General features: G+C 38.4%; 1 protein-coding gene and 1 non-coding gene across 2 annotated transcripts; both read right to left on the minus strand.

Annotated features, from left to right (window-relative positions):
• Positions 1-12,153: 12,153 nt before the first annotated feature.
• Positions 12,154-100,191, minus strand: SCAF11 (SR-related CTD associated factor 11). Its single transcript, XM_049783879.1, is given in 18 exon segments — positions 12,154-12,469; positions 13,537-13,656; positions 15,433-15,651; positions 26,010-26,075; positions 26,077-26,357; positions 28,278-30,225; positions 30,547-31,310; positions 32,017-32,123; positions 34,942-35,043; positions 36,861-36,970; positions 37,078-37,136; positions 51,700-51,761; positions 55,840-55,937; positions 61,560-61,587; positions 61,589-61,635; positions 72,621-72,778; positions 75,219-75,301; positions 100,165-100,191. Coding segments are annotated over 17 exon segments (4,377 nt in total). The 5' UTR covers positions 75,280-75,301; positions 100,165-100,191; the 3' UTR covers positions 12,154-12,322.
• Positions 100,192-125,809: 25,618 nt separating this feature from the next.
• Positions 125,810-125,980, minus strand: LOC126023277 (U1 spliceosomal RNA). The gene has a single exon (XR_007500454.1). It is a non-coding gene; the product is annotated as a U1 spliceosomal RNA (small nuclear RNA).
• Positions 125,981-144,179: the final 18,199 nt, after the last annotated feature.

Here is a 144,179-nt window from a genome sequence, read left to right on the forward strand (position 1 = left end):
AGCTTTGTTATTTTAAAGCATTATTCTATATAACCTCTGGTCAGATGACGAAATAGGCTTTGGTAGGCCTTTCCATTCTAAGAAGCCATTATCTTCTCCCACTCAGTTATCTCTCCCTACATCAGCTATCCTGATTATTGGGAGAGGAAGTGAAGTTTTGACCATAACAGGTTGTGCTGGGGAGTGGGGTAGGGAGCTACTTCTGGTTCTGCACACAAAAATAACCCCTGCCAGTGTTCAGGTAGACCATATGCCGTGTCTGGGATCATATTAGGATTGGCCACATGGGAAGCAAACACCTTATCTTATACTAGTTCTCTGGCCTATCTGTCTTGATTTTAAAGACAATTCACATATATAAATTGCAGCCACGCTGAGTTCTGCTGGGTGGTACATGAACTGGCTGGGGCTCTGACTCATGGCCACACACATGCTAGGCATGTTTCTGCCACTTCCCCTTAGGTTTTTGTTTTGTTTTAAATAACCTCAGATGCTGTTTCATAATTTTGTCTGGTTTTTGAACAACATAGAAATACTGTTGGGGGCCTAGAGCAGTAGTGCGGTGGTAGGGCACTTGCCTTACATGCGGCTGACCCAGGACAGACCTTGATTTGATCCCTGGTATCCCATATGGTCCTTCAAGCCAGGAGCCATTTCTGAGTGCATAGCCAGGAGTAACCCCTGAGCGACACCAGGTGTGGACCAAACACCCCCCCCAAAAAAAAAAAAAAAAAAAGAAAAAGAAATACTGTTGGATTAACTGGTTTCTGCCATTTTCAGTTGGTCTTAAAAATCATTACATATAGCAATAGGTAATTTCTTTTTATTGCTGAAAAGTATTTAAACTTTGATAGCATTTGGGGTGGTTTCCAATTTGGGATCATTACAAATGATTACATTAACGTGTTTGTTTGTTTGTTTGTTTTTTGTGGGGAGGCCATACCTGGTCATGCTTAGGTGTTCCTCCTGGCTCCTCATTCAGGAGTCATATGTGATGCTGGAGGTTTAACTCAGGTCACCCACATGTATGACAAACACCCTACCTGCTGTACTAAGCCCCTAAGTGAACATTCTTAACCTTGCCTCGGTGTCCTTGGGCCTACACATTGTTGAACATTCAGAACTATCTTCAAATACCTATCTAGATTCTACCAGAGATCAAACAGTTTACAAATGTGGGTAGGTAGTAATACTTCAAATTGGGTGTTGAAACACTCTAGGGAGACATCAAAGATGCTTCAAGTGAAATTGGGTGGGAGAAAGACAAAATGCACTACACAGACCTCATCTGCAACCTAAGCAGATCTAGAGAAAGTTTTTTTTGTCAGTGTGGCATAAGGCATGCATTGTCACTTTGTGTTAATATTAAACTGAACAGTTAATAGTAATGAACTGGAAGAGATTACAAAGGACCTCTTCCCCTTGAGTGTTTTATTGTTATGGGGTCTTCATTTACTCAGGAGATCAGGAGAGTAGCAATGAATCTAGCAATACGGACAAGGTTGAATGAGGAAGGGCACAACTGGATGGGCCATAGGATGCACTGAGAGGCAGAATTGTGAGGTGCTGATGGACATAGGCTTTGTGCTCAGCCCATCTGTGAAGTTTCACTATTCCACTGACTATCTGAGTGGTCTAGGGAAAGTAATGCTAGCACCCACTTTTCAAAATGAAGAAAATGAAGAGACCAAGTGTATTGGCACAGAGCCATAAATACTAATGTCTACTGCACGAGAGATTACTAATCAAAGTTGTACTTGATACATATAGACATGCTATCATCTATTTAAAAATAAAGAATTCTGAGATGATTTAGAAAAAGCCATGTTAGGGGCTGGAGAGATAGCATGGAGGTAAGGCGTTTGCCTTTCATGCAGAAGGTCATTGGTTCAAATCCCGCATCCCATATGGTCCCCTGAGCCTGCCAGCAGCGATTTCTGAGCACAGAGCCAGGAGTAATGCCTTAATGCTGCTGGGTGTGACCCAAAAACCAAAAAAAAAAGAAAAGAAAGAAAAGAAAAGAAAGAAAAAGCCATGTTAAAATGATTTTTGTGTTTTTTTTTTCCCCTGGGCCACACCCACTGATGCTCTGAAGTTACTCTTGCTCCATTTTTTTTGAATTGTTTTTTATTTTAAATATAAATCTTTATTTAAGCACCATGATTACAAGCATGTTTGTATTTGGGTTTCAGTTACAAACAGGATACCAGCCTTCACCATTGCAACATTCCCACCACCAATGCCCCTCTCCTCCCAGACCCTTGCCTGTATTCTCAACAGGCAGTCTACTCTCATTCTTTTAACATTGTCATGTTAGTTGTTAGTGTAGTTATTTCCCTAACAGAGTTCACCACTCTTTGTGGCGAGCTTCAAATTGTGAGCCGGTCCTTCTGGCCCTTCCAGCCCTTAACTCTATTGTCTCTGGGCCTTATTAGTTTTCTTAAAACCCATAGATGAGTGAGACTATTCTGTGCCTATCTCTCTCCCTCTGACTTATTTCACTTAACATCTTGCTCCTTCTTGTATTCAGCAGGGACCATAAAGTATGCTGGGGATCGAACCTGAGTTGGCTTCATGCAAGGCAAGCGCCCTACCTGTTGTACTGTCTCCCTGGCCCTACATTAATAACCTCTAATGTAGCTGTAATTTGTTTACGCAAGAAAATAAGTTAACAGGGCCGGAGAGATAGCATGGAGGTAAGGCATTTGCCTTTCATGCAGAAGGTCAGTGGTTAGAATCCCGGCATCCCATATAGTCCCCTGAGCCTACCAGGAGTGATTTCTGAGCATAGAGCCAGGAGTAACCCCTGAGCGTGCCCGGGTGTGAACCAAAAACCAATAAAAAAAAAAAGAAAAAAAAAAGAAACTAAGTTAACAAAAAAAAGTTAGTTGAATTAAACATATGTAGCTTGGCCTTCAGCTGGGTCCCTGTAAGTTTGACTATACAACAGAAATGCTCAAATGTTTGAAATCTCATCTGCTTAATGGAATTGAAACCCTTGATAAGGTGGTAGATTAAAATCTGAAGACAGGGGGCCAACATACAAACAAAAAATGTGAAGTCAAGTTTTTAAAGTGTGTGAGGTGGGGTGGGTAAGGTAGAAATTCAGGTGCCACTGCTCCTCCTGAGAACAGGGATGGAATCCAAATAGTTTTAAGTGGGATCTAATTGAGCTGCGTGCAGAGAACAGCTGTGATCTCCAGGGGACCTAAAGAAGATACATGGTGGTTTGCTACTTGGCTGAACAATAGCTTCCACCAGGGGAGATTTTTAATGATCCCACACAAAGAGACTGATGAAATTAGTTTGGCGTGATCATAGTAGGTATTGCCTTTTTAACTTTCTGTTTTGTGGGCCACACCTGTTGGTATTTTGGAAGTTGCTCAGAAGATCATGCAGTGCCCAGGATCAAACCCAGGCCTCCTGCATGCAAATCATGCACTCCTGTTCATTGTAATTTTAATCCATCTTGCTCTGAGCTTCCTTTTAATTTTTTTTTTTTCTGTGCCAGGGACTAAATCATACATGTGCAAGTGATAGATTATTACATACCTCACCCTGTGCTGCTACTGGAGAGGATGTGAAGGCGAGGACATACTCTGTGGTTCTCAGTGCTTACTCCTGACTCCAGGGGGCCCTCACTCCTGGTGTGCTTAGGGGAACATGTTGTCTAGTTATCGATCCAGGGTCAGCACAAATAAAGCAAGCGCCTTAACCTCTACTATCTCTCTATCCCCTGTACTTTATCCCCATCTTTAAAAAGCTGTGACCCTCACTATGCAGCTAAATTACAAACCACTGGTGAAGTAAATTCTATTTCCGTCATCCAAGAAGAGAGAAAATAAGGGAAAAAATTCCCCAATAAAATTTCAACATGCACATTTATTATGTCATTTAATCCTGGGAGGGAGTTTAATAAACTTTTTTTAAAGGCCATTCTAATTCAGAGAAGTTTAGTAACATACAATATCATGAAGTTGTTCCTATTTAGACCTGTAAATTGTCTTCTCTAGTGCTCAGAACTGGAAGGAATACAGATAGGTAAAAGGAGGGGTGGGGCATATGTTAACAACCTTATGACTGAAAAGGATTCTTGGCCCCAAAACCAACAGGGGTTGAATGTACAGAGCAGTACCATGGTTGGCAGAGGCCGAGCAATTGCCGGGAGCTGAGTGACTGCTGTCATGTCTGTCACAGAAATCAAGCTGAGACTTTAGGTTAGTTCCAGAGAACATGGTAGCTCTCTAGCCAACAGGGAAGTCTACAATGTACCAATAAGAACTAAAATTTCTAAAAATCACTTTTGTCAAATATCCTGTACCCAATCCTAATCCTAAAATCCTACACACAGGTCATGGGAAGGACAGGCAAGAAGCCATAAAATATAAGAACCAGGATGAGCCTTTTTTACATACTCCATCTTGGTGACTTCCAGACACCTTACTAATACCTTCACTGGGAACAGTGTTTTGGAATTTGCCCTCAATACTAAACACAGAGGCAAACTCCCTGCAGAGCCCTACCTGGCAAATACCTAAGCAAGCTGAAGGGAGAGGATAACTCCTAAACTTCCTTCAGATAGGCAGGCACATCTAGGTTCTCCCTGTTCCCACTTGCAAACAACCCATATACAACCCAAAGCACAACTAACTAGCAAGACCCCACTGCTTGCTGTGTTTCCTTTGTGAGCTCAGTCAACGGACTGATCCTTGACGGTCCCTTAAAGTTTAGTTGCAAAATGGAACTGAGGCCCGAGTCTTTTTTCATAGCTATGACATGGACTTCCCAGAGGGAACCCAGTGACACTGGCATCTTAGTTGCCAGGGTCTCACGACCCTACAAAATTCTAGTTTCTACCCAGGCCTGCTTGATGAAGTACCACAGCTGATAGTTATAACCACAACATACCCAGGTTCCCATGAACATGGCATTTTAATGCTGCACTGACAACTAATTCTAGTATGTGGAGTAGCAAGTCACCATTCAGACCTGTTACTTTAGCACTATAGTATGCCAGAAACTGGAGGGGGGGGGAGTGTAGTTTGTTTTTTAGACTGTACAGTGATGCTCAGGGGACCATAAGAAACCATATGGAATGCCAAGGCTCAAACCTGCCGGTGGCATGCAAGGCAAGTGCCTTACAGACTACTATTGCTCTAGCCCACAAAAAAAAAAAATCTCATCTGTGTGTAAGGTAAATACTTTACCTGCTGTACTATCTTTCCAAACCCCATGGAGACATTTTTATATAAATTCAGAAATTTATCAAATCCTGAAAATAGATATGCCACACGCTGAATTATGAAATTAAAAGCAGCACTATTATATCAAAATGTGAAAAATACTTATTAATCTAAATATCATAAAGGATCAGAATAAGGTGAAAAAGTTTTGATAGAATGCAGTGTTTTTATAATTGTCCCTCAAGATAAATTTGATTTGCAAAAGGGTACATTTCGAGTACAATACAAAAAAAGTCCTAATAATTCTATTGAAAAAGTATTAGGCATAATAAACCAGTAAATTGGAAGGCTAATATGAACATGCAAGAGAATCTTGCATTTATATATGCAATAAACACATAAATTATCAAATACCACTTACTACTTTTTTATTTTGGGGCACAACTGGCTGTGCACAGGGCTGGCTCTGTGCTCAGAAACTGCTCTTGACAGGCTCAGGGTACTATTCAGGAAAATAGTGCAATGGAATCAACAGCCCAGAATAAAATCCTCACAGTTAATTTACAATGAAAAAGTACCAAGTTAGCTTATGATGAAAGAAGTTAAGTGCATAGAAGAGGAAAATCTCTTTATTGAATTAGTTGGACAGCCACTGCAAAAGAATGAAAATGAACTATTTTACACCAGCCACAAAAGTTAACTTAAGGGGCCAGTACAGTGGGTAGGTACGTGGCCAACCTGGGTTCAATCCCCAAAATCCTATATGGTTCCTGAATTGGCTAGGAGTGAGCCCTGAATACATTCCCTAGTGATCCCTAATATACCTTCTACTAAATAGAAAAACCTTTGTACACCATACATCTACAAAGCTGTTTATCCAAGTTATGTAACTCAAAAAAAAAAAAAAAAAACTCAACAACAAAACAAGCACATCCAAAACGGGGAGTTTCACTAAAACAGAACATTAAAAAATAAAAACACAATTTACCAGAGATATGCAAATCAAAACTGTATCACTTTTTTTTTTTTTTGGTTTTTGGGCCACACCCGTTTGACGCTCAGGGGTTACTTCTGGCTATGTGCTCAGAAATCGCCCCTGGCTTGGGGGGACCATATGGGACACCTGTGGATCGAACCGCGGTCCGTCCTACGCTAGCGCTTGCAAGGCAGACACCTTACCTCTAGCGCCACCTTCCCGGCCGCCCCATGTATCACTTTCTTACTTTGAAAATGAATAGTATCAAAGAGGCAAGAAGAAAAACTTGGTGAGAGCTGTAAGAAAAATAAACCCTCATACTATTGTTAGAGAATGTCAATTGGTTAGTCTCTTAGAAGATTTCTCCTGGGTAAGATTTTTTTTTTTTTTTGGCAGGGGGGTAGGGGTTATATCCGGCATTGCTCAGGCTTCTGGCTCTGAGCTCAGAAATTGCTCCTGGCTGGCTCAGAGGACCCTATGGGGTCTCAGGATTCGCCCACCCTTCATCCTGGGTCGGCTGCATGCCTTGCTGCTGTGCTATCTCTTTGGCCCCCATCTCTTGGAAGATCTTTCAAAAAATTAAAATTAGATCTATTTTACTAACTATATGACCTAGCAATTTTACTCCCATGTTATCAGAACACAAATATCTGAAGACACATGCTTATTTATGTCTACTGCAGATAATACCTAAGATATAAACAACCCAACTGTTCAGTAATAGTGGCTAATAATAGAGTGGATAAAAGACAAGGGACACACACAATATATATATATATATATATATATATGTATGTATACAGGCACACTCAATGGAAAATTCAGCTATGATGAATTTGTTTTCTATTTATGACAACATGGATCAGAAAGAAGGGGTCATGCACTCAAATATGGTATATTTAGAAACAAAGCAGAGAGAAACCAAATCCTTGAACCATGATCATAGACCTGAAGTTACAAAAGAGGGGAGAAATTTAAAAGGGTGGGAAGGGAATACTGGCACACTGACTGCAGTGTACTAATAAAACGGAAGTAATTTGCTGGGGTTTTGTTTTAGTTATATGTAAACAGAGGGATGATTTTTCCCAAAAGACTTGTTTTCTTCTAGCTTTATATATTCAATTACTTAGACATTTATTCTTGCTTTATTTTGGTTTTTGTGAATTCAATGTAACACCCAAGTCATAAATTGTTTTGGCATCTGTTAAAGCTAGGTATGAATCCTGGCTTTGTCATTAATTTTTAACTTATGCATCTTGATTTCCTCCAGCAAAATATTTAGTTTTATACACTAAAGGAAATAGGACATATCAATGTCAAATGCTACAAGTTTAATATTATCTAAATTTTTTTTCAAAAACTAAGTACGATTAGTACTAGTAATATGTGAAGAATCCCAATAATTCAGACCTTATGGACAATGACATCCTCAAGCACAGTATTAAAGGTGAAGTTAAAAGTAACTATAAACTCAGGCACTGTGGTGGGACTAAATTGTTTCTAATACTTCAACTTACTGATTTACTGGGTTTTATTAAGGAGAATGTTTCTAATAGCCACAACTAGTACCTACTTAAATGTCCATTAACAGAGGAACACAGGCATTATAAAACAGAGCATATGGGCTAGATAGTACAGTGGGTGTTTGCCTTGCACCTCACTCAGCTGACTCAGTTTTGATCCTTGGTATCCCATATGATCCCCAAGCATCACCAGGAGTGATTCCTGAGTTGTCAGTAGCACCCCCTAAGCATCGCTGGGTGTGCCCCACCCAAATAGAACATAGACATTAGACTTTACTAATGGTACCAGGGATGCAAAAATAGTATAATTCACAGAACTAGGTAAAAGATCTCTGAAATCTATTTTCTTAGAAGAGTAACCAGAATTTTTGCAAATACAATGAAACGTTTAGAAAGATACTCAAGCCCCCTATGCCCCTACCCCCACTTTAAAAAGTGGCATCTAAAGCAGTACTCAAAGTTCCATGGGGACTAGAAGAGATTTGCTGCCAACAAGGCTGGTTCAATGTGAGGGTCAAAAAATATGCTGCTCAGGACCAATTAGTGGGACCAACACTAACCCAGGAAAGTGGTCCACCACACCTGGCAATGCTAAGGAACAAGAGGGAAGGTTTCAGGCAATGTAGTACCTGGTTTACAAGGTCCGGCATGCCTTACATTCACCTTAACGCCTGTATTATCTGCCTGGCCCTCTACAAAAACTTTCTGATATTCTTTCTGGATAGAAACTAAATTACAAATAATGGAATGACATTTAACAGAATTTAATTTTTAGTTATAAATCTTGTATATGTATGATTACTTAAAAATAATAAAGACGGGTCTGGAGAAGAATAAAGCGCATGAAGTGTTTATACTTGTGCCCAGCCTAGCCATTTGAGCAACTCCTGGCACCACACTCAGGAGTGATCCCTGAATTACAGTTGGGTATAGCCCCCAAAACAAACAAACAAAAATTAAAGAAGGCTTGGGAGATAGCTCAAAACCTAGAGTGCATGCTTTACATGCCAGAGGCCCAAGTTTGCTCTTATACATGACAGGGTTTCATGAGCATTGCTGGGAGCAACTCCAAAACACAAGCTGGGAGCAATTCCTAAGCACCGCCAACGGCGGACAAAGTAAAGAAATGTAATGAACTACAGACTGACTAAGGTCTTGGAAACCAGTCTCAAGAAAACAATCTAGAATGAAAAAGAAAACAATTTGTATATACAGGTATTTACATCAGTGATATTTTATTAGTAAAATATATGTATTAATAAAAACAAATTAATGTCCAATTTTGGAAGTAACACATCCATGTAATAGAATAAAGTGTAATTAGAAAGCCATGCTATAGAATACTTTCATTAAAATGGAAATTTCTCAGTGAACCATTAGGTGGAAAAGATGTTACAACATAGTTATATACAAATTATTCAGTATTAATGATTGTTATGTAAGATTATTGATAATATTTTCATTTTGGTTTCTACTCTTTTAAAGTTTACAGCTCCCTATAGGGACAATACTATTAAAATATATTTAAGTTTAACTTCAAGCTTGTACAACTTAGACATTAATAAAACTGTGATGCTAGTTGATTTGGTATAAATCCAAAAATTCTGTAAGTTTGCAATGAATTAAAATGAGGTAAAAAGTCACTGTTTCCTCTTGTTTATTTGTAGGCCATATACAGTTGAGCTGAGGAACTATTTCTGGCTCTGTACACAGGAGTCATCACCGGCAGTGCTAGGGAGACCATATATTGTGCTGGGAATTTGAAAAGTGGTCAGCTGCAAGCAAAGCAAGCACCTTAAGATGTCTCCAGTCTCCCCAGGAATCTTAATAATACAGTACTAAAGACATTACTTTATCAAAAGCATTTATTAGAAAATATTACATACTACATCTGTTTAAGAATTGTTTTTCAATAGACAGCACTCCAACCTCATACAACAATGTGTCATGGACCATGGGGACCACTGTGTTTTCTGAAGCTACATCTTTTAGATGAATAGTCAAGCAGTACACACTGTGGCAATTTAAAGGAAAAGAATGGAGCAGTATGGTAATTAACAGGAGAAAGCAAAAAAAAAAAAAGCTACAAAAATTTTTGGAATGTTAATATAAGTCACTACATATAACTCAAAATTCTAGGCATCACTATAGCCCAGAAACCAGTCAATGTGACTAGTAAATTAAAGGGACTAAGGTTTCAGAAGTCAGGTTAATACTGAATCTTTATAAATAACAAAGGAAATCTGTAACCCCACAAAATGTTTTTAAATTTGAGCACATGCAAAATAAATGTAAATTTCTGGGAAAAAAAAGCATGAGAAAAGTTAAAGCAATACATTTTAACATAAAGCATGCTATTTCTAATATATTCTTAAATATCTGAAATTCTTAAAAGCTTGAATCTTAATCCAGATGTTCCTTGTTTGCTATTTTAAATGCAACCGAACCAGACCCCCATCCAAAATTATTTATGGCACTGCTACCAAAGATGTGAAATTTTAACTCTTGATCCCACTACCTGCCACGCATCACCCCTGGGGAAAATAAAAACCAAAACAACTTTTAAATGTGCTTGTAAAAGCATTGGTATAAAGCACATTTTACAATGTCACCCAATTCCCAAACTTACTAATAGTAATACTACCGCACTGTGAGTAATTAGCTTAAGCACAGTACTTGCTACAAATTTCAGATCGTGAACCACATTTAACTCAAAATAAATGATAGGCTCACACTGTCTGTAGTCAAAACTAAGACAAATAGGGTATCTGTGTAATGAATTTAATTGCTAGAAGAAATATACTTCTGAATTTCTTTGCCACCATAATATAAACACAAACTAATTAAATATATATATATATATATATAAATCAGTAGAATACCATAATACAAATGCCCAGAAATGATGAATAAAGATCAAAAGCTGCTTGGAAATATTTCTAACACATTTTAGAGAAAACATTCATACTCTAATTAAAGATTATAAACACAGTCATTTGGATGGGGCAACAGTTTTAGAATATTTTTGCCTACCAAAGCTAGCACCAGTGAAGTATTACGCACATAAGAACGAGAAACATAAGCTACTTCAGAAAATTATGGGTATTGCTACAGAGTATTGCTGATTAGTCTGGCTAGTAAAAAGGTCAGGGGTGTCTTACTGAGGCATTGTATTTATCATGGAACCATTAATTTTTGATCCAAATAGCTTTCTAGTTACATGGTATATATTAAAAATTGTGACTTTAATGAAAGACAATCTACAATGGAAATAATCTATAGCATTAAAATAATGGTACCATAAACATTTCTTTGTTTTTGTTTTTAGGCCACACCCGGTGACGCTCAGGGGTTACTTCTGGCTCTGTGCTCAGAAATCACTCCTGGCTTGGGGAACCATATGGGATGCCGGGGGATCAAACCGCGGTCCATCCTAGGTCAGCAGCATGCAAGGCAAACAAACGCCCTACGGCTAAGCCACCGCTTCAGCCCCACCATGAATATTTTTTACTTACCTTTTATAAAAAATTAAGTCTAATACTTGAAATAGACGCCAGTACAAAATCCCTAGTTCCTTAAATCCTAATCAAGATGTCATCATTTAATTCTTTTCCATGTCCAAAACACAAGATTTTATTATTTTAATTCTGCAACATAACTGGCCACCAAATTAAGGGTTACTTAATTAGTTGGAGATTTTTCAAGTTTGAAAGAAATTAAATTAGTGATGAGATGGACAGCAACAATCTGAAAGTCGCCTATATGAATCTCCTACTTCTATTACAGTTGCAAGAAAGGGGTTACTACTTAATTATCTTGTTGGCACAGACACATCATTTCTGATAGAAGATACAGAGAAAGAACATAATTTCAACAAAGTTGATACTTTTCCAGGTTGGTTTTCTAAATTCAACAGATATGGACAGTCAAAGTTATAAATTTAGCAAATCAAACTGCTTAATCTCCTGCACGGGTGAGGGTTGGAGGTCGGCCTGTCAGGAAGGCACAAAGGAAAAACAAGCAGCATAATCTTTATTTGGTGATATGATAGGTGAAGTGTGTCACAAAGTGTTTTTTACTCATGATAATTTGTTTTCTATTTAAGCAATTTACTCAATGTGTCCTTAAAAAATAAACATTAGGAAATCTGAATCGGAGTCTTCTGTTATTAGAAATATTTTTCATGGTAATACATTAACTTTCTATAATAAGAGAAAAATCATAAAGATCGTACTTCACTTTTAGCCTGACAGAATAAATGTATCATATATATATCTCTCTATATATATCTATATCTATGTCTCTTCCAAAACAAGTGCACTTTGAAGTTCCTAGTTTATGCACTCCACTGTTCAAATTAAAGAGCTGAACACTGTCCTACTCTAACAGTCTAGTAAAACTGCACATTCCTTTAACCCCTTTACTTTCTTTTAAAATTGCTTTAATTTTGAGAGGGAAAGAATATAGAAGCTGCAGTGCAGAACTACATTTATTTAGAACAAAACATTATATCCTACATTTAAAAAATTATCAAAACCAAATTTCAATCACAGTAATGTATGATTTTCAATTAAAGGTACATGATGTTGAAATTGCACTTTGCAGATATTGTGATAGTGTCCTTTACAAAGGTCTCCATTTCAGCCTATGTTCTTTTCAGCAGATACAGTTTCCTCCAGAGTTTTCTTTTGGCTTCCCTTCCGTGAATATTTATATTTGTCTACGTAGGCTTTAACCAGATTTGCCACTTTAGTTGAATTTACTTCTCCACTCTTACTATGACATACCTATTTAAAAAAAAAAAAAGATGAATTATTTTCACATTAAAGAAATTAATTCAAAATAGTTTTATGAAAAACAATTTTCTTCAAAATATATTTTTATATTTTCATATCTCCTATGAACTAATTCAAAGGAAAAAAAAAAGGACTGTAGACAGAATTATAAACATCCTCTTGTTAGTCCCCTCCCCCAACTTCCTGCTTTGCTCACCTTGAGAGGCAGAACTGCCCACATCTGGGAGGTGTCTGGGGTTGCTAAGGAAGGGGGTTGTCTCAGGGGCAGGGGGAGGATAGATTGGGAGAGATTTGGCAGGAGGATAGAGAGGATTCAGCAAGAGAGGTGGCTGGCAGAAATAAGTTGAGATGTCAAGGGCAGCTGAAAAGAGCCTGCTTAAAAGGTTAAAAGCTTAGCCTGCTTAAAAGGTTAAAAGCTTAGGAGCCAAACATGGTGGCTCGGGCCTTAATAAAGTTGATGTCTCCTGAAACCTGACTGCCTGTGGCTCATTTCCTCCTGGCTATACTGAACCCTCAGACCAGCCGGCTGGAGATAGTTGCAGGTAGGTGTGTGCAGAGAAAGGCCTCTCCATCCCATCTCACCATCATCCACCTCCATCCAGGACTCAAAATTAATATTTAATTCTACATCTCTTATTTTTTTAAGTTAATCTTAGATAGCATTCTTTTCTTTAAAAAATTATGTAGGAGGGGCTGGAGAGATAGCATGGAGGTAAGGCGTTTGCCTCTCATGCAGAAGGTCATCGGTTTGAATCCCGGCGTCCCATATGGTCCCCCGTGCTTGCTAGGAGCAACTTCTGAGCATGGAGCCAGGAGTAACCCCTGAGCAACTGCCGGGTGAGACCCAAAAAAAAAAAAAAAAAAAAAAAAATTATGTAGGGAGTTAGCGAAATAATACAGTGGGTAAGGGTCTTGCCTTGAACATAGTTGAACAAGACTGACCCCCAGCTACATAGATAATCCTCTAGTTACCACATATGGAGCCATACCAAGAGAGGTGTGGCTCCCAGACCAAACCAAACAAACATTTACATAATTTCAGTGAAGCTGTAACTTACCTTATCTACTGCTTTCCTTACAATTTCTTTATATTCGTCCTTGGTGATATCTTTATTTTGGTAAAATGGCTTAATGGCCAATTTTACTTCCTGTGCTGCTTTCTCTTGAATCTGCAATTTCTGTTAAGAGGAAAATGTTCCATTATTAATATTTGCCTCAACAAATACTTTTCAGACTTTTCTTTAAAAATAAGAAAAAATACTGTTCAAAACAATGAATAAATGAATGCATAGGAAATATCAGCAAACCAACTTTAAGCCACAAATTACTTAATTTCTATTTTATCAACTGACTTTCTAAGAAGATGCATTCGATGGTTTGTCTGCTCCAGAGATACTACAGTGGTGAGGACAGGGAGGATGGAAAGCTCCTGACAGAAATATCATGGGCTCCCACATAGAAACCATGTGCTCTCACATGTTGAGCCATTACCCGGGTCCTATGTAGCTCATTTTAATATAGGAAGTATATACATATTCAGTGTCCCCTAAAGAGAAAAATTGTGTGTGCCATTGTGTGATGTTCCCCCACCCACACTCATCCATCCCAGGGGAGAAGTGGAGCCCTGGAATCATTATACTCAATAGTAGTGGGTGTAACTTGGAGTCACATTCTGTTTGATTAAAGAAAGTAGATTAGCAGAGGTGAAAATGATTTTGTTTTTGCCATTCTCCAATCCTAAAAAGGGGTTATCTCTGGTTCTCAAATGCAAGTGAAAATCTCCATGTTATTTCTTAAACTCTGAGGACATTAAGCAAGAGGTCAATCTCAAAACAATCTTTCTCTTTCTGTGCTGTACAAAATGTCCAAGAAAGGTAACTCCATAGAGAAAGAATAGCTGATGCTAGTTGATGCTGACATAAGGAGTAATTAACTTAGGAGGCTATTACTATTTTGGTTTGATGGGGTGGGAGAATGAGGGTGGGTATGATAAAAATGTCCTAAAATTTGGAGACCAAAGTAATGATACAGCAAGCGGCTGACTCATAATGCCCTTCAAGCCCACCAGGAATGATCCCTGAGAGCAGAGCCAGGAGTAAGCCATGAGCACTGCCACAGTAAGCCATGAGCACTGCCACGTGTGGTCCAAAAAAAAAAAAAAATACAAACCAAAGGTAATGAAACTTTGGTAGGTATTGAAAAGTGGGTAGAACACTTGCCTCATATTTGGCTGACCTGGATTCAATTCCTGGCACCCCATATGGTCTCCCTGAGCAACATTAGGAACGATCCATAAGGACTAATTAGTTATGCAACCCCCTTCCAAAAAAAAAAATGCTAAAATTTGTTGTATATCTCAAACACACCCTTCCCTGGTCAGGAGTAAGCCCTAAAAATCACTGGGTGTGATCCAAAAACCAATACAAGGGACCCAAACAATATAGTACAGTGGGTAAGGTCTTGCTCTACACACAGACAGGTTTGATCCCCAGCATCTAATTGGTACTGAGTGATCCCTAAGTAAGCCCTGAGTATTGCCAGGTGTGGCCCCAAAACAGAAACAAACAAAAAAACAAATCCCTAAAATAAAACATTGAATTATATAACTTAAATGGATGAATAACGTGGTATGTAAATTACATTTCAATAAAACTATTATAAATATCTTCTACCCATTTAACATTATTATAAGAAACAAAATATTGTGCCATAAATACAAATTATTTACTAGCATATAAAACATTAATAGTAGCTATGAAATATTTCCAATAATTATGGGAGTGTTTACATATCTATAAACTCTTTAGCCATTTAAATTTAAAACTATACATTAGTTTTAAACTAATTTAAATTTAAACAACAAAAGATTCCCTTTACCACTTATACAATATACAATTATTTTTCATTTTAATTGTATATGGAATTATGAAGGTTTCTCTCAACCTTGAACTTGCCTTGTCTGTCTTCGAGCTATCTGCGCTGGCTTCCACTGTAACACTTACTTTGCTTTCGGCCAATTTTACAGCAGCATTAGAGGCTTTGCTGTGACTTGATGATGAAGTATTACCAGAACTTGGTCCCTGAACTGTTCCCATATTTCCTGAAGCTGCTGCTGGAGCAGGTAAGACTGGTGCGCTCATGTTATTACTTACATGAGAAGCACTAGGAATACCCTGTTTTAAAAAGTTATCAGTTAATGAATTACTTAAGAGTTAATAAAATCATATAATAGAAATCACATTTAAAAGCAATACAACATTGGTACTTAAAGAGAGAAGCTTATTTCAAATCATTATAACTATCTAAAAATCCAGGAATAAAAGACTAAATGTCTTAAGCAGTTCGACTTAAATATGTCAGGATGACTTTTACAATATTCTGGCAGTAAAACTGAAAACAAGTACATTCAAAAAAGCATGTTCTGGGACAGGAGCAATAGTACAGTGGATAGGGGGCTTGCCTTGCACACAGCTGACATGGTTTTGACAGTCAGCAAAACATATGGTACCCCAAGCACTCAGGATTAACTCCCGCGTGTAGGATCAGGAGTAACCCTGAGCATAGCATTGTGTGGCAAAACTTCCCCCAAACCCGACAGTACCTCTGCCATGTACCACTTTCTCCCTGCACCAGGAAACCCTAGCACTGTTGCCCATTTCTCAAACCCCAATACACATGGAAACTATCATGTCTGCATGCCAAATTCAGTCCCTCCACCCTGGTAATGCCAAGTGTCTCTGTTTTGATATCTTGCCTTAAATACCTCCAAAACAAATGAGAGCACAAATTATTTTCCTACATAAAATCTGAAATAGCAAGTTAGGGCACTAACATTGTTAGATTAACAGACTATAGACAGCAACATTGTGCTGGAATATGAATCTCAAATCAAAATATCCAGAAATCTTTAAAAATAATGAAAAAAAATAAAGGAATTCACACAAAACCTCAGTCCTCATCAAAGAGGAACTTAAAGCTTCATGCAATGGCCATGGAAATATAGCAATCATCGGAAGAACAACTCAACTAACTGAAAGATGAACTGACCTAGAGAATCAGAGTCTATACAAGTAGAATTGAAGAGGTTAAAAAATACAATAGCCAGCCGTAACAGAATTAAACATATGGAGGAGGACCATATTAGTGAGAATGTAGACAAAATAATGACCATTACCAAGAATGAAGTGACATCAATGCTGATCAGGGAGATTGGTCTGAAATTTTCGATTCTGGAAATGTCTCTAGTTTGAATATTAGAGTAATTTAGCTTCATAGAATATGTTAGAAAGGATTCCCTTGTCTTCGATGTTTTGGAAGATGTTAAAGAGTTAAAGCTGTAAATCTCTGATAGATTAATAAGAATGTATAAGTGAACCCATTCAAACCAGGAATTTTGTTCTTGGGAGATTTTTGTTTTTGTTTTTGGGTCACACCTAGCAGCGCTCAGAGGCTACTCCTGGCTCTAAAGCTCAGAAATTGCCCCTGGCAGGCTCAGGGGACCATATGGGATGCTGAGATTCGAACCACCATCCTTCTGCATGCAAGGCAGACGCCCTACCACTGTGCTATCTCTCTGGCCCTTTGGGAGATTCTTAATTACTGTTTTGCTTTAATTACTTGTGCTTGGCCTATTTAGGCTTTCTACTTCCTCATTCAGTTTTGGGAGATTACATGACTAAGAATCTTACATTTCTTCTATGTTCTCCTGATAAAAATCATAAAGTTTTTTTTTTTTGATCATTTTTTGTTTTAGGGTCACACCTGGTAGCACTCAAGGATTACTCCTGACTCTGTGCTCAGAAATTGCTCCTGGCAGGAAAGGGGGATCATATGGGATGTTAGGATTTGAACCACTGTCCATCCTGGGTCGGTAGCTTACATGGCAAACATGCCTACCGCTGTGCTATCTCTCTGACCCCAAAAACCATAGTTTTTTACAGTAACCTCTCCTAATAGTTTGAATTACTGAAAGGTCAGTTGTAAGTGATCCTTTGATCCAGTTTGTTTGATCAGGTTTTTTTTGTTGTTGTTGTTGCAACATGAGTCTAGCTAAAAGTTTATCTATCTTAGTTATCTTTTCGAAGAACCAATTCTTGGTTTCACTGATTCTTTCAATTGCATTCATGGATTCTGTTACTGATTTCTGCTCTCGTTTTTACTATTTCTCTATTACCTTTTAAATTTGTTTGTTGTTTTTGTTCATATACAAAGTTGTTCAGAGTGGTTTTAGTCATACAAAGTACAACACCTTTCACCGGTACTCCCACAGCCAAAATTCCCTGTTTCCCTACAGTCCTCCTCCCTGGGTGCATTTGAGCAGACATTCATGTTCTCTTTTCTTTCCCTGCCCACACCCTTTTGGACATTGGTGTGAAATATTGTTACCAAGGAGTATCATGACCATCACTCTATCTCCTTTCAGTATCCAGTTCTTGTCCAGATTGATCATTTCTAATTATCATCATCATAGTGGTCCCTTCTCTACCCTCACTGCACTCCCTGCTATTTGTGGCAAGCTTCCTACTATGGACTGGTCTTCCTGTTCTTATCTTAATTGTCTCTAGATGTTATTACTGTATCTATTTTTTTTTTTAAATCTCAGTTGCATTCTTCTTCTTCTTTTTTTTTTTTTTTTAGTTTCTGGGTCACACCCGGCAGCGCTCAGGGGTTACTCATGGCTCCACACTCAGAAATCGCTCCTGGCAGTCTCGGAAGACCATATAGGATGCCAGGATTTGAACCAATGACCTTCTGCATGAAAGGCAAACGCCTTACCTCCATGCTATCTCTCCAGCGCCAGTTGCATTCTTATATACAAACAAATGAATCAGAATAGAAAGAGATCAAGGAATTTATCCTAGTAAAAACAGTATCCAAAAACATCAAGTATCTAGGAATCAACTTTACAAGAGATGTGGGAGAACTATGCCATAATTTTATTTATTTATTTTTTTGGTTTTTCGGGCCACACCCATTTGATGCTCAGGGGTTACTCCTGGCTAAGCACTCAGAAATTGCCCCTGGCATGGGGGACCATTGGGATGCCGGGGGATCAAACCGCGGTCCTGATCCTTGGCTAGCACTTACCTCTAGCACCGCCTCGCAGGCCCCCAGCCATGATAATTTTAAATCATTTTAAAAAGTGTAGGAAGAAGACCTTATAAAATGAAAATATTTTCTCATGCTCATTGATTGGAAGAATCAATCCTACTTAACCTATTATACAGATTCAGTGCATTCTTCATGGACTGAGAAAAGTCAGTAAAAAAGTTTATATGGAAATAGAAGTCACCATGAATAGCCAAAGCCATGATGAAACAAAAAATAAGAAAGAAATGTGGAGGCATCTTATTTTATTTGGAGCTATAGTTCCAACTATAAAGTTATAGATCTCAAAACAGCTTGGTCCTGGATTAAAGAACTCTGATCAGAATTGAATACCCAAGGACAAAAGTCCATATATATGGATAGTTAATCTTGGATAAAGGAGCTGAAACTGTGAAGTAAAGATGGCCTCTTTAGCAAATAGTTCAGAAAAAACTGGATAACTATATGTACAAAAATAAAATTCAACACTTATCTCACTCCTTACAAAAGTCAACTCAAGGGCCCGGAGAGATAGCACAGCGGTGTTTGCCTTGCAAGCAGCCGATCCAGGACCAAAGGTGGTTGGTTCGAATCCCGGTGTCCCATATGGTCCCCCGTGCCTGCCAGGAGCTGTTTCTGAGCAGACAACCAGGAGTAACCCCTGAGCACTGCCAGGTGTGGGCCAAAAACCAAACCAAAACAAAACAAAAGTCAACTCAAAGTGGATCAAATACCTAGAGATCCAAATGAAAACTCTAAAGTACACTGAAGAAAACACAGGCAGAACACTCTAAAATTTGGACTTAAAATGTCTCTTTAAAGATCTGATACCACTGACAAAGAGGAAAAAGTAAAATAAAAATAAACAAATGGGACTATATCAAATTAAGAGTTTCAGTAGAGCAAAAGAAGCAGAGTTAAAACTAAAATTAAAAAATAATCTAAAATAAACCTATCTAACTGAATGTGGAAAAAAAATCTTCAAGCATCATTTTAAAAGCTTAATATCCAGGATATATTAAGTATTAAAGAGATCAACAAAAACAAATTCAAAAATCCTATCAGAAAATGAGAGGAAATAAACACTTCTTAAGAGGATGACAAGCAGATGGCCAATAGGCACATAAAAAGTGCTTATCATTAGAGAAATCCAAACAAGACAACAATGATATCATCTCACACCAGTGACTATGGCATGCATCAAAAAGAATAGGAACTTTCTGTGCTGGCAGGAATGTGGTGAAAAAAGAAATGTTCATTTGCTGCTGGTGGGAATGTTGTCTGGTTCAATCCTGATGAAAAACAATAGAGAGGGCTCTCAGAAAATTCAGAATTGAGCTGCTATAGGACCCAGCAATTCTGCTTATGGGTGTCTATCCCAAGACTTGAAAACATTCATTCAAAAGGACATATGCACATCACTATTCATTGCTGCAATGAGTACAATAGATAGAGAATTAGCCTAGGTTCCAAAGACATAAAGAGATTAGAAGATGTATTTATGCACAATAGAATTGAAGAAATGATGAAATTATGCAATTTGCTGCAATCCAGTTGGAACGGGAAGATATTATGTTAAGCAAAGTAATCCAGAAGAAGAAAGACAAAGACAGGATGATCTCACTTATCTGATATATAAAATAGTTGTATTAGGAAATGTGATGTAGTAAGGAGGGGAGGTATCTATATCACCCTTTACCCCAGAGCTTAAGGAGAAAAATGAGAAGAAATCATGGCAGGAAGGTTAAAAATGAGAAAGGGAAGTAAAGAGAGAACAGTTTGGGAATCAGCTATACTGGGGAACTCGGAGAGTGGTATAGCTATATATTCGAAGCATAGTCTCAACAATACTAAAAATAATGTCTAAACTGAACCACAAAAACTTTGATGTGCCTGTCAAGGTGGCAGGCAGGGAGATTAGGGGATAGGGAAACAAGAATATAGGAGCACTGGTTATGGACTATGACACATGTGGTAATATTAATGCTGACATATGCATGAACACAACTATCAATAATTTCATAAACCATAGTTCTTTAAATAAAAAAATCTTAAAAAATAAAATATAGTTAAGCCTTCATAAATGTTATCTCTTTTGTTCTTCAGCTTTCATAAGATATTAAGCATTACTATGATTATGGCAATAATAAGTCTTGTTTTCATTTACCTGAATAATAAATTTAATGCACTGATTAAAAAAAAAAGACTATCCAGAGAGAAAGATGGATGTGGTGTTGAAATTATGTACTTAAGAAATCATTAGTAACAATGTAAACCAAACTCTCAATTTAAATAAAAAATTGAGAAGTAAACAGAACCCTAGAATCTGGGACTAGAGAGATAGTAAAGAAAGAAAGACACTTGCTTTGTATGTGGGTCAACCCAAGTTTAATCGACAGATACTCGAATGGACCCTGAACCTAGTCAGGAGTGATTCATGAGCCCAGAACCAGGGATAAACCTGAAGGACTAACTGAGTGCGGCCCAAACCTAAAATTAAAAAAATAAGCAAACAAAAAAATTTAGAATCTTAGGGCTGCAGAGAAAGTACAGGGGTTACAGCACTTGCCTTGCATGTGCTCAGTTGCATCCAGTACTACATATGGTGTTTTATGAACACAGATAGGGTAATCCCTTAACATAAAACCAGGGCACCCAAAAACAGAAAACAAAACAAAAAACCTTTTCTGCAAGACTATTAAAGTATTTATTTATTTTGGGTGGTCATACCTGACAGCGCTCAGGGGTTACTCCTGGCTCTATGCTCAGAAATCACTCCTGGCAGGCTCAGGGGACAATATGGGATGCCGGGATTCGAACCACTGACCTTCTGCATGAAAGTCAAACGCCTTACCTCCATGCTTCGGCCCCACCTTTATTTATTTATTTATTTATTTATTTTGGTTTTTGGGTCTCACCCGGCAGTGCTCAGGAGTTATTCCTGGCTCCATGCTCAGAAGTCGTTCCTGGCGAGTACGGGGGACCATATGGGACACCGGGATTCGAACCGATGACCTTTTGCATGAGAGGCAAACGCCTTACCTCCATGCTATCTCTCCGGCCCCCCCACCTTTATTTTTTTGTATAGTCCAAGTAACCCATTTTATTTTTTATTGTTTAAGGGGCCATACCCAGCAATACTTAGGGGTTACTACTGGCTCTGCACTCAGGGATTCTGTCAGTGCTTGGAGTACCATGTGAGACTACAGGGATCCCAGGTTAGTCGTATGCAAGGCAAGCATCCTACTTGCTGTTACCTCTAGCCCCAGAAAATTACCCATTTTAGAGACGAAAGTTTGAAGAAAATGTGGCAGTGAAGTTAAATGACTTGAACTTAAAGAAGATTTAATATCCCCAATTCAATTTCTCTACTCATCCAACTATGTCTTTCTGTGAAGATTCTAGCATTCTTGGGGTTGGAGGGGTGGCGAACAGGCAGCTCTCAAGCGTATGCGGCTCCCGACCAAAATGAATGCGGCTTTTTGCCTCTTATCATTATTTTGGATACTGTGGCTCTTTGCCAAGTTTGGATTTTGTTCTGCTGCTTCTGAGGAGGGACCTCTGAGGAGAGATCTCGGAGCGCGCAGTCCCGCCCCCAGGCTGCGTCCTCCCGTCTCCCATCCCTCGGAAACAACTGCACGGGCCAGCAAGCAGGGATGGGTGGGTGGGGTAGACAGACAACCCGTGTGTCACATGTTGGGTCACATCTTGCCCTTAGTTCTGAGTGTGGAGGACGCAGCACACCCTTACCATCACTGCAGAATTTTTACCCTCACTCAAAATGGCAAAATACAATATGTATTTAATATATTATTGTTAAAATTATATGCTTTTGTGCGAGTGTTTGTCTGTTTTGGCAGTTCATTGTGTGGTGTGGCTCTGACTCTCACAGTTTAAAATTTTGGCTCTTTGTGTCGACTTGTTCGCCACCCCTGCACAAAGCGGTAAGGCATCTGCCTTGCCTGTGCTAGCCTAAGACGAACTACGGTTCAAATCCCCAGCGCCCCATATGGTCTCCCAAGTAACCTGATTTCTGAGCACATAGCCAGGAGTAACCCGAGTGTCACGAGTGTAGCTGAAAAACAAAACAAAAAAAACAAACCAAAACAACAAAACAAAAGATTCTAGCATTCTTGCAATGCAGTTCAATCCTTGTACTCTCAAGTACAAAAAGGCAAATCTAAACTCCCAAGAAACCAAAAATAGAATTTCTTCAGTATAGACATAAAACTATAAACAATACAATGTTTATAAATTATTCAAGTTCTCCATGCGATGTTTCTTTTCAATATAAACTCATGAAAACAAAACATAGACAATAATGACTGATAAAGAGGGAATGCAAATTTCTATGTAATACCTAAAATATTAGTTCTGATGCCCTGAAATGTCCAAAAGAGGGGAAAATTTCAAAGAACTCACTACTTAAGTCTAGTTTGGCTCATAATTTTTTTTTCTTTCTCAGACACACCTGGTGGTGTTCAAAGCTTACTTCTCGTTTGGTGCTCAGGGATCACTTAAATGGTGCTCAGAGGACTGAATAAAGGTTGAGTGCAAAGTAAAGGCAAGTACCTTACCTGCAAGTCCACACATGGGACATTTGGTATTAATATCATCTTCTCTTCCCAAAACAACCAAAATATGCAAAAAACTTCAAAATGGCTTAATAATCTAATGGCTAGACCCCATAAACAATTGGGAAAAAGACAACCATGTCCCACAGCTGCTGACATGTCAACTTGTCAGCCAACTCAACACTCATTTTATTCTTGAAAGAGGTACAAGCTAAACCGCAAAAATTCATGGGTAAATAGATTTTGCAGCTGATAATTCTCAGGAGGGCATTCTCAGGAGGGAGGCAGGCTAAGCTTCTGCCCTACCAGCAGGAACCACGTCAACAATGGCCACCAGCTAATGACACAACTTCACTGCTTTACCACTGATGAGACACCTGAAAAAAAAATCCAGGCATGCCTGTTTGGGGGCTGAAAACTCTGGAGTCATCTCAGTAATGAGGGCAGGCAGCTTCCTCCTCTGTACTTCCACCAGGTGCCCCAGTAGCCAAAACCAAGACCCATAGCAGAGAGCTTATCCTCCCAGCTTCAGAGATTTTGAGATTCTATAACAGGTAGGAATTTTCCTCAAAATTTCCTCAATTTTTTTCCACTACTGACATCCCAGTAGGCATGCACCAAATAAACAGCTATATAAACACAACAAACAAAACCAACAGTACAGAATGCAAGGCCAGAGTGATAGCACAGTGAGGGTGTTTGCCTTGAAACTGGCCAACCCGATTTTGATCTCAAGCATCCCATATGGTCCCCTGAGGAGTAAGTCCTAAGCTCAGAGATGAAAAGTAACCCCTAAGCACCACTGGGCTTAGCCCCAAAACCAAATCTTTTAAACAACAACAAAAAAAAAAAAAAAAAAAAAAAAAAGCAGAATGTTCATCTAGCAATTAACAGCTTAGTAAACTTTCAATGACTAATGACCCCGTTGTAAGTTGTAACAGTTTAAGAATTTTCTTTCAAGTATTTAAAAAAACGATCAGGTTGTAAGAAGCAATATAAGGCAAATTATTTTGTGCCTGCCAAGGTTGGGTGGGGAGAGGAACAGGACATTGGTGGAAGGACTGTTACACTGGTGGTGAGACTAAATGATGGAATACTAAATGACAGAAATACCTTTATTGTGAGCAACTAAAGCATGATTTTTAAAGTAATTAAAACTTGGGATGACCTGAACTTCAACAAACATGTTCAAGGTAGTAAAAACTAAACACACACACAATATGAACTCTCAGTTCATATTTGTAGAATATATTATCAAACATCAGAATAAAAGAACAAGGACTGATGAGTGTAGGGAAAAGGGAACCCTGACAGAGCCAGCTGATGAAAATACAAACTGAATCCTCCTCTCTGGAATACAGTATAGATTTTGGGGCCTGAGAAATAGCATGGACATAAGCTGTTTGTTTTGCATGCAGAAGGACAGCGGTTTGAATCCCAGCATTCCATATGGTCCTCCATGCCTGCCAGGGGTGATTTCAGAATGTAGAGCCAGGAGTAACCCCTGAGCGCTGCCGGATGTGAACCCCCAAAAAAGCAAAAGATAAAATAAAAAAATAAAACAACCATATGATGCAGCAACTCCACTTCAAGGGATATAACTAAAGAACACAAAAACATTAATTCAAAGGCATACCTATATGCTTTTCAGTACTATTTACAGTAGCCAAGTGTATAAAAGATGTGTAGACAAAAACATTATACAGACCACAATGACTCTGCTTTAAGATAAAATCCTGCCTTTCACTACAATGTGGACAGAATAGAATTCAGTTTGTATTTCCATTCTAATTTTCCTTATCTTTGTTCTGACAGTAAGCAGTGTAGAGAAGAAGAAAAAATACTGGATTTTTCACACAAATGTGATATATATGTATAGATGTGTGTGTATATATCTCAAACCACAATGCTTAAAACAATGAAACATATTATTTCACTCAAATATATCATATATAGCAAATGTAATATATGATAGACATGTATGTACATACATGAAATTCAATGAGAGAGAGAATAAGTGAGAGAATGTGAGAGAGAGGAGAGAGATAGATAGATAGATAGATAGATAGATAGATAGATAGATAGATAGATAGATAGATAGATAAATATCCAGGGGCCAGAAAGGTAGTACTGTGGGTAAGCCACTTGCTTTGCAAGTGGTGAACCCAGGTTTAATACCTGGGACCCCATATGGTCCCCTGAGCCTTGCCAGGAGTTAGAACTGAGTGCAGAACCATAAGTGAGCTCTGAGTACTCACTTCCCAGTGTGGTCTGAAAACAAAAAACCAAGAAAGTCCAAGGAAAGAGACAATGTCTAATGACAACACAGAACTGTGGGCTGGAGAGATAGTATAATATAAAAGGTGTTTGCCTTGCACAAAGCTGAACCAGGGTTTGATCCCCAATATCAATATCCCCAGAGAATCAGCAGGATTGACTCCTGAGCACCACCAGGTGTGGCAGAAAAAGCCAAAAACACAGACTGAAGTTATCAAAAGAGTAAAGTGAGTAGTGTTAAAGGACTCAATGAACTTGTAGAGGATTATTAGTACTGTGGTCGTGAGCCTAGTTTGGTAATACTGTAAAATACACAGTTATACTCTTGTAAAGCAGTGTTACCTCAATAAAAAAATTGCGTAGTCAAAATAGTACATGTATAAGTTGAATCTGGTAATATACCTGCAAATTACTTTATCTGGGCATAGGGTAGAGGTAAGGAAAAGGACAGCACAGGGATTGTGAGGATTTACCAAATACCATTCAAAATATAACTAAAAATTGGGTATCAAGAAGCCTGTTTCTGTCCCTCTTAGTTGTCAAATATTTATAATGGTTATGTTGGATAAACTAGAATTGCTAAAAAAACGTACCTGCAATTGCTTTCCATCTGGTTGTGAAGCAATGTAGTTAACTTGTTGGGATGGTGGAGGAGGGGGGTGGTGGTGGTGGCAATCCCTGAGATATATTTGGAGGAGCAGATACCTGCATCAGAGGCACCCCTGTGTGCAGATGCATGGGTAGCTGAGGATGAATGTTATATGGATTTCGTTGGATGTTCATCAAAGGAGCATGAACACCCATTGGATAAGGGAAGATATTCATAGGCTGGTGTTGTACATTCATTGGTTGCTGCATTACATTCATTTGTGGTTGCATCATATTTATTGGTAGCTGAGAACCATCACCTTGTTGGCTTGTTTGGTCTTTTATGTTAGAATCTATCAAAAGAAAAAAGGTTTGTGAAACAAAAATCACATTAAAAATGTATTGACAGAAAACTGGCTACAGTAAAATTAAATAGAAGTTATAGACTCTGAATAGTATAATCAAAATCTAATTATTTGGTTTAATTCTGTTAGTCTTAAATAAGTTAATTTTAAACTGAAAAAAATTTCAACTAAAATTATTTTTATTATTATAAGTTTATGAGTCACATCTAGCAGTGAAACTGTACTCGAAGACAACTCTGGAAACTATATGGGGTGATGGGTTAGCCATGTGTTGGCTATGTGCTAGATAAGAACCTTACCTACTATATTTTCAGGAGTAATATGGCATTTGTCTGCATTAGTAAATAATCAGTAGCTCAATAAATACTGGTTAATCATGTAAAATCTAACTTCATAACTAAGAGCAATTAATATTTTAATATTTTTATCTTAAACAATATTTTTCTTTCTTTTTTTTTGTTTGTTTTTGGGCCACACCCAGCGGTGCTCAGGGGTTACTCCTGGCTGTCTGCTCAGAAATAGCTCCTGGAAGGCACAGGGGACCATATGGGACACCGGGATTCGAACCAACCACCTTTGATCCTGGATCGGCTGCTTGCAAGGCAAACGCCGCTGTGCTATCTCTCTGGGCCCTAAACAGTATTTTTCTTAAAATGATTTTATTTAGTTAGTTCTCCCTCCTCCCCCAGTTGGCAGTGCTCAGGACTTACTCCTGGCTCTAAATCCACGATTACTCCTGGCAATGAGCAGAAAACCATATGGGAGCTGGCGATCGATCCTGGATCAGCCATGTGCAAAGCAAATGACCTGCTCGTTGCACTATCTCTTTGGCTCCTTGTAATGCTTTTAATAAGCCAAGGAGAAACAAAACTTTTGTTATTCGAAGAGTGGAAGGAGTATTTATGACAGCAGTGGATGAAAATTCAGTGAATTCAGTGAATAAAAAAGTTCAAATGCACACATTTGAAATAAATTAAGTAGTAGTTAAATCCTACAGAGGGACATTGCGAATTCTCTATTGAAGCAAATTGGGGCCACACATGGCTGTGCTCCTGATGTGCACATGAGGGACCATATGATCAAATTCAGGATGGCCAAGTGCAAGTTAATTTCCTTACCTGCTGTACTATCTTTACACCCTGGAAACAGATATAATAAATATATATTTTAAATATACAGAACAAATATCTTATTTTTTTTTTTTTTGTTTTTGTTTTTGGGCCACACCCGGTGATGCTCAGGGGTTACTCCTGGCTATGCGCTCAGAAGTCGCTCCTGGCTTGGGGGACCATATGGGATGCCGGGGGATCGAACCGCGGTCCTTCCAAGGCTAGCGCAGATAAGGCAGGCACCTTACCTCCAGCGTGACCGCCCGGCCCCAGAACAAATATCTTATTTAAATATATTTTAAATATATATATTTTATAAAAAATAAATCTATTTAAAATAGATGAATATGGGCCCGGAGAGACAGCACAGCGGCGTTTGCCTTGCAAGCAGCTGATCCAGGACCAAAGGTGGTTGGTTCAAATCCCGGTGTCCCATATGGTCCCCCGTGCCTGCCAGGAGCTAGTTCTGAGCAGACAGCCAGGAGTAACCCCTGAGCAACGCCGGGTGTGACCCAAAAACCAAAAAAAAAAAAAAAAAAGATAAAAAAAATAAAATAGATGAATATATTTAAAATACCTTTGGCAGGTTTGGGACAACAATGTGATAACGTAAAATATGGATATATATGTGTGTATTTCATGTAAATCTAAAACAAAATGTAAATTAATTTTCAATTTAACATCATAAAACTATGACGAGTAATAATTTAAAGTCATAAAGATAAGGTATGAATCTATTTCAATGTAAACGTCTAATCTGAAGTTTGTCCTCAAATAACATCAATAAGCAGACTGTTACCCTGTTCAGTCGTTTCCTCGTCTTGTCTCATCCATCCAGACTGTGGACCTGAAGAATTCCTTCCTCGTCGTGAATAATAGTTTTGTACATCTGCTGGCAGGGTCTTTCTTACAGCCCAACTAGATGCAGATGTCCACCCCGATCTATCGGCCGGTGTATCAAATGAAAATTCTTGTTCATTTTTCCGCTTATAAGGTTGCTGTTCCACAAACTTGAAAGGCTCATTCCCTGAACTATTTGAATTCCCTGAGAGGGGTTTTCGATTTTGCCACCGATTTTCATTCTGATCTGTATAAGCAAAACCACCTCTGTAAGAGCCTCTGCCACGATTGCCTCTACCACGGTTAGAATTCCAACTAGAATTGAAGTTTTTATTCCAAGAATTACCTGAATTTTCATTCCTATTTTCTTCCCAATGTGAATCTTTTAATTTTTCTGGATTTCTGGTCCTGGGATCAGGCCCAGAATTTATTTTTTCTGTTACCCAACTGGGACAGTTGTTTCTATATTTATCCTCAGAATTTGGACCATCAGTTTCTGAACTGATGTCAGTGTCAATTTTTTCTTTTCTTGTATTTTCATTCTGTTTCTCTGGGTCATTCTTTCTGTATCGATCATTCCCCCGGGGACATCTCCAACCATCATTTGTCCATCTTTCCTTCCATCGAGAATAATTGTCTCTGTCATTTCTACCAAACAATGAACTCTTATTTTTTGATCTAGACCTTGATGGTGACCTTGAACGAGATCTGGACCGAGACCACCGTCTAGTTCTCCTTTCTCTGTCCCTATCTCTCCTCTGTCCATCTCTATCATTTTCCCTTTCTCTGCTCCTGGACCTAGATTTTTCTCTAGGGGAAGAATCCTTTACTCTTGACTGAGATCTTCTATTCTCTCTAGAAGTATCTTTTTTGGGGGACAGGGAATCTGATCTTTTGCCCTCCCTAGTGCTATCTCTTTTTGGAGACTGAGTCTGAGATGACTTCCTTTCTCTTGAAACATCCTTTTTGGGGGATTGAGAACGGGACTTTCTGCGTCCTCTTGCAGACTCTTTCTTGGGAGATGGTGACCTAGACTTCCTATTTTCTCTTCCAGTTTCTCTTTTGGGAGATGGAGACTGAGAACGCTTTTGTTCTTGTGCACTATCTTTATTGGGAGACCAAGTTGTAGATGGGGAATGAAATCTAGATTTTCGAGTACGAGGTCTTTTTGCTTTATCTACTGAGCAGTCAGATGGCTGTGATTCAGTTCCAACTTTTTCACCTGCAAGATCAGAAAACTGTGCACTGTTTTGAGAAATATGCTCCACAGAATTTTCACTCAATGGTTTAGCATCAACATTTACAGACTGTTCTATTTCAGATTCACTCTGGTCATTACAAAATGAATCACATTCCATAGGTATCATTTCATTGTTATCTTCACTAAATTGATTCTGAATCTGTTCAATATGTGTGTTAGGCAATTCTGAAGATTTGGGGTGCTCGACCAAAGGCTCAGTTTTATCCTCTAAACATTTGTCTGATTTAATATTATTTTTTAATAAATTACTTTCAGAATCTTGAATTTTTTCAACATTTTCATTTGCAGAAGTTTCACATGTTGCAATTTTTTCCACATCTTCAGTTTCAACATGTCCAAGCAACTTAATCTTTCTGTTTTCTAAAGACACTGCGTCTACTGTTTGTATAATTCCATCCTCAGATGATTCCAGTCTAGGACTATCTACAAACTGTTCCGTTTTTACTATAGAATCTTTATGATCAGTAAGCTCTACTACAGGACTGCCTATAACATTTTCTTCATTAATCAATGACCCTTTATTCTCAGATAAGTCACTCTCAGATAATTCGCTTAAGCTTGGCACATGTGGATGTACTTCAATTTCAAGTTCTGAACACCTAAGAGAATCATTTGAAGGAGGATCTGCACCTGTGTCTGCTTTTACCTCTGATTCTGTACATGTGTCTGCTAATGATTCTGTACCTGTGTCTGCTATTACATTTGATTCTGTCCCTGTGTCTATTACATTTGATTCTGTCCCTGTGTCTGCTATTACATCTGATTCTGTCCCTGTGTCTGCTATTACATCTGATTCTGTCCCTATCTCTGCTATAACCTCTGATTCTGTCCCTTTGTCTGCTATTACATCTGATTCTGTCCCTATCTCTGCTATAACCTCTGATTCTGTCCCTTTGTCTGCTATTACATCTGATTCTGTCCCTATCTCTGCTATAACCTCTGATTCTGTACTCATGTCTGCTATTACTACTGATTCTGGCTGTTCAGATACTTGTTCCTGATTTTCCAATGTGACCCCTCCTTTTTCAAAAGTACTCTTGGAACTCTCACTTTCTAAAATTAAAACATTATCCTCTGCAGCTATATTCTTAACATTTTGTATTTTGTCTTCTTCAACAAGCACTGAAGTATCCTGTGTAGATGATTCAGAAAATGAAAATTCCACTTTTTCCTGTATATCCTGGCACTCGGCTTGGCTCTCACTTTCTTCGATTTGACCACTGCAAGTTTCCAATCCATTCGGAGGCTCATTTTCCACATCTGCCTGCACATTACTAGTATTATTACTTTCTACATTTGATTGACACTCTATCTCTAACACAGGTGGGATATCGGATTCTGGAGTTTCTGGAGTTTCTTCATCTACTGATTCACTAGAAGATTTCTCAGGGGGAGGCATAGAACTTCTAAGTTTCTTTTTCAGTAAAGGTGGCTTTCTTCCTCTTCTGACAGACTTCCGTTTTGGAGCCTGCTTTGCTTGCTTCTCTGACTCAGTGGAATAAGGTACACTTGCAGATGGATTATTATCTGAAGAATCACACCCAGAATTGCTTGATATTAAAGATCCCTGAGGCTGACTGACTGTTTCAGCTCTCAAGTTACGTGTAGATCTTCTTGTAGGTGTTGCTGCAGGTTTTCGTCTTGATCCTCTGCTGTTTGATGTACCAGAAGTTTGCTTCTTTTCTTCTCCTCCTTGAGTATGTGCCAATGCGTATTCCTTGTAAGAAGTTTCTAATAATACAATTAAAAAAATTAAAAGCATATGTTACAATAAATTAGTTTGAACAGTTTATTTTAGCATAAAATAAACTATATGTTTTAGTCTATAAAAATAAAATGTAATTGTTTTAAAATACAAATCTACCTGAACAATTTTATAGGAAAAAATTAAATGTTTGGTTTAATAACCTATTTGTTTAATAAGCTAAATAAAATGCAAGAGAAACTGACAATTTTTCTACAAAATGATAATCAGATTATTTTTTCAGGATTAACCTGTTTGTCAAGATTAATAATTTGTACAATGAAGCCAAAAACAGAATAAAGACATGAAGAAAACAGAGACTTTGTATTAGAAAAAATTTTAAGTCAAATCATTTCCTAAATATCTTCAGAAATGTCTAAGACCCACCTATCTATATCTATACCTTACTTTTTACTTACTCATACTCACTTTTTTTTTTGTTTTGTTTTTGGGCCACACCCGGCAGTGCTCAGGGGTTACTCCTGCTGTCTGCTCAGAAATAGCTCCTGGCAGGCACGGGGGATCATATGGGACACCGGGATTCGAACCAACCACCTTTGGTCCTGGATCGGCTGCTTGCAAGGCAAACGCCACTGTGCTATCTCTCCGGGCCCCTCATACTCACTTTTTTATAAGATTGAAAGATATTAGTAATTTTTTTAACTAGGAAAACATTTCATAGAAAAACATTACCATAATTTTCTAAAGATATGGTATTTGTTGGGAAAATGGTTCTTGGTAATACAGAAGAGATGAGAGGAAGAACTTCAGTTTCAATATTCCAGGGTATAAAACTGATTCTGAAAATTCAAAACAAAACAAAGATACTATAAATGATTTTAAAATAAAATTATCAATTTAAAATAAAATTTCCAAGCCACATATGCTACATTATCTTATGCCAGAATAAGTAAATATATAAATTCAAATTTTATTCACTATTCAAAGATAGCTGCCAAAAACACAAAGGAAATAAACTCTTTTAAACCATGTTTCTTCAGTAAATTAATGGCAAAGGCAAAGTATCTTCCAGACAAAGACAGCATATATTCGATGGCAATACTTTAACTCAGATTACAGGCTGAACTTTGCATACAGGAGGCTAAGTTTGATTCCTGGTATCACAAGATCACTAAAGCCTTGCTTGGAGCAATTCCCCCAAGCACAGAACTGTAGGCAGCTCCTGAGCCTGTATACCAGATATGGCCCCAAATTGAAAGTAAATAATTTTTCAATCTAAACATGATGGCTTTTCAAAGTTTCGTATGGATCTGTTAGATGTCAAACTTTGTGCATCTTAAATCCATTTCATTGCTAGCTCCATATCTGATCTTATTTCAGGTTTCAACAACATGCATACATACATAAAACTATCACATCCAGTACAAGGTAAACTTCTAGAAAACAGGCAGAAATTTGAAAAACATTGTTATGACAAAATGTTCCACACATCATTAATCATCAGGGAGATATAAAACAAAAAAGACAGCAATGAGATACCATCTCACATCACAGAGACTGGCACACATCACAAAGAACAACATGGCACAAATGCAGGAAGAAAGGGACTCTCTCATGCACAGCTGATGGGAATGCTGAATGTTCAGCATTTTGGGAAAACTATATAGATATTCTTCAAAAAATCTAGAAACTGAGTTTCCATATGATCCACTCCTAGGGATATAGCCTAACAGTGGTCCTCAAACTATGGCCCGTGGGCCACATATTGTATTTGTATCTGTTTTGTTTCTTCATTGCAAAATAAGATAGATGCAGTGTGCATAAGAAATTCGTTCGTAAGTTTTGTTTTTACTATAGTCAGACCCTCCAATGGTCTGAGGGACAGTGAACTGGCCCCCCCTGTTTAAAAAGTTTGAGGACCCCTGGCTAGAACCTCAAAAACACCATGCAGAAAAGCTCTCTGCATTCTTATGTTCATTGCAGTACTATTCACAATAGCCAGAATCTGAAATCAACCCAAGTGCTCGAGAACAAATGAGTGGATAAAGAAACTGTGGTACTTCTACACAATGGAAATCTAAGCAGCTATTAGGAAAAATGAAGCCATGAAATTTGCTTATACATGAATGGAGTATGATGCTGAATGAAATGAGTCAGGAGAGGGATAGACACAGAATGATCACATTTATTTGTGGATTACAAAAATAATAAGATAGTATGGTAATAATATTCAGAGACAGTAAGACGAGGGCCAGAAGGACCAATCCATGGTAGGAACCTTGCAACAAATAGCAAAGGAGCAAAGTTAGGGCAGAAAAGGGACCGCTATGACAATGATAGTTGGAAATGATCACTCTGGAAATAACTGAATGCTGAAAGGAGATAAAGTGATACCTATAGTATCCCTTCAGTAATAATGCAAACCAAAATGTCTAAAAGAAAAAATTCTGCCCAGAAGCAAGCATAGGATAAGACAAAAAGAAAATTGGGGGCATTAGTGGCAGAAATTGTGCATTGGTGAAGGGTGATGTATGTGTATGACTGAAACACAATCATGAACAACTTTGTAAGTATGGGGGAAAAAACCCGACTGTATTAAGAACAACCCTATAATCAGTGTCTAAATAATCAAAAGAAAGAAAAAAAAAGATTATCTTGTACCTCTACAAAATAAGTAATTTCTGAGTAAAAGTATTTTTTATTGTACATATCTGGACTTACTAATTTTCTATTTTTGTTCAACCGTCATTTCTAGATGACAGCCTTAGATGGGACTATATATTACAGTGATGTACAAAATAAAGTTAAAACATGTTACAAGATCAAATCAAGCAAGATAGCTGATCTTTAAGTAGACATTTGATGAATATATGTTCATATGAAGTATGTTCATATATGCCAGTAGCTTCCACACTTTAAGAAAGGGCTAATTAGGGTGGAGAGATAGCATGGAGTTAAGGCATTTGCCTTGCATGCAGAAGGACAGTGGTTCGAATCCCAGCATCCCATATGGTCCCCTGAGCCTGCCAGGAGCGATTTCTAAGCATAGAGCCAGGAGTAACTCCTGAGTGCCACCAGGTGTGACCCCACCCCCCATAAAAACCCAAACAAACAAAAAAAGGGGCTAATTATAAAGTCATGAATAGAAGGGGAGAAAGGACTTAAGAAAACAGTTATTTACAGTATTTTGAAAGAAGGAAGTCTCATGATAAAAGCAGCACTTCAGACAAAAGCAGATAGGTAGAATAGAAGGAAGGAGCAAGAGTGAGTGGATAAGGTGTACTACAGTTGGTAAGGTGCATGCCCTGAATGAAGTAGACCTTATTTCTATTCCCTGAGCACAGAGTCAAAAGTAATCTCTGAGCACCATGGGGGTGACCCAATAAAAACAAACAACAAAAACGATAATAATAACAATGAATCATTATTTAGATGCTCTGCCTTTAAATCAATCAGTTATCTACATTTATTCAACAGATTAAGTGTTCACTACCTAAAAAAGGAATTCTTAAATATAACCTTCATCAGACATTTAAAACACTGGTATTGAATTTGTACAAAACTTTTGCAGAAATGTAGTTGCTGAAAACGACATCTCTGCACTTAAATATTTAGGGTATCTTGTACTTATATTAGCATGAAATCAACTTCGCTTACCTTCCAATTCCAGGTATTGCATCAGGAAACCATGACAATTCCAGTTCCTGTCTCTTTTGTCTTATCAGTGCACTGATTTCACTGGCTTCTAAATATTCTGTACTAAAAAAAAATTTTTAAGCCAATCAAAATTCCAAAAATTTAATTTCAGATTACAACTGTATCACATCAACAGAAATTTCTGTACATAGCATTGCAAGGTACACTTAAAATAATCTCTTTTTACTTAAAAGCTCAGAGACTATTCCTATAGTAAGTTTTCTATTACAAGTAAAATTTGTACTGTTCTAACCATTAAAAATAAAGCTTAAATTTGACTTACAAAATCTTTCTTTTTCTTGTTCTTTTAGGTCATATCTAATGGTTCTCTGGTGGAACTTCTGGCTCTGCACTCAGGAATTATTCCTGGCAATGCTAAGGGAACCATATGGGATGCCAGGGATTAAACCTGGGTCAGCAGCGTGCAAGGCAGCCTGCCTTCTTTACTATTTCTCCAGCTCCATTATTTGTTTTTCTATTTGAAAACTTTTAAAATAAATTGTTCCTACTGCAAGTAGAAGTTTTATGTTATAAACAAAATTCCTGACCTTTATAAAAATGCTTAAAATATGGTGCCAGAGCAATAGCATAGTAGCAAGGAGTTTGCCTTGCATGTAGACTACCTGGGAAGGATGCAGGTTCAATCCCTGGTATCCCATATGGTCCCCCTAATCTTCCATGAGCAATTTCTGAGTGCAGAGCCAGGAGTAACTCCAGAAAGCTACTGGTGTGGCACCAAAACAAAAAAACAAAAACAAAAAAACAGCTTAAAATAATCTTACATCAAAATTTTTGAGTGAAGAGAATAATAGTCTCATTGAGAAAATATTGCAAAGATTACTTCTACTCGGAGTCTGTAGCAACTAATTCTATTAGAAATTCTAGGTGTAGTAACCTGTTACTTGATATAAGTATAAGAAAAAATAATGGGGGGCCGGGCGGTGGCGCTGAAGGTAAGGTGCCTGCCTTGCCTGCGCTAGCCTTGGACGGACCGCGGTTCGATCCCCCGGTGTCCCATATGGTCCCCCAAGCCAGGAGCAACTTCTGAGCGCATAGCCAGGAGTAACCCCTGAGCATTACTGGGTGTGGCCCAAAAACCCAAAAAAAAAAAAAATGGAAGGCATGGTTAATGGAAGCAAAAATAGAATTAGTTTAGCTTTTCAAAAGGCTAAACTAATTTAGCCTTTAATTAATTTATTAGATTTGATTATCAATAACCAAATAAAACTGATTATTTTGGTAGCTTACAAAACTCTAAAACTAAATCACATCTTAATCTGTTTTGTTTGTCCAAAGAACTGCGATTTTAAAACTCCAACTTAATTTTTGAATTCCACAAATACCTACTTATGCCAATCACAATGACTGGGCCTCCCCTAAAAGAGTTCTGCATCATTAGGTACATTATCCACAATTTAACATTCCTCTATCATATAGAAAGTCTGTAGAGATTAATTTACTATTAATAAAAAAGCAGCTCACTAGCCCAGCTCATTGCATTATAAGGGGCTGTGCGCGCGTACACTCTCCCCCAGATATAATTCACACACTCTCCTACAGATATAATTTTTTTGTTTTTGTTTTGGGGTCACACCTGGCAGCGCTCAGGGATTACTCCTGGCTCTACGCTCAGAAATCACTCCTGGCAGGCTTGGGGGACCATATGGGATACCCAGGATTTGAACCACTGTCCTGCATGGAAGGCAAATGTCCTACCTCCATGCTATCTCTCTGGCCCCTAGAATCAATTTATTATTCAAAGAGAAATAAACAAGGTGACATCCATAACTGTTAAGCACTGTTTAAGTTTCTATAAAGTTAATGCTATTAAAACTTCCATAGGTTATAAAAAGAATGAATTAAGAGCAAAAAATACTAACCAATAACTTCTATGGGTCAGAGAAGATTCCCCAGTGTGACTATCAGAAGAAAACATACTGGAGAAAAAATTCTGGAAGCATGGACTTGTACAATGATTTGATCTTTGAGACTAGAAAAGTAAAAAGAGGTTGGTTAAACAGCAAATAAAACACCTCCATAATAATAAGTAATCATTATATATTATCTATAGTTATTTTAATTGAAATTTCAACAAACCTTATTTATCCTTATTGTTGTATTTTTTGTTCCTCCCATTTCATTGCATTTAAACTGTTCTGTAAATAGAGAAAAAAATAACCTAGTTAATTTTTGTTTACTTTTTATTTTATTTTAGACATACCTGGTGATCAGAAGTCTGATGTATGCAGTGCTGGGAATCAAAGAAAGTTCAGATGTATGCAAGGCAAAAAACTTTTTTGGTTTCAGGCCACACCTGGTATTATTCAGGGTTTACTCTACGTCTGTGCTCAGAAATTACTCCCTGTAGTCTAGTAGGGACCATATATGGATGGGTGATTGAATTCTGATTGCACATGCTAGGCAACCACCCTACCTATTTATCTCTTGGATTTCCATAATTTTTTTTTTTTTTTGGTTTTTGGGCCACACCCGGCGGTGCTCAGGGAAATGCAAATCAAAATAATGAGAGACCCCCTCACACCAGAGAAACTGGCACACATCAATAGGCACAACAACCAGTGTTTGCAAAGATATGGGAAAAACTGATCAAGGCTTTTAAGAAGTCAATATGATCAGTACTCAAAAAACTAGTGACCAAGCTTTCATACAACACAGCAATTCTCATTAATAGGGAATGAAATCTTTTTCTTTACACTACTACCAACATTTGTTATTTGTGCTCTTTTTAAAATATATAGCCCGTTGCCATGGATGTGATGTAATATCTAATTGACATTTTGATTACCTGATAAAATGTTAATGAATATTTTATGTACCTTTTGTCCATCTATAAATCTTTCTTGTTGAGTTCTCACATATTTGATGAAAATGATTGGTTGTTGTTAAATTTTATGTTGTTGAATTTATATGTTGTATGCCTTGAATTTTTTTTGTTTGTTTTTGGGCCACACCCGGCGGTGCTCAGGGGTGACTCCTGGCTGTCTGCTCAGAAATAGCTCCTGGCAGGCACGGGGGACCATATGGGACACCGGGATTCGAACCAACCACCTTCGGTCCTGGGTCGGCTGCTTGCAAGGCAAACACCGCTGTGCTATCTCTCCGGGCCCGAATTTCCATAATTTTTATTTTATTTACTTTTTTGTTAAACTTGATTGATTGATTCATTGAGTGGCTCTTGGGCGATACCCAGTGGCACTCTGGGGCCATTCCTGGCTCTGCACTCAGAAATTGCCCCTGGCAGGCTGGGGGACCAGATAGGATGCCGGGAATCAAACCTGGTACCTCCTGGGTCAGCAAAACACCCTACTACTCATTCAGTGTGCTCTCTCTGGCCCCTTCTTAAAAATTTTAAATAATAATTTTATTTAAGCACCATGATTACAAGTATGATTATAATTTGGTTTCAGTCATAAAAAGAACAGCCCCCCTTCACCAATGTAACATTCTCAACACCAATGCCCCTTTTTTCCCCCTTCCCTCACTGGCCTGTATTCAAGACAGGCAATTCTACTTCTCTTATTAACATTGTCATGATAGTAATTATAGTTATTTCTCTGATTCCTGACCTCATCTCAAAGGTCTCTAGTCATTGTTACAATATCTTTTATTTTTCTTAAACCTATAGATGACTGAGACTACTCTCTCTCCCTCTAATTTATTTCACTAAGCATAATAGTTTCCATAATAGTTTCTATGACCATCAAGTATAGAAAACTTTCATGACTTCATCTCTCCTGACAGCTATGTAGTATTCCATTGTGTATATGTACCACAGTTTAGCCATTTACATGTTGAAGAGCCTATGGGTTGTTTCCAGAGTCTGGCTATTGTAAATAGCTCAGCAATGAGTATAGCTGTGCAGAAGGCATTTTTATGTTGTGTTTTTTGTGTTTCTAAGGTATATCCCTAGGAGTGATATAATTGGATCATATGGGAGCTCAAATTCCATTTTTTGAGAAATCTCTATATTGTTTTCCATAAAGGCTAGACTAGCTGGAATTCTCACCAGCCGTAAATTAGAGTTTCTTTCTCTCCACATTCCCACCAGCACTGATTGTTCTTGGTCTTTGTGTTGCGTGCCAGTCTCCGTGGTGTGAAATGGTACCTTGTTGTTTTGCTTTGCATCTCCCTGATAATTAACGATGTGGAACATTTTTTTCAAGTACCTTTTGGCCATTTGAATTTTTTCTTTAAGGAATTGTCTGTTTATTTCTTCTCCCCATTTTTTGATGGGGTTAGATGTATTTTTTCTTTTTAAGTTCTGTCAGTATCTTGTATATCTTAGATATTAGTCCCTTATCTGATGGGTATTGGGTGAATAATTTCTCCCATTCTGTGGTGGCTTTTGTATCCTCGTCACTATTTCCTTTGAGGTGTAGAAGCTTCTCAGCTTAATATAGTCCCAGCTGTTTATCTCTGCTTTCCCTTGTTTGGAGAGTGATATTTCCTTCTTAAAGATCCCTTTAGTATCAAGATCAGAAGTGTTTTACCTATGTGTTATTCTATATACCATATGGGTTCGAATCTAATATCAAGGTCTTTAATCCACTTGCACTTAACCTTTGTGCACGGTCTTAGATGGAGGAATGAGTTCAATTTTTGGATTGCGGCTGACCAGTTGTCCCAACACCATTTGTTGAAGAGACTTTCCTTCCTCCATTTTGCGTTTATTGTCCCTTTATCAAATGTTGATTGTATGTATGGGTAAGAGTCTGAATACTCAAACCTATTCCAATGATCTGAGGATCTGTCTTTATTCCAATACCTGGCTGTTTTAATAACTATTGCTTTTAATACAATTTAAAATGGAAGAGAGTGATGCCTCCCATATTCCTTTTCCAAAGGGTTGCTTTAGCTAGCCATGGGTGTTTATTGTTCCAAGTTAATTTCAGGAGTGTTTGATCCACTTCTTTGAAGATTGTCATAGATATCCTTAGAGGGATTGCATTAAATCTGTATAATGCTTTGGTGAATATTGCCATTTTAATGTTAATCCTGCCAATCCATGAGCAGGATATTGTCTCCATTTCCTTGTATCCTCTTTTATTTCTTAAAGCACTTTTGTAGATTTCTTTGTATAGGTCTTTCTTTGTATAGGTTCATCTTTAGTTAACTCCAATATATCTGAGTTGTGTGACACTAATGTAAATGGGTTTGGTTTTTGTTTCCGTTTTTGTTTTTTTGGGCCACACCAATTTGACGCTCAGGGGGTTATTCCTGGCTATGCTCTCAGATATCAGCCCTGACTTGGCGGGACCATATGGGATGCCAGGGGATCAAAACACTGTCCTAGGCTAGTGCTTGCCTTACCTCTAGGGACATCTCTCTAGCCCCAGGGATTGTTTTTCATAATGTCCATTTCTTCTCTATCATTATCACTGTACAAGAAGGTCACTAGAAGCTTTTTGAGAGTCTTTAGGGTTTTCTAAATATAGTATGTCATCTGCAAACAGTGAAACCTTAACTTCTTCCTCTCCTATCTGCATGCCCTTGATATTTTTTTCTTGCCTAATCGCTATGGCAACAACTCCCAGCACTATGTTGAATAGGAGTGGTGAGAGAGGGCAGCCTTGTCTTTTGTCTTATAGCAGATTTTAGAGGAAAGAATTTTAAGTTATCTCCATTGAGAATAATATTTGCCATTGACTTGTAGTAGATGGCCTTGACTATATTGAGAAAAGTTCCTTCCATTCTATCTTGATGAGACTTTTTATCAAGAATGGGTGTTGGACCTTACTGAATGCTTTTTCTGCATCTATTGATATAATCATGTGGATTTTATTTTTCTTTTTGTTGATATGATATATTATGTTGATTGATTTATATATGTTAAATCATCCTTATATTCCTGGAATAAAACCCACTTGGTTGTATTGAATGACCTTCTTGATGAGGAGTTGGATCCTATTTGCAAGGACTTTGCAAAAAAACTGTGTTTATCAGGGATTCTGGTCTGTAGTTTCTTTTGGCAGCATCTCTGTCTGGTTTTGGTATCAGAGTGATGTTAGCTTCATTAAAAAACTGTTTGGAAGTGTTCTTGTTTCTTCAATTTCATGAAAGAATCTGAAGTGTTTCTCTTGACAGGCTTGAAAGAATTTATTAGTGAATCCATACGGTCCTGGGCTTTGTTTTTGGGAAGACTTTGGATTACCATTTTAATTTTGTCAGTAATGATGGGTCTATATAGCTATGCTAGATCATCCTGGTTTAACCATGGATGATTTTAAGAGTCCAAGAATTTATCCATTCTTCCAGATTCTCATGTTTCATTGCATAGGGTTTCTTGATGTAGTGTCTTGTGGTGATCTCCCTCTTTTTAATTCTAATCCGGTTTATTAAGTTTCTCTCCTCTTTTTGAGTTTTGCTAGTAGTTTATCTAGTAAATTTTTTCAAAGAACCAAAGTTTGCTTTCATTGATCTTTTGGACTGTTTTTGGGATTTCCACTTCATTTGGATTTGTTATTTCCTTCTGCCTATCTACTTTTGGGTCCTTTTGTTGCTCTTTTTCTAATTTTTTTTTTTTTTTTGGTTTTTGGGCCACACCCGGCGGTGCTCAGAGGTTACTCCTGGCTGTCTGCTCAGAAATAGCTCGTGGCAGGCACGGGGGACCATATGGGACACTGGGATTCGAACCAACCCCCTTTGGTCCTGGATCGGCTGCTTGCAAGGCAAACACTGCTGTGCTATCTCTCCGGGCCCTCATTTTCTAATTTTATAAGCTGCGTCATTAAGCTATTTATGTTGACCTCTTCTTCCTTCCTGATGTGTACTTGCAAAGCTATAAATTTTCCTCTTAGTATCCCTTTTGCTGTGTCCCATAAATTCTAATAATTTGTGTCTTGACATTTGTTTTTAGGAATTTTTTTTTCTTCTATGACCCAATGATTGTTCTTGTAGTGAACATATATGGTGTTGGTGACTGAACTCTGGTTGCACATGTGCTTGGCAAGCACCCTACCTACTGTACACTATCTCTTCGATTTCCTTAATTTTTATTTTAAAAGGTTGTAAAAAATAGTACTATTACTAGCATACTGACAAGCCAAATACACACACACACTGCATTTTAAGAGCACACTGTCCCTTAATTTCTTTTAGTGAGGCATACAAAATCTCAGTCTGAATTTGAGAAAAGGTGCATGAGAACGAATTTTTTATTTTCATATATTTTATAAGACCACTATTTGGTCCTAACACTTGATTATTAAGAAAGGTATAGACTTTTCTAGGTTAGTAAGCATTTTGCCTAGAATTCACAAAGCACTGTGCTACTAATACAACGTTGTAATTAATTTATGAATAATAAAAGCGACCTTAAAGCAACATTTTTTTAAATTTGGTTTTGGGTCATACCAGCAGTGCTCAGGGATTCTTCTTGACTCTGTCCTTATGAATGTCCCCTGTAGTACTCAGGAAACATATGATGCCTGGGATCTAACAGAGGTTGGCTACAAGCAACGCAAGAACCTCACCTCCTTTTTCATCTCTCCAGCCTTGCATTGTCATTCTTCTCTCTCTTCTAAAAGCTTTAGGATCACCTAAAACATTATGAAGTACATAAATTTTCTCCCTAGTGTACTAGGTATTATATAGTCTAATTATATGACTGTCTTAGTATTCCAGGATATTTTCCTTTGAAATGAATGTAGCATTCTTTTTTCCTTTTCTTTTTTTTTTTGGTTTTTGGGCCACACCCGGTGACACTCAGGAGTTACTCCTGGGTATGCGCTCAGAAGTCGCTCCTGGCTTGGGGGACCATATGGGACGTGGGGGGAATCGAACCACGGTCCGTCCTAGGCTAGCGCAGGCAAGGCAGGCACCTTACCTCTAGCGCCACCCGCCCGGTCCCCTTTTTTCTTTTTTTTTCTTTTTTTTTTTTTTCGGCCACACCCGTTTGATGCTCAGGGTTTACTCCTGGCTAAGCGCTCAGAAATTGCCCCTGGCTTGGGGGTACCATATGGGACGCTGGGGATTGAACCGCAGTCCTTCCTTGGCTAGAGCTTGCAAGGCAGATACCTTACCTCTAGTGCCACCTCACCTGCCCCGAATGTAGCATTCTTGATTAATCTGCCTATGTTTTATTTTTTCTTTCAAAAATCTTAATTTTTTAATACTGAACATCTAAGATTAATAACCTATCATTTTCTTTGACTTCTAGTCCTACTTACTGAAATTTCTCAATTTTATATTCCTGTTATTCTTGTTGAATTTTTAAAATTTCTGCTGTAATTTTGGGAAGGTTTCTGTTTTAGGGTCATAGGCCAGTAATCAAGGCTTATCTTGGCAGGGCTCAGGTATCTATACGTAATGCTAAAATATCCCAAAAGACAACATCAACCATCTTCATTAAATAAAGAAATTAAGTGACATATATTATAACTAGAAACTAAATGTAATTTTAAAGAATATAATACAGGTTGGAGTGATAGCAGAGCGTGTTGGGGTCTTTGCCTTAAATGCAGCCGACTTGGGACTAACCCAGCTTCGATCCCAGCATACCATATGGTCCCCGCAAGCCGGCCAAAAGCAATTTGCTGAGCATAGAACCAGGAGTAAATCTTGAATGCTGCCACATGTACACCCCACAAAAAAACCCAAATAGCCCAACTTCCAATAAAATTTATTCTTAGGCCTACTGAAGCAGTTTAAAAAAAATTTTTTTTTTTTAGTTATAAAAATATTTACATGATGGGGCCCAAGTGATAGCACAGCAGTAGGGCATTAGCTTTACATGCGGATGATCCAGGATAGACCTGGCTTCGATCCTGGCATCCCACATGGTCTCCTGAGCCAGTAGCAATTTCTGAGCACATAGCCAGGAGTAACTCCTAAGTATCACTGGGTGTGGCCCAAAAAAAAAAAAAAAGAGCATGCTATATTAGTAAGTTCTAATTTAGCTAAAAAAAATTTAGGGCATTTTAGCTTTGCATAAGGCTGGCCTGGGTGTAATTCTCAGCATCCCATATAGTTCCCCAAGCTTGCCAGGAGTAACCCTTAAAAGTTGCTAGGTGTGGCCCATAAAACAATACCACCGCTTCATGTTTTTTAGTACTTTTCATAAATATAATTTGTTGAAAGTAATGTATGATCAAAGAATGAGTGTTCTAAATAAAAGTTTTCTCAAACCTTTTTTTTTTGTTTTGTTTTTGGGCCACACCCAGCGGTGCTCAGGGGTTACTCCTGGCTGTCTGCTCAGAAATAGCTCGTGGCAGGCACGGGGGGACCATATGGTGGACACCAGGATTCGAACCACCCACTCTTTGGTCATGGATCGGCTGCTTTCAAGGCAAAACACCACTGTGCTACCTCTCCGGGCCCTCAACTTTTTTTTTTTTTGTTAAACCAAATTTAAATTATTCTTACGAGACAACATGATGTTCATCAGTGCATTCAGGCATATAAGAGATACTTAAATTCGCAATTTGGAGGAGAAGGAGAATCTTAACAGGGGGTTGGGCATTTGCCTTGCATGTAGAAACCTGGGACTTCAATCCTATCCAGACCAATATGGTCCCCTGAGCCTGCCAGGAGTAATCCCTAAGTGCAGAACCAAAAGGAGTAAGCCCAAGTACCACTAGCTGTGGCCCAAAATAAAACAAATAAATAAAAATTTAACAACTCTACTTCACTTTATCTCTTAGTTCCTTGCTTACATTCAGGAGTCTAAGGCAGCTTAAGATAGCTTCTGTCTTACAAGACAGATTCATTCAAAGTTTTCAGATAATCACAACTAACATTTACAGGTTCTATTAGTTTTATTTTTGGTTGTTTTGTTTTGTTTTTGGGCCACACCCAGTGGCACTCAGGTTTTTCCTGGCTCTGCGCTCAGAAATCACTCCTGGCAGGCTCAGCAGACCGTATTAGATGCCAGGAATAAAACCCGGGGGATCCATCCTGGGTTGGCTGTGTGCAAGGCAAATGCCCTACTGCTGTGCTATCGCTCTGGCCCCCTCTTGGTTCTCTAATAAGAAAGCTAACGAGATTGTGAGGGGGTGGAGAGATAACAAAGCCATAGGGTGTTTGCCTTACATGCAGCATGGACTGATGGTGGTTCAAATCCTGGCATCGCATATGGTCCCCCGAGTATGCCAGGAGTGATTTCTGAGCACAAAGCCAGAAGTTACCCGAGTGCTGCCAGGTTTGACCCAAAAACCAAAAAAAAAAAGTTTTTTCTTTTTGTTTTTTTTCGGGCCACACCCGTTTGATGCTCAGGGGTTACTCCTGGCTAGGCACTCAGAAATTGCCCCTGGCTTGGGGGACCATATGAGATGCCGGGGGATCGAACTGTGGTCCTTCCTTGGCTAGCGCTTGCAAGGCAGACACCTTACCTTTAGCGCCACCTCGCCAGCCCCTAATTTTTTTTTTTCTTGGTCAGAGAAGTGAATGAATCTAGGGACTTACATATGCTAAGCAGATGCTTTGCTACTCAGTCACATCCTTGGCCCTTAAAGAAGAAAACGCACAAGGGTTCTATTCCTTTATTTAGATCTTATGAAATTTAGTCTAGAAATGAGAGCCTGACTCAGTTTGGTTCATGATACAAGTTTTCCCTAAGAATTTGCCTAGGTGCAGCCCTGTGGATCCTGTAACTGGCATGGCTAGGCTCCAAAGTGAATATCCCAAGACCTTAGGGTCCAAGCTATCATGTATATCCCCCCTTACTAAGGTCTTTGCAATTGAAACACGTGGACCAGTGTAGCCAAGAATAATTGATGGACGTAACATACGGCCTCCTGAACAGTGCTTGAAAGGCCCCTCCTCTTCCACAAACTTATCTGAAAGGGTAAGTAAATAAGCAACTTTATTGGGTACTAAGATGTAGATTCATGCTATCAAAATAAAGGATGTTAATTTTATATAAAATACACACAAAGGGGCCAGAGAGATTCGTACAGTGGTAGGGGCGTTTGCCTTACATGCAGCAGATCGAGGATAGACAGTGTGTTCTCGAATCCCCGGCATCCCCATATGGTCCTGAGCCACGGCCAGCGTGACAATTTCTGATACGGAGAGCCAGGAGTCAACCCCTAAGCATCGCTGTGTGTGAACCCAAAACCCCCCAAATATATATACTCAACACATATATATATGTATATAAATATATACACTGTGACATCTTCCCGGTCCTTATAAAGATAAAATTAAAAAGATTTTAAGGTATTGAGAACTGAACCCAAGCAAAATCCAAATAAGGCTTGTACTTTTTCAGTGAATTACAATTCTCTCCCCATCATTTTTGTTTTATATTAACATATATATGTGTTAATACATATATATTAACACACATATATAACTTGGTTATGGAGCCACACCCAGCAGTGCTCAGGATTACTCAGGGGGCAATATGGAGTGCCAGGGATTCGATCCAGTTCAGTTGCATGCAAATCAAAATCCTGCCTGCCTGCTGTACTTTCTCTAAAGGGCACCCACCCATAAACATATAAAAGTATTTTTTACCTCAAAAATGCATCCAAACCAGAATCATCAGAATATAGAGAGGATTGTGATGGATGACAACAGTATTATTTTGAGTAGGAATAGGCATTAACTAAGGATGTCAAAGACTGGACTTAATTCAGGATGTGGAATTACATACAGCATAACCAGGTTTAATCCTTGACATCCCATATGATGCTCTTCAGCCCATTTGAAGTGATCTTGAGTAGAGAATCAGGAATAGGCCCTGAGCACTGCTGGATGTGGCCCAAAATTTACAAAAAAAGATGGGATAAAAATTCAAGTCATCTCAATTGTTACTTGCATGACTGTGACTATGATATTAAAATGTTTTTTTCACTTTTAATTGTGGAGCATTCTGGACAATTATAAAATAGTAAAGATAATGCCTATAGGACAGATTTAACTATTTAATATTTAGCCATTTATATTATATTCCAATATCTTATTTTTAGGATCTGGAGTCACAACCAGCAATATTTAGGGGCCCAGGTGGCACCAGAATTTGAATCCTTTCTCCTCACCCCGCAATGAGAAACATATGCTCTAGTCCACTGTGACATCTTCCTGGACCTTATAAAGAAAAAATTAAAAAGATTTTTTTTTTTTTTGGCTTTTTGGGCCACACCCGGCGGTGCTCAGGGGTTACTCCTGGCTGTCTGCTCAGAAATAGCTCCCGGCAGGCACGGGGGACCATATGGGATACCGGGATTTGAACCAACCACCTTTAGTCCTGGATCGGCTGCTTGCAAGGCAAACACCGCCACTGTGCTATCTTTCCTGGCCCCAGAAAAAATTAAAAAGATTTTTAAGGTGTTGAGGACTGAACCCAAGCAAGGCTTGTACTTTTTCAGTGAATTACAGTTCTCTCCCCACCATATTTTTTTATATTAATCCCATATAGGATGCCAGGATTTGAACCAGCAACCCCCCGCATGCAAGGCAAATGCTTTACCGCTGTGCAATCTCTCTGGCCCCTATATTAATCTTTTTTATTCTCCTTCCTTCACTAGAGGAAACTTTCTTGAAATTGGCAGTATCAAAAATCAAACAAGATTTGGCCCCCATTTTATTTCCTTCAAACAGAACCACATAACTTGAATCATCTTGTTCTGTGTCATAAATTGAGGGGGGAATAATAGAGGGTACCAAAGGCCAAGCAATCATATGAACATTCGAGATAGAAATTAACAAATGATCAGAGACTTAAACACCAAATCCAAAGCGAACGATACCCAATAACGACAAGCTAGGCACAGAGGGGCACCACTTACTATAAGCAGCCTGAGGGGCAAAGGAGGGGGATAGGGAGATGCATGCTGTGAACAGGGGTGGGGAGGAGGTGGTGGGAAACATTGGTGGAAGGGAATGCCCCTGATTCAATGTCACTATGTACCCTAAAATATCACTGCAAAAGATTTGTAATCCACTTTGGTCAAAATAAAAATTACTTAATAATAAAAAACAAACAGAAGAGTAATTGGCAGTATTAATCACATGCATCTGCCTTTAACTGTTTCCTGAGTATCAGTTTCAAATTAGTAGTCTTTTTGATCGATCAGTTGCCTTTTATCATTTGTTAACTATAGCCAAAGGCAATCTATAAATGCTTAATGTCCATTTATACTTTGTATGATATCCTGGTTAAAAAAAAAAAAAAGCCTAAAAAATATTTAACTAAAAAACAAAGAAAAACAAATCAGTCCATGTAATACCCCTCAAATCATTCTAGATTCAGATAAAATATCTAGTCATAATTACCTGGCTATATTCTTGTATTACCCAATCATAAACTCATAAAGTATAATGAGTTATTTCTGTCTTCCTAAGTCAAATGGCAACAGTGACATTCAAGCACCTTATATTTAAGTGGACTTCTGCACAGTGGAACAATGTTAAGCCTATGGGGCAGGAATAGATTTTTATTTATTTAATGTTTTGGTTTCTGTTTGTTTTTGGCTTCTGGCTGGTCTCAGGGCTGAACTCCTGGCTCTGCACTTAAGGATCATTCGTAGAAGAGCCTCAAGGACAATCTGGGTGCCAGGGATTTAGAATTCCATGTGAGCTATATTTGTGGCAATACCAATCCACTGCACTATTGATCTGGCTCCTAGTTTTTCTTTTTAAAGACTGTACTAATTTTTTTATATCCCACAAATGAGTGTGATCATTTTATGTATACACCTCTCCCTCTACTCATCTCGCTCAGCATAATTCTCCATATAACCATCCATGTATAAGCACATTTCATAATTCAATTTTTCCTAACAGCTGTCTAGTACTCCATTGTGTAGATGTACCACTGTTTCTTTATCCACTCATCTGTTCTTGGGCACTAGGGTTGTTTTCAAATTCTGGCTATTGGCTAAAGTGTGGAATATAAAAAATACGATAGCATGCTAATATCCATAGACAACAGGGAAGAGGGTCAGAAAGACCAGTGAACAGTAGGAAGCCTGCCGCAAATAACAATGGAAAGCAGTTAGGGCAGAAAAGGGACCACTTTGACAATAATAATTGGAAATTATCATTCTGAACAAAAATTAGGTGCTGAAAGAAGATAAAATAATATGCATGATAATATGCATGAGGGAGGGAGAGGAAGGGAGGGAGGGAGTGAGAGAGAGAGAGAGAAAAGAAGGTAACTGTTGACACTCGGTGGCAGGAAATGTGCACTGGTAAAGGATGCTACACACTGTATGACTGAAACTCAATAGTGAACATTTATATCTGTGTGGGAGAAAAGTCCAACCTTTGTAACCACGATGTTTAAATAAAGTAATAAAAAAGAATGGAATAAAAAAGAAACTGATACTTTTAAATGAGCCACTCAACCTTAAACTGGCTATAATTTCCATTAAATTCTTCTTGTAGTATTTCATTATTGTGAATAAACTTGCTCAAATAAGAATTAAAACAAGGAATTTTTAAAAAGTATCTTTATTCTTGGGTCAAAGTAATGGAGAAGACCCAGGACAAACTTCGGTTCGACAGCCCTGGGCATCCCATAGGGTCCCCCCAAGCGATTTCTGAGTGCATAGCAAGGGATAAACCCGAGCATCACTGGTTGTCGGTTCCAAACAACAACAAACAACAACAACAACAATCTCCCCCTTTATTTTATTAAATCACTATAGATTAAGACCTTGCCTAAATTGTTTTTTCTAAAACTAAACCTAGGCAGGAGATATTTAAAGACAATGACAATGAGTAGATGAAATAAAGTGAAGAAAATCTACATAATTTAAATTTTCCTTAAGCAGTACAAAATCCTGATGTTACCAAGTGAAGGGCTAACAGAGGAACAAAACCACTAACAGACTAATAATCATCTATATTAGTATCTAATCTATCTATAATATTAATAATACAATATAGCAAAGACACAGAAAAACTAAAATCTGATAAAGTTCTTCAGCAAAAAAAAGTAAAGAAAATCTCCTTTCAAATTTTTTTCTTTCTTTTTTTTTTTTTTGGTTTTTCAGGCCACATCCGTTTGATGCTCAAGGGTTACTCCTGGCTAAGCGCTCAGAAATTGCCCCTGGCTTGGGGGGACCATATGGGACGCTGGGGAATCGCTAGAGCTTGCAAGGCAGACACCTTACCTCTAGCGCCACCTTGCCGGCCCCAAGAAAATTTAAGTCATTATTTATTGTACTATTATTTTCCTTTTAATAATTTCACTTGATTTATTTGAAGGTTTTTGGGGTAATACCCAGTGTTCACATGGACTATCCCTGGGTTGATGCTGGAAGTCAAAATCAAGCCACCTGCCACCAAGCAATGCAGTCTATTGGAGTTCATCTCTCCAGCACAACAATAACCACCAATGATTTTTCATAATGTACCATCTAAAATAAAGTTGAACTAAAAAACTAAAAACTCACTTTGTATTTGATTTTTGATCATACCTATCAGTGCAATTGCAAAGGAATTCCTCTCCTGGACCCCCCCTCTAACCCTCAGAGATCACTTCTAGACAGCTCAGGGTGACTCTGAGTTCCCAATATCAAAACTGTAGTCCTGTTGGGATCAGTAGGGCATGTGCCCCCAGAGCTCTACCTGCTTTACTAATCACTCCACTCTTAAAAATTTACTTTTAAGATAGCTATTGGGGGCCGAGAGATAGCACAGTGGCAGGGTATTTGCTTGCTCTCAGCTGATCCAGGACTAATGGTGGTGCCTAGGGGTGATTTCTGAGTGCAGAGCCAGGATTAACCAGAGTGTCACAAGGTGTGACCCCAAAAAAACAAAACAAAAATTATTCTACGTAGAAACAAATTCATGTAATCTAGTCTACAGAAAGTGATCACCTACTTACATAGCTCATAATAATTTTTTTTTTTTTTTTTGGTTTTTGGGTCACACCTGGCAGCGCTCAGGGTTTACTCCTGGTTCTATGCTCAGAAATCACTCCTGGCAGGCATGAGGGACCATATGGGATGTTGGGATTCGAACTACCATCCTTCTGCATGAAAGGCAAACGCCTTACCTCCATGCTATCTCTCCGGCCCCAGTAAAATTATTTTTAAACACCAGAGCCACAAAACAATGCAATACCATATTTCTTAGGCTCTGATGAAAATCTTTCTTCTATTAGAACTATGAACTAAAAAGTGGTGTTTTTGTTTTGTTTGTTTTTGGGCCACACTTGTTGACGCTCAGGGGTTACTCCTGGCTCCTGGCTTGGGGGGTACCATATGGGATGCTGGAGATCGAACCATGGTCCGTCCTAGGCTAGTGCTTGCAGGGCAGAGACCTTACCACTAGCACCACTGCTCTGGCCCCAATGTAAGTGGTGTTTTATTTCTAAACCAAGTTTCAAGTTAGAACTGTGGAAAAAAACAAAACCACAACTTCCTCTCAGAATTGTGAATTAACTTATTCTCAGACTTTCTTCCCTTGCTATTACTTAATACTAGCACACAAGGTATTCATATCACCTTCCCTAAAGATTTCTGTAAAAATGAGTAGAATGTTAAGCACCAAGTAACTCAAAGTACTATTTTTGCATTGAACTTTCCTCTTCAGTCTGCTCTTTCCTCACTCTGAGCTGAGCACAAGACAAAAAGCACAGGGAACAGCATAAATGATTCTATGAAAGCAGTGTAAACAGGTTTTTCAAGATTACTTCATTAGGGTCTATGTATGATTAATATGACTATTTTCCAAACTAAAATGCTCTTAAGAAGAATTCTGACACAGCATTTTAAAAGCAAAAAAAGGTACAAACCACTTAACTATATAGCATCTTCAAGTCACAAAGTTTTGTGCTTAATAGATCCATTCTTAGGACTTTTTTCCTGTACACAGAAATAGAGTAAAATAATTAAGAGAAAATTGTCATTCTGCTAATTCATTTTTAATTCAGTGTTCAGCAAAGAAAAAATCTATATATACCAGTTCTAAATTGGAGCAAAGAAAGCACTAGTTGTCACTTCCCTATTCCAGACATAAAATGCCAGTTGATTAGCAAGACACAAATAGAATCAATAACTCCTGCCCCTGGAAACTGGTAAAGTGATTTTTTTTAAAATGGTGGCAGGAATTTTAGAAGTGGCAGGACTAAAATGGATATTGTTTGAGTACCATGGAGACTAGCATAAATGGAGTCAAAAACAGACTCAATTTATAGGCATGCAAAAAACATTCTCAGAACTCTAAAAGTAATGTACTATTATTTCCATATTTGCGACACAAAAACTCCCTCTCCTCCCTCCTTCCGCTCTCCCCCTCCCTTCCCCTCCCCCTCTCCCTCCCCTTCACCTTCCCCTTCCTCCTTTTCTTCTTCCTTCTACTCTTACAACTGGTAGTGCCCAGGGGGTAAAAAGTTATTATTTCAATGTACCTATTCTTCCTTCTCTCCTTTCTCAAACCCAGTAGTACAAAGGAGTTATATCCTGGCTTGATGTTCAGGGATCATTCCCAGCGGGGCTAAAGGGGAACCATATGTAGAAAATTGAATCCAGGGTAGGCTACATGCAAGGGAAGCACCCTGCTTCCTATACTATCACTCCCGAGCCATACCTGTTATTTCTTAATCACAAACTACGGAGAAAAAGCAGGTAGGCATGTGAACTATCTCAGCTGTATTAGACTCACTGTATGACCCTTTAATAGCAATAAATACATTCTCAGCAAATTCTGCAGAAGTAATTCTGAAAAGCACAAAAAATGCATAGCTAAGACACTGTCATTATGCCTTATCAAAAATAAAGCTATAAAATGTATTTTTTTCTTAGGGCCGGAGCGGTAGACAGCCCATTGCCTGGCACACAGCTGACCTAGGATGGACCTCAGTTCGATCCTGTGTCCCATAAGGTCCCCCAAAGCCAGGGCGATTTCTGAGCTCATAGCCAGGAGTAACCCCTGAGTATCACTGGGTATGCCCCCCTCCAAAACATACTTTTCTTCAGGGGAGGGGAGAAACTACACCTTTCTGTACTTGGGTTGCTGTAGTACTGTGGACTGAACCACTGTAATCACAGTCCTGGCACAAGAGAAAAGGTTATTTTCTTCATTAAGTCTATGAAAATTGTTTGTTCAATCAATTAGATAAACAGAAACAAATAAACATAAAAAAGAATACAAAATTTGATTACATGTGAAAGAAAATGGGGAGAAAAGCCACTACCACCATGAATGTGGTAGGGCCCAGTCTCTAAGCCCAGTCCCTTGACCTGTTGGAGGCCAGCATTCCTAACCACGCCTCCCGCTCACCCAATCCCTGCTTCTAAATGCATTTAAATAAAAGAGACCCACAAGAAAAGTGGCCACTGCTGCCACTTCTCTGACAAATATGTAGGTAAGGCTGAACAATCCTGATCCCACAGATAGCCTTGTAATAGCCACAGTATCTCACTGTAACTGACAGACCAAAAAGAAAAATAAAAACACCAGAAAATTAGATTGGAAAGTTGTATAGAAGTCCACTATGCTCAAATCAGTGAAAACAGAACCAAAAGCTCAAATAGCACCTAAGAGTTGAGCAAATTATTTAACAATAACTTCAGTAACATCATTATGAGATGTTATAATAAGCAAACTAAAGTCAATTATTTTGTGCCTGCTAATGGGACAGGCTGGGACTGGGAGGGTAACTTGGGCTTGGTAGAGGGAAATTCACACTAGTGGGTAGGACTGGTGTATTGAATGCTGAATACATGAATGCCTGTATTATAAACAACTTTGTACATAATACTTAAATAAGTTTCAAACAGAGAAAAAATTCTTTTCTTTTTTTCTTTTTTTGGTTTTTGGGTCACACCCAGCAGCGCTCAGGGGTTACTCTTGGCTCTAAGTTCAGAAATCACTCCTGGCAGGCTTGGGGGACCATATGGGATGCTGGGGATTCGAACCACCGACCTTCTACATGAAACGCAAATGCCTTACCTCCATGCTATCTCTCCGGCCCCGGGAAAAATTTCTTATAAAAAAGGTAAATAGGGGCTGGAGAGGTGGCGCTAGAGGTAAGGTGTCTGCCTTGCAAGCGCTAGCCAAGGAAGGACAGGGGTCCCCCGGCGTCCCATATGGTCTCCCCAAGCCAGGGGCAATTTCTGAGCGCTTAGCCAGGAGTAACCCCTGAGCATCAAATGGGTGGTGGCCGAAAAAAAAACAAAAAACAAACAAAAAAAAAAGGGTAAATAAAATTTAACCTTAACTCATTTTCATAAAGTTTGGTTTCTGTAAATTCCTGAATACCACATACAACTTTTTGTTTTGGTTTTATGTTTCAAGTTATGCATCACAGTGTTCAGGTTCTTACTTCTGACTCAGTTCAGATATCACTCCTGGAAGGGATCAGAGGACCATATGTGTACTGGACATGGAACTAAGAGTCTGCTGTGTGCAAAGAAAAACCTTTAACCCTGTAATCCATTGGGCCGGAGTGGTAGCCCAGTGGTAAGGTGTTTGCCTTGCACAGAGGCTGGCCCAGGACAGACATGGGTTTGATCCCCGGAAATCCCATATGGTACACCCGAGCCAAGGGCGATTTCTGAGAGTGCAGAGGCAGGAGTAACCCCTGAGCGCCGCGGGTGTGACACCCTCCCCCCAAAAAATAACCTGTTATCTTTCTGGTCCCACAAAATTCTGTTAAGTATATTTTGATACATTTTCTGGAAGCAGGTATGTACACATTTCTTTAGATTCTTGAAGTAACCCTAACGTTTACAATGTTTTACAATCTAAAGTGTTAAAGTACTATAATTATGCTACAGTGCATGATTCAATAAAATCTCAGGGACTAAAGTCAACTGTTTTGGGCCACATTCAGCAGTGCTCAGGGCTGGACTCCCTGCACTTAACACTTGGCCTGGTGGGCTCAGGATCTAGAAGAAATGCCAGAATCAAACCTGGGTCTGCTCAGGTGCAAGGTAAGCACCTTACCTACTCTTCTTTCTCCCCAGACAATCTACCAGTTTATGCTTAACAATACCAGTTAAAGAAAATCAAGTACAAACACTTAAGTATCTTTTTAAAATTTGCCCATCCCCAAACAGGGGCATTGGTGGAGGGGGAAGTGATATTGGTGAAGGGATTGATGTTGAAAAACCTAAAACCCAGTAATGAATAGTTATAATTTCACGGTGACTAAATTAAAAAAAATTCCTATCTCCATTTTTACATAGTATTGATGAAATGTGTTTATAGTACTTCTGTTTGTTTGTTTTGGAGCTCAGGGCTTACACTCCTGTTTCTCAAGGATTATTTCCGGTGAGGGTTTCAGGAACCACGTAGAGAGCCAGCAACTGAACCCGGAAATGGCCTTGTCCAAGAAAAATGCCCTATTCTACACTAGTCTCTAGTTTTTAATCAGCTTAACCATTTTTTAATTCTGTACAGTAGGCTATACAAAAAGCAAAATAATAAAGATATTTTTGATTATAGTGTCATTAACAAGTACTCTGCTGTGAACTTTCCATAAATACTAGAGCAGTGCTAAACAAAATGCATCTATGTAGGTTGGAGAGAAAGACTGACCCTGGTTTAATATTTGTCACCACATATGGTCCCTAAATACCTGAAGGGGTCATTCCTGAACACAGAACCACTATAAGGAAGTCCAAAAAGCATGAAATATGACCCCAAGCTTCTAATACTCAATTGGTAGGCAACAGAAGAACAATAATATTCAGAAATTTTTGTAAAAATTATACACTACTATAACATTTTAACCTTAAAAAAGTATTAGTCTACAGCAAAGGAGAAAAACTCAAATTCATTTTGGAACTCAAATTTTATTATAATTTCAGCTAGTCTTTCGATTACATTATCATGTATGTATTTTCCCCCATCCCCCTCAAGTATGTATTTAAAAATAATTTAATTCCACATCTGGTTCTTCATATCTAAATTCTATTTTTAAAGCTCATCACTAACCTCATACAGCTTCTAGAATTTTCATGACAAGAAAGTTGTTTCTTAAAAGAGTTTTCATTTTTCTTGTTTTTTGTTTCTCTCCACGTTTTTACTTGAACCTGCGAGAAAAGCAAAATTATCTACTTAAAAATGAGAATCCAGAACCACAAATGATAAACCTGCCTGCCTCTCCATATAATCAAATGATAAAAAAAAAAGGCAACAAAAACTGTCTGAAGTATAGACAAAATATAGTTGTTTATTGATTTAATTTTGACAAACCATAAGCTTAGTGAGTGGGATAAATTCAAAACAAGATGGGAAACTTCTACCAAGAGCCATTTGGTATTTATAATATTATTTGCAGCCATACAACATATAGGAGTTAAGTCACAGGCAGTGAGAGAAAGGCCATGTGTCTGTTCTGTCATGTACAGAAACCAGTTCACATAACTTCATAGGCCTTAAGAAAGAAAATGTGCAGGCCCGGAGTGATAGCACAGCGTAAGACATTTGCCTTGTACATGGCCAACACAGGACGGACCCCTGGTTCGATCCCAGCCAGGTGTGACCCAAAAACCAAAAAACCACTGAAAACAGAAAAAAAGAAAAGAAAGAAATGTGCTCTATCTTAGACCATAAGATGAGTTTAAGATAGTTCAAAATCATTACTTTCGTTTTGTTTTTATTGTTTTTTGGGGGGCCACACTTGGTGACGCTCAGGTTTATTCCTAGCTTTGTGGTAAGAAATCGCTCCTGGCTTGGGGGAACCTTATAGGATGTGAGAGATCGAACTCAGGTCCGTCCTGGGGCAGCCGTATGCAAAGCAAATGCCCTGCTGCTGTGCTATATAGCTCAGGCCCCAAAACCATCTACTTTTTTTTTTTTTTTTTTTGGCTTTTGGGCCACACCCAGTGATGATCAGAGGTTACTCCTGGCTATGAATGAGCTCAGAAATCGCCCCTGGCTTGGGAGACCATATATGGAGTGGCAGGGGATCAAACTGTGGTTCTTTCTAGGTTAGCACATGCAAGGCAAACACCCTACCGCTTGTGCCACTGCTCCAGCCCCAAAACCATCTACTTTTATGAGATGATTTATAGGTAGGATTTAAGAATGTGCAGAAGTTTTTCTAAGGAAAATATATTCTAGATGGTGGAAAGAATATAGAAAAGTGAAAAGTAAATGGAGATAAAAAAAATAAAGAGGACATGAAACTGCTGTAACATATTAGGACCAGATTTTACAAAGCCTTGAACAAGTAATTTGATGTGTAAAAAGTAATTTGATGTGTGAATCACAAAACAAATGGAATTAAAGTGATTAAAATGATCTTTTATGTTTTTATTTGGGGGTCACACTTGGCTATGTTCTGGGCTTATTCCTGGCTCTGTGCTCAGAAATCAATCCTGCTGGTGCACAGGAGACAAGATGTGATGCTGAGGACTGAATTAGATCAATTGTGTGCAAGGTAATTGCCCTTTCTGCTATCTTTTCTCTCCAGCCCTTGGGTGAGCCACATTTCAAGTGCTCCAGGCTTATTCCTATCTCTGTGATCCGGGATCATTCCTGATGATTCTGGGGGACCATATGCAGTCCTGGGACCATATGTGGTACTGAGATTTGAACCTGGATTGGCTTATGGAAGGTAAGTATCTTACTTGCTGTACTATTTCTCTGGCTTTTTTATTATGGTTACAATAAATACTCAATTACAGTGGTCAATTTCTATTGGAACACCAAATGAGATGCAGCATGAGTCTACCTAGAGACAGTAGCAGAATATTTTAAAAATTGTGCACAAGCAGTTGTTGATGAGAAAGTTAAAAATATAGAAAAACTCCTAGATATCTTTCACTTGCATGATTAAGGCTAGGACAAAATGAGAAATAATGACTTTTTAATTAATTTATTTATTTTTGGTTTTGAGGTCACAACTGATGGTGCTCACTCAGGAATCACTCCTGGAAGTATTCGAGGGACCATTTGGGATGCTAGAAATTGAACTTGGCTGGACTGCATGTAAAGCAAGTGCCCTACCTGCTGCTCTAACCAGTTGTACCCTCCAAAACTTTAAAAAAAAAATTTTTTTTTGAATGCTAAGATTCTTAAATAATCTAGATAGAAATGTCCAACAAGTAATTGAAAAATAAAAAGTCCAGATATAAAGGAAGAGATCTTGGCTATATAAATCCTAGGACAATTTTAGAAGCTATAAGTAATTGCTAGATAGTAAATTTTTCTTGGAGGGGCACATCCATCTGTACTGAATTTAGAGATCACTCCTGACAGGCTTAGGGGATCATATGAGATAGATAGAGCTCGATTAGCCCGCATACAAGGGAAATGCCCTGCTTCCTATACTATTACTCTGGCCCCTAGATAGTAAATTTTAAATTACTACTGTACTTGTGAAGATTTAAGAAAGTATACATAATGTGTTGAAAGAAAGATCCTTTAAAGAACCTCAGTGTTATTTAATAAACTGTACAGAGAGTAGTGATACAGCAAAGAAGATTGTTAAGAGTCAGAAAAGCAAAATGTACTTAAAATATATGTATGCAGGGGCCAAAGTAGGGCATTTGCCTTGCATGCAGAAGGATGATGGTTTGAATCCCGGCATCCTATATGGTCTCCTGAGTCTGCCAGGTGCGATTTCCGAGCCTAGAGCCAGGAGTGACCCAAGTGCTGTCAGGTGTGACCCAAAAACCAAAAATAAATAAATAAGTAAATAAATAAAATATATGTATGTACACACATATTCATAAGAGAAGGAAGAGTCCTGAACACCGAAGGAAACAAAGGGTATTAATAGCTTTACATGTAGAAAACCAATTATGTAGGCATTCAGCCAGAAGATTATTTTGGACATTATAACTAAGGTCAACACATTTTTAGTAAGGTCCATTTTAGTAAAATGATAGATATGAATGTTAAATGGAAGTAACAAAGTAATTTAATAGTTATTAAGCACTGATTGATGTATCATTTTAAATTTAGTTGTAAAAAGAAAAGGCTGATAAATCAAAGATTCAAATGAAGTAAAGTTGAAACAGGTATACTAAGACTGTGATGACACCAAATATAAAATATGACTTACAAAACTTAAGCATACATTAAATAAGGTATTTTTATTTCAAGAACATAACAAATTTTTACAGAAATATATTTGGAAGTTCATGCTAAAAAAAACCTTAAGAACATTATAAATTAAAATACAAATATGTTCTGAAAAAGAGGAAACAAGTCTTTCAAAAACCATATTTCATAAAGGTTTTGATCATAACATCACATTTTTATATCACTTGTCTAAGATGTCCAGCTATAAAATTATAGGCAAAGTCATCTTTTACAAAATCCCATTTTATTTGAATTTGTTTTGTTTGTGCCTTAGTCATTTAGAGTATCTGCTACAAATATATCAAATTATCACAGGCTTGTCATGTTACAAGTTTGGTTTTCCTCATCAATGACATCGTCTATGAGGATTCATATTTTATATATAGACCGTATTTTCCAGCATATAAGACGACTTTTGAAACAAAAAAAAGTCAAACAAAAATCGGGGGTCGTCTTATACGGCGAGGTATATCCCAAAAAATGTTTCAATATGCCGCTAAACGCAAATTGTCTGAATATTGCCACAAAACGAATTTTCCAACTCGATCCTGCACCAATCACTGCAAAGGCTGCTCGGACTGCCTCTCTAAACTCAGCCAATCCAAGCAGGCTCTTTATTCATGTAAATTAGACAATGCTATGGACCCGAATCTACACTGTAAAAAGCCTGCTCAGATTGGCCAGAGTCAGAGAGAAAGTCTATTACAGTATAACCTTTGAACCTTTGCTTGTTGTGATTGGCTCACTGTGGTCCATACAGTTGCAGCACAGGAACATTCTGTCTGATACAGTGAATATAGGCCTAAACCGATATTTTAACTGCAAAATTAGGGGATCGTCTTATATGCCGGAAATACGGTGTGTGGTGTGTGTGTGTGTGTGTATGTGTGTGTGTGTGTGTTGTGTGTGTGTGTGTGTGTGTGTGTGTGTGTGTGTGTAAAATATACACACATGTGTAACTTATTAGTCTTTTTCAAGAATTCAGTCTCATAAATCTTAACTTGTACTCTTTCTCTTCACAATTTGTTTTGTTTTGCTTTTAACCACACCTAGTTGTGCTCAGGGCTTACTCCTGGCTCTATACTCAGTAGTAGCAGCTTGGTTAATTCAGGGGACCATTTGGAATGCAAGAATTGAATATGGGCTGACCACGTGCAAGGTAAATATTCTACCTACTGTTGTATGTTCTGATCCCCTCTGTATAAATTCATTAACTCAAATATTGCTCCTATTTTTTTCCTTTTTATTTGTAAGCAACAAAACACAAATGGATAAAAAATCATATTGAAGATACATATAATTTTGTATGTAATGTTTGTGCATCTCATGAAAGTAATTTATGCTAGCACTACATTCACACTAGTACTGCAGTGCTATCATAGACCTGATAGAGATTTTTTTTCATATTCCTTAGTTAAGAATTAACTTACTGCTGCTACTACTACATTTTTGGTTTGGGCCATACCTGGTAGCACTCAGGGATAACTCCTGGTTCTGTGCTGAGAAATAGCTCCTGGCAGGCTCTTGGGACTCTAATGGATGCTAGAAATCGAGCCTGGGTCAGTTCTAAAACGGTTCCAGGTCAGCTACGTACAAGGCAAATGCTATCGCTCCGGCCCCATCAGGAGTCACTCCTGGCACTGCTCAGAGGACCAAATGCACTGGTGGGTATTGAATTTGAGTTGGCTTCACAAAAGGCAAACACCTTACCTGTGGTATGGTATCTTTGGCCCCAGAGAAACTTCTTTTAGACCATCAGAGCTCTAATCATGTTGTAGAAAATCATATGAGAACTACCATGAGTATGTTCTCTTTAGGGTGTGAAGAAGAAAAAAAAGATTCAGAATTTCTGTCTACTTGTAGAAAAGCCTGTGCTTGTAATATGAAGGAATGATAACTACATATTAAACCTTACTTTGAATAACCTAAAATATACTCAATTAAAATACTATGCAGATGTTAGAAAAAATAAAGTCATAAAATTTGCTTATATATGGATGATATGAATATTATGGTGAGTGAAAGGAATCAGAAGGAGAAAGACAAAGAATGATCCACTCATTTGTGGGTTTTATATGTATGTATTTTTAAAAAGATACTATGGTATTACTATCCAAAAACAAAAGAGATGAAGTTTAGGAGAACCAGTCCATGATAGGAAGCTTGCCATAAATAGCAGGGGAGTGCAGTTAGGGGAGAGAAAGGACCACTATGACAATGATAGTTGGAATGATCACTCTGGACAAGAACTGGGTACTGAAAGGAGATAAAAATGATTTGCATAATCCCAGTTAGTATCATATTGCAAACCCATGTCTAAAAGGAAAAAGAGATAGGAATAAAAGAAAAAGTTTCTGCCACAGAGGTAGGCAGAGAGAGGATATGGGGGAGGGAAGAAGAAAAAACTGGGGATATAGGTGGTGGGAAATATGCACTGATGAATGGATTGTATGACTGAAACTCAATCATCAACAACTCTGTTACTATGTATCTCATGGTGATTCAATTAAAGAATTTATTTATGAATATATATATATATATATACTCAAATCAGCAATCTAAGCATTAAAGATCTTGAATAAGTTTACAGTTTGTGTTGAAAAATAAAAGTTAAGCCTTACCTTAACACAACCTTCCAGTGCACTGATTTAAACACTGCTTGAAAAGTTTTCGGTCAATAGGACATGAGGCCAGGGTCTAAAAATGATTACCAAACAATAAATTTACCAATGTTTCTTTAGGATAAAACAATATTAAACTTTAACATAGATTTACCACTGGAACAGGAGAAAATACAAAAAAATTTTGACTTTTTAAAAAAATAAAGGTACATTACTATCAACCTATATTATGTCACAGTTAATAAACTTGTTTTATTCAACATTTATTGGATATATAGAATACAAAAAAAGAGTATCAAGATAATACCTATTATGTTCTGCTGACCAATGGAGAAATATTAATACAATGAAATGGAGAGCCAGGCTAAAATAAGTAACACCGAGATACATAAAACACTAGGGCAGGGGCCAGTGAGATAGCACTGCAGTAGAGTGTTTGCTTTGCATGCAGCGATCCAGGACAGACGATGGTTCAAATCCCAGCATCCCATATGGTCCCCCACGCCTGCCAGGAGGGATTTCTGAGCACAGAGCCAGGAGTAACCCCTGAGAGCCACCGGGTGTGATCCAAAACCCAAAAAATAAATATATAATAAAATAAATAAAGCACTGGGGCAGCTTTAGATCAACTATTAAGTGAATGGCTTAGACCAGCCCCTAAAGACTATGCCATAATATTCCCCCAAATTATAAATATTGTTTTATTTTATTTCTGAGAGGAATTCAGGTCATATCCAACTGTGCTAAGGAATCACATGCAGTGCTGGGGAAGAAACCAAGACTTCAGTCATAGGCAAGGCATGAGCCTCACCCCTGGATCACATCTTCCCATCCCATAATTATTTTGAATAGAAATTTATACCAGCACAACAAAAAACCTTAAATATAAAATAAAGCAATAGTCCTGCATGTATTGAGGCCTTGTTTTCAATGAGGGGGGCAGAGAGAAAGAGAGATTGATTTTTCCATCCCTCTTCTATGCTCAGGGCATATTTGTATCTGCGCGCTCAGGGATCACTCCTGGCAGTGAACAGGAAACCCTATGTTGTGCCAGCTATCTACCCAAGTTGAACATATGCAAGCATCCTACCCCTGTACTATCGCTCTGGACCTGCAGAAGTAGTTTCTTACATATTCTTTTGTGAGTTATTCAATTCCTATAGTAGGCTGGATGAATAGTATAGCTATAAAGGCTGTGCCTAGCATGCGGCCAACCTCAGTGACTCTCTTGTCACAAGGACACCCAAGCACTACCAAAACCAAAGCCCAGTAAAGGGCCAAGAATGGCTCTTTCACACTGTCAGGTATGCCCTCTCCTCCATATCACAAAGCAATGTACATACATACATATACATATATATATATATGCATTACATTCTTCACATAAATTACAACTCATATATTCTAAAATATTTTGAGTTTTCCTTAATGTTTCTTAAGATTGGTTCATATAACTTTTTCAGAAATGCTCACTCTTACCAGCACAGTATGATATAATGGTTTGTGTGTGTGTGGGGGGGGGGGGAGGGGGTAAAGTACCTGCCGGTGTTGAGAACCTTGCAAGTTTAAGAGATATTTATAAAGATATGATAAAATATCGTGCCTGCTGCATGATATTTTGTTGAGCTATCTCTCCAGCACTCTAATAGTGTTTTAATTTGCATTTCCTTCTTTTAAATATTGAGAATATTTTCATATTTTAAGAGCTAATCAAAGTTCCTAATTGTCTTGGGGAGGGCACACCTGATTCTGAGCTCAGAACTCACTCCTGGAAAGCATGAGGGACCACATGAAATGCAGGGATTCAAAACAGTCCATCCTGGATTGACTGCGTGCAAGGCAAACGCCCTACCACTGTGCAAACTCTCCGGCCCCTTAAGTTGTCTTTTCATTGTCTTTAAATTGTCCTTTGTCTTATTTTTGTTATTTTTGGACTACACCTGGAAATGCTTTGGAATTACTCCTGACTTTGTGTTCAGGGCTCAGGAATTAATCCAGACCATAAAGAGTATGTAGAATTGAACTTAGGTTGGCCACATGCAAGGCAAGTGCCCTTCTATTCATTGTACTAACATTTCAGCCTTGCTTAACTTTTTTGTTTTGTTTTGTCCCACACCTGCAGTGCATGGGTATTACTCCTGGCTCTGTGCTCAGGAATTATCCCGCCAGTGCTTGGGGGACCATATGGGATGCTGGGGATTGAATATAGGTCAGTTGCATGCAAGGCAAGAACCCTATTACCTATTGTATTATCACTCTGACCTCTACTCAAGACTCTACTAGTCTTTACAAATTGCAGTTTTAGAAAAATTGCCTCTGATCACCACTCTAACTTTAAGAATCAAAGTGTGAAGTAAATATATTTTCTATACTGTATAATTAATAAGTATTAACTAAAAATACAAGAGCTTACCTGAAAATACTAATAATTTTGGATAGAAATTAATTTATATTACTTAAATAAAGGCAGAATATGCTGTCTACTAGAATAGAGGGATTCTTCTATGTAGCCTATGGAAATAAAAAGCAAAATGGGATTTAAACAACAAGTCTTAAAAATATATAAAACCGTAATGAAATCCTGAAATATTCCTTAATGGAAAGAAGTTGATGTCTACCTTTTTTCACCATGACACATATCAATATATGCCTGTACACCGATACAGGTAGGTCTAAATGTGTGTAGCCATCCATCATGCATATTTTCATAAATATCTTGAATCATTTAGGGAGCAGCCAAAATATAGTTACTTTTTCACTACTCCACTAAAGTGATTTCTCCTTTCCTATAAGTAAGTCTTGATAAAGTACATTTTCACATGTGAATTAGAATTTCACCATTCTAAATTGAGTTGGTTCATACTGGTAAAAGCCAGCTCAGCTTTTCCAAGTTTTATGCATTTTATATTCTATTATTTTCCCTACAGAAACCTTCAACTTAAGAAATTTTGCTACTATAAAGCTAAACTATCCTAATCTAATACCATTATTTTTTTTGCTACTCTTTTTATCATCTTATTATTATGTTATGGCATTAACATAAAAGATGTTATGGTACTCCCCATATAGATAGAAAGCCCCAACCACTACATTTTATTTTTAATTTTTTGTTTGGACCACACCTGGCACTACTCAGGGCTTCCTCCTAGCTCCGCACTCAGGGATCTCCACTCCTGGTGATGGGTCTTATTTGAGGGGAGGGGACCGTAATGTGATGCCAAAGATCAAATCTGTGTTGATTGCAAACAAGGCAAATGATAGAACCTGAAGTTCTATAACTCTGGTCCCAGCCCTCTTTAAAATAATGCACTGCAAATAGGTATTCTAGTTCAGGGAACTGGATAAAGTCTGTATGATTTATCCACATAGATTTAAAATCTATATGATTTATCATCAGCATTTGTTGTATGAAGTTTCTTAACTAACGTATTTGCCGGCATATAAGATGACCCTTCAACCCATGAAAAACTTCCTAAAAGTCTTAAAAGTAAGTTACTTCGTAAAAGTAAGAGGGGTGCGGATCACTCGTCCCTGAAGCTGGAACAAGTTTTAGCATGCTGTATACCAGCAGATAATATGACTCCCGACTTTTAGGAAGTTTTTCATGGATTGAAGGGTTGTCTTATATGCTGGCAAATACGGTATTTTTATTTAGTTTAGGATAATATTTGATTTGAGGGTCAACACCTGAAAATTTAAACCATATTTGGAAGAATTCAAGGCAAGCACCTTTAATTTAACCCCTCTACTCTCTCTAGCACTCATTTTTGTTCGTTTTTGTTTTTGATTACACACTGTGGCAATCAGTATTTACGGTAATTCTGTTGGTGCTGAGAAACCACATGTGGTTCTGTGATAGAACCAAGATTGGCTATGTAGAAGGTAAGGAAAAACACCTTAAGCCAGGGGTCTCAAACTCGCGGCCCACGGGCCATTTGCGGCCCTCCGTACAACATTTTGTGGCCCGTGGCCGGCCTTCAAATATTGCAGTATTCGCGATTATTCGCAAAAAAAATCGCATTAGTAAGAAAAAAAAATCGCATTAAACATTCGCATACCCCGAGCAATTCCGTTCGGGGTATGCAAATGTTTAATGCAATTTTTTTTCTTATTAATGCGATTCTTTGAGACTATTCGGTAAGCGAAATCCCTAAGCGGCCCTGCCTCAGCCCGACTTTGCCTCCTGTGGCCCCCAGGTAAACTGAGTTTGAGAACCCTGCCTTAAGCCCTGGTGTTAAGTATCTTAAGCACATCTCTCTAGCCCTTCCATAAAGTGAAAGCTTTCAGGTATTTGGTTTTATCAAAGTTTCAAAATTTAATATTTACTTATTAAAGGTAAAATCTGATAAACTTTTGTAAACAAATACTTTTTTCTTCAATACTTAAAAAATACCTAAATTATATTGAGAATTTAGATTTACTTACTTTCTTTATAGGGTGAAGGGTGTAATACCAGACAGTGCTCAGGAATTATTTCTAGCTCTGTTCTCAATGATCACTCCTGTTGATGCTTAGGGAGGTCCATATTGGTGCTGAGATTCACTTGGGTCAACTGAATATAAACCAACTGCATTTTCCTACTATACTATCTCTCTGGTTCCTTACTGTCCACATTCAGACTTTGTTCTTCCATGTAAATGTAGATTCCTGTCTTTAGTACCTCATTTGTGACAAATCACAAAGAACTCATCTCTGAGGTTCCTACAAAAATTAAAGGAATTCATAATCGGATGCTATGGAGAGATAAAATGCTCTTGCCTTGCAAACAGTAGACTCAGGTGGTTCAATCACCGGTATGATGTATGGTTCTCTGAGGGTTGCCAGGAGTGATCCCTAAGCACTAAGTTGGGAGTAAACTATCAGCACTACCAGGTGTATGCCTCAAATAAAAACAAACATAATCTTAAGAGTTTGTGATATATACTATTGTGAAAAGTCTTTTAAACATCAATAACTTCATTGTACTAACAATAAGCAGTTTAGCTCATTAACCTGCAATAAAATGTGTTTATGGATAACATATATACTCCATGCAAATATATAATAGAAATTGAATCCAACTTTTTTTGCTTGAGTTTGCAAAGTTCATAACATAAGTGGATACAGATATATTTTGTTTCACTGTATCAGCTGTAATATTTACTACAATTCCAAGAAATTAACTGTATTTATTTACTGGATGCTCAACTTACACAATCAGATTTTCTTTATTAAACTACCTGCCAAAGTAAGTTAAATGGCATTCTTTCCTTTAAAAATGCCAATTGACAAGAATTTTGACCTGAGAGATTCCATTTTGATCTATTTCCAAAAAAACAAAATTTTGATTGAAAACTGTGTTTGGTTTTTTATTCCTTAATAATTGTCATGAATTTGCATAAAATTTCACTTGAAAAAGGAACTACTGTGATTATAAAAGCAAAACCAAAACAGAACAGTAATAGCAGTAATCAGAAAGCTACTATCAAGTATAACATTCTGTAGACATTCTATCCTTCCTAAAGACATTCTAGTAAACACTAGAAATAAGCAAATTTTCTTTGGCTCATGCTCAGCTTTCAGAAAATTGTCTTAAAGACAAGCAGTCAGGGCCGGAGAGATAGCATGGAGGTAAAGCATTTGCCTTGCATGCAGAAGGTTGGTGGTTCAAATCCGGCATCCATATGGTCCCCAAGCCTGCCAGGAGCAATTTCTGAGAGTTGAGCCAGAGTAACCTCTGAGTACTGCTGGGTGAGACCCAAAACCCCCCACCCCCCAAAAAAGACAAGCAGTCCTCCTAGTTAGGGAAAACATCAGAACACCAGCTACAAACAGTAGACAAAATACTTTTGCTGTGGCTACTGAGATATGATGCCCATTTATATTAAGACAATTTTGCAAAGCATTTCAAAGGAGAAACAAAAAAGAAATGCATTTATTCTGTATGAAGTTTTCAAAGCATACTTCAAATGACTAACCAGTAACACTAAGAAGTCAAAACAGATTATCTTGAATGTCATTTGTTAATGTGTATTAATAAGAAAAGTACTCAGGGTTCAAAGAAGCATCTTAATAGAGCTAAAAGATATAATTGCTCATAATAGCTTTAACAGAAAAGTTTTGCACATGGGTTTTACAAAATGGCTGAACTGACCTAATTTTAAGGTCCTGATAAATACACTTTTCCCCTTTGTCCAGCAGATACACTTTCAGAAAATATAAAAAAAAAAAAAATTTTAATCCTAGCTTTTAGAGTTTGTGTCAGTAAATAATTTCACTCCAGTTGTATAGTCTAAAATAATTCTTATTTCATAGGCTGGAGTAGTAGTATAGCAGGTAGGACACTGCCTTACCTATAACTAACTCCAGATTTGATCTCTAGCATCCCTTATATTCCGCCGAACCACACCAGGAAAAGTGCTGTGATCCTAATCACAAAGCCAGAAGTAAGTCTGATCATCACTGGTGCAACCTCCAAACCAAATATGTGCATATTTTTTTAAAATGTAGAAATAGAGAGCGGAGCAATAGCATAGCAGGTAGGGCACTTGTCTTGTATGCGGCCAAACCGGGTTCAATCTCTGGCATCCCATACGGTCCCTCGAACCTACCAGGAGCAATTTCTGAGTGCAGAGCCAGGAGTAACCCCTGAGCTCTGCCATTTGTGACCCCATAAATAAACACCGAAAAATAAAAAGTATATTCTACTTAAAAACATGTTTTTAAATTTTAAATGAAAAGACCAAAATTTTTCCCATATTAAACAAAATACCCCTCAATTATTCATCATATTCATGCCTTATAAGACCACAAAGTGCTTCAATAACTCACCTACTTAAATCAATAATTTTTGTTTCTATTTAAAATTTTAACTTATTAAAATTTAGTTTCATAATCGATCTGCTCCATTATCACTATACAACTGTGATAGAAAAAAAAAATCTTCCTGATGATTTCAGTAAAACATACCCTATATTCTGAAGCGTTGTAAATTCCCAGCCCAAACAAACCCACTTTAAATGTAAGAACGGAAAACTTTCCTTATTTGGAAATTCAGGATTCTTGATTTCTAATATTTCTTGCTTCCTGTTGCTGCTCTATCCTCAATCACATAGGCTGCCTACAGATAGCCCCTCCTAGAGAGAGAGAAGCAAGTGTTAAAGATAAGTGCTTAAACACTAAATCTCCATACCTATGATTATAGGTAGGTTTGTTTGCCTGTTCATGGGACTCCCAGCAATATCTACTTTCCCATTAACAAAGAGAGGACATCAGTAATATTACATAAAAATGATGTAGGATGGGCCCGGAGAGATAGCACAGCGGTGTTTGCCTTGCAAGCAGCCGATCCAGGACCAAAGGTGGTTGGTTCGAATCCCGGTGTCCCATATGGTCCCCCGTGCCTGCCAGGAGTTATTTCTGAGCAGTCAGCCAGGAGTAACCCCTGAGCATCGCCGGGTGTGGCCCAAAAACCAAAAAAAAAAAAAAAAAAAAAAAAAATGATGTAGGAATGTATATAATTAGAAACTGATCTTATTTAAATCTATTTATTCATCAGGACCTATTAAATGTCTGAAGAAAGTGCTCACCTGTAATCAGACTACATTTTTCCTATCACATTTACTCAGTTCAAGAAACTTTGTTGGTTCAGATTATTGGAACTGTGGTCCTTTTAACAGTTTTCAAGAATATATTCCTAAAGAACAATGGCTATCAGCAATGAAATTAACACCAAAAAAAGGGCATTTTATCTAACTACTCCTAAAGGAAAATGGTTGGCAGTAATAAAATTAACACCAAATATGGAAAAAAACACATTTTTCTTTTCATGTTTTTTAAGATACATTAAAAAACAAAATTGTGTAAACTGTTTGTATATATCAATTTTACAAATTCTCTTAAAACTAGGCAACAAAGAAATACAAATTAATTTGCCTGTTGTAAAAATACAATCTAAATAAAAATCAATTACAAATGTTTTAAGTTTATGAGTTTCACTCATTGTTAACCAAAGGATTAAAATCACAAATTCAAATTGGGGGATGGGGGGTAGTTAAAACTAGAAACTTTACAACCAACCCTCTTTCTTTAGTTTATTTTCAGACCATATCTGGCTGTGCTCAGGCCATCACTTTTTAAGAAAGATATAAAAAGCCCTGAATCAAGTAATCAACAGGTGGTAGTTAGTGACAAACTGTATTTGGTAATTATATATGAATTATAAAAACAGGACCAGTGTTGGTATTTCTCCACAGATATTTTACTGTTTAATGACCTATGTAATAAGTTTAGTTTAGTTTAAAAATAAAGCATAAAAGTAATCAAGATATACATTAACCTGACATTTTTTTATTTAGGGGGAGTAATGTGTTATTAATTAAAAAATACACGCCACTCCTGTCTACACTGAACAGTGTTTCACTTCTTCAAGAACTAGATGCCACCACAGTAAAAACTCATTTTAGTCTCATGAAAGAAAAAATATCTTTGCAATTTGTCCAATTTTTATTTCATTAATATCTTTTCCCAAATTGACGCTATTTACTTGAGGACTGAGATAAACTGAGGAAAAAAATTTGTTTAAAGTAAATAAACACTAAAAATCTAATGTTAATAAAGAAAATATATTTAAAAGATAAGAAAAAGAAGCAAAAGGGTATTATGAACCTCTAATCAAATGTCCCTTTAAAGAACATGCTTTTAGCTTCAATGTTTAGAATTATTTCCAATTCCCTATACTATTTCTATTTGAGGTCACACCAGCAGTGCTTAGAGATTACTCCTGCTTCTGTATGGTGCTCAAGAAATCACTTCTGGAGATACTCTGGGGATAATATGTAGTGCTGGGAAATCAAACCCAGGTAGGCCCAGCATAAATAAGGCAAGCAAGTGCCTTACCTGATGAAGTGTATCTCCAGTTTGACTCTCCAAACTAGGCTTTTGAGTCACACCCTACTATGCTTAGAGCTATGGTCAGGGCTTACTCCTAGCTCTTCACTCGAATAACTTCTGGTGGGTCTAAGGGGAACCATATAGAATAGATCGTTCTATAAACAAGGCAAGCACTCTACACATTCTATCATTCAAGGCACCCTGCAATTATATTTTGGGGCTATACCTCAGCAGTACTCAGGAGCTTATCCAGGCTCTGCACTCAGGGTTCACTCCTGACAGTGATTCACAAGGCGAACACTATTATCTGCTCTTACCTCCTGACCATGTGGTTCTCAGGCTCACTTAATCTGGCTCTGTCTGTGATCTATTAGAGGTGAACATAAATAAGATTTATACCAAATTAATTTTGAGAACAATTATTTTAATTTCAAGTTATTCCTTGAGGTTTATATTTAGTAAAAAATTATAATTTAAAAATCCTTGCAATTGAATATAAAAAATATAAACTGATCCAAATGAATGAATTTAAAGAAAGCCTTAGCACAGGTCCTGGATAATTAGCAGATTATGACTATAATCTTCTCTTTCATTAATTCTGAAAACCATATAAACTTCATGCCACTCTAAAAATAGAAAGGGGGAACAGAGTACAGCAGGGAAGGCACTTGTCTTGTATGTGGTCAACTAAGGTTTGATCTCCAGAACCCACAAGTAAAGTTCCACAAGTATTTTCAACTTAACTTGTTAAATAAAACATTTAAGCACTCTCAAATAGTTTGAACACATGCGTAATTTGTTTCTTTACCAAGAATAAAACAAACCACATGTATCCAATTCAACACACAGAAAAGCTTTAGTTGGGCGACAAAGAAAAATATGCATTCAATAATCAATGTTCCAGCAAACATACAAATATTTATAATAAGATTAATACAACAAAACTCAATACTTTTGCTCCAGGATACACTTTACCTTCTGTTTAGTATATTCTTGCCAAAACAAATACAACTTGTACTAATCAAAACTGTTTCTAATTGAAATATTATAAACTCAATCAGTGCAACAAATCTTTTTTCTATCTTTCCAGAATTTATCCGGAAACCGGATAAAGTTGTTTTACTTTTCATTGTTTTATACTTTTGTTTTTTTTGCTCATCTGGCAGTGCTCAGAGGTTACTCCGGGCAGTGCTCAGAGGTCCATATGGAGTGCACATAATTGAACCCAGATTGACCACATGCATGGCAAGTGCCCTAGCTGCTGTCCTATTTCTTCAGCCCCATCCTTTTCACATTTGTTATGAAAATATTAAGCAAATCACAGAATCCAGAACCCTCAAATGAAACAGAAATTAATTCTATAGTGCTTAGGGAAATCTGAATGTTGCTAATTTTAAAAATATTTTGAAATTTAACTACTTAATTCATTTCATAATCTATCAAGAAAACATAGCACAATTAATAAATATGATAATGTATTTTATTTTACAATATACAATGGGGATTGAAAGGAATATTCAAACTCTAATACTATTTAGAGCCCACATTGAATCAACTTGACAAAGTTCAAAATGTTCAGTTTCTTAATCACTTTCTATCTAACTTCAGTAATATATCTAACTTATCCAAAAATTATTTCATACTAAATTAAAAATGGAAATTAGAAAATACAATTCTAAATTCATTTTTTCCTCCTAAAATATGAAATGTTGGCCAAGTTATATAATATAGAATACAGGTAAAAGTATGCTATTACATCTGCACTGATTATACCTCAACGTTAATTTTTTTGGTTTTTCTTTTGGTTTTTGGCCACACCTGGTAACGCTACGAGTTACTCCTGGCTATGCGCTCAGAAATTGCTCCTCGCTTGGGGGACTATAGGGGGGACACTGGGAGATCTAACCATGGTCCCTCCTAGGCTAGTATGGGCAAAGCAAGATGCCTTACAGCTTGCGCTACTGCTCCAGCCCCTCAACGTTAATATTTTTAAGCTAAAAGCAATAAAGGCTGACCAAAACAAAACTAGAAAAAATATATTGACTGAATTTTATATATAAGAAAATATCTAAAGCAAGGAAATAAACCACATTAATTTATGAAATGCAGTATAAACTCTTTAGACTAGGTGAAAAGAAGTTATACTAAGGAGTCAAAACATTTATTTTTAATACTTATTATTGGACTTACCTCTGACCATTTAAGAATACAGGCCATGCAGAAGACATGATTACAGCTTTCTGGAAAACCAACTTCCTGCTCTAACAGGCAATTAAGACATATTGGACATCTGTCAGCTTCGTTGTACAACCGACCATTGATAGTAGTGTTATCTTTGTTTTCTTTGTCTATAAAGAAATCATGTACGTAATTCAAGATACCCAGACCAACTGATATTTTGTGGCACTATGATAGCATACATACTCTAAAAGGTTTTTTGCTAAGTAATTGCAATTAGATCTTAACTACAACAAACACAAAGCTGTGTCCACAACATTTACTCATTATTATTTTAAAGAGTAACTTATTTTTTATTAATTTTAAAAATAGTCACAAAGTTCAAATATTTTAAGTATAAGATAGTAAATCTACCATCTACATCTAATCCATTTGTTCTAATAAGTTCTATTCAGTTCCTCCTCAATCATATTCAACCCAACACTAAGTTTCTTCTGTGCTCTTAATCTTTTTAAATGCAAGCAATAAACAAGCAAATACTAATATGTAGTATTCAAATTTCCTTCAAACAAATGCTAGAACACGAAACACACTCTGGAATATTTTGTTTTAACCTGTGGAATATTATCTTATTCGCTATTTTTCCCCCTTTTTTTTTTGTTTTGGTCCACACCCGGTGATGCTCAGGGATTACTCCTGGCTATGCACTCGGAAATCACTCCTGGCTTGGGGAACCAGATAGAACACCGGGGGATGTAACTGCGGTCTGTCCTAGGCTAGCAAGGGCAAGGCAGATGATGCCTTACCCCTTGCATCACTTATTCTTAATCTTTAGTTAATACAAACAATACTGCAATGGAAAATATTGTCATTTCACATTTTAGTAATGTCTATCTTTAGGGAAAATTCCTAAAAGGGAACCTGTGAAATAAACATATATGTACATTTGTAAGCTGGATACTGCTCATTTCCCTCTGGGTTTGTACTAATCTACCACAAAATTGCTGACTTATAAGTTAGTAAAAAATCAAAATTCAACATAAAAGAGATAACATGTGAGAAGCATATACCAAACTACCTGTGTATATCAATATAGTGATCTGGCCTGAAGATTAACCCTTAGTTCTACCCCAGGTAGAGAAACCAATTTTGAAGAGATTCCGATAATAAACAAGAGCCTCAGTGACCCAAGCATTTGTTAAGAAAAACTGAAATAATCCCTCTGGTGGAGCACATCCTTAATTTAGGTACTTTAGAATCTAACAGAATAAATTGATCAAATAGTATCTCATAATCTCAGAATCTAACATAACCAAACCTAAGAAAATAAAGTGATTTAAAAAAATCAGCAAAAACTGGAATGGAAATATAAGGCACTTGCTTATTTAGCACCTAGGTTCAAACAAGGGCACCCCATATGTTTTCCCAAGTCTTGTCAGTTGTAATCCTGACAAGTAAACCCTGAAAATATTGTGTGTGATCCAAAAACAAAATTAAGATTTACTTATTTTTTGCATTTTATATTTACTTTAAATTATATATTTACTTCAAATATATTCTCTTCAAATTAACTTGTTGATTATTCAATGACTTCAAATGTCAGAATTTTCAAATATTAAACAGAAATATTAGATAAAAAAGTTTGAATTAGGAGACTTGAAGAAACTATCTGGATGCTTGAAAAAGTAAAAATAAAAACTGTGAAATGTAAAAATGTAAACTGTGAGAAAGAGATTTAAAAACGTCCAGAACTAAATATGACACTAAATAAAAATCCAGAAAAAATATAATTTAGTTTAGACAGTGATTAAAGCAAATAATAACCAGAAAAAAAATCCATATTTTTGTTTATTTCTCCAAAGTTCTAAAAAGGATAGACTACAAAAAGAATTTACCAATAAGCTTTCACTAAAAGAACTTAAGGGGAGGTGGGTAGAGAGGGAATTTTAAAAAATAATGAGGGAAGAGAAAGAAAAAAAAAGTAATGAGGAAGAACAAAATGTAACCTTAAAAAAAAAACACTCTAGGGCCCAGAGAGATAGCACAGCGGGCGTTTGCCTTACAAGCAGCTGATTCAGGACCAAAGGGGGTTGGGTTCAAATCCCGGTGTCCCATATGGTCCCCCATGCCTGGCAGGAGCTATTTCTGAGCAGACAGCCAGGATTGTAACCCCTGAGCACCGCCAGGTGTGGCCCAAAAATCAAAAACAAAACAAAACAAAAAAAAAAAAAAAACACAACACTCTAATGCAGTGTTTGAGAGAAAAAAAAATATAAAAGTTATGGGGATAACCTATACATTGAGGATAGTAGGACATTAAGAGTATTAGTAATTGGGCTCTTCTATTCTTGACAGTGAGAAGCCAAAAAAAGTATCCAATACTATTTAAACAACAACAAAACAAGAAGTTTGTACACCCTAACAGTATAGTGCAAAAATTAAGAAAACTTAGAACAACAAGAAATAAGACATATAAAAGATAAATAAATCATGCACTTCCATTTACTTCAGAATTTAAGAGCATCAATAATGAATGAAAATAAAACCTTTGTGTATTTTGGAAATAACGGAAGTTTGTGTTTAATGTACAAACAACATAAATGAAGTTACCTTCCATATCTTCATACTCCTGATCTTCCATGCTTATCGTATATACTGTTTTCTTCTTCATTTCTCTTTAAAAAGATATTTTCCTATAGGATAAATTATAAGAGGATGTTTATGTTTGCTTTTCCCAATGATATTTAAAAAAATACCCAGAACAGGGGGCAGGAGCGGTAACAGGGAGGTAGGGCATTTGCCTAGCATGCAGAAGGATGGTGGTTCAAATCTGGCATCCCATATGATCCCCAGAGCCTGCCAGGAGTGAGCGTAGAGCCAGGAGTAACCCCTGAACGCTGCCGGGTTGACCCCCTCCAGAAAAAAATACCCAGAACTGTAAGATATTATTTTACATATAAAAAAACAAAATACAAGCCAACCTAGTCATTTCAGTAGATAACCCTTTTTTACATTCCTCAGAAGCAAAAAAAAAAAAAAATCTTATTGACTGAAAGGAAATGCCTTATGTAAACAACAATAACAAAATAATTCTGTGTCACTGATTGAAATAAGCAGGTCTTTTAAAAACAGAGATTAATTAATTTGTTTGTTCGACCACACTGGCAGTGTTTATGACTGTTCATTGGGCTTAGAGGTACTGGGGATCAAACCCTGATCAGTTGCATGCAAGGCAACAGCCCTATCAGCTGTGTTATTACTCAGGCACTGAGACAGGTCAATTTACCTTTGAGTTTCCAATAATGGTGAAATTAATGTGTCAGGCAGTTAAAAGTAACTAAAAAAGGAAAATGGGCTGGAGCATATGCTTTACAAGCAAGAGGATTTGTTTCAAGGCCCAGGTTTGATTGTACACACTGCAAAACCCCCTGAGCTACAACAGGTGTGGCTCAAAGATCAAACCAAATTCCCCATTCCCCCAAGAAATGAAGGAGATAAAAAAACAAACAACAACAAAAATAAAACCCCAGCATTTACACATTTACTAAGGTGTTGTTCTGAAAAGAAAAAGTGAGTTGAATGAGTGACAGTGAGGGATGGTGGACAGGTAGGCACAATTCTCAAGTTTATCAGTATGCTGCATACATACTCATATATATAGTTATTTTTGTGTTAGCTTTTTTTTTTTGGTTTTGGTTTTGGTTTTGGGTCACACCCAGCAGCAGCGTTCAGGGGTTACTCCTGTCTACGCTCAGAAATCGCTCCTGGCAGGCTCGGGGGACCATATGAGATGCTCGGATTCGAACCACCATCCTTTTGCTTGCAAGGCAAATGCCCTACACCTCCATGCTATCTCTCTGGCCCCTGTGTTAGCTTCTTAAACAATTTACACATACAAGTTAAAAGTTTCTACATTAAAGATATGCTTTATTGCCCAGAAAATTTCTGTACTAGGAAAAATGAGAAATAAGAGGCCCACACATTGGCCAAAAACCAGTTTAATTGTGAATACTTTTAAAAATCATAAAATTTGGGGCCAGAGCGGTGGCGTGGAGCAGTAAGGCATCTGCCTTGTTCAATCCCCCGGAGTCCCATATGGTCCCCCAATCCAGGAGTGATTTCTGAGCCCATAGCAAGGAGTAACCCAAGTGTCACCGGGTGTTGCCGAAAAACAAAACAAAAATCACAAAACTTGGGGCCGGAGTGATAGCAACGGTATAAGGCATTTGCCTTGCACAGGTCGGACCTTGGTTCGAATCCAGGCATTCCCCGAACCTGACAGGAGTGACTTCTGAGTGCAGAGCCCGGAGTAACCCCTGAGCGCCACCAGGTATGACCCCACACACACAAAAAAATTCACAAAACTTTAAATTAAAAAAATAATTATTTTAGAAAAGGCATTCACCATATTTGAACTAGGTCAGCTTCATAGACTTCTCAAATGAGATGTAAACCAAGTGGTGATAAATCAATGGTACATGGGCCTACTAAGCACAAAGCAGGCCATCTTGGTAAGAGAGGGCAGGCCACGCCTCCATGCCTGCTATGTCCAGCACCCAGAATCACTGTTTTTCCTATGGTCCTGCCTCATCATTGACTCTCTAAGGTTCCCCCTGGGGACAGAAATCTGACTACACCTCAGTTATGCTGGTTTTGGAGGTGATATAACCAGGAGTGATATTTTTGGAGTGAGTGCAGGCACCCTTTCCCCCAACCCCAGTCCCATATCTTCATTCTTCCAGAAAGCCTAGCAATGTAGTGACCATGTTAGAACTGGGCCAGCTCCACAGGCTCACTCTTTCCTTGAACAAAAAGAAAACAAACCATGAAAGAGCATAAAGCAGAAAGCTAGTCATTTTGTTGGAGTGAGTGTGGGCACCCACCCCTAAAATTCCTAATATCAGGGGCCGGGCGGTGGCGCTAAAGGTAAGGTGCCTGCCTTGCCTGCGCTAGCCTTGGATGGACCGAGGTTCGATCCCCCGGTGTCCCATATGGTCCCCCAAGCCAGGAGCTACTTCTGAGCACATAGCCAGGAGTAACCCCTGAGCGTTACCGGGTGATGCTCAGAGGTTACTCCTGGCTATGCGCTCAGAAATCGCTTCTGGCTTGGGGGACCATATGGGATGCGGGGGATCGAACCTAAGTCCATCCTGGGTCAGTCGTGTGCAAGGCAAATGCCCTACCACTGTACTATCACTCCAGCCCCTTATTTTTTCTTTCTAATTTTTTCCCCAATAACTGTTTCACTTATCTGGAAATAAATGTACTATGGTCAACTATGTAATGCATATTCTTTAAAGTGAAAAAAAAAACCAAACACCACACTTCAATAGTCAAAAAAAGTCACAGCTGGCATTGCTAGATGTAGTATCTTCCTCAAATTCTCTCCAGTGCCAGTATGAGTCTAAGTCAGCACTCGAATGTAACCTCAGAGAACCAGCAGACATGTGCAGCCTCAGAGAACCAGATGAATGTGTAACTTCAAAGAGTCAGGACAAATATACCACCTTAGAGAGCCAACATGTATGCAGCCTCAAAGTTAGCATGCGTCTGTAACCTCAAAGAGCCAGCATACTGTGCAACTTCAGAGAGCCAGCATGCATGTGCCACCTCATACATCTCAATAGCAATCCGTACCATAAAGAAAATGATTAATGCAAGGGTAATTTTAGGTTTTAGTGTGTGTTGTACAAGCATGATAAAGTTAATTATTTTGTGCCTTCTGGGAGGGGGAAACTGAAGACTTTGGCAGAACAGGGACACATCGGTGGTAGGATTGGTGTTGAAATGTCAAGTACCTGAAACTGTATTATAAACAACTTTGTAAATCAAAATGTTTAAATCAAGTTTTAAAAAAATTAAAAAAGAGCTCACTAAACCATCTGCCACTGTACTAATGACTTCATTGAAGATACAATAATTTTCACAAACATTCTTGCTACTGTATTTTTATTTTTTGGGGTCACATCCAGCAGCACTCAGGGGTCACCCCTGGCTCTAAGCTCAGAAATCCCTCCTGGCAGGCTCGGAGGGCCACACGGGATGCTGAGATTCGAACCACCGTCCTTCTGCATGCAAGGCAAGCACCTTGCCTCCATTATATCTCTCCAGCCCCTTTTTCTTTTTCTTTTTTTTTTGGTTTTTGGGCCACACCTGTTTGACGCTCAGGGGTTACTCCTGGCTATGCGCTCAGAAATCGACCATAAGGACGCCGGGGGATCGAACCGCTGTCCTTCCTATGCTAGCGCTTGCAAGGCAGACACCTTACCTCTAGCGCCACCTTCCCGGCCCCTTTTTCTTTATTTTTTAAAAAAATTTCTTCTCTTCTTTTTTCTTTTTTCTAATTTTTCCCCAATAACTGCTTTCATTTAACTGGAAACAAAGGTTTATGGTCAACTATGTCAACCATGTGATGCGTTTTCTTTAAGCAAAATTAAAAAATAAAAACAAAAACAACTGTGGGAAAGCAACCCTTTCCTGTCCTGAGTTGCATGGACGTTGCCTAAAGATCTCTGATGGCCCAAAGTCCAGAACTTATTAACACTGAGGCAGGTGCACCAGGCAGCCCTGGGGCTGTTACCATGCTACAAAATGAATATATTGAATTAAACTGCAAATGTTCTGAATTTTGCTTGGATTACCAGGAGAAAAAGAAAGGAAGACGGTCAGGAAGCTCATGAAAGGTAAAGAAAGCAAAAAAGATGTTTGGTTTAAAGGCTAAGGTCTACTATAAGTGCCATGCTGAGAAAATACAAATTAAAGACTATTAAGATGCATAAAAAGAAAAACACTAAATTAAAGATAAATGAAAAGACTCCACAAGGAGCAGTACCTGCCTATCTGCTAAACAGAAGGATAATCCTGAGCTAAAGTACTTTCCACATGATTAAACAAAAGAAAAGGTGAGAAAATGGAAGTTCCTCCATTCCTCCTGCCCAAAGTTCCTGCTCAGGAGAAAAGTACTCCAAGTTATTTGAACATAAAAAAGAAAGAAGAAAGCATGAAAGAGCATGGTTACTTAACTCTGCTGTTTTGGAGACAGCTTTACAGGAAAACCACTTAAATATGAAAGATTAACAATGGCTTACACTTTTAAAAACGCCCAAGTAAATTCATCCTGAAATGAAAGCCACTTTTTGCCTGCCAATACTTAGTGTAAACATTTCCAATGCATACAACTTTGGATGTATCACCAAGGTTCTGTCATTGAGATGAACATGAGCAAACTGGACCATGTCACATAGGATGGCAAGGTTATTTTGGAAAAATATGCCCAGATTACCAACAATCCTGAAAATACATGTAGTCTTACTGGTTTAACAGTAGTTTCATTCAAGTAACTATAATCACACACCCCAGTCAGAAAAGCCACCATTAACTACCAAATATAGCTGCAATCATCAGGAAAAAATGTGCATTGTTTTGCATAAAACATTAAAGTAATATAGTTTTAAAACAGCAACTCTAAAGCAGAAAAAAAAGTCAAAGAATGATTTAAAGGTTTTAGTGAATTAAGACTTTCTTGGGGGTAGGTGGGGCATGGGAAGAGGTGTGAGACAGAGGATCTTCTGAGCTAAGGGGAAACCTCAGCTAAATTCAGCTGAGTTTATAACCTGGGGCCTCCATATGCTAGAATATATTCCGTCCAGTCCTTTAAACTATCTATTCTCTGGATTAAAATCTTGAAATAAATCAGGATTAAGTAACTTTCTGTTTTGCTTTTGTTTTTTTGTTTTGTTTTTGGGTCACACCCGGCAGCGCTCAGGGGTCACTCCTGGCTCTATGCTCAGAAATCGCTCCTGGCAGGCTCAGGGGACCATATGGGATGCTGGGATTCGAACCACCGTCCTTCTGCGTCTAAGGCGAAAGCCTTACCGCTGTGCTATCTCTCCGGCCCCAAGGATTAAGTAACTTTTTAAAAAAAGAAGTTAATTTAACCACAGTCTCAGAAGTAGAGTGTCTCAGCTTATTTCTGCAATGATTTAGTTCTGGTGCCTTCTTTAGAGACAAACACTAAGTGAAAAATGTTCAGGGATGATGACTAACCTGTTACAGCCCTAAAAATTGTGCCATATTCAAAAAAAAAAGATAAAGTAGTAAGACTATTTAGCCCGCAAAGAACAAAACCCAAGGAGGTATCTTAAAATGCAAAGAGGCAATCCTGAATACAGGAAAATAACTGATCAATGAAAGTATTCTCACAGAGGCCTAGTGATCTCTTGTAGGATATTCTTTTTTATTACATTCAAATATGTACTGAGTGCTATTAAAAAAAATTGAAAGCCCAGCATTGAGCTACACAAATAACTACTTTGTCAGATGTTCAGAACTACTAGAGAAACTCAAGGCTCGAGAGATAGTAAAGCAGGTAAGGGTATTTGCCTTCAAAGTGGCTAACCTGAGTTTGGTTCCCAACACCCCCTATGGTTCCCCCAGCCCGCCCGAGGTGAGTCCTAAGAACAGCAGGTGAAACCTCCCAACACACACACAAGTGTTATGAAAAGTAAAAGTACTATATAATTGTAAAATAAAACAAAAACAGGACTGGAGAGATAGTATAAAGCGTAAGGTGTATGTTTTGCAGATGTATGAGCCTAGTTCATCCCCTATGTCACAGAATACTCAGCATTAAAGGATGCAGCCTTAGAGTTCCCTGAGCTTAGCTTGTGTGTGGCCTGGATAATAATACCCAGCACTGTACGGATCAACTAACACTGTATCTTAGTACTGGAAACAGAAAACTCAGTTGGCAAAAAAGTGCTGGGAATGGCCCCCAAAACACTGCTTGGGAACCCAGCAAAAAAAAAAAAAGGAAAATGGGGCCCGGAGAGATAGCACAGCGGCATTTGCCTTGCAAGCAGCCGATCCAGGACCAAAGGTGGTTGGTTCGAATCCTGGTGTCCCATATGGTCCCCCGTGCCTGCCAGGAGCTATTTCTGAGCAGACAGCAGGAGTAACCCCTGAGCACTGCCGGGTGTGGCTCAAAAACCAAAAACCAAAAAAAAAAAAAAAAAGGAAAATGAAGGAGGGATGAAGGAGGGAAAGAGGAAGGTGTAGCAAATCACCTTAAGAACACAACCTGGGGCCGGCGTGGTGGCGCTAGAGGTAAGGTGTCTGCATTGCCAGCGCTAGCCTAGGACGGGCCACGGTTCGATCCCCCGGCGTCCCATCTGGTCCCCCAAGCCAGGAGCGACTTCTGAGCGCATAGCCAGGAGTAACCCCTGAGCATTACCGGGTGTGGCCCAAAAACCAAAAAAAAAAAAAAAAAAAGAACACAACCTGTTTTAACACCCAGAGTATAACCCTGCTTTCCCTAACACACACACACACACACACACACACACACACACACACACACACTCTTCCCCCCACACACTTCCCTAAACACAGAAGCACACACCCTTTAAAAATCCCTCTCACATCCTACTTGATTGCCTGACAGAGTCCATACCCGACTCTCTCCTAATATAAATATCTGTTTCCTACCTAAAACAAACTGAATTACTCTCACAGAGTGGCTGGTGGATGCTTCTCTGAGTGCTCTACTCGCTCAGGATCATACCTTATCAATGACTTCTACATCTTGGTATCTGACCTCATCAACATCACTTACAGAAGGCAGGCAGGCAAAACAAAAATTCAAGTTTTAAAATTTAAAATGTTTGGTGCAAGGGGGGAAACTATAAAGCTATAGTGATCTGTGTGGTACTTGAATAATGGGAAGATTCTCAGACTAAGAGACAGAACTGTGAGCCCATAGATATTCTATGGGCTATCTATCACCCCCAAATTGGTGAATAAAGTGGACCATGCAAAGCTTCTTCAACAAATGATATTGAGAAAACTGGAAAGCTACATGCAAAATATGTAAAACAAAATAGAACTGAATATCTCATACACAAGTGTTATTTCAAATGACTCAAAGTCTTCAAGATTAAATCCATTAAAAAAATCCATAAACTATAGTAAGGAAAACACGGGCAGACCGCTTCAGCATACAAATCTCAGAGATATCTTCAATAAAATGACAAAGATAAGATAAATGAGCAAAGATAAGAAAAGCAAAAATAAAAAATAGAACTATATAAAACTAAAAAGAAATTTAGGTTAAAAAGACCATTATCAAGGAGTAAATATTTGCACTCCAAAACCAGATAAAGGGCTAATATCCAAGATCACCATCATCACCATCAATATTATTATTATTTTGGAAGCTGTTCTCAGTGGTGCTCAGGGCTTACTTTTTCTAGCTCTCAGCCCAAGGATCACTCCTAGAAGTGATGGGGAATCATGTGGAATGTTGGAATCTAACCCAGGTCAGTCACATGCAAGGCAAGCACCCTTGCTGCTGTTTTCTGAGGCCTCTAATATACAAGATCTTTAAAACATTCAAACTTCAACAACAAAATCATTGAAAAACCATCAAGAGAAAATGAAGAGAGACTTCCAGAAAGACTTCCAAAAATTGACCAACAATCACATGAAAATGCCCCTTACCATTTGTTTTCAGAGGAATGCAAATTAAAAAGACAATGAGATATCACACACTGAGCATGACTTATTTCAGAAAGACTATAAACAACTAGTATTGGTGGGGATATGGTGAAAAATGAACCCGCCTCACTACTGTTGGGAATGTTGAGTTTCAGCCTCTAAAGCTTCCAAATAACTCAGCCACTCCACTTTAAGCATCTAACCAGTAATTTGAAAAGATATGCACACCCATGTTCATTCCACACTAAGTATAATAGTGAATTATGGAAGCAATCGAAAGGTTCAAGAGTGGATGCATGGAACACAAAGTTGTGGTATATATATACACAAAAGAATATTATACGGTTTAAGACAAAAATCTGGCAGTTTGCTGTAACTTGAAAGGAACTGCGGCATTATAGGTGAAATAGGCAGGAAAAAAATACAAATTATATAATTTCACAAGGAAAAAGGCAAAAGGAAATGAGGACAAATCCTTGGTCTTTGATAGCAAAACTAAGAGTACTCACAAGTTTGCAGGAGTAGAAAGTAGAGAAAGTAAATGGTGGAAAATAATTGGCAAAGGGACAATAGTGGAAGGTATTGGGTACTTTGGCAGTGAAAGCATAGAAACTTTGTACTTCAAAACTCATAATATTATCATTACCATGTTATCTAAATTAAAAATTGAAAAAATATGAATGTTACTTCCCCATGGAGAAGCCATACATATGTTTTTAAAAGGTTATTTACTGATTCCTAAAGAGAGAGTCTACTGTATCTAGGACCCATAACTGAAAATCTGTTAGTGTTTTAATACTTATATCACCTATGGCTGCTTTTGCACTTATAATGGCAAAAGTGATTAATAACAGCAGAAATTACATACTCTGAAAACCCTAGAAAATGTTTATCACTGAAAATGTTTACAAGCCCGATTAAAGACTGAACAGTTTGGAGATGTGGCTCAGTCTCTCAAACAGAGGGGACCCTCACTTTCTTTTTCTTTTTTTGTTTTGGGTCACAACTGGCTGTGCTCAGGGCTGACTCTTGGCTCTGCACTCGGGAATTTACTCCTGGTGGGCATTGGGGAACACAATATAGATATATAAATTTGAATTTTGATTTCCTTTATTCTCCTTTACCAGTGTTTGATAAAAAAAAGGGGGGGGGAAGAGTCACCCTTCAATAAAGTCTTTTATAAAGTTAAAGGAAGACCTAGAAACTTTTAAGATTTTTCAGGCTAAATAATCAGTTTTGCATAAAAATATATTGAGGCAGACACTATGAGCATTTCTGCTATTTCATTTCCCTTTTATCCAGCAGCTTTTATATTTGACTTGGGATTTAACAGAAAAAAAGAACAAGAAAATATAATGAAGATCTACTCCAGAAAGTACAATGTAAGACATCTTGAATGACTATATACTTTTATATATTTTCTTATAGGTTCTGGTAACAATAACAGCATAATCAAAAGATCCTGCAATAAACTAGAAGCACAAGAAGCCATATTTAATATGCATATCAAAAAATTGAAATTAATAACCAAGAATGCAGTTCAACGATAACACTTGTCTTACATTGTCCTTACATTGTTTTATGTTACTAATTCCATCCCTCACACTGGCAAAGAAGGGAGGAGAAGAGAAGGGAGGTGAAGTTGGTGAAAGCATAAATTGCTGCAGCCATAAAAAGTGGTACAGATTCCAAAATTTTTTTTAAAAAAAAAAAAAAGCAATTCCACAGAATTCAGCCAATACACTTATATATTTACTCCCAAAACATAAAAACACTAGTTTTGAGAACTATATGTAGTCCCATATAGATTTCAGCATTATTTTATAGTAGATAAGAGCGGGAAACAACCTACGATATTTATTTTATTTTTCCTTGACCATGAAACCAAATTTTTATTTCAGTATACAGAAAATCCAATCTCAAAATACAGAATATATATATTTAACTACAAACTGATATTTAAATTTTAAAATAATGGCCAAAACATAGCTAAGAAATCTCCAAGCTTTTTTGTTTTGTTTTGTTTTTGGGCCACACCTGGAGGTGCTCAGGGGTTTACTTCTGGCTCTGCACTCAGAATCCCTCCTGGCAGGCTCAGGGGATCATATGAGATGCCAGTAATCGAACCTGGGTTATTCCTGGGTCTGAGGTATACAAGGCAAATGCCCTACAGCTATGCTATCTCTCCAGCCCCCAAGCTATTTTTAAATTAATCAGGACAATCAAACATAATTAGAATCAAAGAGTAAATCACAAATGACATTTTAAAATATTTATGGTAGTTTAAAAACATAATTTATAGGATTAAACTGAAGAACATTATAGTCTTAATAAATAAACATTATAAAACAAAATGTTTAAAAATAAGATATCTAAGTTTCTGTATTAAGAAGTTAAAAAGTAATTCAACTCAAAATAAGTAGAAAAATGGAATAACAAATCAGGAGCAAAAATCAATTTAAAAAGATATTTTAGTAACAGCTGAGTAACAAAGGATTTGGGGTCTCATCTAGAGATGATTAGAGTTTACTCCTTACTCTGTGTTCAGGAATCATTCCTGGCAGGACAGGGGTGGGCCATAAGAGGGTGCTGGGAAATCAACCTAGGTCTGTCAACTGCTGTATTCTCTAGCTTCTGGAAACAACTAAGTGATCATCAATAGATGATTAAGTTAAAAAAAAATAGTGTATAGTGAAATAAATACTCAGCTACTTTTAAAGGGGGAACAAGGACAAAATCCTGTCATTTGCTAAACAAGACAGTTTTGTGAAAAGTTTTCTTTGTGAAATCACTGCATGATTTAATTTCACTTTTGTTGTAATAAAAAAGCAAAACGTAAATAAATTAAACAAGAAATTTGCATTAAGATATATTGTTTTTAGTTACAATTTTGCCACAGTCCTTTAAGCTATCTCTCAATCCCACCTGATAATCTTCTAAAACTTCAACAAAGGAAGGTACCAAGCACAAACAGTCGTATGAACATTAAGTAGAAATAAAAAAAATGATCAAACTTAAACACCAAATCCAAAACCAACGACAACAGAATCGATCCCCAATCTACAACATGCTAGACACAGAGGGGACCACTTATACTAACAGCCCAGAGGGGAGGTGGGGAGAGTAAAGAAGGGGGATATGGGATGCATGCTGGGAACAGGGATGGAGGGAGGACAACACTGGTGTGGGAATGCCCCTGATTAAATGTCGCTATGTACTAACATATTACTGTGAAAGATTTGTAATCCACTTTGGTCAAAAAAAAAAAAAAAACAAACAAAAAAAACCCTTCAACTAGAGGAATTGCAAAGACTTTCAGTGGATCAGATAACAATCATATGCAGCACTGGAGGCCCTTTGAGTCCTGCCAAGGTGGCCAGGGTAATTCCCAACACTGCATGTTCAAAACTTCCTTTGGACTCTTGCTCTGAATCACAAGACTGGTTGGCAGAGAATCATCAGAAGAGACTCTAGGTTGGTCCCCTGAATACGACTTTGGAGACCCTCCCAAAAAATGCAAAATAAAAGTGAACTCAGGATTATTAGCAAGATGTCTCAAAGGGCTGACACTCCTGCAGAAAACCCAGGGGTTTATTTTATTTTATTTGGTTTTTGGGCCACACTGGTCGGTGCTCAGGGTTACTCCTGGCTGTCTGCTCAGAAATAGCTCCTGGCAGGCACGAAGGACCATATGGGACACGGGGATTCGAACCAACCACCTTTGGCCCTGGATCAGCTGCTTGCGAGGCAAACGCAGCTGTGCTATCTCCCCAGGGCCCAAGTTTTTGTTTCTTAAATGAAACATACAAATGTTACTTAACAAAAGGAACAAGTAAGGTGAAACATCATTTTTTGTAGCAGGAAAATAATTAGAATGAATTCTGTCTTAAACACTTATAGTAATTTACGACAATTGCATTTAACTCTTGAGCTCTAGTGTGAAGAATATAGCTCATGCACAGGTATGAAAAACAATTTGTACATTTTTCAAGTATTCAATAAATACAACCTTTATGCATATATGCATTACAACAGAAGAAAAAAGATTTAATAGACAATTCCAGATATACTCTATTTTTGTATAAAATTCACAGACTCTGGTCTGTGAATCATGTAATGGCCCAGCCTAGACTCTGTAGAACATTTAGTGTCTTCATTCCTCTTCAGACATCAGATAAATTTTGGGCTATTGTTTGAAAGTTCTCTGGGGTAAATGACATGCTGGTAATGCTCACTGAAGTACTTGTCCAAGTAGATATGTCCAAGTAGTATATACGTATGTAGGCCATCCTCTGGGCATGCAAAGGCAAAGAAGGAGCAAAGTGGGGTTCACATCACATCAGAGCAAAACAAGGACTTAACTGTGAATAACTGCAGGCTCTAAGACCTTGGTTTGAATCCAAGGAGAAGGCCCAGGTGTGATCTTCTGTACCATGAGCATTGTGCAGGAATGACTTTCAACAACCAAGTGAGAGTGGCCACCACCTCTACTCCCCCCAAAACAGTTACTGGCCTGTTGGTCTATTTGTCACAGTTAGAAATTTCTAAGAATGTCTCATATCCAATCAATTCATTCACTGAAGTCCATTATATTGAATTTATATTCAATGAATTCAATTCTACCTATATCCAGAAAAGAGCAAGTTTTTGAATCACCAAATAGGTCATTTACCAAGTAAACTGAAAATAAAGGTAAAACCACTTATATTTATGGGTATTAAAGTAAGTTTCAGTTATCAATCCAGGAAGTACAGGCATGCTTTAGATTGTCTCTAAATTCCTGCACACATTTTCTGCAAGTCAATAGGTATCAAAAATCTAATATAGGGGGGCCAGATTGATAGGTACAGCGGTAGGATGTTTGCTTTGCAAGCAGCCAACCATGATTCAATCTCCGGCAACCTGTATGGTCCCCTAAGCCTGCCAGGGGCAATTCTGAGAGCAGAACCAGGAGTAACCCCTGAATGCTGCCAGGTGCGGCCCAGAAACAAACAAAAAATTCTAATATAAGGATTCCTGTGCTTTGTAACTTTATGCTACATCATGCCATATCTATGAAAGTCAATTAATTTATTAAAACTTGATTTTAAAAAGATTACCATGAATAAAGAATAAAATATCTTTCAAAGTGAAAGGAAAGCCAGAATTATTGCCAGAAATGAGATTAAACTGAAAACAATTGTTAAAGCATAAAATGATTATGAAAATTAGAATTTGTGAAAACCATAGCCTAAAAAGAGAAATTAATCTCCCTATCTCCTCTACATTCATGTAGCATCATCTCAATAGTTTGTGCTGTTGAAAAAAATGATACCAAATATAACGGCAAGCCATATTTAACCATGAACATAAGGAAACTCAAATTTGCCATTACATTTCAAAAGAGGTGATATTGTCCAAGTTTCTCATTCCAGGAAAAATGGAATACACATTTTTGTCTTGATAATTTCACTAAAATAAATGATAAAACTAGTAAGAAATAAATGGAGGGACAACAACAATAGTATAGTAAGTAGGTCACTTTCCTTACAATCAAGGCTCAATCCCTAAATTTCATGTGGTCCACTGAGTCCCTTAAGGAGTGAACACTGAGCACAGAGCCAGAAGTAAGCCCTGAGCAGTACTGGGTGAGGCCCAAAATCCAAAATATACACTGTACACATAGCATATATAAACATAGAGAGAGCAACAGATTAAAAATTTAAAGTTATAACAGCAGGTGGACTTGAGAAGAGCTCATAATCTGATATATTAAACGAGCAATTGAGTCTTTTTTCCCCCACCTGTTATTTTCACTAGCCTGAAATAAACAGGCCACAGATGAGATATAGAACTTGATGAGAACCCACCAGCTCTGTATGAGGAGAAAGGTCACCTAATGCTTATAATAAAGGAAATAATCTCCATGCCCTCCTTCTCTTTTTGTTTTGGTGCTTCATTCTTCCTGTCCTAGTTCCCAGATGAACTAACTAGTCTTTATGTGAAGGTGGTATAAATCGCAGGGAGCAGAGCTAGCAGGAGGCAAACTGAGGGAATGCTATTACCTTTACTGAATGCTGGAAGAATCTCTAAAATAATCTCAATCTCCCCTCTGCCAATCCTGCCACTTGAATCTAAATGCAAAGGTGAAAATGTACCAATGAAATAAATACCCACAATTTCTAGCAAGGGGACAGAAAAAAAAAAATAAAGGATTCTACAAATCTAGAAATACCATGGATGTAACAGAATTGCAAAAGTATAGCAAGTAATTAAGTGTTTATAGGCTTCTTAGGCTGGCCTTTAACTAAGTACACTAAGTAATTAGTATACTAGAAAGCTCTGAAAACTAAAATGTAGAAGAAACCCCAATGCAGGTGAGAGATTGGCAAACTGGAAGGAAACTTGAAAGAGAGATATCTACAATGACACATTTTAATCAATTTTAATTAAAACAGTTAAAGTTGTTGTGTGATTAAGTTTTAATTATACAATGTTCCAACACCCATCTTTCATCAGTATTTTCAGCCACCAATATCCTCAGTTTCCCTACCACCTTCTTCCACACCTACTCTGACAGATATTTTATTTCCTTTCTCTTTCCCTCACCCCCTTCATTTTTAGGTAATTTGCAATACTGTAATTCAGGAGTCTCAAACTCGTGGGCCGCAAACGGCCCTCAAACGGCCCTCCGTACAACATTTTGTGGCCCTACCCTAGAGGAATCTTTTTTGTTTTGTTTTGTTTTAGTTGTTTGGGTCACACACCCCCAATGTTCAAGGCTCACTACTGACTTTGGACTCAAGGATCACCCCCTACTTTACCTCCTGCGGCCCCCAGGTAAATTGAGTTTGAGACCCCTGCTGTAATTTGTAATACAGTAATACTGTAATCTGTAATTTGCAATACTGTTACTAAAGAGGTATCATACCAATCTCGTTACCTCCTCTCAGCACCAGATTCTGGCCCAGACCATCATTTCCAATTATCATTTGTGACTAGCTCACTTTGTTTACTAAAAATCTTATATAAAGGTTTCCACAATTTCTCCAAATGAGAAACGTATTAAAGGATTTCAATATGTATATTATACAATTCTTCTCTATCAGTTTCACTACCACATAAGGTTTTTAGGGAAAAAGGAGTATGTAATCTTCATACTCAAGATTTTTTTCTGGGAGTATCCCACGCAGTGTTTGCAAAGCACAGGGCCATTCTTAGATATGCCTGGCCAACTGAGATAGTGGTGCTATGCTAGGGCCCAAGGATGTGTTACAACTTGGGCCCTACAGTTCTATGGATTACCCAGGTAAACCCAGCAATGGTTTTAGATCCTAACATTTCACATGATCCCCCGAGCACTTCTAGGAGTGAACCTGGAGCTAAAAGCTAGAAAGCCCTGAGCATCATTGGGAATAACTCCTTGCATACAAACTGGGTTCAGTCCCCAGCATCCTATATGGTACCCCGAGCCTGCCAGGAGTAGCCTGAGTGACATGGGGTATGCTCCTCCCCTCAAAAAAAATGCACCAAACTCCAAAACAGGAAATTTAGAACTGAAATATATGAAATCTTAAATAAGATCTCAATAACAAACTAAAGATACAAATAATTAATTAAAAGTGAAGATGAAGCCATAGAAATGAACTAATCTGGAGCTAGATAAATAGGACAATAGGACAGTCAGTAGGTATTTGCTCTGTACACTGTCAACTCTGGTTTGAGCTCAGCATCCAAGTACTAACAGAAGTGATTCTATTGCAGGCCCAGGAGTAGCCCCTAATTGCAGACCCAAGAATAGCCCCTGAGCATTACCAGTTGTGTGTGTGTGTGTGTGTGTGTGTGTGTGTGTGTGTGTGTTGGGGTGGGGGTGGGGTGAGGGAGGCAGAGAGAAGAGGGGTAAAAATTACCTTATCTAAAAACTAGAGAAATATACTGTTAGAAAATGAAGAATCAGATATCCAAAGTTCTATTTATGTTACTTGCGCTTCAGACATAAACTGGTGTAGGATAAAAAAGATCAATTATTTCCAAAAGTCTCCCAAAGTTAGTGAAATGCATAAAATCAAAAAATTTTAGCATATACCAGCTAAGATTAGCTCAAGTATGATCACTGAAAGCAAAAATTGCATTGTTAACTATAACATAAGGGCCACTTCGAGGAGTTGAATAGATCTACATTTACTTCAAGTGTAAATATTAATACAAAGTTGCCTGTGAATGTTTAAGTATTTATATTATAATCCCGAGAGCAGCACTTTTGAATAGAATTAGATGAGTCACTTAAGTAGTTAAAAATTTTCTAGTAGCGTTACTTGATTTAAATTATTTGGTTTGGGGGACACACCTGAATGTGCTCAGGGTCTGTTCCTGATTCTGTTTTCTGGGATTACTCCTGATGGGGCATAGGTGGCCAAATGGGTTTCTGAGAAATGAACCTGGGTCAATCACAAGCAAGGCAAGTGCACTAGGAGCTGTACTATCCCTCTGCCGGAAGTAGCCTTATTTTAAAACTTGAAACAAGGGCTGAAGCATCAGTTCAGAATGCATTCAATCAACATGAGTCAACCAGCACTATCAGAAAAACTGAAATTGAATATTAAAAATACAGACATGATTTTTTAAAAGGGCAGGCAATGGAGAAGGAGCATTAAACATAGCACATCAATAACCTCTTTAAAAGTAAATAACCTAAACACATAAATTTAAAGAGATTAGCAGACAGAATCTTTCTGGTTTGTTTTTGGGCCCAACCTCATGCCAGTTCTTACTCCCCCTACCCAGCAAATGGTCCCTTAGCAGTAGGAATAAGCAGAACCAAGGTAAGCCCTGAGCACTGCTGCTTTCTGAGTGTGGCTACAAACAACAAATTCAAACCAACAAAATTGAACATAAAAATATTACAATTAAGAGGGCCCGGAGAGATAGCACAGTGGCGTTTGCCTTGCAAGCAGCTGATCCAGGACCAAAGGTGGTTGGTTCGAATCCCGGTGTCCCATATGGTCCCCCGTGCCTGCCAGGAGCTATTTCTGAGCAGACAGCCAGGAGTAACCCCTGAGCACTGCCAGGTGTGGCCCAAAAAACAAAAAACAAAAAACAAAAAAATATTACAATTAAGAGACCTTACTGGTTACAGAGCTAATATAAGACCATAAAATACTGAGATGGAGTTAGCTAACTATCATCAAACTTTTTTGTTATTAAAAATTTTATATAGATGAACAGATTGGCACACTTTAACAAGTCATATATATAAATATATATTTAAGATAACATATAGATATAAATATGATAAACAAATTCAAAGTTAAGCCTGAACAAGCTCCTGAAGCTAAAATATAGGAACCAACTTTTAACTTACTTTAAAAATTAAAGATTCCTGGGCCCGGAGAGAGAGCACAGCGGCGTTTGCCTTGCAAGCAGCCGATGCAGGACCAAAGATGGTTGGTTCGAATTCCGGTGTCCCATATGGTCCCCCGTGCCTGCCAGGAGCTATTTCTGAGCAGACAGCCAGGAGTAACCCCTGAGTACCGCCGGGTGTGACCCCAAAACCAACAAAAAAAGTTAAAGATTCCCTAAAAGTATATTTGAGAACTCAAAAGACTTAAGAGGGAAATCAAGGGAAAGGGGGCAGAAAGATAATACAGCAATTAGAGCACTTGTCTTGCAAGCATCAGACCCAGGTTCAATCCTCTGCTTTCCTTGATCAGCCAACAGAAGTAATTCTTAGTGCAGAGCCAAGCTTAAGGAGGCCCTGAGCACCAATGGGTGTGTCCCTCCCATCAAAAAAAAAAATCAGGAAAAGGGAAATTAAAGGGCTAATTAGATAGTACTGCAAGCAGGACAGTTGCCTTGCAAACGGCCTGATCTAGCTTCTGTGTGCCCACACTAAATATGGTCTCCCAACTCCCACTAAGAGTGATCCCTGAGTAAAGAACCAGGAGTAAACCTTGACCACCCCCAAGTTGCCTGGCCCAAAACAGAAAGAAAAAAAGGAGAAAAACTATGCTTATTACTAAGAGAGGTGAAAGAAACATGTGGTTTTAATTTTTAAAGTTGAAAATATTGGGCTGGAGAGATAGCATGGAGGTAGGGCGTTTGCCTCGCATGCAGAAGGACGGTGGTTTGAATTCCAGCATCCCATATGGTCCCCCCAGCCTGCCAGGAGCGATTTCTGAGCATAGAGCCAGGAGTAACCCCTGAGCGCTGCCCGATGTGACCCAAAAACCAAAAAAAAAAAAAAACCCAAAAAGTTGAAAACATTTAATCATTAATTTTCACAACTGTTTTATTGTACAAATCTTTTTTTTTTTTTTTTTTGGCTCAGAAATCACTCCTGGCAGGCTCGGGAGACCATATGGGACGCCAGGATTCGAACCAATGACCTTCTGCATGAAAGGCAAACGCCTTACCTCCATGCTATCTCTCCGGCCCGTTGTACAAATCTTTTACAAAGAAAATACATATAAATTGTAAAAGAACGTGCCTGGGTCATGGAAATAGCTCAATGGACTAAGGTGCAGGCTTTGCATGCAAGAGGCCTGGGTTCAATTCTGGCAATGGAAGGTTCCTTGAGGAACAAGCTAGGAATAGTTCTGAGCACTGGCAATGTGGCCTCAAAGCCTAATAAAATAAAAATTTAAAAAGCATATCTGCTCAACTGTTATATTTCAAGTTATGGAGCAAGGTGTTCATACTAGATATGGTGAGAGCCCAGAATAAGATACTAGAACTCAACCTGCTCAAGTATCCAAAAAGCCTCATGTGAGGAATAATAAATACATCAGGGACATCAGGGACAAAATAAGAGTGAAAATATTATATAATTTGGAAGAAAGCAGCAGAAACAAGAAATGAGCTATATTCTGTGGGTTGATTCTATTACGTAAATACATTAAGGACAATATTAAGGCTAATAGTTTTCCTCCTAAGAGGAGCTATAAAATTTAGTGGGGAAGAAAAGAAACACTTCAGAGGAATTTCGACAATATGTGGCTTTTTACATATAGATACATAAATAAACACAGTATCCAAATCTTGGTCTCTGAATATCTTTTCCCATTCCTTGGTGAAATGGTTGGTTAAAGTACATGGCAGTTAAAGTACACAAGGTGAACAAAGAAAAATTTTGTGTGTTAAAAATAATTGAAATATTCAAAGCAAGTCAAAAGGACCCAGAAACTAGCTTGAGGAAATTTAGGCTGATCAGAGTTAGAATGACTTGAGAATAAAGAATGGCTTTAATAAGGAATAGGTTATTCAGTCTCATATTGAGCAGAACAGCTATATAACATTTCCATCACTACATAATGGTCTATTACAGCACTGACCAAGAGTTTGGGAGTCCAAACTAATATAAAAAATAAAGAACAGTTTCAGAAAAAATTGAGTATAGATTCTTAGCAAGTGCCCTGATACTTAGCATGTCATTTAGCATATCTAGAGTTACAGGCTTCCTTACGTAAAATGAACTACTTAGTACACTCAGCCCTCCAAGGCTGCTGAACAGATCAAATGAAAATGTATGTAAGCTATCTAGAATAGAATCAATTGCACACTGTAAGTATCTGGTAAACAGTAGGTTGCTTTTATACTACAAATACAATTCTTAATCTTTGATCTCAATAATTTTAGTATCTAGTTAAGAAGTTAGTTTGACAATAAGCTGTTGTCCCTGTTCAAAAGTCAGCTCCATGCTGTTAAATTCAGTGAGAAATCTTAGTCCCTGCCTTACTCAAATCTTCCCAGCACATATATCAACTATATCAACTATACTCAGTTTGAAATAACTCATTTTGTTACCAACTCACTTTCTTCTCTCACAATCAAAATCTTTCGGAGCATCTCAAACTACCCTAGTAAACTATCATTATTTTATGTTAGAGTTCACTGTAATTTCATTTTAGCATCTTCTTTCTTAAAGTTATAGTCCCTGGTCTAGGGAATTTCACCAATACCAATTACCTATAGAAGTGATTTAGTGTGATTTCTGTTTCCAGTCCATAACTCTTTTCTGCTTTTAAAACCACTAAAGAAATTTCTTAAAGAATTGCCTAAGGAAATTTCCACCAGAAAACTCTCAAAGTACTTCAATCTAAAATGTCAAAATCAAGAAAACACTGTCCTTATTTGGTATGGGACCACCAAGCAAAGTCTCTCTCCGTAATTCAAGATATCTGTGTCTCTTCTAAACTACTGCAAAAGTCTAACAACTAATTTTGTTATCTAATTCCAACTACCTTGCTTCTCCCCTTCAACACACACTTGAATTAGCACATTTATTATTAAGAATCAGAGAGAGAGAGAGCATAGAGGTTAAGTTGCAAGTCTTGCACACAGTGGATCCTGGGTTGATCCTCAGAATGTATATGACAACACCCCCCCCCCCCCCCGCCCAGCACCATCAAGAGTAGTCCAAAACAGAGACAGGAGCAGCAAGCCTTAAGCACCGCCAGATGTGGTCCAAAGAGTCCTCGCCCAGTATATTTTGTTGGTAAGCAGCATATCATGTAAATATTATGGAGCAATAGCAGTTGGGAAATATGGCTATTGTTTTCAATGGTACTCAGAGTTTATTTAGACCACTGCAGTAGGGCAGAAGCGTGGAAGCTGTTAAAATCAGAAGGAAAGGAGACTCAAAAGACTCGGACATGGTAGACTGAGAACTACAGTATGATAAAGAGGAGCCATTTGAGAAGTATTAAAATCCAAACTATTTGATTAGGATCACACTGACAGAGGCCAGAGAGATAGCATGGAGGTAAGGCATTTGCCTTGCATGCAGAAGGACAGTGGTTCCCGGCATCCCATATGGTCCCCCGAGCTTGCCAGGAGCGATTTCTAAGCAACGAGCCAGGAATAATCCCTGAGCGAAGCTGGGTGTGACCCATAAACAAACAAACAAACAAACAAAAACAAAAAATCACACTGACAGTTAAATGTAAAAGGGCTAGGTCAGTGTTTTCTCAAAAAGTCATGCTATTCTCCCAAAAGGGAGAGGCCCTTGACTGATTCAGGGCAGGGGTTGGGGAGTAGAAGAGCCTCGGGTGCAACTGGAAGGGGTGCAAGAGGCAGTGTTTGCAAGAGGGGGTCGGGGGAGGGAAGTGGAGAGGGGAGAGAAGGGAAAGGAGAAAGGAGGGAAGAGAGAAGAAACAATGGTCTAAACTTTGTTAGGAAACTAATCTGCCAAGTAGGATGTTGTTTTTTACAACTTGTCATAAGATGGCTTAAATTCTAAAAGTCCACAAAGACAAAACAAAACTGGTAACAATGCAAAGTCATGTGAACAACATTGCATGTTCACATTGTATTGAGAACACCTTGTATTTTAACTTTGGGTTTTCACTGAAAGCTACTAATAGTTAACCACAATCACTACCAGATAAGGAACAGGTCATTAACATTTTGAGGCACAGAATAGGAGGAATTTGGGTTTTAGGTTTTTTTCACTGAGCAAGGTATAGCCAAGATCCAACTTATCTCATTAGAGAACATGGGTAGAAGAAGAGAAAATTCCTCAGAGTGTCACAATGAAATGATTCTAGGTATTCTCAGCACTTTCCCCTCTTCCATTTACCAAAGCTCTAAAACCCTGGGGCCTCACAAATAAGGCATGCATGGCAGGCAGGCAGGCACTCTACCCTAAGTCACATTCCTAGCCCCACTCCCATGTTTTATGCCTCCCCTTCGGCTGCTAGATGGTATACCTTTTACTAACATACTTAAAGAAATTAGAATTAGTCAACGGGTCGTAAAATAATGCACTTTTTTTTTGAAATGGTAGTGATACATAATCAACCGCACCGTGCAACTACTGCGATTCATCCTATCTCTGCTGGTTAAAAGCACAGTTTAAAAAATGCAGTGATGGGGCCGGAGAGATAGCATGGAAGTAAGGCATTTTGCCTTTCATGCAGAAGGTCACTGGTTCGAATCCTGGCATCCCATATGTCCCCTGAGCCTTCCAGGAGCGATTTCTGAGCGTGGAGCCAGGAGAAACCCCTGAGCGCTGCCGGGTGTGACCCAAAAACCAAAAAAATAAGTAAATAAATAAAAGGGCCCGGAGAGATAGCACAGCGGCGTTTGCCTTGCAAGCAGGCCACCCAGGACATAAGGTGGTTGGTTCGAATCCCGGCGTCCCATATGGTCCCCTGTGCCTGCCAGGAGCTATTTCTGAGCAGACAGCCAGGAGTAACCCCTGGGCACCGCCTGGTGTGGCCCAAAAATAACAACAACAACAACAAAAAATGCAGTGATAACTAATTTCAATCTTGTTCCCAAAAATCTCATTCCTGAGTGGAGAGCCAGGAGTAACCCTTAGTGTAGGCGTGTGGCAAAAACAAATTAACTAGAAAAAAAAAAGCAAACAAGCTTGTCTCTATCATACAAGTTTTCAGGGACCATATTAATGTAGAATTTTTCATTTTCTCCTACAGTATCTTTTCCATAAAAGTATGGTTCATACTGGGAGGTGAGGGAGGGCCCTCTAAGTTTGCCAGTATATTCATATTTTGTCACAAAAAGTTTTAACTGTATCCAATTTCTCAGGAAAAAAAGTCACAATGTTAATCTAAAACAACATTCACTTGCAAGTAGCAAAAAACCATTGCAAAAACTAGTTACAGGGTCAAACAGACGCACACACCTTGCATTCATGACATACACAATTTCCAAACAAATCCCAGGGCAATTTTAAGTTTAATTTCTTCCTCAACAGCTAAAACAAGAACACGAACGAGTTCTTAAACCGACCACTGAAACGACGAAGTAAGCCAAGTGTCAAACAAGAGAAAGGACTGCTGTTGCTATAGGATTAAATCACGCCCAAAAACTGAAGGCAGCTGCCAACAACATACAAAAGCCACCGGTCACTTCGATAGTCGTTTTTGCTTTCAACATTCTGCTACGATGCACATACAAGAGCTTATTAACTTTTTCGGTTACAACAACAACAACAACAAATAGGCGTATTCCAAATTTAAGAGAAACTTCAAAAGTTCGAAATTTAAATTTAAGATCTTCATGCACGAGCCCAAGTCGTAAATTCAAAACTTCTAGATGAGTGTTGCTTAAGAATTCATTTTTGTTCAGAGATAAAAACGCAACTCCTCCCCGGAGGAAAAAAAATTAATGAATGAAAAAACCCTGACACTGTGCGTAAAACGCAGTGCGCGGAGATTGGGGTGCAGCTGGGGGGGGGCCTTCCTTTTAATTTTTAAGCCCGTTTTGTTTTTTGCAACTGTTGAACAAACCAACCAAGTGGGAGGTGGGGGGACCCCTAAAGCTGAGTTTCTAAGCCCTGCGGGGCTCTTTTGTTGCGCACAAGCCCCGGGGGGAGCAAGGCTGGAAAGTGTGGGGCGCGCGTGCTGGGGGAGCGGCGGGCCTGCTCCTCCCCCGACCCAGACAGAGGTCGCAGCCGCTGCAACAAGTCAAGTTTGGTTTCACTGAGCGGGCTAGAGACGCCGAGCCACAGAAACGGGAAAAAGTCCATCAAGGCGAAGTCTCTGCACGGCGACCCCCGGGGAGGGGAGGGTCGGGTTCGAGACCTGCAAGCGCCCGCGGGAAGCCCGAGGAGACACGGGTCTGTTTTCGCCTCAGGGCCGGGTCCGCCTCAGCGGAAGCCTCTTCGGCGGACTAGGCCCTGAGCAGGAGACAGAGACACGGGTGCGCGCTCGAGCACAAGCACAAGCCAAGCACAGGCGGCGGCAGGGAGGCAGCGAAGCCCCAAAGCGCTGCGGCCGTGGGTGGGTCTGGCTGGGAAATCTCGTCTCCTCACGGAGGCCCTCACAGCGAAGAAGCCCCAAAAAGCTGGGGGAGAGAGAGACAGAGAGAGACAGGGAGATAGAAATAGAGAGAGAGAGACGGAGAGAGACAGAGACCGAGAGAGGAAAGGGAGAGCCAGAGACAGAAAGACAGAAACAGAGAGAGGAAAGGGAGAGACAGAGGCAGAGAGACAGACTGAGAGAGATAGAAACACAGAGAGGCAGGGAGAGAGACAGAAACAAACAGGAGAGAGACCGACAGACTCAGAGACAAAGACAAGAGAGACTGAGAGAGACAGGGAGATAGAAACAGAGAGACAGGGAGAGAGACAGACACAGAGACAAAGAGAAGAGAGACTGAGAGAGACAGGGAGATAGAAACACAGAGAGACAGGGAGAGAGACGGACACAGAGACAAAGAGAAGAGAGACTGAGAGAGACAGGGAGATAGAAACAGAGAGACAGGGAGAGAGAGACAGACTCAGAGACAAAGAGAAGAGAGACTGAGAGAGACAGGGAGATAGAAACAGAGAGACAGAAACAAACAGGAAAGAGACCGACAGACTCAGAGACAAAGAGAAGAGAGACAGAGAGACAGGGAGATAAAAACAGAGACAGGGGAGATAGAAACAGAGACAAGGAGGAGAGACAGAAACAGAAACAGACGGAGAGAGACCGAGAGACTCAGAGACAAAGAGAAGAGAGACAGGGAGATAGAGACAGAAACAGACAGAAAGAGACAGGGAGACAGTGACAGGGAGATCAAAACAGAGACAGGGGAGATAGGCAGAGACAGAAACAGAGACGGAGAGAGACAAAGACAGGGAGAGAGCAACAGAGACAGGGAAATAAGACAGAGACAGAAACAGACGGAGAGAGACTCAGAGACAAAGAGAAGAGAGACAGAGAGACGGAGAGACAAAGAGAGACAGAAACAAGAGACAGAGAGAAGGGAGAGCGCGAGTGTGCGTGTGCGTGCGTGTGTGTGTGTGTGCGTGTGCGTGCGTGTGTCCCGTGTCCTCAGGGCGGCCTCGTCGCAGCGAGCCCCAGAAAGCGAGCGAGCGAGCGAGCGAGCGAGAGCAGAGGGGTGTGTGCGCGTGCGCGCGCGTGTGCGGCCTCCTGGCAGCGAGGCCCCGCGGCGGCAACTTTCCCCGCTCGGCTCGGCGGCGCACGACGAGGGGACGGACGGATGGACGGCGCCGGTCTGCGGGACCTGCGAGAGACGCGCCCAAACTTTGCCCGCCCGCCCGCCCGCTCGGCCACCTCGAGCCCCGGGCCCGGTCCCCGCCCCCGCCTCACACTCCCCGCGGGGGCCGAGTTACCTCAGACACACGCGCAGGCCCTGGCGGGACGGCGGGCCGAGGCGGCGGCGCGGCGAGGGCGACTTCCGGCGGGGTCTCGCGTCCCCTCGGGAGGCCGCCGCCGCCGAGTTCCTCACACGGACTCCTCGCGAGCGCGCGGGGGCCGCTGGGAGCCGCTCGGGGCGGTGCGAACCGGATGCAAGGCGACGGCGACGGCGACGGCGACGGCGGAGCGAGCGGGTCTCCCTCCACGGAGCGCCACGGCGCCGCGCTGCCCCTCCCCCGCCCCCTCTCGCTCTCTCCTCCGCTCGGCGCCGCCACCAGTCGACGCGCCGCGCCGCGCTGACGACGGCGCTTCCGGGCTTCACGGCGCTGCGGCGCTCCTCACGGCCGCGGCGGGGCGCTGGCGAACCAGCCTTTTGCCCTAAGCGGAACGTGATGGGCGGGCTTCACGTCGCGTTCCGTGACGTCACGGCACGGCACGTCGCGGGGCGGGGCAGGGCGAGGCGGCCGCGCGGACTTCTGGGAAATGCGCTTCCGGTTCCGCCTTTCTTTCTCTCGCCGTCGCTCGCCGCCGCGCGCATGCGCTTTGGCGTCGTCTCGGAGTTTTAGGGGATGTTTTAGGCTGGGGCCGACCAAATCGCGCAAGGAGCATGCGTGAAGTCTCGCGGGTTTTGGAATGACTTTTGGCCCATTCTGTGTTTCGGTACTTAGTGGAAAGTTTGGCTTTCTTTATAATGAGGTGTTTTTTATTTATTTTTTTTATTAACCTAATAAGTTAACTAGGTTTATTTGGAAATGCAAGGGGGAAGAGAATTTTGTGCTCAGTAGAATATATATGAGTTTCTCTAAGAGTGGAAAAATAGCAAGTTTATGTCCCAAGTTGGGATGTGGGATCCTGAGGAAATGCAACCTAAAGGAAGAGAGATACATATCTGAGGGATAAATGAAGGCAAATTCGCACTTTTCCTTCAACTTTATGCAGTTATCCCAAACTGCCTTCCCAACATCTGTTCCTGGAGTGGCTTCCAAGGGGTGACCTTGGAATTGTTCATGGGCTTCTTAGCATGGTTTTTGTTATTTAGACCTGTGACCCTCTCCTCATAAGTATTCAGCTCTGGAATTCTGCATCTCTAGTGCTTCCCTTCTTTCCAGAGCCTGGGTCCCTAAGGACTTCCTGCCTGCCAACTGACTGGTTTAGATTCCACACAGTGTTTTTTCTTCCAATAAGCATTGTCATTGGAACTATGCATTCAATAATTTGTTGGAACCTGTGATGTGGAACATTTGTGTCTGCTTTTCCTTCGCTGTGGGTTGTGCCACAGAAATTAAACTTTTTCAAAGTAACCGATTCTTTATCTTTATAGACTACCTATTGACAGATTTACAAAGAAATTCTCTGGTACCCTCATCCACTGTATCATTCTGATCAGTGTCTGATTCACAATGTAAGGACAAACTCTTAACTGCTTTTTTAATACCAACTTCTGGCATAGTACCTGGAAGTCAATAGGATTTAGTAAAGAAGTGGTGAAGAAATACATGATGGCAACCTTGTCTCTATTTCAAAGCCTTTGGAGTATTACATTATATACTTTGAAGTACTACAATGTATATGTTGTATATATTTGGACTGTCACAGTGTATTTTGGGGGAGGATTGCCTTTTGGGCCGGAGTGATAGCACAGCGTAGAGTATTTACCTTGCATGCGGCCAACCCGAGAGGGCCCCGGTTTGATTTCTGCCACCCATATGGTCCCCCAGCCTGCCAGGGCCGATTTCTGAATGCAGAGCCAGGAGAACCACTGAGCACCATTGGGTGTGGCCCAACAAGCAATCAATAAAGTTAAAAGAATTTTGCCTTTTGATGGAAAAACAAATGGACTCCATGTTAAGTCACTAAAAATTTTGTTAGAATTTAAGTATATAGTGGCCTGCACATTAGCACAGTGGTAGGGTGTTTGCCTTGCACGTGGCTGACCCAGGACAGACCTGGGTTCAATCCCTGGCACCCCATATAGTCCCCCAAGCTAGGAGCGATTTCTGAGCACATAGCCAGGAATAACCCCTGAGCATCACCAGGCATGGCCCCAAAACAAACAAAAAAAATTCTAAGTATAAAATACAGAAAATGCTATAAGTGTGTATCCAAATCAGGCAGCCACTGTTATGATTTCCTGAATGAAGCTGCATCTTCGCTATGTATTCATGTACACAAGAAAATTGACCTTTTATAGTATTAGTCCAAATTAATATTATAAATATTGATTTTGGAGAGGGGAATGTTCATTCTCAAAATTTATATCGTTAAATGACAGGCTGGAGAAATAATACAACAGGAAGGGCATTTACCTTGCATGTGGCCTAACCTAGTATCATCCACACTATTTATGGTTTTATGAGCCCACTGTAAGAGAATCCTGAGTGCAGAGTCAGGAGTAACACTTGAGCAATGCCAGTTGTGCCCCCCTCTCTCTCTTTCATACACAACACAAAGCTAAAAAGTTACATGATAATAACTTCCAAATATAATAAAATATTGACAACAAGGGTTGGAACAATAGTGCATCAGATAGGGAGGGCACTTGCTTTACACACTGCAGATCCAGACAACCTGAGTGTGATCACAGGCACCTCATATGATTCTCTGAACCCAACAGGAGTGATATTCAGTAGGACCTGTTCATGGTAGGAAAATTGGCACAAAGAGTGATGAATTCAGTGTGGATAAAGAATGGTCCACTGTGACAATGATAGTTGGAATTTATCATTCTGGACAAGAAATGCCTGCTGAAAGGGGATCCAATGATATGCATGGTATCCATTTCATTAGCAATAGTGCAAAAGAAAAGATAAATAGTGAAAAAGGGAGAGACAGAGAGAGAAGGGAGAGACAGAGAGAGGGGAGAGAGAGACAGAGAGAGAGAAAGAGACAGAGAGAGAGAAAGAGAGAGAGAGAGAGAGAGAGAGAGAGAGAGAGAGAGAGAGAGAGAGAGAAGAAGAAGGAAAATGCCTGCTCCAGAGGCAGGTGAGGAAGGAAAATGGATGGGGACATTGGTGGTGGGAAATGTGTTCTGGTGAAGGGCAGTGTACATTCTATAACTGAAGCTCAACCATGAACAACCTTGTAACTACAGTGCTTAAATAAAGTAACTATATATAAAACCCAAATAAAGTATCTTCAGTTTCTTAAAAAAAAGATACCATAATTTTAACAAGTTTACTTCTAACAAAAAAAAAACCCACACAAAACAACAGCTTGTGTTTTAACAATTCCAACAGAATTATATAGCTTATAAACATATATATATATAGGTGTGTTTGTATGTATAAGCATGTATATCTTTCATGTCACCATTCCAACATCAAATTAAAATGAATTTAAGATGTTTCTTTCTACATATTTTCCACTGGTTATAGAAAAATATTCATATTAATAGGATTTTGGGGCTTTTATTCTTACAAATATTTATACTATTTGTATTTCATTTTTTCTTCATTTTTTTCTAACAGTTTAGAATACATACTTCTTTTTTCTATTAAATTATTGTGAAACACAGAGCTAAAAGTTGTTAATAGTTAAGTTCTGAACAGAAAAGGTCAGGAGGACCAATCCATGGTATGGAGCTTGCCACAATAGTTGAGCAGTGCAGTTAGGGTAGGGAAGGAACCACTAGGAAAATGATAGTTGGAAATGATCACTCTGGACATGAACTGAGTTCTGAATGGTGAGAAAGTGATATGAACAAACTCCTTCATTAACAGTAGTGTAGCCCACAGTGTCTAAAAGAAAAAAGTGAAGGAGAGAGCAGCAGCAGCAGATGCAAGCAGCAGAGTCTTAGCACTAAAATACCCCAGGGGCAGGCAGGGGAGAGGGTATAGAAGGGAAACTGGGGACATTGGTGGTGGAAAATGTTCACAGGTGAAGAGTGTGTACATTGTAAAATTGAACACAATTTTGAACAACTTTGTAATAATGATGTTTAAATAAAAGGAAAAGAAAATCGTTGAATTTTAGTCATCAATGATACTTGAATTTTGGTCATGAGAAACACCCTTCACCAATGTTCATTTTCTGCCACGAGTTTTCCCAGTTACTCTCATCATCCCACTCCCTCACCCTCATTTGCAGCCTTTTTCTATGGCAGACCTTTTTCTTTCTTCTTCCTTCCTTCCTTCCTTCCTTCCTTCCTTCCTTCCTTCCTTCCTTCCTTCCTTCCTTCCTTCCTTCCTTCCTTCCTTCCTCCTTCCTTCCTGCCTGCCTGCCTACCTGCCTTCCTTCCTTCCTTCCTTCCTTCTTTTTTCTTCTTCCTCTTCTTTTTCTTAATTCTTCCTCTTTCTCCTTTTTATCTTTCCCTCCTCCTCCTTCTTTGTTCTCAATGTCTTTTTTCTTCATCATCATCTTTCTTTTTTGAGATGTGTCTTTTTTCTTTAAGTCTTTATTAGGCTATTGATTTTATCTTTTTCTTTTTTCCTTAAGTAGGTTTGTTTCTCTATGAGTTTCCCATTAATTAATATTTTTGCTAGATGCTGGTAACTTTTTTCTTTATTATCATTAGGTTCATCTAGGAAACTCTTTATTTCTTCCTTCATTTCCTTCTTGACTCAGCTGTTATTAAACAACATAATGTTAAGTGTTAGGTGTTAGGATTTCTCCACATCCTCCTTTCACTGTACTTCTCTCTCTCTCTCTCTCTCTCTCTCTCTCTCTCTCTCTCTCTCTCTCTCTCTCTCTTTCTCTCTGGCACTGTGGTCTGATAGGATGCTTGGTATAATTCTTTTGTTTTTGTTTTTGTTTTTGTTTTTGTTTTTGGGCCACACCCGTTTGATGCTCAGGGGCTACTCCTGGCTATGCACTCAGAAGTCGCTCCTGGCTTGGGGGGACCATATGGGACACCAGGGGGACGAACCTCGGTCCGTCCTACGCTAGTGCTTGCAAGGCAGACACCTTACCTCTAGCGCCACCTTCCCGGCCCCATAATTCTTTTTTTTGAAGCAGTTTTATTTATTACTTGATTTTTTGGGGGGCCACACCTGGTGATACTCAGGGGTTACTCCTGGCTCTGTGCTCATAAATCGCTCTTGGCAAGCTCGAGGGACTATAAGGGATGATAGGAATCGAACCAAGTTTCAGCCACATGCAAGGTAAATGCCTTACAACTGCACCACTGCTCCAGCCACTCTCTTTTCTTTTTTGACTCCTTTATTAATACTGGCTTGTAATTTGTCTTCTAGTTCATCTATACAATTCTTCCTCTATGTGATTTTGCTACTATGGCTTGCTAATGTGTTCTTTAGTTTCTTCAATTTCATTTGTTTGAAGTCTCTCATTTTCTGAAAGAGTTTTTCTTCTGAGTTGGTTGAATTACTTATCTATTCATTGTTTAATTTTTGCTGGCTAGTGCATCCTTGATTTCTGTTGCTCAAGTATTAAGTGTCAATTTTAGGTTTTCATCTAAAAAGCTTAGTCGTTCTGATGGGTTTGGAGTTTTTCCTGCAATCGACCTCAGTAGTTTCATTTTCTAACACGTTTTAAATTACCCTGGAACTATTCCTGTTACTTCGTACTTAAAGTAGTTATTAAAATTTGCTCAGTTTATATTTGAACTTATTATTTTATAAATTACCTTAGACATCTAAATAATTGTCTATTTTTTCATTTGAAAGTGTTTAAAACATTCTCACATGTGTCTTCTGAAAGTTACAAAAGAGCAAACACAGAACAAATTATTCCTCTTTTCCTCTCTTTATAAACTATGTGTACCTGCTGACAGTGCATATTAATAACACAATCTTTATCCCTCCCTTTTAGGTCTCCAGAAAACATGAAGTTATATTGAATTGTGAAGAATTAAGACACTTGTTTTTTGACAGGGAAGATTTGATGAGCCACATCTGACAATTCTAAAGAATTTTTAAAAGCTAAAGAATTTTTTTTCACATTGTTTTTGATTATTGGGCCATATCATGAAGTACTAAGGCTTGCTCCTGGTTCTGCACACAGTGTCACTTTTTGGCAGCACTTAAGACCATATGAAATGCCAGAAATTAAACCCATGTTGGCTGCATGCAAGGCAAGTACCACACTTGCTGTGCTATCTTTCTGGCCCCAGAACTTTTTTATAAATGTATTTAAAAATTTTTTCAAACGATATAAATTTCTTTTTATTCTTAATATATTTGGGTCAAAATTCTAACTTAACGTGTACACAGCTAACAAAATATTATTTATATTTATTATTATTTTTAAATAATATATTTATTTAACATTTTAATAATTTCGGGACAGGCGAGGTGGTGCTAGAAATAAGGTGTCTGTCTTGCAAGCGCTAGCCAAGGAAGGACCGTGGTTCGATCCCTCAGCGTCACATGTGGTCCCCCCAAGCCAGGGGCAATTTCTGAGCTCCTAGCTAGGAGTAACCCCTGAGCATCAAACGAGTGTGGCCCAAAAAAAACAAAAAGAAAAACAAACTTTGGACCCGGAGAGATAGCACAGCGGTGTTTGCCTTGCAAGCAGGCAATCCAGGACCAAAGGTGGTTGGTTCGAATCCCGGTGTCCCATATGGTCCCCTGTGCCTGCCAGGAGCTATTTCTGAGCAGACAGCCAGGAGTAACCCCTGAGCACCGCCGGGTGTGGCCCAAAAACCAAAAAGAAAAAAAATTTTTAATAATTTCACAAGATAATATCTTAGAAAGAGCAGGGACATTAACTGCCATATTAGACTCTGCCTCCACTTTCATTAGTAAGGAAAAAGATACTACAGAAAGAAATGCAGCTAACATGCTGGTGCTAGCTTTTATATTTTTGTTGTTTTGTTTTTAGACCACAGCTGTTGTTGCACAGAACTTAGTCCTGCCTCAAGAGTCACTCTTGGTGGTGTTCAGGGGACCACATAGGGTGCTAGGGATTGAACCAGGTTGACCAGGTGCAAGGTGGTGTACTTTCTCTCTAGTCCAATTTCTAGAATCTTTCTGAAAAAAAGACTAGAATGTCTTTTCACAAAGTATTAGAATCACTGACATTTTAGGTTGTATAATGAACTTCCTCAAGTAAACAAATATTATGAAAGTATTATGAAAATTAGAAAAATATTACAAAAGAAAAAATTCATTCTTAAAACAGCTAATGGAATCATATTTATAACTATACTACAAACTTTGGATAAATAATCATTTTTCTTTGTATGTCGGGTTGTTGGCGTCAACTTAAGCTATTTCATAATAAAATGGGAGATTAAGAAAAATGTGACTAGATTATTTTTTAAAAGGTAGATGATTTTATGACCATTTATGGACACCTTTACTGCTAGTTATAAATTAACTTCTTTGATAGGTGTATGTTAAGTACTTGCTTGTGAGCTTGAGGAATAAATTCTCAAAAAATCCAATACCAGGGCCCAGAGAGATAGCACAGCAGCATTTGCCTTGCAAGCAGCCGATCCAGGACCAAAGGTGGTTGGTTCGAATCCCGGTGTCCCATATGGTCCCCCGTGCCTGCCAGGAGCTATTTCTGAGCAGACAGCCAGGAATAACCCTTGAGCACCTCCAGGTGTGGCCCAAAAACCAAAAAAAAAATATTTAATACCAGTTGAGATTTTTATAACATTTTAAATCTATTTTTATTTATTTTTATTTTTATTTTTATTTTTATTTTTATTTATTTATTTATTTTTGGTTTTTGGGCCACACCCGGCAGTGCTCAGGGGTTACTCCTGGCTGTCTGCTCAGAAATAGCTCCTGGCAGGCACAGGGGACCATATGGGACACCGGGATTTGAACCAACCACCTTTGGTCCTGGATTGGCTGCTTGCAAGGCAAACACCGCTGGGCTATCTCTCCGGGCCTATTTTTATATTATTACATAAGGTTTCCATTATTTTCCAAAAAGATTTTAGCCTGAAAGAAAGAAAGGTGTTATGCTGTGCTCCAGATATGCTGGACTAGAAGATATTCCCACCAGTAACACGTGAGGGTCCCTTTTTCCCCACATTTGTGTCAGCACTGGTAGTTCTTGTTTTTTGTAATGCGTGCCATTCTCTGTGGTGTGAGCTACCTCACTGTTGTTTCTAATAATTGTCTTCCTGATGATTAATGATGTGGAATATTTTTCATATGCTTTTTGCCATTAGTATTTCTTCTTTGAGTAATTGTTCATTTATCTTCCTCATGAAGATAAATTCCTCATGAATATTTTTCTTGTTAAGTTCTTCCAGTACCTTGTACCTCTTAGATATTAACACATTATCAGATGTGTATTGAGGGTGGTTAAAGTTTTTAGTTAAACATCACAAAAAGGAAAAACAATAAGATAAGGTGCTGGGTGGGCATGTGATGAGTTGCATGTACTGCAATTCTCCCAAAATGCATTCTGACAACAACAACAAAAACAACAACAAACCACAAGTAACTCAAGGAGAAGGCCTTCTGAGAAGAAACCTCCTTAACATTATTCTGTAGCTTATAGAAGACAAAGACATTAGCTAAGTTGTTCTCCACCTCATCAAGATGTGAGTACAATGTAGATTTGGAGGATGGATGGAAAGAGACTCAGCAAAAGAGAATGAGGTTGGATGCAGAGCTGATGATATCCAGCATAAATGGTTATGAGAGAAGCCACACCTGTTGGTTAGGGCCTTGAATAAAGCTGATGTTTCCTGAACCCTGACTGCCTGTGAGTTTTCTCCCTACACTATCCTGAACCTGCAGACCCACCGGCTGAAGGGGGTTGCAGATAAGGAAACTGGGCCAGCAGAGAAAGACCTCTCACCCTCCATCACTATCCAACACCATCCAGCGCCATCCAAGGTCTGGAATACAACATAATAGAGTCTGAAGAACTTTATATGTTATATAATTGGAAACTTTGATTATAAATTAAAATCTATGTAGTTGAATTTAGTTTCTATCTTATGGCCTGTATCTAACCAATTCAAAAAACTTAATTTGGTCACTTTTAGTTCAACTCAAAATTTTGTTACAATTTATAGCAGTTTTCTCCATATCATCTTGGACATCCTTGATCTTTTATTCAACTTCTAATAATCCACTGTTTAGAACTCCTTTTGAGTTTTTTTTTACTATTACTTATACTCTTTATTCTACTTAAGTTTTCTCATTTCAATACCCATACTTGTGTTTTTCTGGCTTTTCTGAATAACTATATCTTTGTTTCTTCGAGCTCATAAACACATATTTATAATTATTTTTAATTATCTGGGGACTTATTGAACTGGTTGGTGTTGTTTTTGCCTTCTGTGATATTGTTTTGCTCATTGAACTTTGTGGGCTTCTACATGTTTTTCTTATTATGTTCTAGTGTTCTTGCTGAACTAGGGGGTGAGTATTTGTAGTTAGACACCCTGACAGATGCTAAAGATTGGGAATTGCTCCTTTTCTTCTCTTCCCCTCTTTCCCAAGTTTTAGGAAGTGTAATCGTGTGCAGTGTGTAATTTTCTGAGTAGATTTGTTGCTTCAAGAGAAGTCAGAGATTTATCTCATCTGGGTGGGTAAAGCAGATTCAGGAACTGTGACATGACCCATTAATATGGCACAGGTTGGGTGTGGGGCTTCTAAGACCTAGTCAGAAGGCAAAATAGCCCTTTATATAAATAATCTGTTTGAATATTAGTAAACTCCACCATCAAAAAGTGACTGAATAAATCAGGAACAAAAGTCCATCTATTTGCTGCTTATGGAAAAACACATGTAAATTCACATAAAGGAAAGGATGGAAAATAATCATGAAGTCAATGGTAGATCAAAAAAGACACCCCCCCATCCAAAAAAAAAAACCCAACTGGGACAGCCATATTTATAGCAGACCAAAAAAGGATTCAAACTAAAGAAAGTATCTAGAGAACTTCTGTTTTTTGCTCCATTGTTTTAGGCAAAATTAATCTTAGGTTGACATCGTAAGACCTAGTCTGAAAGGGAGTATTTGGTATAATGTAAGTATGGCTAACCAGATATTTGCTGCTTATGGAAAACACATGTAAATTCACACGTTTTATATATACTCAGATCCTGGGTGATGGATACAGCAAGCATGGCCTCACTGGTGGGAAGGGGAATTTACATCTCCTTTGAGAAAAGAATGAATCTACGGAGCTGCCTGCTATGAATACGATGATTGTGTTTATGGATGTGGTCTCCTTAGTGTGATGTTTTTGGTTTGTTTTTTGTTTTTTGGGTCACACCTGGCATAGCTCAGGAGTTACTCCTGGCTCTATGCTCAGAAATTGCTCCTGGCAGGCTCAGGGGACCATATGGGATGCTGGGATTCGAACCATCATCCTTCTGCATGCAAGCAAATGTTCTACCTCCATGCTGTCTCTCTGGTCTATGATTCTTATGCTATTTTTTTCTATTATTTTTTTTCTCTCTCTTATTGTTTTATTTAGTTAATTTCTCTCTTTGGATTTTTTTCATTTTGATTAAAATTTACCTGGTTTTCAGGTTTGTATATCTAATATTTGGTTTGGATTCTTGGGGCTGGGGAAATTCTAAGCACTAATCTCTTTTTTTTTTTTCCTGATTTTTGAGCCACACCCGGTGACGCTCAGGGGTAACTCCTGGCTATGCACTCAGAAATCGCCCCTGACTTTGGGGACCATATGAGATGCCGGGGGATCGAACTGCAGTCCGTCCTAGGTTAGTGCATGCAAGGCAAATGTCCTACTGCTTGAGCCACCTCTTCAGCCCAGCACTATTCTCTTTTACCAGTAATTTTCTCTGTTCTCTTTTTTCTCTTCTGGAATTTATATAATTCATAGTTCCCCTATTACTTAAACTTTTGTGCCTTTTATTATTGTTGATGGTTTAAGTTTATTGATATAGCTCTCCTCATTCAGAATTTTATTGCTATGACTTCTATTTTTAGCTCCTTCAATTCCATTTGTATGATATCTTTCATATATTATGAATCAGTTCCTCTTGAGTGATTGAGTTTCTTTTCTATTTATTGCTTAATTTCTAGTACTATTGCATAAAGTGTTGATTTGGAATCTTCAACTAGGCCCAAAATTTTGCTGAATTAGATGACTTTTTAAAGGCCAAGTTTAAAGAGGTACCAGGATTTATAATATTGTTAATTATACTTTAAATGCTCTCAACATCAGAGAACTCAATTCTCTCTACCAGAATCTCAGTGACCCCTCACTATATCCTTCCCATATATATAAGTTAATATATAAGTTCATATAAAGTTCTGTACTATTAGACAAAAATCTTCATTTCTGTCCCCTTCTATTGACTTGTCTGGACTTCCATTCTTGTCTTCCAGCATGGCTGAATATCTTTGTTTCCCCATTGCTCTTAAAGCTTTGTAAGTACTGACAGTGGAGCTTTAAATTCTGAAATAGTTATATGAATTATCTGAATGTATATCAAATTTGTTATTTTATACTTATAGGCTAGTGTTTATTCCTCTGTTATTATTACTATTTTAATTACCAGGTATTGCAATTTCAATGGGACAAGCAGGTGTAGATTTAATTATTCTTACATTAGTGCCAGAAATTTTATGCAGGAAGTCTGCCAACTCCTAGTTTTTTCACCAACCCCGTGAGTGAGTAGTATGGAGTACAATATTCCTGTGCAGTTATTGGGCTGGGTCAGGGCTCCTTGGAGTGAGGCAAGTGGAAGGGGTGAGTTCTGAGGTTCTGTCAGCTCACCTAGATTAGGAAGGTTTTAAATTGACATCAGCTGGCAGGAGTTCCAGTTACTACGTGACTGGCAGATAAAAATGCAAGCAAGGTCCCAGGAGTTTACAATGTGGCCACTAGTTAGGGGACTTGTCCTTTGAATTAGACTATATCTTTACTTGTACTGAATGTATATTTTCTTTTTTTTCTTTTTCTTTTTTTTTTTTGGGTGGGGCACACCCGGCGGTGCTCAGGGGTTACTCTTGGCTGTCTGCTCAGAAATAGCTCCTGGCAGGCACGGGGAACCATATGGGACGCCGGGATTCTTTGGTCCTGGATCAGCCGCTTGCAAGGCAAACGCTGCTGTGTTATCTCTCCAGGCCCTGAATTGTATATTTTCATGGGACTTATTAATATTCTTTCATCTCAGATTTAAAAGCTTCCTACACTTCTTACAAAGTAGGTTTAATGGTAATAAAATTCTTTAGACAAAATTTTGTTCATTAGAGAGTTTTAACTCATCTTGATTACTAAATATTGCTAGTATTAAGTTTACATATTCCCCTTCTGTGTATTGAGAAAAAAAATCCCAAGATGTTAATGATTATAATTTGGAATAGAAGATTCTCAGTTTGAGTTTTGGCTATATGTTTAAGAAGGGGTGTTTAGAGCCACTCCTGATTGTGCTAAGGAGCTACACCTGGCTCTGAGAACCTGGGGGTTCTTAGGGCAATAGATGTGGTGACAGGAATAAAGCCAGGTGTGGCTATATATAAAGAAAGCACCTTAAAACTTGTTCTATGGAGTGAGTGAGAAATGGCTGCATGTGGGGGTTTTCAGGCAAAGTGCTGATTGCTCTACCTGCAGAGTCTCCACCGGGCTGTGCTTCTTCTGAGGAACTGAGCACCAGAAGGGAGCTCTGTCCTACCCTTCTCTGTCTTTCCTGAACTCTGGAAGCTCTCCTCAGAGCCCTGGGAAGCGAACTCCAAAGAAACTACATTTGGAAGCTACCCAGCGAACCAGAAACTGAGCACCTGAAGGGAGCCCTGTCCTACTCTTCTCTGTCTTTTCTGAACTCTGGAAGCTCTCCTCAGAGCCCTGGGAAGCAAACCCCAAAGAAACTACATTCGGGAGCTACCCAGCGAGCCAGTGAGTGAGTAAGAAATGGCTGGATGTGGGGGTTTCCAGGCAGAGTGCTGATTGCTCTACCTGCAGAGTCTCCACCCGGCTGTGCTTCTTCTGAGGAAACTGAGCACCGGAAGGGAGCCCTGTCCTACCCTTTTCTGTCTTTCCTGAACTCTGGAAGCTCTCCTCAGAGCCCTGGGAATCGAACCCCAAAGAAACTACATATGGAAGCTACCCAGCGAGCCAGTGACTCTCCTCAGAGTCCTGGGAAGTGAACCCCAAAAATACAGCATTCTGAAGCTGCCCAGCGAGCGAGTGAAAACTACGCCTGACCAGTGGGGCCCGACTGTGAAAAACTGTGAGTGCTGCCTGTGTGTGTCTCTCTGCTATCCTGTTGCGTGAACCTCCTGAGAGTGGGCTGAAAAGAGGCTCCAGAAGGCACTTAGCTCCACTTCGCTACGCAGCCGTGCGCTCTTTCTAAAAAAAGAACACCATCACAAGAAGAAAAAAACCACACTAAGAACTGTGCTGGATCACAGAAGCAAGAATTTCTCTCCAGACTGTATTCTCTGCTGCGTGCTTGGGCCTAAGATTTGATCCTGTGTGAGGCTTCATCCACGGAGGACTCCCCTACCTTGGAGTCAAGTCGGCCCATACAGAAAGGGCGGAGCCTGAGAAGTGTGTTGCCTGCATCATATAACCAATGAATACCACCACAACACGTAGAAAAACCCACAATACAAGTGTGACAATGGGGAAACAATGCAGGCCAGCATCAGACATAGAGAATGGAGATGACAATTCTGATGACCAGTTAACGACCAACCAACTAATCAATCTCTCAGATAAGGACTTTAGAGTAGCAATATGGAATATACTCAAAGAACTCAAAGAAACCATGAATAGAATAGAACAGAACACTAATAAGAATCAAGAAAATATGAAGACAGAAATCACAAAACTCCAAACTGAAATAACATGTCAAATAACAGGCCTGAAAAAATCAGTAAACGAAGTGAATGACAAAATGGATAAGCTCTGGGACAGGGTATCAGAAGCTGAGAATAGACTTGGTGCAGTGGAAGATGAGATACATAACAATTCCATACAACAGGAGAGATTGGAAAAAAAAACTTAAAACAAATGAACAGACAATGGAAAAATTAGTCAAAGAATGGGAACAGATGAAAATAGAGGTCTATGATAAGATCAACAGAAACAACTTAAGAATCATTGGAGTCCCAGAGACCCAGGAAGAAAATTTCCAGGAAGAATCAACGGTCAAGAACATCATTAAAGAGAAACTCCCAGAGCTAAAGAATATATGTGATCAAATCCTGCATGCTCGAAGAGTACCAACCAAAAGAGATCCCAGAAAAACCACCCCAAGACACATCCTAGTCACAATGACAAATCCCACAGATAGAGACAGAATTCTGAAAACAGCAAGATCAAAAGGGGAAATTACATTCAAGCAAGCATCCTTGAGATTTACAGCAGACCTGTCACCAGAAACACTAAATGCCAGAAAGCAGTGGTGGGATATTGTGACAAGACTGAATGAAATGAATGCTTCACCTAGAATACTGTACCCAGCAAAACTCACTTTCCGGTTTGACGGAAGAATACATGGTTTCACAGACAAAAAACAGCTCAGAAACTTTACAGACTCAAAACCAGTCTTAAGAGAAAAACTGAAAGACCTAATCTAAGACAAGACTACCCAAAAGACACACCAAATTTCGATATAAAGATGGCATTAAATCCCAGGACAATTCTTTCTCTCAACGTCAATGGACTAAATGCACCAGTTAAGAGACACAGAGTGGCTAAATGGATCAAAAAACTCAATCCAACCTTCTGCTGCCTACAAGAAACGCACCTGAATAGTCAGAACAAACATAGACTCAAAATAAAAGGCTGGAGAAAAGTTATCCAAGCAAACAACACCCATAAAAAAGCTGGAGTGGCCATACTAATATCAGATAATGCAAACTTTATACTCAGGAAGGTTGTAAGGGACAAAGATGGATATTTTATATTAATCAAGGGGTATGTAGAGCAGGAAGAAATAACTCTCCTAAACATATATGCACCAAATGAGGGGCCAGCAAAATATTTAATACAACTGTTGACAAATCTGAAAAACAATATCAATAACAACACAATAATTGTGGGGGACCTCAACACTGCTTTGTCAACACTGGATAGGTCAACCAGACTGAAACCCAACAAGAATATACTAGACCTGAGGAGAGAAATGGAAGAAAGAGGCCTAGTGGATATATATAGGACACTCCATCCCCAGAAACCTGGATACACATTCTTCTCCAATGTACATGGGACATTCTCCAGGATAGACTACATGCTGGCACATAAAACATACCTCCATAAGATCAAGAGGATAGAAATTTTGCAGACTACCTTCGCTGACCACAAGGCTCTGAAATTATTTGTGAATTCCAAAGGGACTCAGAAGAAAAACTTTAACACCTGGAAGTTAAACAGCCTCATACTCAATAAGCAGTGGGTCCGAGATGAAATCAAGAAGGAAATCAAAAGGTTCCTGGAAACAAATGACAATAAAGACACAAACTATCAGAACTTATGGGACACAGCAAAAGCAGTACTGAGAGGAAAATTTATAGCTTTGCAAGCACACATCAGGAAGGAAGAAGGAGCTTACCTGAGTAGCTTAATGACACAGCTAATAGAACTAGAAAGTACTCAACAAAAGGACCCAAAAATAGGAAGACAGAAGGAAATAACAAAGCTGAGAGCAGAAATCAACGAAGTGGAAACCCAAAAAACAATCCGAAAGATCAACGAAAGCAGAAGTTGGTTCTTTGAAAAAATAAACAAGATTGATAGACCACTGGCAAACCTAACAAAGAAAGAGAGAGAGAGAAACTTGATAACTCATATTAGGAATGAAAAAGGAGAGATCACTACTGATATGACAGAGATTCAAAGGGTAATCAGAAACTACTTTGAAAAACTCTATGCCACTAAAAATGAGAACCTGGAAGAAATGGATAAATTCTTGGACTCTTATAATCTTCCACGGTTGAAAGAAGAGGATGTAGCATATCTAAACACCCCCATCACCATTGATGAAATAAAAATGGTAATCAAAAGTCTGCCCAAAAAACAAAAGCCCAGGCCCGGATGGATTCACTAATGAATTCTATCAAACTTTCCAAGAGGAACTACTACCAATCCTGGCAAGACTCTTTCATGAAATTGAACAAGTGGAAACACTCCCAAATAGCTTTTATGAAGCCAACATCACCTTGATACCTAAACCAGACAGAGATGCTACGAAAAAAGAAAATTACAGACCAATATCGCTGATGAATGCAGATGCAAAGATCCTCAACAAAATCCTGGCAAATAGGATTCAATACCTCATTAAGAAGATCATCCACTACGATCAAGTAGGTTTCATCCCAGGAATGCAAGGATGGTTTAACATCCGTAAGTCTATCAACATAATACACAACATCAACAACAAGAAAAATAAAAACCACATGATTATATCAATAGATGCAGAGAAAGCATTTGACAAGGTCCAACACCCATTCTTGATCAAAACTCTCAGCAAGATGGGAATGGAAGGAACCTTTCTCAATATAGTTAAGGCCATCTACCACAAGCCAGTGGCAAATATTATCCTCAATGGAGAAAAACTAAAAGCCTTCCCTCTAAATTCTGGCACAAGACAAGGCTGTCCTCTCTCACCACTCCTATTCAACATAGCACTGGAAGTACTTGCTATAGCGATTAGGCAAGAAAAAGTTATCAAGGGAATCCAGATAGGAAAGGAAGAAGTCAAGCTCTCACTGTTTGCAGATGACATGATGCTCTACTTAGAAAACCCTAAAGACTCTACCAAAAAGCTTCTAGAAACAATAGACTCATATAGCAAAGTGGCAGGCTACAAAATTAACACACAAAAATCAATGGCCTTTCTATACACCAATAGTAATAAGGAAGAAATAGACATTAAGAAAACAACCCCATTCACAATAGTGCCACAAAAAATCAAATATCTTGGAATCAACTTGACTAAAAATGTGAAAGACCTATACAAAGAAAACTATAAAACTCTGCTCCAAGAAATAAGAGAGGACACGCGGAAATGGAAACACATACCCTGCTCATGGATTGGCAGGATTAACATCATCAAAATGGCAATACTTCCCAAGGTGTTATACAGATTCAACACTATCCCTCTAAAGATACCTATGACATTCTTCAAAGAGGTAGATCAGGCACTTTTGAAATTTGTTTGGAACAATAAACACCCTAGAATAGCTAAAGCAATCATTGGGAAAAAGAATATGGGAGGAATTACTTTCCCCAACTTTAAACGGTACTACAAAGCAATAGTTATCAAAACAGCATGGTATTGGAATAAGGACAGACCCTCAGATCAGTGGAATAGGTTTGAATACTCAGAAAATGTTCCCCAGACATACAATCACCTAATTTTGATAAAGGAGCAGGAAATCCTAAATGGAGCAAGGAAAGCCTCTTCAACAAGTGGTGTTGGCACAACTGGCTAGCCACTTGCAAAAAATTGAACTTAGACCCCCAGCTAACATCATGTACGAAGGTAAAATCCAAATGGATTAAAGACCTCGATATCCGACCCCAAACCATAAGATATATAGAACAACACATAGGCAAAACTCTCCAGGACATTGAGACTTCAGGCATCTTCAAGGAGGAAACTGCACTCTCCAAGCAAGTGAAAACAGAGATTAACAGATGGGAATATATTAAGTTGAGAAGCTTCTGCACCTCAAAGGAAATAGTGCCCAGGATACAAGAGCCACCCACTGAGTGGGAGAATCTATTCACCCAATACCCATCAGACAAAGGGCTAATCTCCAAAATATACAAGGCACTGACAGAAATTTACAAGAAAAAAATCATCTAATCCCATCAAAAAATGGGGAGAAGAAATGAACAGACACTTTGACAAAGAAGAAATACAAATGGCCAAAAGACACATGAAGAAATGCTCCACATCACTAATCATCAGAGAGATGCAAATCAAAACAACAGTGAGATACCACCTCACACCACAGAGAATGGCACACATCACAAAGAACGAGAACAAACAGTGCTTGCGGGGATGTGGAGAGAAAGGAACCCTTATCCACTGCTGGTGGGAATGCCGTCTAGTTCAACCTTTATGGAAAGCAATATGGAGATTCCTCCAAAAACTGGAAATTGAGCTCCCATACGATCCAGCTATACCACTCCTAGGAATATACCCTAAGAACACAAAAATACAATACAAAAATCCCTTCCTTACACCTATATTCATTGCAGCACTATTTACCATAGCAAGACTCTGGAAACAACCAAGATGCCCTTCAACAGACGAATGGCTAAAGAAACTGTGGTACATATACACAATGGAATATTATGCAGCTGTCAGGAGGGATGAAGTCATGAAATTTTCCTATACATGGATGTACACAGAATCTATTATGCTGAGTGAAATAAGTCAGAGAGAGAGAGAAAAACGCAGAATGGTCTCACTCATCTATGGGTTTTAAGAAAAATGAAAGACATTCTTGCAATAATAAATTTCAGACACAAAAGAGAAAAGAGCTGGAAGTTCCAGCTCACCTCAGGAAGCTCACCACAAAGAGTGATGAGTTTAGTTAGAGAAATAACTACATTTTGAACTGTCCTAATATTGAGAATGTATGAGGGAAATGTAGAGCCTGTTTAGGGTACAGGCGGGGGTTGGGTGGGGAGGAGGGAGATTTGGGACTTGGGTGATGGGAATGTTGCACTGGTGATGGGTGGTGTTCCTTTTATGACTGAAACCCAAACACAATCATGTATGTAATCAAGGTGTTTAAATAAAAAAAAATAAAAAAAAAAGAAAATGGTTAGAGAGGGGCCAGAGTGGTGGTGCAAGTGGTAGGCCAGTTGCCTTGTATGTGATGTAACGTGACTAACCTAGGACAGACCTCGGTTTGATAATCTAGCATCCCACATGGCCCCCCAAGCCAAAAAAAAAAACAACTTGTTCTATCTTTCTGGCCCCTTGGCCTTTTTATTTATTTATTTATTTATTTATTTATTTATTTATTTTGCTTACAGAAAGGATTCTGAATATAGCTAAATGATTATTATTCAGTCAGCTTGTGTATAGCCCTTTGGAGACATTTCTTAGTTCCAGGAAGAACTGGAACCATTTAAAAACTGAGAGAACTGCTCTTGGAACAGTTTAAAAATTTGACAAGTCCATCTTCCCATTCCTGACATAGATACCAGTGTAGTTTGAATACCTTGAAGGCTAATGATAGTTTTCTCTAGAAAACTCCTTAGCAAAGCTGCGGGACAGATTATGGAATGCAAGAGAATGTCATGTTCCTACCAGCACTCAACAGAGCAACAGTAGATATGAGCAAAGAACTGCTGATAGAGCAGATGGAGAGGTTTATTTTTGGTAATCCAATACAACAAATATGATGGGAGTTTAGATCAAGAAAGACATTCTCATAGGGAATGCTTTGCAAAGGACCTAACATCAGGAAGAAAACATTAACAGGAAGAAAATTTTGGAATTTAATTTAAAATTTTTGGGACTTAATTTAAAACATAGTATAACTTAAAACACCAAGAAAATTTAGACTATATTATACTAATATACACTTTCTGTCTTGATTGTCCCTATTATTAGTAGTAAGTAGCAGGTATTTTTCATACATAAATTTATCAATAAGTGAATAAAGTAAATAAGTAAAGAATCTGTTAAAATGACACAGTATTGAGGGTGAGGGTGCAGGTAATGCAAACCAGTATTCATTATCTACAGTCAAAATATTCCACTTTCAATATATTTTATTTTAATTTATATTAAAGAAAGTAATTGTTGTCATTACTTTTAAAGAAATTGAAGATCAAATTATTTATTTTCAAATACATTTTGAGAAAAGCTCAAATTATTATTATTATTATTATTATTATTATTATTATTATTATTTTGGTTTTTGGGTCACACCTAGTGATGCTCAAGGGTTACTCCTGGCTATGTGCTCAGAAAGCTCAGAAATCACTCCTGGCTTGGTGGACCATATGAGACACTGGGGGATTGAACTACAGTTTGTACTAGGTTAGTGCTTCCAAGGCAAGATGCCTTACCGCTAGTGCCACTACTCCAGCTTCAAAACTCATTTTAATGTAGAGATCATTACCATTAACACTTGTTCTTTCAACATTTAAAACATGAAAGGAAATAGTAATAACATCCAGCAGAAAAAATCCTCTCATGATAAACCTAAGTGAAAGAACTCCTTTGTTTTCAGAAACAAGGACATGAGATATTAGGTAATTTGACATTTTCTCTTTAGAATGTACTGGATAGTTTCTTCCTTTCTTCCTCCTTCTTCCTCTTCCTTCCTTCCTTCCTTCCTTCCTTCCTTCCTTCCTTCCTTCCTTCCTTCCTTCCTTCCTTCCTTCCTTCCTTCCTTCCTTCCTTCCTTCCTTCTTCCTTCCTTCCTTCCTTCCTTCCTTCCTTCCTTCCTTCCTTCCTTCCTGTTTTGCTTTTTTTGGGCCACACCTGGTGACACTCAGGAGTTACTTCTGGTTATGTTCTCAGAAATCGCCCCTGGCTTTAGGAGACCATATGGGATATCGGGGATTGAACCCAGGTCCGTCATAGGTCCGTCTGTGTTATCGCTTCAGCCCAGATAGTTTTCTTTGAGTAAAGACCAAGATATTTCTAACAGATCCTCCACTGATTGTTTTAATATAATATTGTTTCAGTTTTAACATTTTAACATTTATAGTCTCTTGAAGAATCTTTTTATTGGGGGGGCACACCCAAATACTTAGTACCAAAGAGAAAGCACTAAATTTTATATGATACAAAGGAAAAAAATGAGTGTTGGCTTTCTTTTTATATATAATAAAGATAAAATTTTCTGAACTTATTTTTCCTATACATAGATGTACATGTAATCTATTATGCTGAGTGAAATAAGTCAAAGGAAGAGAGATAGTCAACAGAATAGTCTCACTCATCTATGTTTTAAGAAAAATAAGAGACATTCTTGCAATAATTCTCAGAGACAAAAGAGAGGAGGGCTGGAAGGTCCAGCTCATGACATGAAGCTCACCACAAAGAGTGATGAGTCTAGTTAAAGAAATAACTACATTGAAAACTATCCTAACAATGTGAATGAATGAGGAAAGTAGAAAGCCTGTCTAGAGTATAGGCAGGGGTGGGGTGGGGGAGAGGGAGATTTGGGACATTGGTAATGGGAATGTCGTACTGGTGAAGGGGGATGTTCTTTACATGACTGAAACCCAACTACAATCATGTTTGTAATCAAGGTGTTCAAATAAAGATATTAATAATAATTTAAAAAAGTTAAAAAAAAGTCCCCTGAAAAGTAAAATTCCAAACCAATTTAATATATTAGTATAAGAATATAAATCTACATTTCCAACTGGAGTAGGAATTTATTCTGTAGATAAAATTAAATTGAAATAGTTTGAATTAAGAGACTCAAATATACTGATGATATTCAGAGACAGATAAGTATTTCTTTAAATAATAAAGTATGAAACAAAAATCAATATATAACAAACAAGTGGGTATGCAATAGAGAAATAATAGAAAATAAAAGTTTAATTTTGTTTTTTTCAGCAGTACCCAATTTTGCTCAAGCAGGGTTTTTTTTTTTAATATAATTTTTATTTTGGTCATAGTGGTTTACATATTGTTGACAATAATATTACAGGTTCACATTTACATAAAATCAGGGGGTTCCCATCACCAATTTGTCCTCCCTACCCCTCTGTGTTCATCCTACCTCCCATATCCCCCTCCCTCTCCCCCGGGGCTGCGAGAAATTGTGGTCCCCTCTGTACCTAGCTTACTACTTAGTAGTCTTGGTCTTGGTGCCTCCCTTATTTCCCCCTCTAACTGGGAGGAAGGACTACATAGTTCAAGTTATGTGGTTTTTTTTTTTTTTTTTTTTTTTTTTTTGGTTTTTGGTTTTTGGGCCACACCCGGCGGTGCTCAGGGTTTACTCCTGGCTGTCTGCTCAGAAATAGCTCCTGGCAGGCACGGGAGACCATATGGGACACCGGGATTCGAACCAACCACCTTTGGTCCTGCATCGGCTGCTTGCAAGGCAAACGCCGCTGTGCTATCTCTCCGGGCCAAGTTATGTGGTTTTATTTGAAGAAGAGAAAAGTAATAAACTGGGGTAAAAGTCTAATATGCCGAAAATGGGGGGAATCCTTCTAGAGGCTCTCATTGTCGGTTTGAGAGATGAAGGAGAAAAAGAAGGTGAAATACCCCTACAGTACAAAAAGAAGAGTCAAATATCCAGTGAGCACTCCAGTGATAACGATAGGCACCACAAAAAAAAAGCCATGGTCTTGAGTTAAAAAAACATGGCAGAGCACCTAAAGAAAGAAAAGAAAAGAAGAAAACAAAACAAAACAATATAAATATAAATGGGGACAACAGCTTCAATAACCACACCAAAACAAAGCAATCAACAAAAAGTAGATAGGTAAATAAAAATAATAATAATAAATGAAGAAAAATAATATATAAAAGATTAAAATGTTTTGTGCTTTTTGCCTTTTTTTTTCTTCCTGCACTGGCACAATAAATATTGGGGTCATTTGAAAAGGAATTCACTTGGCCTTAGCGCTATGGGATTTCTCCACCCTTGGGGTATATTGTCACAGGATTAACTATAGACTCCGTTCAGGTTCATTTACTCTACTGGTGGTGCTTTCGTGGTGGTTGGAAAACTTCTGCTCTGCGCTGGGTGATGAAATAAGAACGCTGTATCTATAGATCTCAGTATCAAGCAGGGGTTATTTTTATACAAGACAAGCACCTGACACTTGTACTATTTCTCCAGGAAAAATTTAAAAGTTGTTTATATGAAAAAAAATAAGAAATCTATTATTCTGAGTACACTGACTAAGTTGGAATTTGAACTATTAAATCTGTCTTTATTTTCCCTTTAAGCTAAACAGATTTTACAAGTCCTTTCTAGACCCTTATATCACAAAATTTCTTTTTTTCCCCCTCTGATTTGCTCATATTTTTTGTTTATTTGCTTTGGAGCTGCACTAGGCAGGGCATAGATATTATTCCTCACTATTCAGAAATAATTCCTAGTGGTACTCAGGGTACTGTCTTATGGGATGCTGAAAATCTAACCAGAATGGCCATGTGCAAGGCAAAAGCCCTACCTGCTGTCATAATGCTCTGGACCCAGATTTGCTCAACTTTTTAAGGAATCTCAGCAATAGATCAGTTTTTATTTTAACAATATATTTATTTAAAAATATTTCATAGAAAAAGTAGTATAGAATATTACAGACTATATCTTAAGTGATTTCTGTCACAGACATTATTTTTATATAAAAATCCTGGTACTTTTAGTTATTACATTTTTAAAATCATTATCTTAGTTGAAAGATCTTGTATTTAGTAAAATTTGATCTTTCTATTGTGGCATTGAAATAACTTTGGTTGATTCACAAATTCAAGCATTGATCTACCTAAATATATTACTTGGTTATTATATGTGGGATCTAGAGATTTAGGATGGTAGCGTTTATAATATTACACCTCCATAGTGGTTTGGAATAGCAAGCCTCATTTTTATTTTTTACCATTTTTCTATCTTTTCAACTAATCTTCATGTTATGATGGTTTAAGAAGTCTCCATGGGGCCGGAGAGGTAGCATGGAGGTAGGGCGTTTGCCTTTCATGCAGAAGGTCATCGGTTCGAATCCCGGCGTCCCATATGGTCCCCTGTGCCTGCCAGGAGCAATTTCTGAGCATGGAGCCAGGAGTAACCCCTGAGCACTGCCGGGTGTGACCCAAAAACCACAAAAAAAAAAAAAAAAAAAGAAGTCTCCATTAGGACATTTTTTCAAACATATTTACCTTATCATACGTTCTTTAGAGTTTACCACAGTTGGCAATTTTCTGTTGTGGTGCATTTGAAAAGTTTATTAAAGTTAAGGACAATACTAAACCTAAAGTATCCAACACAAAACTGAAAAAAAAAAAAAAAACCCTAAGAGACACACACTTTATTTTAAGGTTTCTTTTAAATGAAGCTGCAGTAATCAGTAAAATAATAGATCAATGAAACAAAATAGGAAAGATCATTAATAGAGTGAAATAAAAAATGGTCCAATATTTTTTCAAAAGTACAAAACAAATCCAACAGAAAAAGAAAAGTCTTTTCAGGAAATCTTGCTAGAAACAATTGAATATTCATATCATAAAGGCATAAACAAAAACCTTACACTATGCACAAAAGTGAATTCAAAGCAGATCATAGATCAAATAGGAGAAAACATGAGAATATTTTGATAATTTTATAAGATTTTAGATATATTCCTGAAAGCATAATCTGTAAAAGAAAAATTAATTTGAACTATATTAAAATTCATTATGTTGCTTTAAAGGACAGTTTAAAAGGATGACAATATAAGTAAGAAAATACTTGTAAATCATATATAAAAAACTTTTATTTTAAATATTTAGATAGTAGTTACAGCTCAAAAACAAAGAGACCGAGAAATATTTGAGCAGGGAAGGTGCTTGCCTTGCATATGACTAACCCAGGTTTTATCCTTGGAACATGTATGGTTCCCTGAGTTTACCAGAAGTAATCCCTGAGTGCAGATATAAGATTAAATCCCAAACACTGATGAGTGTACCCCTTCAAACTTCAAGAATAGTAATATAAATCCCATTAAAATTAGTTTTTATTATTCTAGAGAACCTAGAAGAAATAAATACATTTTTGGATTCCTATAACTTTCCTAAGGCTGAAGCAAGAAGATAATAGAAGATCTGAACAGTACCAATTATTATAGAAGAAACAGAAATGTAGTCAAAAAGTCGCCCTCAAAACAAAAGCCCAAGCCCAGATGGTTCTCTAGTGAGTTCTTCCAAACCTTTTTGTTTTGTTTTGTTTTGGGGTTTTGGGTTATACCCGGCGGTGCTCAGGGCCTTACTCCTGGCTTTGCGCTCAGAAAACCGCTCCCTGGCAGGCTCGGGGAGACCATAGCGGGATGCTTGGGATTGAACCCGGGGTCCGTCCTGGATCGCCACACGTGTTGCAAGGCAAAAAACCCTATTGCTGTGCTATCTCTCCGGCCCCTTTTCCAAATTTTTAAAGAGGACCTAGTGCTAATCCTTTTCTGGCTCTTTCAGTAAATGGGGGAAACAGAAATACCCACAATTTTTACGTGGCAAACCACCACCCTGATACCAAAAGCATACAGAGATAGTACAAAAAGGGAAAACTACTCATTGATATCTCTGATAAACATAGATGCAAAGATCCTCAACGAAATACTAGCAAATTGAATCCAACAATATATCACAAAAACTATACACCATGGGGAGGGGCAGAACTATTGTATAGCGGGTAGGTTATTTGTTTTGCACATGGCCTACCTGGGCTCAATCACTGACATCCTTATAGTCCACCAAGATAAGGAGCCTGACAGGAGTAATTTCTGAGCACAGAGCCAGGAGTGATCCCCTGAGCATAGTGAGAAGCCCTAAAGCTACTAAAGTACTAGGGACCACTCCTGGAAATATTTGGTCCAGCATTGGTGCCACACCTAAAAAAAAAAGCTCAGTGTACATTGCATTGTTGTTCTGACTTGGTGGTGATGTAAGTCATCAGAGTTATTCTTGAGAACCAAAATCAATGGCCATTCTTGGGTGGCTATGCAGTGTAGAGTCAGAAGTTAACTTGGGCCTGGATACCACAGTTCCACTGATTTGAACTATCTCCCTACCACTGAAGGAATTCTTAAATATCCACTATAGAGTATGCGGGTTTTTTTTTTTTTTCTTCCAGGGGAGAGCGCGAACACAGTCCCCCCCACTACCACAAATTAAGTAGCAGTCCGTGTTTTCCCCACATTTGGGGAAATCGCAAGGGGTCAGCACACCGGAGTGCAATAGGTGAGCCTCGCCCTGGGGAAACCACCTTCCGTGATCATGTACTCCCCTGCCAGGTAAGTATTTAGAGTATGGGTTTTAACGCAGTTTTGAATTTTTGGAAGCAGGAAAATGGTAATTTCTAACAAGCAGTGAATTTTCCTGAAATCTTAGATATCAACATATTTCTCATCTTTAAACTTACAGTACAACTGCATATAAGTTTTTGTATTAACCTCCTATCTTTCAAATCCTTAATGATATTAAATTTTGTTATGGTTAAGTCTGAGGCCAGTACAATTTTCTCTTCTTTATACTTTGCCTTTTCTACCTGGCTTCACCCATCACTTAAAAAAGTTAGTAACTATAGCAAAAGATAAAATATTATTCCTTGGGGCCCGAGAGATGGCATGGAGGTAAGGCATTTGCCTTTCATGCAGAAAGTCATTGGTTTGAATCCCAGCATCCCATATTGTCCTGGAGCCTGCCAGGAGCAATTTCTGAGCGTGGAGCCAGGAGTAACCCCTGAGCGCTGCTGGGTGTGACCCAAAAACAAACAAAAAAATATTATTCCTTATCCCAATCTAATTATTTTGAAATAAGAAATGTTTAGAAGATTTTCACTTTCAAGATGCCATATTTATAAATGCTTTGCATGTTTAAAGGTAAACCAGGCTGCCTAGTTTTTAAATACCAACTCTGCCCCCAACAGTTAAGTGAATTACTAAACTGTGCTTCAATTTCCTCATCTATGAAATTGTTAAAACTATTGTAACTCATAGAATTGTTATGAAGACTAAATGAAGAAATACTCAGAATTTGGGGGGGAGGGTTGGGCTTCACCCAGTGATGCTCATGGGTTACTCCTGGCTATGTGCTCAGAAATCGCTCCTGGCTTGGGGGACCATATGGGATGCCAGGGGATCAAACCACAGTCCATCTTAGGTTAGCATGGGCAAGGCAGATGCCTTACCCCTTGTGCCTCCGAGCCGGCCCCCATTCACTTATTCTCAATCTTAAGTTAATACAAACAATATTGCAATGGAAAATATTGTCATTTCACATTTTAGTAATGTCTATTATTTCATGCATGACCTTGCTTTAAACTCATTCACCTGGGCTTAGAGATATGGCACATGAGGTGATTTTTACATTCATCAGATATCTGTCAATAATTTCCTCTTCTGTGTGTGTGATATTTCTGTATGGTTTTAGTATCACAGTGATACTAAAAGAAACTGTTTGGGAGCATTTCTGTTTCTTCAAATTCCTAGTTGAGCTTGGAAAAGATTGGTAGTAGGTCCTCTTTGAAGGTCTGAAAGTATTCACTAGTAAGTACTTACTCTTTCTGGTGCTCAAATCTTCCATTATTCTTGTCCACTGGTCTTCATAACTTGGCATTCCCACCAGCAGTGAATAAAAATTCCTTTCTCTTCACATCCCCACTAGCACTGCTTGTTTTCATTCTTTGTGATGTGCACCAAAGAATGTGTGAGATGGTACCTTATAGTTGTTTTGATTTGCATCTACCTGATGATTAGCGATGTGGGGCATTTTTTCATGTGCCTTTTGGCCATTTGTATTTTTTCTTTGGCAAAGTGTTCATTTCTTCTCCCCATATTTTGATGGAATTATATGTTTTTTTCTTGTGAAGTTCTGTCAGTGCCTTGTATATTTTGGATATTAGCCATTATCTTATGGGTATTGGGTTAATAGTTCTTCCCCATTCAGTGGGTTGGCTCTTGTATCCTGGGCACTATTTCCTTTGAGGTGCAGAAGCTTCTCAGCTTAATATGTTTATCTGTTTATCTTTGCTTTCACTTGTTTGGAGAGTGCTGTTTCCTCCTTAAAAATGCCTTTAGTCTCAATGTCATGGAGTGTTTTACCTACGTGTTGTTCTATATTCCTTATGGTTTCAGGTCTGATATCAAGGTCTTTAATCCATTTGGATTTTACCTTTGTACATAGTGTTAGCTGGGGGGATCTATGTTTGCTTTTTTGTAAGTGGATAACCAGTTATGCTCACAGCACTCATTGAAGAAGCTTACCTTTTTCCATTTAGGATTTCTTGATCTTTTATCAAAAACTAGGTGATTATATGTCTGGGGAGCATTCTCTGAGTAATCAAGCCTGTTCCACTGATCTGAAAGTCTGTCTTTATTCCAATACCATGCTGTTTTGATAACTATTGCTTTGTAATACAGTTTAAAATTAGGGAAAGTAATGCCTCCCAAATTCCTTTTCCCAAGGATTGCTTTAGCTATTCTAGGGTGTTTATAGTTCCAAATGAATTTCAGAAGTGTTTGATCCACTTCTTTGAAGAAAGTCATGGGTATCTTTAGATACCCATTGCATTAAATCTGTACAATGCTTTGGGGAGTATTGCCATTTTAATAATTTTAATCCTGCCAATCCATGAACAGGGTATGTGTTTCCATTTTCACATGTCCTCTCTTATGTGTTGGAGCAGGGTTTTATATTTTCTTTTGTATAGGTCCTTCATGTCTTTGGTCAAGTTGACTCCAAGATATTTGAGTTTGTGTGGCACTAATGTGAATGGGATTGTCCTCTTAGTGTCCATTTCTTCCCTATCATTATTTGTGTATAAAAAGGCCATTGATTTTTGTGTGTTAATTTTGTAGCCTGCCACTTTCTATATGAATCTATTATTTCTAGAAGCTTTTTGGTAGAGTCTCTAAGTAGAGTATCATGCCATCTGCAAATAGTGAGAGCTTGACTTCTTCGTTTCCTATCTGGATTCCCTTGATATCTTTTTCTTGCCTGATTGCTATAGCAAGGACTTCCAGTGCTATGTTGAATAGGAGTGGTGAGAGAGGACAGACTTGCCTTGTGCCAGAATTAAGAGGGAAGGCTTTTAGTTTTTCTCCATTGAGGATAATATTTGCCACTGGCTTGTGGTAGATGGCCTTAACTATATTGAGAAAGGTTCCTTTCATTCCCATCTTGCTCAGAGCTTTTATCAAGAATGGGTGTTGGTCCTTCTCAAATGCTTTCTCTGTGTCTATATATATGATCATGTGGTTTTTATTTTTCTTGTTGTTGATTTTGTGTATTATGTCGATAGATTTATGGATGTTAAACCATTTTTGCAATCCTGGGATGAAACCTACTTGATTGTAGTGGATGATCTTCTTAATGAGGCACTGGATCCTATTTGCCAGGATTTTGTTGAGGATCTTTGTATCTGTGTTCATCAGGGATATTGGTATGTAATTTTCTTTTTTGGCAGCATCTCTGTCTGGTTTAGGTATCAAGGTTATGTTGGCTTCATAAAAGCTATTTGGAAGTGTTCTCGTGTTTTCATTTTCATGAAAGAGTCTGTCCAGGATTGCCAGTAGGAACAAACCATTTTAATATTGTTAGTACTCCCAATCCAGGAGCAGAGTATGTTTCCATTTTCTTCTATTTTATTTTTGAAGCAATGTTTTGTAGGTTTTTGTTTCGTATAGATCTTTCAACTCTATAGTTAACTGAATTCCAAGGTACTTGGTTTTCTGAGGCACAATTACGAATGGGGTTGTTTTTAAATATCTTTCTTCTCTTTCATTATTTGTATATAAGAGAGTCATGGATTTATTTATATTAATTTTGTAACCTGCCACTTTACTGTAGACCCTATTGATTCTAGAGCTCTTTTTGTGGAGTCTGTAGGGTTTTCAATGTGTAGTATCATATCATCTGCAAATAGTAAGAGCTTGATTCTTCCCTTCCAATGCCTTTGAAATCTTTTTCTTGTGTAATTGCTATAGCAAAAATATCCAGTACTATATTGAATAGAAGTGTTGAGTGGGCAACCTTGTCTTGTTGTCTTGTTCCTGATCTTAGAGAAAAGGCCATTATCTATCTTTCTTCCATTTGGTATAATATTTGCTGTGGCTTTGTGGCAAAGTGCTTTGATTATATTGAGGAGAGTTCTTTAAATTCCTATCTTGTTGACAGGTTTTTTTTTTTTTTTTGGTTTTGGATCACACCCGGCGGTGCTCAGGGGTGACTCCTGGCTGTCTGCTCAGAAATAGCTCCTGACCATATGGGACACCGGGATTCAAACCAACCACCTTTGGTCCTGGGTTGGCTGTTTGCAAGGCAAACACCGCTGTGCTATCTCTCTAGGCCCTTGTTGACAGTTTTTATTGAATGGGTGCTAGGTATTGTCAAATGCCTTCTCTGCATCTATTGACATGATCATTTATTTTTATTTTATTAATATGATATTTAATATTGATTGACTTGCATGTGTTAGACCATCCTTGAAACTCTGGAATAAGTCCTACTTGATCATGATTAATAATTGGATTCTATATGCTAGTATTCTATTGAGGATTTTTGCATCTGTGTTCATCTATTAGGTTACACCTTATTTTACCCAAAACAAAGATCATCCCTGGCTCCTTTGTATGTTTTTTATAACTTGGATTACCTCTAAACAGAGATAATCTTACTTGCGATCCTGGGTGGGATTGGCTCAGGATAGCCTGAGCTATCTGTCCTTACTGCCCCACTCAGGAGTGATCTCCATATTTAATAAAAATGGCAGTTCTGTTTATGATTGAACCCCAACTACAATCATGCATGTAATCATGGTGCTTAAATAAAGATTGTATATAAAAAATGACAGTACTGGCAGGCAGCTGGCTCTCCCGACAAAGTAGAAGACTGCCAGACTACACGTGTTTCACTCTCAGCCTGGTTTGAATTATTTCATGCGTAACCCTGCTTTAGACTCATTCACCTGGGCTTGGAGATACAGCACATGGGGTGATTTTACATTCATCAGATATCTGTCTATAATTCTCTCTTTTTTTGTGTGGTGTTTCTGTATGCTTTTAGTATCACAGTGATACTGAAAGAAATTGTTTGGAAGCATTTCTGTTTCTTTAAGTTCCTAGTTGAGCTTGGAAAATATTGGCAGTAGGTCCTCTTTGAAGGTCTGAAAGAATTCACTAGTAAGTACTTCCTCTTTCTGGTGCTCAAACCATCCATTATTATTCTTATCCGCTGGTCTTCATATCCACTGACACGACATTAAGTTTCTAGAGTAGTGCTTTGAATCTGATACCAGCTTTAATTTGCTGGATTAATTTCAAAATCTTCACTTATGAATGTTTACAATGAGAATTCACTTTCATTTATTGTAAGGCTCCAAAAGATTTTCCCCCCTTTTTGGACTACACCTGGTGGCACCCAAGGATTACTTCTGGCTCTGTACTCAGAAATTACTTCTGACAGGCTCTATACACTGGATATAGAACCTTTGTGGGCCGTGTGCAAGGCAATTTGTGCTACCCATTGTGCTTTCTTTTTCGCTCTCCCCCTCCGAGGAGCTCTTTATTTCATCCAGTAATGTCCTCTAAATCTATGATGAACTAGAAGACTTGGATATTTGAAGAGAGAAAGCACCTGCTTTCTGAAATGGGTCAAGTTGTAAATATTTTTTGTTTTGTGGGTCATCCAGTCTTCATTGCAACTATTCAATTCTGCTGTTGTGACATGTACACCTCCGTAGGCAATATGAATGAGTGTGGCTGTCGTGTAATAAAATGTTCCTTATGGGCCTAGAAGTTTTAAGTTTCATATCATTTTCAAGTGTATGAAATATGTTATTGTTCTTGGGATTTGGGGGAGAGTGCACTCACAGATTGCCTGCAAAAGTTCACTCACAGAAAATAGCCATGTTCAGATTAACTAGGCATGAATGCTGAATCTACAGTCAAATGCTGCTGAGAATTCAGCTGGGGTTTTTGGGTTATTTCTTGTCAGAGAAAGGGACCTTTCATTTCAGATTCCAGCTTTCCATTCCAGCCTCGGAAGACAAGCGACTTTGAAAACCATATATAAGCATTTATTTAAAAAAAAGGAAAAAGAAAGGAAGATGAGAGGTTTGTAGACAATCTGTGAATTTCTCCAGGAGCAGTGAGTGGCAGTTACCTTCCAGCAAGTGGCTAAGTCTGAAACAAGCCAAGGAGGGCTAAGTACAATGACATTGCAGACCCGTCAGTAACCACTAGAGAGTGCCAGAGCCTGAATTTGGGTAGATACTTTTTCCTTGGGCTTGAAGAATAGCCTGCCCTAAAGCCGAGGCAATAGATCAAAAGTATACTGACTGACTAGAAATTAATAGTAATTAATTAAAAACCAAAACATAGGTAGTAGAAGGCCAGTTGGTGGAATATAGTGGGAAAACAGATTCTGATTAATAATTTTTTGTTAGAAAAAATTGACGTGTAATAGTAATGGAAAACACCGAAAGAAATACATCATACAAATTTTAAATCACTCAGGAAAAAATATGAACAGAGAAAATTCAGTTAATCTAAAGCCACAAAAAAGGTGAGGGGTGAAGGAAGAAGCAACTAGATAGCAGAAAAAACAAAACTGATAAAATGAAAAAAAAAAAAACAACCAATATCATAATGAATAAATAAATGTACCTGATTAAAAATATAGATACCAATGGTTTGAGGTTCATGGACATATTATTGGTAGTGGGGTGCAATAATTTTGTATGTTGATAGCAGAAACTTTAATAATATTAATATAACAGAAATTCATATCTGAAGGAATAATAAAGTAGAAAGGCATGTATTAGATTAAAATCAATTAATTGCTTATGAGACATACATTAGAATAAAATTACAATTAAAGTTGAAACTAGGGCCAGAGAGATAGCATGGAGGTAGAGCGTTTGCCTTGCATGCAGACGGATGGTGGTTTGAATCCCAGCATCCCATATGGTCCTCCAAGCCTGCCAGGAGTGATTTCTGAGCGTAGAGCCAGGAGTAACCCCTGAGCACTGCCAGGTGTGACCCAAAAACCAAAAAAAAAAAAAAAAAAAGTTCAAAACTAGAAGAATGGGAATGACTATACTAGCTTAAATTAACAACAACAACAACAACAAAAGGCTACAGTGGCAGATATATGAGAGATCATTGAAATGACTTCTAAAGGTCAGTTTTGAGAACCCAAGTACTAAAAGTACAGTGCCTATCAAAGACTATGAAATCTAAAATGAGATACAAACTCTCAAAAAAGGACAGAGAACAAAAGAGTGTGTCCTGGAGAGAATTATGGATTGTTTTATGCTGCTTTTACTGGCATGTTAATGGGGAAGAGTGTGATTTTTCCTTTATGTTCTGCCAGAAAACTTCATTTATAGAGTTTGATTCGAGTCACCAGAGCTAGGGGAGCATATGGGCTTTATAAGAAGCTGTGACTTGCATGGTTTGATGCAGTAAGTGTGGCAGCTGTATAACAGCTGGGAAAATGTGCATGTTTATTATGACCCCAAAATGAACCTCACAGGGTGGCAGAGGGAATGTAGGACTGGCCCTAAGTCAAGAACAATGTTCCTGGTAAGGATACCAAGAAGGAAGTTGAAGATTATTTCAATGGTAATTCAATTAATTTGAGAGAGAAGTGATGTCAATAGCTGGTATCAAGGGAGGAACTGTGGAACCATTTCATAGGGGAAATTTCTGGGAAATCATAAAATTACACCTTACACATCCAACATCCAACAATACAGAAAACAAAACCCTTAGAACATCTACATCAGCATCCCATGGCCTTTGTCATGTAAACTCATAGGCCCAGTTTCACAGATTCACAACTGATCTTGGATAAGATGCAAACCAAGTTGTTAAAGTTTATGGGTACAACTGGCTGAAAACTGGTTCACCCTCAGAAGGGGGCAGGCCAAGTCTCCCTCCCAGCAGTAGCATACCCAACCCCTAGCCACCACTATACTAATGCCTCAATTTCACTGCTTTACAACTAATCTCTGTAGAGACACCAACCTGACAAAATTTCCAAGTACACTGGTTTGGGGCTTGAAAACCTGGGATTTTTTTCAGCACTGCGACTGTCAACTTCCTGCCTCTCCACATTGCTGTAAGTTCCACAGCAACTCCCATATTCCAACAGCTGCTATTATATAAACTCATCAGCCTAATTCTACAGATCTTAGAGCTCCTGGAGAGACACCTCCAAATTTCTCCATAGTAATACCCAAGTAGGAGCACATAAAATTAAATGGAAAGTCTACTAAGCTTAGTAAACAAAATTATCACAGAACACTCAACTAACAGCAAACAGCTTAGTAAAATCTCAAAGACACAATGACTTAGTGACCCCCATTATGAGATATAATAATTTTCACATTTTAAACTGAATTATTTTTTTATAATTCCATTACCCCTTTTGTTATAACAAATGCTTGGATGGTGCAAATGGAGCAAAGGTGATAAAAACAACCAATTTATTTTATAATGGTATCCTATTAAGCTGAGCTTTTTGTTTCTACTGTTGCATAAATAAGATGAACTATAATAATGCACATTTTTATTTTGTGCATTGCCATTTACAATATTAATAATGGTAGGGTTTTATGTGAACAGCATTACAACATCAAATCCTCCATGAGAGTCAGATTCCCTCCACATGTCCCAGTGTCATCACTCCACTGTCCTATCCTTCCATCCTCCTCCAATAACAGTGATACATTTTTCATTAAGTGAGTTATAATTCAATGTAAAAAAACATTTGAAATGTAAATGTAACACATAGGATACATGAATTACAAACTTTTAAAAGAATGTTCCTCTTTCTTATATTCCTCTTTTATTAGTTCACTTAGGAGACTTTCCCTTCTTGATTCTCTCTGAGCTTCCAGTCTACTTCATACTCTACATACCATGAAAGCACTCAATTATAAAATAAAATCTCCCTTATTTGTCTCTTTATATTTGAAGTTCTACCATCCCTATATGCTCACAGTAATTAAAGGGTGACTTCATCAATGCATTTTTGTAAAAGATGAGCAAATCGCTTAATCTCACAGAACTTCAATTCATCGTATAATAAATGTGTAAAGATATGCTACCTTGGAAATAAAATAAAATAATGCTTATAAATTGCCTAACATGGCATCTGGAACAAAATAATAAATGAGTGTTCAGTAAAATGAAGTTGGAAATAAGGAATCTATATACCATTTCATTTTTTTTCTAGAACTAAAAGAGACTAGGAGATAACTCAAATAGTAGAGGATATGTGCAACATATGCAATATTTTGAGTTCAATTCCTGGCACCATATAGCCCTCTTAATGGTACCACTAATTACAGTGATGGAAGTATATATAATCCTTCTAGTCCTCAGTAGGGGCAGGTGTGGTCTTAGTGGCCCCCAAGCACAGCCAGGCTGAATGCCAGGTGACAATGAAGAATTCTGAGTGCCACTGGTTGACTTTACTGATGGACTGATTTTTGGGTAGTTCTTAGCAGTGTTTGGGGAACCATGTGCTGTTGGGGATTGAGCTCAAAGCTCCTGCATGACAAGTATGTGGTCTAGCCTCTGAAATATTAATTCTATGATTTTTTTGGGTAGCACTTAATAGCACTCAGAAATTGCTTCTGGCTCTGTACTCAGAAATTGCTCCTGGCAGGCTCAGGAGATCATATGGGATACAAGGGATCGAATTTGAGTCAACCTCATGCAAGGCCTTACCCACTATGCTATTGCTTCATCCCCCTGATGCCAATTTTTTTTTAACTTAGAGAACAATTAATCTTTCTTGTAAAATGCATCCATCTAGCCTGAAAAAATTACTAAATATTGCCTGATAATGCAATAATGATAGTGCCTACTATGACAAGAGTATGAATGATTGACAAGATACCATAGAAATGTAAAATGGAAATAAAATGCCCCCCCCAAATACCAATATGGATAATGGAATCTAGTAGATTTTTGATAGAAACTGATAGTAGAAAGATTGAAGCACTATCATTAAAACTTGACTCACTAAAATCTTGCCTAAATACCAGGTGTTCTTCAGAACAAAAGCAAACACACGTGATAGTCCTCAACGAGGCAATCGTTGGGGCTAGAGGTAAGGTGTCTGCCTTGCAAGCGCTAGCCAAGGAAAGATCGCGATCGCGGTTCGATCCCCCAAGTCCAATATGGATCCCCCCAAGCCAGGGGCAATTTCTGAGCGCTTAGCCAGGAGTAACCCCTGAGCATCAACTGGGTGTGGCCTGAAAAAACAAAAAAACAAAAAACCAAAAAATATAACAAAAAGAAACAGACAATAGTTGAAAAGCATCCTGTATGTATATATAAGATTAAGATAGGGTTGATGATTACATTCAGTTGATTGGCTATTCTTATACACAATATGTACCATAATACTTGAGTATGAAGAACAACAACACATTTTTTAATATAACCTCAGAACCATCACATAATGTCAGAAACATTAAAAGAAAACACAATGTCCAAAAGCTAAGGGAATTATAATTTGCAGTAAGCACTGGGTATTATAACATAAATTGCTTCTGACAAAACCAATTACAGTTTTGATAGAATTATGAAATCATTTTCTTATTGGTTGGCAGTTATAGTTGAACATTAGAAACTATTTGCCAATTCCTCGGGCAAGTTTAATTCAGATTAAATTTAAATGTGAGCAATCACAAAATGAAATGATTTGATGAAAACTGGCTGAAGTTCTATAAAGAGGTCATGGTCAAAACAATATGGGAAGCTGCAAATGGAGCTCTCTCTGGATATAATGTTTTGAATAATAGAGGGATGGTGGAATACAATATGAAATGTTTTACTAGGTGGTTTTAGAAGAGTTGAAAACACAGGAAGAATTACTTTGGAGGAGTCCCAGAGAAGTTAAAATTCTCAGCAAGGAATCAGAGAGATAGTACAGAGGTTATGGTACTTGCATTGCAAGTGGTCAATCTGTTTGACTTCTGGCACCTTTTTTTGTGCCCTTGAGAATCATCAGAGGTGACCCCCTGGGCACAGGGCAAGGAATAAACCTTGAGCACAGTAGGTGCCTTCCTGCCCCAGTCATCCTACAAAAAGAAAAAAATCAAACAAAAGAAGAAAGGATGGAAATTCAAATTTCAATTTAAATTATGTGGTATAAAATTTTGTGAAAGACAGGTTTATTACAACTAACGGGTAAGAACCAAAGGGATAACAGCACATAAGGTGCTTGTCTTGCACACAATTCACACACATTTGATTTTCAGCATTCCATATGGTCCCCTGAGCTCTGCCAGGAGCAAACTCTGAGCAAAGGCAGGTATGGCCAAAACCTCTCCCTTGTCTTCTCCCCCATGACAACAACAACAACAACAACAACAACAACAACAACAACAAACCCAAAAAAGCCTGCCTGGTGCTGCAATTGGATAATACTCAACACAAAATTTGAAATAAAACCATGATGGTTTCTTCCTGTATCTTAACTCATGAAAAAGAGTTGAGGCTGACTTCTATATACTTCGGAAAAACAGAAAAACTAGGGACTAGATTTTGAAATAGTAATTAAATGACTAAAGCATCAGAATATAGAAATAATGACTAATATTTAAGTGAGAAAATATTTTAAGTTTATGAAATGCAACTTTCTAATTTGAGTGAATATCAATTAATTTTACTTTATTTAAAAGTGATTTAGTCTGTACTGTAGTTATGGTAGTAACATGGTTACAGTATTGCTAATATTTATGGTTTTGATGTAAAAAGGTACATGTAAAAAGTGTGGCCTAAACCCTTCACCCCCCAAAAATGTTACTGCCTCTTTATATATACCAAAATAATATGACCCTCCTCCACAGTCCTTATGTTACATGTGGTTGCTTATTCCTTTCCCTTCCTAGTTCTCTCTGCTCAATGCTTGGTAATATCAGTTTTTTGTTAGTTTGTCTGTTTAGTTTGTTTTTGTGGGGAAGATAGGAATGCACACGTGGCAGTGCTCCAGGGTTACTCATGACTCTGTGCTCAAGGTTGCTCCCAGTGTTGCTGGAAACAAAGTCTTGGAGCATGTTTTCAGACACTGAACTGTGGTTATAAATTTAAAGAAAAAAGTACTGGAGTTGGATAGACTGGTATGCCTGGAACCCAGAGTCTGTCTTATGCCAATAAACTTCTGGGGTGAGGCCTTTTTGTAATCAGGTCAAGGATTTTTTTTCCATTTTCTCCATTTTTCTGGACCTATGCAAACATTGGTGATTGCCACTATCACACCTTTACTATATTTTTTTTACTCTTATCCTTTAAGGAAAAAAATACAACTTACTGAACTTAAAAACAAATTACTGTAGTAGAATGCCTGTCTCGAATACAGGCAGGGGATGGGAAGGGGGAGGGGATAATGTTGCACTGGTGAAGGGGAGTGTTCTGGTTATGACTGTAACTCAAATATGATCATGTTACTTAAATAAAAATATATTTAATAAAAAAATAAATAGTGTGGGAATTTCCTTCCTTCCTTTGTTCCTTTCTTCCCTTCATTCCTTCTTTCTTTTTCTTTCTTTCTTTCTTTCTTTCTTTCTTTCTTTCTTTCTTTCTTTCTTTCTTTCTTTCTTTCTTTCTTTCTTTCTTTCTTTCTTTCTTTCTTTCTCTTTCTTTCTTTCTTTCTTTCTTTCTTTCTTTCTTTCTTCCTTTCTTCCTTCCTTCCTTCCTTCCTTCCTTCCTTCCTTCCTTCCTTCCTTCCTTCCTTCCTTCCTTCCTTCCTTCCTTCCTTCCTTCCTTCCTTCCTTCCTTCCTTCCTTCCTTCCTTCCTTTCTTTCTTTCTTTCTTTTCTTTCTTTTCTTTCTTAAAATAGAAAGTCCCAAAAATGCAGGATCTAGACTGTAGAAAAGACCTGGTTATATTTTAAACTTTAGAGCTAATGTTACTATAGACAAAATTGGGAAAATATACTTTTATTTGGAAATTGACTAATGTATGCTAATAATATCACATGTAAAAATCATTGATGTTAAAGATTTTCACTTAAAAAGACCTTATAAGGAGGCGTTTTTAAAATGCAACATTGAAACTCAAGGTAATTTAATAACTTATGTGGAATGTACAAAAATGGCACAGACATTTGAGGCAGAGTTCATCCTTTATTCCACTCTGTCACATACAGTTCCTGGATAAATACTGTGGGTAACCTTGAGTTTTGGGTCCATCGTATGTCTCTACAAGCCAAGCTGCTTGGGTTCCAATCCTGACTCCTCCCTTCATTATTATTTTAACCTTGACCTGTTTTTCTGTTTCTATAAAAAGGGAATAAAGCTTGTTTAAAATAGAATACTTTCCTAAAACATTTCTAGCACATATTAAATAAGAATTATGATGATGATTATTAAAATCTATAGATATGCTGCTGTTTAATATGAAACATCCTAGTGTTTTGAGGCATACATTTATTTATTTGGTCTTTGAGCCATATCCGGCTATGCTAAGGGGTTAATCCTGGATCTGCATTTAGGAATCACTTCTGGCAGTGCTCAGGAGATCACATGGGATACACTGGATCAAACTCAGTGGTCTTGTGCAAGGCAAGCTCCCTACCCACTGTATCCCAAAGGCATACACTTTTAGAGTTTGGAAAAAGAAAAAATTTATTTCCTGACAAAGACATAAGTTACTTTTGTAAGTCCCAAATATAAGAACTACTTAAAATTTAAAAATTATTTTTAATTAGGATAATTTAAAGAGAAATCACCCAAATTATTTTTTAATAATTTTTATTGTGACCAAAGTGAATTACAAATCTTTCACAGTAATATTTAAGTGAAATAGTGACAATGAATCAGGGGCATTTCCACCACCAGTGTTGAACTCCCTCCATCCCTGTCCACAGCGTGCATCCCACATCTCCCTCCTGTTGGTATCTTTTTTGTTTTAGTCTTTTTGTTTGTTTTGTTCTTGTTCTTTTTTCATCTTTTTTCCCTTTCTTCTTTTAAATTAATATTTTAACATCTAGGCAGACTCCTCCCAGTTTTTTTTCTTTCCCTTTTTCTTTTTACCAACAGAACCACATAACTTGAATTATCTTGTTCTGCCTCATAAATCGAGGACGGGGGCGACAATGGTACCAGGATCAAACAGTCATATGAACAATAAGTGGAAATAAAAAATGATCAGATTTGATAACAAAACCCAAAGACAATGAAAACAGAATCGATACCCAATCTAAAACAAGCTGTACAAGAGGGGACCAGTTCACTAACCCCCTCCCAAATTTTTTGGGTTTTTTTTTGGGTCACACCCGGCAGTGCTCAGGGTTACTCCTGGCTCTACACTCAGAAATTGCTCCTGGAAGGCTCAGGGGACCATATGGGATGCTGGGATTCAAACCATCGTCCTTCTGCATGCAAGGCAAATATCCTGCCTCCATGCTATCTCTCCAGCCCCCCCCCAAATTATTTTTAACCTAGAAAATGTTGTAAATATTTTCTTTATAGTTTATTGTGAAATTTCCAGGATAGCAGTTTTTAATCATTATTGCCTCTATCTGGTAAGGGTTAAGATTGGCTCTATAGGGACCGGAGAGATAGCATGGAGGTAAGGCGTTTACCTTTCATGCAGAAATTCATTGGTTCGAATCCCGGCGTCCTATATGGTCCCCAGTGCCTGCCAGGGGCAATTTCTGAGCATTGAGCCAGGAAAAACCCCTGAGCATTGCCGGGTGTGACCCAAAAACCACAAAAAAAAAAAAAAAGATTGGCTCTATAAAGTAATATGTACTTATATATCCAAGTTGCTTGACTCCAGTAGTGTAATCTCTGCATGTATATAAATATGTGTATACATACATGTGTACACATTTATAAATACATAATATGTACATAAATATGTATACATAAGTGTGTATATAAACTCAAACTTTGATTTTATTGTTATTTAGGAAAAATAAAAAGCAGAAATTCTTTACTTAAATCACCATTAAAAAACAGGAGTACAAAGTAGCATGTAACAATTTAACAGTCTTCAACATTTCATTGTTTTAGGCATCATGTATGATGATTCTGCATGTTTTTTAAAGGAAATAAAATTAATTATATATAATATAAATAATATTATATATATATATATTGTTTTTCGGGTCACACCCGGCAGCACTCAGGGGTTCCTCCTGGTCCTATGGTCAGAAATTGCTCCTGGCAGACTCAGGGGACCATATGGGATGCCAGGATTCAAACCACCATTCTTCTGCATGCAAGGCAAACACCCTACCTCCAAACTATCTCTCTGGCCCCGTATTTTAAAGTGTTTTACTATGGAGAATTTCTACTAAAGTAAATCAGTCCTCCTTCTTCTCACTCCAAGATGGTTAGTAAGCATTTATTATTATTATTGTTGTTATTGTTATTATTATTTTTGTTTTTGAGCCACACCCAGTGACACTCAGGGTTACTCCTGACTATGCACTCAGAAATTGCTCCTGGCTTGGGGGACCATACGGAATGCCAGGGATCGAACCAAGATCCATCCTGGGACAGCCAAGTGCAAGGCAAATGCCCTACTGTTGCATTATCACTTGAGCCCTGAGCTTAGTAAGCATTTATAATGGCACCACTTCCCTTCTCACTTTTCACTTCCATATTGTTTTGAAATAAATTTCATACATGGTATTATTTTACTGATAAATATTTTAGTCTCGAAGAAAAGAATTCTATTTGTTTAAACATAACCATAATTTTATACTCAAATTTATTTTAAATAGAAAAGTGTCAAAGAGAACATGGAATCTTTTATTCTCTCTCTCTCTCTCTCTCTCTCTCTCTCTCTCTCTCTCTCTCTCTCTCCCCCAAGTCTGTGCACAATGTGCTGTTTAGCCTCTGAAATGGAAGGAAGAGTATTTAAGTTTTATTATGGACTCATCTGTGGGTTATGGTTTCCTGTGCAAATAAAAAAATTGGATAAAGGTGTGCATTGTATAACATTTCTTATTTTAAAAGGAGACATTTATATAGATTTGCTAATATCAAAAATATAAAATATAACAAATATTTTTAATTTGAAATAATTATAGTTATGAGAGGAGAGAGTAAATTCCCTCCCATTAGTACTTTTAGTTTATACTGTTAACAATCACCAAAAGAAAGAGAGACCAGAGAATGGTTCAGTGGCAACCTACCTTGCACATATGAGGTTCTGAGTTTGATCCCCCAGTGATTTCTGGGGATTCCCAGACATGGCCAGTCTGAGATTTGCTTGGAAGTTTGAATGGCTGATTCTACCACAATGGAATTGAATACCAATTTTCCAAGCCTTCCTTATGTTATGCAATTGTTGTGAAGCTCAAATAAGATGACTCATGAATGTACAAATGTAAAAGCTAACTTGGCCCTGAGACCTCCAGGGGTGAGGTCCCAAAACCAAATAAACAAATTCATATATAATTTTTTTAGAACTTGCATTGCATGATTATTTTCTTTGGCTGGAGTAAGGAAAACCTCTTCAACATGTGGTATTTAGAAAACTGGTCAACTACATGCCAAAAAGTGAATTTAGGGGTCCGGAGAGATAGCACAGTGGCGTTTGCCTTGCAAGCAGCCGATCCAGGACCAAAGGTGGTTGGTTCAAATCCCGGTGTCCCATATGGTCCCCCGTGCCTGCCAGGAGCTATTTCTGAGCAGACAGCCAGGAGTAACCCCTGAGCACCGCCGAGTGTGACCCAAAAACCAAAAAAAAAAAAAAAAAAAAAAAAGAAAAAAAAAGAAAAAAAAGAAAAGTGAATTCAGACCTCTCTTTAATGTCATGTGCAAAAGTCATCAAAATGGATTAAAGAGGGGCCGGAGAGATAGCATGGAGGTAAGGCATTTGCCTTTCATGCAGAAGGTCATCAGTTCGAATCCCGGCGTCCCATATGGTCCCCTGTGCTTGCCAGGAGCAATTTCTGAGCATGGAGCCAGGAGTAACCCCTGAGCACAGCCGGGTGAGACCCAAAAACCAAAAAAAAAAAAAAAAAAAAAAAAAAAAAAAAAATGGATTAAAGACCTTGATATTAGACCAGAAAACAGGTATATAGAGAAAAATGTAGGGAGGACAATTTGGTTAAGGGAATCCCCCCTGTGACATTGAAGGTATCTTCAAGGATGAAACCATTGGTCAAACAAGTGGAAGCAAAGATAAAAAAAAAAAAAGGGACTCCATTAAACTAAGAAGCTTCTGAGCCTCAAAAGAAATGATTACTAAGATACAAAGACAGCCATGAAATAGTAGAAACTCTTCACCCAATACCCCGCTGATAAGGGGTCAATATTTAAGATATACAAGGCAATGGTAGAGCTTAGCAAGAAAAAAATAAACCCACCAACCCCTTGAATTTAAGCAATAGCACAGGAATAGGGAGTTTGTCTTGCACATGGCCCACTGGATTCAATCCCTGGCATTTCATACAGTCCGCCAAGAACCTTTAGGAAGGACCCCTGAGCTCAGAGCATGAAATAACCCCTGATCACTGCCAGATGTGGCCCCCAAACTAAACAAACCAAAAAAAGTAAACAAACGAACAAACAAAAACCTACCCCCCCTTCCAAAAGTGGGGAGAAGAAATGAAATACATTTTCTCAAAGAAGAAATACAGATGGTCAAAAGATACAAGAAAAAATGCTACATGTCATTTATCATTTGGGAGATTCAAATCAAAACAACAATGAGATACCATCTCACATCACAGTGACTGGCACACATCACAAAGAGCAAGAACAACCAGTGCTTGTGTGGATGTGGGAGAAAGGGACTCTTCCACTACTGGTTGGAATGTTGACTGGTCCAGCCTTTTTGGGAGAGCAATATGGATTGTCCTCAAAAAGCTAAAAATTCAGCAGCAATACCACTCCTAGGAATATATCTACGGGCCCAAAAATACAATGCAGAAAAGGCACCTGCATTCCTATGTTCATCACAACACTATTCACAGTAACCAGAATTTGGAAACAATCCAAGTGCCCGAGAATAGATGAGTGGCTAAAAATACTGTGTTACATGGACAGAATGGAATACTATACAGATGTTAAAAAAATGAAGTCATGACCAACCACAGAAGATGGATTAAAATGACACTGAGGGAACAGAACCTCTAGAACCACAAAGACTGACTTCATCATAAATCCCACCTCAGGATCTGTGCAGATACTGAGACCTCTAGACACAGAGGTCTGATTGTATCACCCAGGACAGAGCAGAAGTCTTCCAAACACCACAAAAGCACCACCGGGAGAGTAAATGATCCTGAACAGAGTCTATAGTTGATCCCATGACAATATACTCCAAGGACGGAGAAACCCCATATTTCTTAGGCCAAGTGAATTCCTTTTCGAATGACCCCAATATTTACTGTGCCAGGGCAGGAGGGAAAAAAACAAAAATACAAAAAGCACAAAACCTTGGTTATTTTTTATATATTATTTTTTTATCTTCATTTATTATTATTATTATTTTTATTTACCTATCTATTTTTGG

The sequence above is a fragment of the Suncus etruscus genome, chromosome 11, assembly GCF_024139225.1.
Source record: "Suncus etruscus isolate mSunEtr1 chromosome 11, mSunEtr1.pri.cur, whole genome shotgun sequence".
In the NCBI taxonomy this organism is placed as follows: Eukaryota; Metazoa; Chordata; class Mammalia; order Eulipotyphla; family Soricidae; genus Suncus; species Suncus etruscus.